This window comes from Gopherus flavomarginatus, chromosome 5 (genome assembly GCF_025201925.1).
Source record: "Gopherus flavomarginatus isolate rGopFla2 chromosome 5, rGopFla2.mat.asm, whole genome shotgun sequence".
Classification (NCBI taxonomy): domain Eukaryota; kingdom Metazoa; phylum Chordata; order Testudines; family Testudinidae; genus Gopherus; species Gopherus flavomarginatus.
In genome coordinates, this window is record NC_066621.1 from 83,742,176 (window position 1) to 83,879,850 (window position 137,675).

A 137,675-nucleotide genomic window follows, 5' to 3' on the forward strand; every position below is an offset into this window, starting at 1 on the left:
TATTCTGGAACACAGGCCCCAGCATAGTTTGGCGTAATGCTGCAACACGGGCTGAAATTCAGTTGCCATAAGGTGCTGTTGCCTGCCCTTCCACCAAAAAGCCCAAAGCAGGTGAGGTGAACTGAATCCAATCCATACATTTTAGAAGAGTGTTTCTGACAGCATCCTGCTGTAGTGGGGTTAATGCAGGGAGTGGGGCAAAGAGCTAGAGTGGGGTTGGGGAGGGTGGGGGCAAGCAAATATGGCCAGCATCTGCCCCCCTGCTTTAATCAGACGTGACAGAGGAGATCAACTTCATTAGCGATGTAAGTGCATGCAATTTCTATTGACTTCAGTAGAGATGTGCCCACTTATACCAAGGCTGAATTCAGCCTTGTGTGTTTTGGTCTTCTGCTTCTGAACAAGCTGGTGCATTGCATACTGGTACTGGAGTCCCTGCCATACCATTCTGGATTACAGAAGAGGGTGACTGCAGTCTGCACTGTTTTCTGTAAACTAGAGCTGCCATTAGGCTTCTGGAAAATTGCCAGAGCATCCTTAGGCTAGTACTTTTTCTTATTTCCAAGGAACCGACTAAGGCAATTCTGGTCTGCACATTTGATAAAAATAAACCGTTGTGCCCCACACCTGCTCAAGCCCTCCCATCAAGGAAGCATTAATGCAATAATTTACAACAGCAGACTAGCCAGATATGGGCTAAACATCACTGACTGTTTACTTGGGTTTTGTAGCATCCCATGTTCATGGAGATTTTAAAGCTCCTTGGGACAGCTTCTCATACGTTTGTGGTATCCAGCACTTGGTTAATAGTAAATAAATAACAATAATCATTCTTTCAAAATCCTCATCCTTTGAGCCTTATCCCAACACGGATCTGTGCTCTGACACCTGCAAACTTTCAGCAATTCCTCCCCCTACCCCCACTTTGGGATGTTAGGAGAGGTGCCCTTTGCCCTATGATTCAGAGTTTGTTCCACCCTCAATCTCTGTCTGTCTATCTCACTCCACTGTTGAAAGAGCTCTCAAACTTTTAAAAAATATTTCTTATTTTTTCTATGATGACCTCTTCTGCCCTCAGACGTATTACTGGTCCCCATACCCGCAATCCCTTTTCCTCCTTTGTGTGTAGAATCACCTCTTGCTCGCGTACATATCCGTTTGGTTTTATCCATTTGAAATGTTAAAAAAGGGTTTTATATTTTACAAAAATTGTTTTGGTTAGATTTTAATTATGTCACATTGTCTCCTGATCTTGTTTGTGGAGGTGGGGGAAGGGGAGGAAGGGTCTGTCCATCTGAGTTATCATATGGGACCCATCACTGTGCTGTTGGAATGGTTAGAAATGACATGTAGATACCATGGTAATGGACGGCTTTCTAATCTCTCCAGTCTGGGCATTGCCTATCACTATGGTTTCTGAGCAGCTAGGCAGGTGGGTTAAGTAGAATGATGATGTTAATGGGTAGTGTGCCTCACTGAGAATCCAGGAAGGGACTTGTTGGCTATGATCAATCTCTTACTTCACTAGGGGTGCTCATTGCTCTGTCTTGCCCGTAGCACACTCCCATTGATGTTTCAGTTTTAAATTCACAGTGAGATTTCATTTAATTGGTTTTGGCCCAATTCAGGCTTTTCACTCTTGCCTTAAGTCTGACTGCTCCCACTAAGACAGACGCCAGGACTTCCAACCCCAGATGGAAATAAACAATGTCATTATACATCTTTGCACAGCCATCTCTACTCCTGTACAGCCAACATCTAGCTGCCTCATAATGTCATTTCCCTTTTCAGTGTAGGTGGAGTGGCTGAATTCAGCAGTATTACAGTCAAAGACCCAGTCTCACTACCTAGGAAAAAAAAGGAGCTCTCACCACCTGAAGGAAGCAGTGCAGCCTGCAGCAAAATCCTAAACTGGAGTAGTTGGCTTGGGTCATGCTTGGGAGAGGAGAGCAGCAGCACATGATGATCAGATGGATGTAGAAGCTGCCCCCAGCCATTAAAAAGGCAACAATGACTAAGACCTGTTTGGCTTTTAACACTGCTGGAGGGGAAAGAGAGAGGCTGGAAAGACCAATACGTGGGATAGAAAGACAGGAAGTGAGGGTGAATGGAGTTGGGGGAGACGGAAGGGAGAGTGCCCAATAGGAGTGGTTGCCTGAGCCTTAGTGGGTGGGGGTTGATGAGATGATACAATTTTGCAGAAGTGACCCAGTATCTGGTGCAGCCCTCCCCCGTTAGTAAACATAGACAGCTGTTCCAGCCATCCTCACTCTGCGTGTGGCTCTCTCCACAGTTGGCTACATGGTCAACATTGTGGCCTAGCCTCATTTGGAAGCCCTTCACTCAGCTCTGAAAAATGGCAGCATTGCCAGCCGTGCAGGATCCATGCATCAAATACAGGATGCTTTGGCATTTGCAGTAGTTCAGATGTGCTGAGAGTGGTTGTTACAGTAAGAAATTGAGAAAATCCTTCTTTCACCATCAGTCCCCTCCTACTAGTTAGCCAGGAATATGAGCAAAGAATGAAACCAAATGAAAATGTACAAAAGAGACAGGGAGGCAGTATCTGGAAAAATGAAAGCACATTATACATTTCAGTTTAAAAAACATATCCCTGAACTCCCCTTTCAGGGCTAGTCCCTCTAGGCCGGGGTAAATCACAATGAGCAGGAAGTGGTTTGTGTGGGAAAGGCTTGCATGGTTGCTGCCTGTGCTAGATTTATTCTGTGCAGAAAGCTTCAGTCCTCAGGGTCCTTAATAATCTGGCACAGCAGCACAAAGGTCACTTAGGCCTTGGCTACACTTGCAGGTGTGCAGGGCTGGGATTTACAGCTGTCTTCGTACAGCTGTGTAGGAAAAGCACTGCAGTGTGGCCACACTGACAGCTACCAGCGCTGCAGTGTGGCCACATTTGCAGCATTTGCAGTGCTGTTGGGAGTGGTGCATTATGGGCAGCTATCCCACAGAGCACCTCGTCCCATTTTGGCGCCGTGGGTTGTGGGAAGGGGGCGGAGGGTGCAGGTCATTCTGCTTCCTGCCCCAACACCCCGTGATGCATCGCTTCACATCCTAGTAATCCCTGTTTTTCTATCCATGTTTGGCACCATCTTGACTCTCTCAACGGTTTCTGTGCAGCGCGATTTCTGTGGGAAATGGAGCCCAAATTGCTGAGGAGTATGCTGATGAATTTCGTCAGCACATCACATTTGGCAGTTGAGCTATTCCTTATGATCCAAAGTGGTGAGGAGTCTGACAATGATAGCGAGACTCCTGCCGCTTACGACACGGAATTGCTGCTGGCATTCACGGAAATGCTCAGCACCGTGGAACGCCGCTTTTGGACTTGGGATACAAGCACTGAGTGGTGGGATCACATCATAATGGAAGTCTGGGATGATGCGCAGTGGCTGCAGAACTTTCGGATGAGAAAAGCCACTTTCATGGGACTGTGTGCTGAGCTCACCCCCACCCTGCGGTGCAAGGACACGAGATTGAGAGCTGCCGTGCCGGTGGAGAAGCGGGTGGCTATTGCAATCTGGAAGCTGGCAACTCCAGACAGCTACCGATCGGTCGGGAACCAGTTTGGAGTAGGAAAGTCGACCATTGGGATCGTTTTGATGCAAGTTTGCAGGGCCATTAATCGCATCCTGCTAAGAAGAATCATGACTCTGGGGAGCGTGCAGGATCTTGTGGATGGCTTTGCACAAATGGGTTTCCCTAACTGTGGAGGGGCGATAGATGGGATGCATATTCCTATTCTGGCACCACCCCGCCTAGCATCCGAGTATGTTAATTGGAAGGGGTATTTCTCTATGGTTCTCCAGGCGCTTGTGGATCACCGTGGGCGCTTCATTGACATTAAAGCAGGCTGGCCTGGAAGGGTGCATGATGCACGCATCTTTCGGAACAGTGGCCTGTTCAGAAAGCTGCAGGCTGGGACTTTTTTCCCGGACCGGAAGATCGCAGTAGGGGACATTGAAATGCCCATTGTGATCCTTAGAGACCCCGCTTACCCGTTAATGCCTTGGCTCATGAAACCATATACAGGGAAGCTTGACAGGAGCAAGGACTGGTTCAACTACAGGCTGAGCCAGTGCCGAATGACTGTGGAGTGTGCTTTTGGCCGTTTAAAAGGGCGCTGGAGATCTCTGTATGGGAAGCTAGACTTGGGGGAAAGCAGCATCCCTGTGATTATATCCTGGTGCTGTACCCTCCATAATATTTGTGAAGGGAAGGGTGAAACATTCAGTCAGGCATGGACCTCTGAGGTTCAACACCTGGAGGCTGAATTTGCATAGCCAGAGAGCAGGGCTACTAGAGAGGCCCAACACAGGACTTCAAGGGTTAGGGATGCCTTGAGGGAGGAATTTGAGGCTGGAAACCAACAGTAATGTTTGGTGCCTTGCATGGGAATGAAGTGCAGTGGTTACAATGTTAGTAGGAATCTGTTTTTCCTAAGCTGATTTGCAGTGCCTGTTTCTTTCCTGGGCTAAGGTATCTTTTTACTTTCTGCAATAATAAAGACTGTTTTCAAAGCCAAGAATTCATTTATTGAAAAGAAAATAACTTTATTGACAGACACACAACATTTTGGGAACCTAAAAGGGCATGGGGGGTGCGGTGGGGAACTGTACAGTCACAGGTTTGAATATGTCATGTCTGGAGTGCTGTGCAATGCCTGCTGCACTTCAAGATTAATATGCTGCATGGTGATGGGGGTTGAGTGCAGAGGGTAAGGGTCGTAGTTCTCAGGGCTGGTTGGTGAACGTACAGGTGTTGGAGGCAGCTGGTGATGGTGGTAAGAACCTGGATGCTGGGGAACGGGGTTTTGAGCTGACATTGGGGCACAAGTGAAAGAGCTTTGGCACAGGGGAGGGGGGGTGTGGCATGGTAGTGCTCTGCCTGAATGTCTACGAGCACCTGGATAGAGTCCGCCTGGCACGCCAGGATGCTTATCAGCTGCATTGTGCTTTTCTTCCTGGCCGCTGCGTTTCTCTGGTGGATCCTGCTTTCCTTTTCCCTCCAGTCCTGCAGTTTTTGATTATCTCTGGCAGAGTGATCCATAACTGCTTGCAGCAGGTCGTCTTTGCTTTCTTGCGGCTTCTTCCGGAGGTTTTGGCGTCTTTCAGCTGTTGATAATATGGGCATCCAAGAAGTCAAGGTTGCTTGTAGAAAGGCAAAAAAGGCAACAGTTAACAGAGGCAGCATTGTTTATATCTCAGACAGTTATTCCCACACAGTGAAGGAGTTTACTGTCTTCACAATAGCATGATTTTCCCATGCCAAAGAGAGTGCACATAACCCACAGGAGCCTTGAAATGGTGAGTAAGGGGGACTGATTGATTGCTTCTGGGCTGTATGGGGGTTTCTGTGCGTTGGGGAAAGCAAACAGCTGCAGGGGGCATCTGCACTGAACAGTCTCCCATCATTTCAACAGGAGTTGATGCTGCAAGATACCTCGCTGCTGTGGGTCACCTGGGAAGGGGGAATGATTGCTTCTGGGCTGTACTGGGGTTTCTGTGCATTGGGGAAAGCAAACAGCTGCAGGGGGCACCTACACTGAACAGTCTCCCATCATTTTCCACAGGAGTTGATCCTGCAAGATATCTCGCTGCTGCGGGTCACCTGGGAAGAGCAGAAGGGTCTTCTACAGCAATGTGGATTCTGCCCTGGCCCCTATGCAGCTTTCCTGTGTGCAGGAAAGGTCCCCCCACCCCTCGCGGCACAGTGGCGTGGACGCGTTAGCCTGACTGGGACAAGGACCAGAGTGGCTCTCCCAATAAACTTGTGCAAGTGCATTGCCCACGCTCTGGCTGAAACTTTTGAAGAGATTACCGACGCCGATTACCGCGATGTGATAGACCACATCAATGGGCTATTCCACATCTAGGCACGCATGCATGCAGTTCTAACCCTCCCTCCTCTCCCGAAACATTTCCATCCTGAAAATACAACTCGCTTACCAGGAACCCGCTCCTCTGCTTGTCCTTCACCAAGTACTGGCTGCTGCGACTGGCTACCTTCATCCTGGCTTGAGAAGAGCTCCTAGCTGCATGCTTCCTGGGACTCCGGGGTGTCTCCCCCCACCCCAGTACCCTCACTCTCGGTTTCCTCCCCCCCCTCCACCTCCCCCCCTCTCTCTCCTTCCTCCCCCCCCGAAGTGTCCATCGTGGTCGTCGGATTGGCAGTGGGGTCACCTCCAAGTATCGTGTCCAGCTCCTTGTAAAAATGGCAGGTCGTGGGAGCAGCACCGGAGCGGCGGTTTCCCTCGTGGGCTTTGCAATAGGCACTCCACAGCTCCTTCACTTTAACCCTGCACTGCAGCGCGTCCTGGTCATGGCCCCTTTCCATCATATCCCTTGATATCTGCCCATAGATATCGTAATTCCTATGGCTGGAGCGCAGCTGGGACTGCACAGCTTCCTCCCCCAAAACATTGATGAGGTCCAGCAACTCGCCATTGCTCCAAGCTGGGGCTCGTTTGGCGTGTGGAGGCATGGTCACCTGGAAAGATTCACTGATTGCACTCCACACCTGGCTGAGCAAACAGGAAGGGGATTTTTAAAATTCCCGGGGCATTTAAAGGGTGGGTCACCTGAGGCCAGGGCAGTAGAGTTCGAACTGATGAGGAGAGTGGCTGAACAGGCATTCTGGGATACTTCCGAATACCTCTGGAGGGCAATAACAGCGCTTTTGGTGGCCACGCTGGCAGAGCAGCACTGCATCACCAGCACTGCAGTCGTTATTCCCCAGGCAGAGGTAGAGTACAGCTAGCGCTGTATCCAGGGAGATACAGCGCTGGATGTGCCTTGCAAGTGCGGATGGTGTGTTAGTTGCAGCGCGGTAAAGCCACCACCAGCACTGCAACTCTCCAGTGTAGCCAAGCCCTTAGAGCTAAGGAATCCCTCAACATTCAAAGTAGATCTTGGTATTTGTCACTTGTGGGGTTTGGCTCTTTGCACTATAAATTGAAGTACTTGAGGAGACTTGGTGGAAGCTTCTAAAGAAGCTAGAAATGAAAACAAACTACTTAGAGCTTCTACACTAGTCAGTTCAGTTCCCTTGGTTTCTTGCTCCCTATGTCAGTGGCAGATGAGGAAATGATTGCAGGATGCAAGTGCTGCTGAAGAAATGAATCCCCTTCCTAAGAGAATGTAGCTTTCCTGGCTCCAGGTTTTGCACTCCAAGTGAAGGGAAAGACGCCCAAGGGGAAGAGAGGAAATGGGATTTTGAATTGTTGCAGTTTGAAGATAGGAAATTCCTTTCATACCATCTCTGGTGGCACATGAATAGGCTTGCAGCTGCACTGGAAGCACAAAATGCAGGTGAAACTTATAATAGGATTAATGTCTCCCATTTCTGGGGTTTTCCACTTTTCTCAGTTCTGTATATGGCACAAGCATGGCTGTTGTGATCTGAGTATTATGTGGTAATGCTGTTTCTTCACAGTCCATGTGACTTTTTTGGAGTGGGACATAATTATTGATATTATTGTAGTACCCCAGACATGGACCAGGACTCCCTTGTGCTAGGTGCTGTATACATACAGAACAAAGACAATCCCTGCCCTAATGGGTTTACCATCTAAGTTTAAGACAAGAGACTAACAGATGGATACTGAAAGACAGATGGGTATGTACAAGGAAATAATAAGACAATATTGATCAGCATGATAGGCTGTGGTCTCAGCACACCACTGTCAAGTTTTTTGTAGGTATCATTCTATCTTTTTCTTCTTGCACATGATGCCTGGTGAGGTGCACCAGCTTAGTGTGTGTAATCAGATATGCACTACTCTCCAATGTGTATTACAGACTGTTTCTTACTTACAGCTAAAGGAGTTACTCCTTTTGCTCTAGTGAGAGGGGCTTGAGCTTTTAATACTGAAGATCACCCAACCAGAGTCCCAGAAACCATATTAATGATCGTGGCCATATGTATAATACTGGTACCTTGTGGAAAATAAATAACAATGTGATGGAACACAACACTGAGCCAGAATGTTATCATAGTGCATTGCAATGTTATCACCTGATTACACAACTCAGTTACATCTTACACCTGCATGCCACAGGCCTGTGACCTCATGTCAAAGATGTCATTCCGTTGCAATGTCATCAACCCCTGATGTAACATGATGTCATCGTGTCAGGTCATGATCCTCTCCTAATGATGTGACTTAACTTGATAGTGTACCACAGAACTTGGAAATGATTTTGGACGTGTAGCTGTGGGGTCCCCTGTGGAACTGGAGCTATGCCGGCAGTCTTAAACAGCCTGAAGTAGGTGGCACCAATAGAGTCTTCCTAACCCTGGCCCTGGACAACACCAGCCACACCATCCTCTCCACAGCTAGGACCAGAAGTGCCCCCCGAAGCCCACTACCCTCACCAGCCATGCCCACAATCGATCCCCCACCAGCCATATCCCCAACCCCCACCAGCCATGCCTTCGATCCCCACCACCACCCATGCCCCGATCCCTCTCACCAGCAAGGCTCTCAATCCCACCTAACCAGTTGTGCCCCTGATCCCTGCCTCCACCACCAACCATGACCTTGATCCCCACCCCCATCACCAGCCACGTACCCATCCCTGCTGCCACCACCAGCCGCCATTCCTAGGGTTGTAGAGTTGCTAACTTTCTATTGGCACAAATTGGAATACCCTAGCCCCAACCCCTGCCCTGCTCCTTCCCTGAGGCACCTCCTCCCACTCACTACATTCCCCCTCCCTCAGTGGCTCATTCTTCCCCACCCTCAATCACTTTCACTGGGCTGGGGCAGAGGGTTGGGGTGTGGGAGTGGGTGAGGGCTCTAAATGGGGGTGTGGGCTTTGGAGTGGGGCCAGAAATGAGAGGTTCAGGGTGCAGGATGGGGCTCTGGGCTGGGACAAGGATTTGGAATGTGAAAGGGGGTGAGGCCTCTGGCTGGGGGTGCAGCCTCTGGGGTGGGGCTGGGGATGAGGGGCTTGGAGTGCAGGAGGGGGCTCCAGGCAGAGGAGTGGGGCTGAGGGATTTGGAGTCACCACCCCCACAGGTCCTATTTGATGGTTCCCGGCCAATGGGAGTATAGTGCTGGTGCTGGGGGGTGGGGCAGCACATGGAGCCCAGTGGCTGGACCTGCTGGCCACTTCTGGGGCGCAGCATGATGCTCCAGGATAGGTAGGGACTAGCCTGTTTTAGCCTCGCAGCTAGGGTGACCAGATCACCACACTAAAATATTGGGACACAGTGAGGTGCCATCAGCCCTGCCTACAGTCCACCCCTACTCCTCCCATGCTCCGCCTCCACTCTGCCCCAGGTCTTGACCCTTCCCTGCTCAGTGCCCCTCCCCACCGCGCCCGTCCTCATCCCCTGACCTGTCACTGGCTTGTTGTGTCCCTCTTCAATCCCCAACCCACCGCTCACCTCCCCGCCTCTTTACCCCCCCGCCACTCACCCCTACAGTGCTGACTTCCCCTTTGCCAGATGGATGCTCGCCCGCCCCCTGCCTCTTCCCACCCCTGCACTGCCCTCACCCTGCCCCCATTCCACCCTCTTCCCCCAAGTCCCCACCCCTGCTCTGCCTGTCTCCATCTCCTCCCCTGAGTGCACCACAGCTCCGCTTCCTCCTGGAAAGTGCTAAGTGCCACCAAACAGCTGTTAGCAGGCAGGAAGTGCTGGGGGGGGAGAGGAACAGGGACACAGTGCACTGGGGGCAGAGGGGGAGAAGGAGGCAAGGAGGGGCTGCAATTTTTCCCTGTGGGTGCTCCCGCTCACCTTGTTACCTTAATAGCGGGACAAATAGTGTCCCAATCGTACATTGATCGGGATGCAGGACAAAGGGTTAAATATCGGGACAGTCCCAATTTTACCGGGACATCTGGTCACCATATCTGCAGCAACGCCGACTGGGCCATTAAAAGTCTGATCGGCAGTGCTAACTGGAGCTGCCAGGGACCCTTACATCCAGCTGAAAGTGGACACCTGGTCATCCTGTCGAGTTGCCAGTTTGGTTGGATGTATTCCTGGAGATTTAATCACATGAATAATCTTTAATTAAAGATTAATCTTTAATTCCTGCAGACTCCAGGCCAGATCTGGAGGGTTGGCGACTCCCTAGCCCCCGACCTCTGCTGGCGCCATCCCTGTCCCCCAGCTCTTGCTCCATACAGAATTGCTGCCAGACAGCGTCACCCCGCGATGTCCAACCCAACCGCAGCCGGTTTGCCGTATGTCGGGGCCGCCCCCCGCTCCTGGAGTAGGCACGGGCAGCCGCAGAGCCACGTGCTTCTCCTCCACGGGCCAGCGAGCTACTTTTACTGCGCATGCGCGCCGACCCGCCGCAGCTCGCAGACGCTGGGTCTCTGTGCTAGGAGCTGTCATGCGCGTCGAACCTTCCCTCCCGCGCATGCGCGCTGAGCCCTGGCCCGGCGGCGGGGTGGGTGGCTCTGCGCCGGCTACTGCCCCGGACCGGCTCAGCGCCCCTCGCCCCCCGGCTGCTGGACGGGGCCGCTCGGTCTGACATGAGGCCGTGAGCCTGCACCGCTGCCGGCTGAGGTGAGGCCGGGGAGCCGGGGCGCGCTGGGGGCGGGTGGGGCTGCGGAGGGCGCTGGGACTTGCGGCCTGGCAGCCGCAGGGGGGCTGTGCCGGTGCCGCCGTTAGGGACAAGGGGTTACGGGCGGGGGGCTGCTCAGGGAGGCAGCCAGCTCCGGCCGGGCGGGGGGGGCCGTGTCACAGGGAGCGGGTGGGTGGGTGGGTGACGGATTTGTCTAGCCGCCTTGCAGGCATCCTGCGGGCGCTGCAGTGGGCAGGTGGGGGGACACGCTCGGGGAGCACGTCGCCAGCACCAGGCGTTCAGCCCCTTGCTCCCTCTCAACATTTCTGTGTCTGGGAGTGTCGGACTGCGCCTGACAGAATACGGGAGAAACTGACTGGGAATCAGGTCAGGGGAGGATTCACTGTTCAGGTGCTGTGTTCCTCCGAAAACTTGCACTGAAGTAGGGCAGTTGTCTAGCCATAGAATCATGGAATATTAGGGTTGGAAGAGACCATCTAGTTCAACCCTCTATATATTTCCTACTATTTAAATTTTTTTTCTTATTACATGTGGGTGGGCTATAAACCACATTTATTTTACCCTTTGTTAATACTATGGGTTGAAACTGATTTTAAATCTTGTGTTCTGAGATGCAGGTGAAATCAATGAGGGGGCAGGACCTATCACTCACTCACTTTCAGTTCTCCTGTTAGTGTCTCTCAGTACTGCTGAAGCTTCATTCCACTCCCACAACTGTTCTTATATGGATGCATCTCTGTATGGGGTCTTGAGGTACCAAGTGCTTTTGTGGAGAAGTTTTGTTTTAACAAAGGCTTTCTGGGCTAACCAGGCTAGTGCTAGGCCTGTTCTTTGACAACTTGAGTGATAAGGGTTCTAATATAATTTTATAGAATTGTAATCTGAGAATTCTCCACACATTCATTCCCACACTCCACTCAAGGTTCATAGTTTTTAGGAACATGGGAGGGAGATACGATGCTGAATCAGACCAGAGGTCTGTCTAAAGTAGTATCCATCTAGTAGTGACAAGTACCACTTGCTTCAGAGGAAGATGGAAGCAACCCTGTAATCTCTAGGAAGTCTAGAGTGAGTGAAATTCAATTAAAGGGTCTGTTCATAGATGGTTATGGGATAGCCTGTCGATCAGGGAAGCTTCTTCCTAATCATTAATATTTTATCCTTGATGCCCTGAAGCAGAAAGGCTAATATTCCCTCTTCATTTTTTCAGGGGTTTTTAATGTAACTGTGTTAATTCTTATACATGTCTACTTCCTTTTTGAAGTCTCTTAAGGACTTTGCCTTTATCTGGTGGCTGTGCATTCTAGAGACTAATTATGCAGTATATAAAAATGATTAAATAGTTCCTTGTCTGAAACTGACATTGAGGGGAAAAAAAAGTCTTTCTCAGTGACTCAAGAGCCTGTCACAAATGTATAATGTCTGTGATAAATCAGATGATTTCAGCGATGTCTGGGGGGAGTGAGGGAATAATTTGACTAAAAGGTAGAAGTAGCATAGAAGATCTTGGGCAATAATACTGACAGTAATACTGTGAAATTCCTGTTCTTTTTCCTGGCTACACTATGACTTCAGTCTTTTATCTGCTGAATGTTCAATAGTAGGCTGGCAAAACTATTTAACTGAAATCAGAATGTGAACCTAGTTTGACTTGAAGCATTAAAAGTTGAGAACTTCTTAAGTGGTGTCTAAAACATCTTGCTGTGCCGCATAAGTGCTATCAATTCAAGTTGCAAACAACCTCTGTCCCAACATTCTCTGGTAAAAACTATTGTTTTTGAAATACTCTTCAATTTCTTCATGTTTGGTGGTGGTGGTTTCTTGTATAATTTCTGTCTGGCTAACATTTTCCCATTAAATTTCTCTTTTAGTTCTCAAAAACTGCCCTCTACACTTTCCCACAAAAGGAAGAATATATGGTTATATCAGCCATGCTCTAAAGCAGTGGTTCTCAAACTAGGGTGCTTGTTCAGGGAAAGCCCCTGGCGGGCCTGGCCGGTTTGTTTACCTGCCGCATCTGCAGGTTCGGCCAATCGTGGCTCCCACTGGCTGCGTTTCACCGCTCCAGACCAATGGGGGCTGCAGGAAGTGGTGCGGGCCGAGGGACATGCTGGCCTCCCTTCCTGCAGCCCCCATTGGCCTGGAGTGGTGAACTGCGGCCAGTGGGAGCCACAACTGGCCGAACCTGTGGATGGGGCAGGTAAACAAGCCAGCTGGCCCACCGGAGGCTTTTCCTAAACAAGCATCGGCCCTAGTTTGAGAATCACTGCTGTAGAGGAGCAAAGCACTGATAACATGTTGCAAAAATTTGATGCTGAACAGTTTACAAGTTGGAGCCATGATCAGTTTCCTTAATGTGATAAGTTTTGAGTTCTAACTATGTTGGATCTCAAAAACCAAAACACTCTATATATGTAACAGACAGTTTGGTTATTATGTCTCTCTCTTGAGTTGCTGTTCCTTCACCCTTAAGTTTACAAGTTGGTTTTGTTTAGTAACCACAATTTTGAAAGCACAAAAATTAACCTACATGATCAGTCCTGGAAAATGTTATCAATCCCCAGCTACAGTTAATTTTTTTATATTATGCTTTTCATCTTGAGTATTTCATCAGAGTATTTCACAAGGATATACACATGGCACTACTGAAGTGCCTCTTCAGTGGTGAGAGAGAACCAGCTGATGCTGCACTTGAATGAAAGAGCACATTTGCCAAGGACACCAGGGCAATCACCTGCTCTTACAAAAAGTACATTAGTATCTTTCTAGTCCACACAGGATGGACAGGTGGTGTTTATGCAGGGTTACTGTATACTTTTTTTACAACCCGTGCTAGATTAGTGACTGCATCTTGACTGCGAGTCCTGTATGATACCCAGCTTTGGGCAAGTAAGAGTATCAGTGACACATACCCATTAATCTGAGTTGAATGAGATTGAGTTTGGCATTGGAGATTCCCCTGCTGCCGTAGTTTATATACTTAATGTACATTTAACTGCTTTTTCCCAGTCCTTGAGCACACAATACTAGGAAACATACATTGGGAACATTCTCTGGGAGACTGACTGGGTGGGACCTATATAATGACTTTTCCTATATGTCTGACTTTTTTTTTTTTTTTTTTTTTTTTTTTTTTTTTTTTTCAAATCTCTGACCCATTTGTTATTCTGACATTGTGGCTGTTAACAGTTTGGCTGAAATATTTTATAAGGATGTTGGTCCCAGCAAGTAACTGTTTTTGTGTTGGTGCTTCCAAGTGTCATTCCTGATACAGGGGGCAGCCAGCACCTAACATTCCAATGGAAGATCTGAATATCTGACGAATGTCAGTGCAGTCCTCTGAGGCAAAGGAGCCTTCCCAAAAGGGAGTTGAATATATTTCTGTTCTGCCATTCCTGTTCTTTGTGATACCTGTGTCTCTCTATCACATTTAAAATTGTCCCTATTCTTACCTTGTGCATTTGTCTCCCCATCCTCTAGACACATGAGGAAGAAGTGGCTAGTTCCATTATGTGTGCGTCAGCCAAATATAACACCCGGGGTCCAGCCCTCATCCCAAGAATGAAGACCAAGCACCGCATCTACTACATCACACTCTTTTCCATTGTCCTGCTTGGCCTTATTGCCACGGGTATGTTCCAGTTCTGGCCACATTCCATCGAGTCATCCAGTGATTGGACAGTGGAAAAGCGCAGTGTCCATGATGTACTTGTAGTCAAGCTTCCTCCTGACAGCCCCATCCCAGAACGGGGAGATCTCAGCTGTAGGATGCACACCTGCTTTGATGTCTATCGCTGTGGCTTCAACCCCAAAAACAAGATCAAGGTCTATATCTATTCACTGAAGAAATATGTGGATGAGTATGGGATGCTGGTTAGCAACACTATCTCTCGGGAGTACAACGAGCTGCTGACTGCTATCTCTGACAGTGACTTCTACACAGATGATGTCAACCGGGCCTGCCTCTTTGTGCCATCCATAGATGTGCTGAACCAGAACACGCTCCGCATCAAGGAAACTGCTCAAGCCTTGGCACAGTTATCCAGGTACCTACAGAAACCTTCCTTTGTGAATCATAAAGTTAGAGCTGGAAAGGATAAGGTTAGTGATGGGAAAAGTTCTACAGTGAGCCCTGGTCAGAGCTGAGATCAGAATTTGGGAGAGTCTGGCATCCATGTCTCAGGGAACAGCTCTCAAACTGGCTTTAATTATTTCTTCTCTTTAGGTGGGATCGAGGCACAAACCACCTGCTGTTCAACATGCTGCCTGGGGGGCCACCTGACTACAACACAGCACTGGATGTTCCCAGAGATAGGTAGGCATTATGCAGTTTCTTTGAGTGCATTGGAGAGCAGTGTGTAGGATAAAATGTCTTTAAAGAGGAAGCGGGGCTCAGGACTCTTGGTAGTCCCAATACAAATCCAAAACAGTTCCTGACTCTTACATAGGTGGAGTATGTCTTACCCTGTTTTGATAGGAGATGGACTGTCTAGCTTCTTTAAGTTGAGAGGACAACTGTTTGCTCATGGCATTCTACAATGTAGCTCATCCTTAAATTCACAGGGTGTGTGGCCCATGGTAATATTGCAGCTGTCAATGCTCCATCTTGATCCTAGCTGCTAGACTCCTCTGATCAAGGTGAAGCATTCGATGCTTAAACCTGTAGCCTCCACAGGGTACATTTTAGTGAAGATGAAGACTGACAGACTGTGTTCCATTTAAATCAAATTAGAAGCCATTCTTGGGCTTCCCTCTCTAGCTACCTCTGCTGGGCAAAGTTTGGCTGCTCCTGCTTTGTATTCAAAAGAAACAATATTGCTATTCTAGCTGACTCAACATTGAATGTGATGATTTTGACACCAGAGCTTGATTTTTTGGTGTGTGTGATTTCAGGAATTGCACTGATCCAGTAATTTATCGCTGACTATAACGCTGTTGGTTTTCGCTATCCTTCTCTGGCTTGTGCATTTTGAAAATTCCTGCCAGAAAATTACTAGTTTTGAACCCTTATCTTAATTGTTAGTTGTAGGGTAGGTTTCTCTATAGGCATTCTGGGAAGGTGAAAAGAGGGAATTAAGGTACGAAGAATATAGCTATAATAAAGAACAGACCCTTTAGATGGAAAGATGGGAAAGGGAAGAAATTTCCAACTATATTAAGCATAAAAAAGTAAATAATTTTACTTCACTGACCCACATGCAGTAGGCCTTACAAAACGAATATAGCTATTAGAGAACAAGATGGACCTCTTCTGCCACATGATCAGCAAAATGTGATTGCAGGATCTTTACTACCAATGATAGCATATGAGGGAGAATGTGGCTGGATTTTTAGATCTTGGTTTGTTTGCAACATAGGCAACAGATTGTGTTTTTTATTTCAAAACAGATTTTTTTTAGCTGTGTTCATTATACTTTTTGGAGTTACGTTTCTGACTGCAACTACAGTTTAATGTCAGTAAAGGTAAAAAACAAAACACATTAGGTGCTTTTGACACAAATTTGGCCTGAAGAGGGCAGTCAAGCAATTCTTTTACCATTAAAACCTGTTAAACATGTAACTTCTCTCACACTTGTGTTCTCTTAAGTTCTGTCATTTTGAGAGGTTTTCATTTCATTTGCATTCTGTTTAATAGAATGCTCTGTTTTGGTACATAATATATAATAGTAACTGTACCTATGAAAGGAATAGATCTGTTGAATTAATGCAATAGGTTTACTATGTGCTTCACAACTTTGTTTTATTAACCTCTTTTGTATCAAGTATCCATTTAAAATTGGCCTTGTGTGTCTTGGACTTCATACACAACAAATATATTATTTCAGTAGTTGTTTGTTTTAAGCATATGGCATGCTACTGGGAGAAGTCAGGTAGTTCTGAATCCTCTGAGGTCTATTAGTTACAGGGGGAACAGGGTCAGACGAGTGAAAGAAACTGCTTTGTTGCAACAGAAAGTTATGAAGTCCTATGTAACAAAACATGACTCCATTTTGGTAAAACTTGCCATCAGTGACACATTTGTTTGTAGTCAGAATATCTTCAGAGAGCCTGAGTGGTAGGGGTTATTACATGAAGCTTTCACTTTTGAAGACCTCAGTTCAAATCTACCAAGACTAGCTGTACAGAATTGAAGGTCAAGAATGAAGTGCATTAGTAGTCTCTGTAAGGCTATAGCACTAGACTTCCTAGGAGTGCAGCAGGTCAATATTAAAGTATACATTGGTGCTGTCTGGGAAGCTTGCACAAAGAGTCTACTTTATTTCTTTAGCATGTACCAAATCTGATATATGGCCCAAAAACAGCACATTGTAAGGTTCATGAAATATGACAAATATGTTGTGTTGATTCAGTGCTGAACGTTAATCTGCATAAAATAAGACCTTATGTGCAGAGGAGAGTAGTGATGTCTTTTATGGTATTCCTTTAACTGGAAAACTTTTAGCTAGGTTACCTCACTAGTTCGTTTTTTGTTTGTTTTGTTAGCGCTTTAAAACCAATATCAGGATTTCCAGAAGGCAGCTTGAAAGCTTTTGGTTTCATGACCTTGAAGATGGAAACACGGGTTGTCAGTACTAAGTAGTATGTTTAATTGGTGCAGAAACTGCTTTGCTGACAGTATTGTAGAATACGTAGCCGCCTAGCCTTAATGCTTGGAAAACAGACTCTCTAAAAATTTTCTATCAGGTAATATAGTGGTTGCTATCAGAGAGATGAAGAAAGATTTCCATTAGCTGGTAGACAAGGCAATGCAGAACTTTTTCTTGGGGTAAACCTAAACCTAGTCTATAGAAGGAAACCCTACCTAACAAGTCCCCAGGCAGCCTGCCTCCTTACTATTGGTTCTTGAATTAACTATTGAGTTGGGCACTGATTAGGGATGTAAAAGCTTAACCAATTAACTGATAAGCATCAATCTTACCAGTTTTGCTTAACAATTAAACTCCACTGCTGGCTAGAGCCCAGGACTCCACTGCTGCTCTGGGGCCTGGCAGTCGGGAGGGATGGGGGGCTGCATAAAACGTGGATGTGCAACAGCACCCCTTCACTCTTAGTAACCAGCACCCCTGGTTAAACGTTTAACTGATAAATTTTTAATTGGTTACATGGTTCCTTTTTTTAACCGCTATTTACATCCCAGCACTGAGGTTTAGGAGGGTGGGTTTACAGGACGGGAGAGAAAACTAGTGATGCTCCAGAGTAAATATTGGACATGAACAAGAAAACTTACAGCAAAGGGGAACGCAGACAATCTTTTGTACTTTCTGACTGGGAAGAGGTTAGGGTGGGGTGGAAGGGAGGAGAAAGGAACTGAGAACATGTTCACTCATCTTTAGTTCAATGCTATTTAAAGACTGCTTGTCTTCAGTACTAAAGGCTAATACCTTGATTCTCTTACTGCACTGTATGATGAAACTCTGAGTGGAGTTATTTAACTGGTATTGGTTCCTGTGGGTTTATTTTGGTAAAAATCTGTGTGATGCACACCTGCTTTCTCAAGGCTGTCATGTTATGCGGCAGATCCAATTAAAACAATCTGGTTGCAGTTTTCTCACGAAGGGATAAAAATAACCTGGGTGTAAAAGCACGAGAGGAGTAAGACGTGAGCCAAATCCAAATTTTCATTCCTTGCCTTGCAATTGAATTAATGCGAATGAGACAAGGAACATGAAATGTGAAGGGTGGGAAATAGTCACAGCAACATTTGACACAGTCACTGAAGGTAGGGCATTGCAATCCAAAATAATCACTCTGGCTTAGCACTTTTTAAATTTTTCATCCTGTTCTCAAGTAACCTCTTTCTCTGTAATGTGTAATTAGCTAGTGTTGATATGTTTGGGTTTGATCACCTATACAGAACTGCAAGTTCAAAATATCTTGTGTTTCTGTAGCACCTTAGCACAAACTAAAAATATTTTGCTTGCATCATCACTGCAGTGCAGCCATATCTGGAGTAAAGGGTGGTAGCTTTTTAACAGCACAGAACAACTCCACGCTACTGTTTAGGACAGGCAGTGAAGCATCCTGTAGAAACTTCAAGGTTATTAAAGTAGTTATTTATTGGAATCTGACTGGGACACCTTACTCTGATGAAAAATAATTTAGAGTCTATGAGAGTAATCTGCAAGCTTAGTTTTAATCAAATGTGAAAGACAGCATCTTCAAACATCATGCTAAGGAATTGGTACGGTGCTAATTCCAAGCAAGAGAGTCACCTAATGAATCATCAGTATTGCTTCCTGTCACACCCTGGCATTTTCTGGATGTCTCCCATTCAAGTACTGACAAGACATATCCCTGCTTAGCTAGTGAACTCTGGCAATATGGCTACTATCCATAATCATCTTAATCATTACAGACAACGAGTGCTGCTCCTCGGGATTCTTTCGGTACTGCCCAGTACAATGGTATGTCATGTTCTGCTCCTTTTCACCAGAAATTGGGTGGAACTGGCATTGGAAAAATATATTTTTCTACAGTGTAAATTACTTTATATGGTAATTTGAGCAGACTCAGTATCTTTAGGACAATTTAAAGTATAGCGTTCTGTAGTGAATGACTGGGTGTAATGAACTGTTCAGGAAGGCTGAGTGAAAGAAGCTGAATCCGGGATTTCCTAAATTAGGGCAATGCATTCATTGTGCCACCTGGCCATTGAGGGTGAAGTGAGGACTGAAAGGTGGTCTCTCCCTGCTAGCATGTTTCAAAGAAGCGCAGTCAGGAATAGCAAGTGTGTAATACACTAGAGTTCAAATTTCTGCTGGCAATATGGAAGATTCATTATTTTCTCTCCATCATGTTCTTTTCCAGTCCTTAGAGCTCTTCATTTCTGTCCGGCAAAAGGTTGCCCTACACAGGGAAAGCCATAGATGGACTATCTGCACGACAGTCAAGGCATTCCCATTGGGAGGGTACATTGTATCTTCGTATAGGTAGAGCCCTACATAGATGCAATGGAGTCGCATCATAGGTGCATTTAACTTATGCAATTTTAACTATACGAGCTCGGCAAAACAAAACAAACGAGAAAAATAACAATTTAAATACTGTGCCTGTAGTGCGGGTGATTCCGCCTACCATTCCACTCAATAAACATTTGACTATACGCGATTTTCACCTTACGCACTGACTTCACAACCTAACCCCCGCGTAAGATGCAACTCCCCTGTACAAAATTTGTATCTGTATGTGATCCGCAGATATCTGCTGATTTGCAGGGCTCTAGATGTAAAATTTGGATCTGCATCCATCTGCAAACGTGGTCTGTGGATATCCATGACTATAAAGTGGATATCTGCAGATTTGCAAGGCTCTACATATAGGGAGGTTTTCTAACCTATTCTTAAAAATCTTCAGTGATGGGGATTCTGCAAACACTTATCAGGAATGATTTAGGCACACTTGGTCCTCTCTCGGCACAGGGGGCTGGACTGGATGACCTCTTGAGGTCCTGTCCAGCCGTACATTTTCATTATTCTATGATAACCACCTTTTATTACTCTTCTGTTTCTCAATAGACAGTACTACAAGCTTCATCTGCTCTGAGGTTTATTTCAGAGCATATGGTTTATCTTTTGTCAGTGTGTTTGCCATTTATAGCATTTTCCTTAATGTAAAATCTAAGTAAACTGACTATTTTATGTGGTATATTCTGAAATATAATAGTTAACAATTTTATAGTTCCTTCAATTCTGAAAAATCTTTGCGTTTTAAGAAATACAAAAAATCACTGCACCTATAACTGAAATGCAGCTTGCCTCTAACAGTTCAGAGCAACATTAGACGCGAAGTAGGGCAGGAACTGAAGAATTTGGTGTTGAGCTAGACCGATAGAATGAATTTAGGATGTAATTACTCAAACTGAAATTTAGCTATGACAACAGGATCATTAGTGACTACAAGTGATCAGGACCATCTCATCCAAAATATACCACCTCTACCATCACTATGCTCCAAAAACCAGTGGAGACACTGGCTCAGTAAAGATTCAAAGAGTTCCACCGCTTGAATTATCAAAGCTATTCTGAGGCACCCAGAGCAGGCTGGTCCTTTGGGGGAGTTTGATACCTTAGTTCTGAGCCAGTATAACTGCATGTTAAAGAAATATTCACAGTTCCCTTTTGTACTGCAGCTGGGGTAAGTTAAAATAAAGATAAAACTTCATGGGAAAGCCACTGATAAAAGTACTACAGACACTGACACCTCAAAGCAGAAAAGCCAGCTGATATGCTAGGAATGATGACAAAGTATCATGACCCGGAATTTAAACATAATATCCTACATGCTTCATTCACAATCTTTTCATTTCCTTACGCTTTCAGAGCCCTGTTGGCTGGAGGAGGCTTCTCCACGTGGACCTATCGGCAAGGCTACGATGTCAGTATTCCTGTTTACAGCCCTTTGTCTGCAGAGGTGGAGCTGCCAGAGCGGGGACCAGGGTAAGCTGATCTTGGTGAATTGGACTGGTTGCATTCACTAACTTGTTAAATCTGTGGTGTTAGCATCTAGATATAACTTCAGACTTGCTTACGGCACTGGGCAGGTTTGTAAGAAATGGTGATAGTGGAAGTGTTATAGGTTTGTGTGTATAAATCCATGGTATGCCCACATCTTGAATACTGCCTGCAGGTGTGGTCGCCCTGTCTCAAAGATATATTGTAGTTGGAAAAGGTTCAGAAAAGGGCAACAAAAATGATTAGGGGTATGGAATGGCTTCCGTATGAGAGATGAATAAGACTGGCACTTTTCATCTTGGAAAACAGACGACAGAGAGGGATATGATAGAGGTCTATAAAATCATGACTGGTATGGAGAAAGTAAATAAGGAAGTTTTATTTACTACTCATAACACAAAACTAGGGGTCAACAAATGAAATTAATAGGCAATAGGTTTAAAAAAACAAAAGGAAGTATTTTTCACACAATGCACAGTCAACCTGTGGAACTCTTTGCCAGAGGATGTTGTGGAGGCCAAGACTATAACAGGGTTAAAAAAAATAACAAGATAAATTCATGGATGATAGGTCTATCAATGGCTATTAGCCAGCATGGGCGGGGATGGTGTCCCTAGCCTCTGTTTGCCAGAAGCTGGGAATGAGCAACAGGAAATGGATCACTCGATGACTACCTGTTCTGTTCATTCCCTCTGGGGCACCTGGCATTGGCCACTCTTGGAAAACAGAATACTGGGCTAGATGGACCTTTGGTCTGACCCAGTATGGCTGTTCTTATGTGTTGGGGAATGGTGGGGGAAGATTGCTGTTAGAATATAGTCATGTTCCCTAACTGGTAGCTGGCTGAGACCTATGTAGATGATACATGGAATGAAGCATAGTGCTTATGGCTGGCCCCACTCCAGAGATTGCAGTGGTGATCATCTTCAAATAGGCATGTTTCTAGTGGAGTTGTGCTGGGATTCAAAACATATAATGGTTGTTGATAAAATTTTCAGGCGACATGAAGACTGGAGAAATGATAAATATTAAGGGTGGGACAGTTATTCAGAGAAATATGGGTTGCCTGGTAAGCTGGGCCCATTAAAAAAAAGTGTTTTCGTACAGCCAAATGCAAGGTTATACATCTAGGAACAAAGAATGTATGCCATACATACGTAATGGGGGATTTTATCTCGGGAAAGCAGTGGCTCTGAACAGGATTTAGTGGACAAACAATTCAACATAAGCTCCCATTGCAATGCTGTGGCGAAAAAGGAAGGGAAATACGGTCTTGGGTGTGTGTAAGGGGAATAATGAGTAGGAATAGGGAGGGATTTTACCTCTCTATATGGCATTGTTCAGACTTATATTTGGAATACTGTGTCCATTTCTGGTGGCCCACATTTTAAAAAGATGTTGAAAACTGGGTGAGGGTGCATAAAAGACACAAATAATTAGAAGGCTAGAAAAAATGGCTTATTTAAAGAGCTCAATCTGTTTAGTAGATCAGCAAGATAGTTGATTAATATTTGGGTACTTTCATGAGGAGAAAATACTGGATACTGATGGGCTCCTTATCTAGTGGAGAAAGGCATAACAAGAACCAATGGTTGGAAGTTAAAGCCAGACAGTTTAAAATTATAAATAAAACACACACGTTTAAGTGAGGGTATTAACTTGTTGGAACAAACAATAAAGGAAAGCGATGGATTCTTCATCTCTTGATGTCTCCAAATTAAGACTGGTTGCCTTTTTGGAAGATATATTTTAGTCAAATACAAATTGGGCTCATTACAGGAGTAACTGGATGAAATCCTCTGGCCTGTAATATACAGAAGGTCCGAGTAGATGATTTAACTGTCCTTTTTGGCCTAAAATCTATTAATCTATGATTATTTTTTTTAAATATTGTGTTCATAATACCTTTTTACCTGAGCAGCCGAGAGCACTTGACAATGAGACCTTCCTTGCCTGTCACTATTCCTATTTAACAGATCAGTAAACTGAGCCACTAAGCTTAAGTGACTTTTTCACATGTCACAGCAAAACAGATACGGAGCCATGAATATGACCCAGAAACTGTCAGTCCTTTGTGTGATGATCACTTCCTGTCAAATGTTGTCCTTCACATATGAAATATCTGCTACATAGTGCAATGCTAACAATGATGCATTTTTAACTTGTGTACCCTGGGTACTTGAGGCAGCACCCAAGTGGTTAAAGGGATGCTGCTAACTTCAGATCAGAAGTTTACCTTACATGTCAATAATCTCTTCTGCTGACGATGTCAGTGTTTTTGCTATTGTCTTTTGAGGGCTGTAAACCTGAATTATTTTGAATTTCAGGTCACCTGAAACTCTAAGGTAAACAAATGATTGCAGGACAACCTGGAGCGGTAATCATGTACATGGTTTTTCTCATTGCTTCAAATATTCGTGTGTGTGAACAATACAGTGACACTTAAGTGAATCCCATTTGGCATTTGATAAATTGTTACCTTAAGCACAGAGGGAGAGAACATCATCTTCATATGTAGGAAACAAAATTCATCCGGTAGACCTCAGCATCTATGGTTTCTCTTTAGTACAGACATCTTCATAGTTCATGTCCACATGATCAGCCAGGTGGTACGGCTGGTTGCAGTACATGAGAGAACAGATGAGTATCTGGGAGCAAGTGCAAGTGCATCAGTCGCTGATTTAGTGAATATTTTGCAACCACCATGTATCATTGCACACTGATTATTGGCAGAGTTGGTGGGCTACCGCTTGGGTAGAGTGCCATCTGGTGGCCAATCATTGATGTAATTTTAAAAACAATTGGTCACCATGAATTTTATTTTTCTTTTGTGGTAGGAGTGGGGAAAAAATGGCAAAAGAAGGCTGGTCAGAATTTGATCATAGGTCAGTAGATACAATTATATACCATTATTCTAAACTGTCAGGCTTCGTATACATTAAGATTTTACATCCATTTATAGCAAGACTTGGATCATAGGGTTTTGCTGTCATGGGATGTTGACAATATTATGCCAGAATTTTGGTCTTAAATGATTCAAGCATAAAAATGAACAACCTTGTGCAACTTCTGGCTGGCCATTGCAATTATTAGCACTTACCAACAGCTGTGCTGGTTTGTAAGGTAAATTTTATTTTTGTTTCCTTTAGAGAGCTGGATTTAGAGTTTGTGATTTAGTTTCTTTATAGTTTAGTTGCCTAAAGCAGAATTATAAATTCAGTGATGCCAGGAGTAAATATTCCAGCAAGCCTCTGCAAGTTACAAAAATAGCATTACAAATAAAAAAAGTCCATATAACTCAACTGTCTAATTGGAGTAGCCAAAACTGCTGGTGTGGAGATGGTAAGGAGGGTGGGTAGGGCAGAGTTCATCTTTATAATGTGTGTGCTTCAGAGCCTTATATTAAAAAAAAAAAAAAAAAAAAAAAAAAAAAAAAAAAAAAAAAAGCCAGCCATCAAGTGGAGGGAAATTGGAATCTTAAATAGAGGCCTCATATTTCCTGAGTGCTCTTGGCAGCATGGGGCGGGGGGAGGCACATACTGTGTATTTCCTTGCATCACACATAGTAGAGTAGTCTGTGTTAGCTGATCTTTAAATGAAGGATCAGAATAAATTTTAGTACTGTTTTCGGTGCAGTGTGCTGTACTCCAGCATGAATGAGCTGCACAGCTTAAAGACATGAATAGCTAACTTGAGACTATATACCTGCATTTTTGACTTGAGCTGTTAAAATACATTTTTGAATATGTTCATATTAAAATAACTTATCTTGCATGTTAGCAATTTACATTATAAATATAAATTTGTTAGTCTCAGCAGAGGTCAATGGCTGAATGGGGCAATGATGCTAAACTCAGACCTCTGTCCTATAAATGGTTCTTCCAGGATAACACAAAGGCACAAGGCTGAGTCAGTGAGGCGAACTTATCTAACTACTGCCCTTACTGTATCTATTCTGTGGATCTACATAGGGTGCCAGGGCTGTCAGCACCTTTTACCCATATAAAATTAACTGAAATGTCTACAAGCAGAAGAACGTAGTATCAGTCATCCAATGTGTTCTAGATGCTTTACAATAAAACACTAACATCACGTAAAATATAACCAAGTGAACGCATGCTGTAATAGTCTTGCATCAGAGGCTCTCTCAGCATGTTGCAGATTTATTTTTGTTTCAGTTTAGGTAACATGAAGAGTTGCCCATCCCAAGGTTTTGGGCACCCTTTTCAAGACTTAAAATTTACAATAATCTGTATGTCACTTTGAGGAGCTTATCTCTACTTCTTGTTGTCCATACAATAATAATTAGATCTGGCCAAATCTTAATTATGCTATATCAGTTAGTTAATAACTCCTTCCAACTCTCATCCTGTTCTGTCTCCAAATGTTGGAGGAAAAAAAGGTGAGTTTTGAGGTGTGTCCAGCAGGTAAGTAAATCTGGACTCCGCTGGGCCAAGACAGAAAGAAATGAATTCCAGAATCTTTAGAGAGCAAACTCCTGGAAATGTCAGGTCACTTTGGTTCCACTTTTCAGTCCTCGTAGGTACTTCATCCTGTCATCCCAAATGGCTCTTCATCCGGAATACCGTTCTGACTTGGAGGCTCTTCAGGTTGAGAACAGAGAGTCTGTGCTGATCCTGGACAAATGCACAAATCTGTCAGAGGGAGTTCCTTCTGTTCGTAAACGTTGCCACAAGAACCAGGTCTTTGAGTACCCTCAGGTGCTTCAGGTAAGGCTGCTAAACCTGCATAGCCCCACAGACCCAATGATGCTTAGCTTAGCAAAGAGTTTTTGTTTAGTTTAGATAGCACGCTTCCTTAATTTTAAGTTAAATTGCTGGAAGAATTTGAAAATGAAAAGTCTATTACATTAAACAGAGTGTTGTATCCTAAAAGTAAATTATATTCTAATTTACGGTTATCCTCATTGGACTCGAAGGACCAAAAGTGTGTTATGAACTTGAAGGGATATACAGGGATTAAAAGGGTGTGCAGTTTAGTATTTGAAAAACAATTCCGCACAGTGCCCTATGTACCCATGACAAACTGAGATAGAAGATTTAACAGCATGCAGCTATGGAAACCTCTAGGTGAAATGTGTTTGATGGCCTTGGCCCAACTTCTAGAGGGCTTTTGATGTGTCAATGAAGATAAAACCAGATAAGCTTTCTCAGACTCCTGTGTCTTCTGGCAAGCCTCCAGTACAGAGTAGAAGTACTTTAACGTATAGCTGGCTTCACCACACTATACTTTTGACCAGTTGGGGAATATTCCTCTGCACTCCATCTCTGGCCACCAGCATGTAATCCATCATTGAACTTCAACAAGTTATGATAAATTTGTTTTTCTGCAGTGCATGTTGTTTTTCATCCAGTTCTGTTACATTTTGTAGGAAAGATGTTTAAAATTCTAAGTGGAAGAGGGTGAGAGGAAGGGAGGGGATGTTCTGAGTTGTAAACCTTCATCCAGAAAAATAATGATTTCTCTTTACTTTGCTTCTTTAATGAAGACTGTATCATTCAAGGATAGCAGGAGAGGGGATAGATATATATAACTTTTAACTCGAAAGCTGGCACATGCAGAGCTTGTGAAAATACTTTCCCTTGCAGAGCCCTGCATCTCCCTTTGGAATGTCTGGCTGATAACAGCAATGATACAAGGAGATATATTTATAGTAACTTTTGTCTAGACAGGAAAAATGGTTATCTGGGCAGATGAGCATGTGTGTCCACATCTGGGGCTCTTTTCTTATTCCCCCAGACCTACCCAGAGTCTTCCACCTGCTGCCCTGTGATCTATCGAGTAGGTGTTTGAAATGCGTTTTGTTCCTTTTTCCTCCATCCTCCCCAAAGCAGTCTGAGATTTGATCCCAGCACATCCTTTCCTGCACTCTCTTTACTGCTGCTTTTATTAAACAGAGTCCTGGACTGCTCTGTTGCTAATGCATCCTGTTTTGCAGTCTTCTCTTGGCTGAGCTTTTAGAACTGCTCATCAGTGTTCTGATATGAATGTAGGTGTCACAGCTTTGTTGGGAAGCAAATGAGGGGACAGCCAAGACTTTTAATTCCTAGTTCTCATATTTAACTGTCCCCTTCAGAAAGCAAACTGGATGCTCTGAATAGATAGTCTCATATGAATATTGTACCATCGTACAATGCACTGGTGACACCTCATCTGGAATACTGTGTGCATTTCTGGTCACCCATGTTCAAGAAGGATGACTTCAAACTGGAACAGGTGCAGAGAAGGGCTACTGGGATCACAGAGGAATGGAGAACCTACCTTACAAGAGGAGTCTTAAGGAGCTTGGTTCATTCAGCCTAACAAAATGGAGGCCAAAGGGAGATCTTATTGTACTCTATAAATACAAGAGTGGGATAAACACCAGAGAGGGAGAGGAGTTACTGAAGTTAAGGGTCAATGTTGGTTGCCAGCTTATATCCATTTGTTCTTGTGTCAACAAGTTCAGTCTCGAAATTAGACAAAGGTTTCTAACCATCAGAAGAGTGAAGTTCTGGACCAGCCTTCCAAGGCGAGTTGTGGGAGCAGAAAACAACTTGCTTCAAGACTGCGCTTGATAAACTTATGGTGGGGATAGTATGATGAAGTTGCCTACAGTGGCTCATGGCCCATCTACGACAACTGTTAGCAAATACTCCAATGGGAGAGATTTGACACTAGATGGAAAAAGCTCTGAATTAATACAGAGAATTCTTTCCTGTGTGTCTGGTGGGTGGGTATTGCCTGCATGCTTATGGTCTAACTGATTGGCATATTTGGTGTTGGAAAAGAATTTTCCCCTAGGTCAGATTGACAGAGACCCTGGAGGAACCGCTGCCCATGACAGCTGGGCTGCTGCGGGACGGTCCCCTGCTGCTGGCGGTGGCTGAGCTGCTGCGGTGCCCCAATGTCATGGAGGTCTCTGAAAGTCATGGATTCTGTAATTTCTGCAACCTCCGTGACATAATCATAGCCTTAATCATGATCATAGTCAGCCATTAAGATGTTAGATTTGTAAAGGGTTTGTCATTCTTTTGTCTTTCCCAAGGGATTAAACTTCTGACATGGGATCACTAAAACACAGGATGGAAAAGCCCTGTTAGTTCATCCTGTCCTCATTTTTTGCTTTACACCCAGTGGCCAGTGCAGAATAAAGTTGCACATTATTTTGGGTCTGATGATAACTCAGAACATGATGATGGCAGAGAGCAAACTTGAGTGATGTTTTCCTTGAACGTCTGTGTTCGGAGGGGAATTAATATATAAATTATAGGGATGTAATGTTTGTTCCTTTTTTCATCTTTGTTTGTGGTTGCTATTCACTGACAGGAAGCCACATTCTGCATCGTTCTGCGTGGTGCTCGCCTGGGACAAGCTGTGCTAAGTGATGTACTTCAGGCTGGCTGTGTCCCTATTGTTATTGCTGACTCCTATGTTTTGCCTTTTTCTGAAGTTCTGGACTGGAAGAGGTTCGTACTTACTGGTTTTCACTCTCCAAACCTGTGTAAGTTATGCATGCCACTTAAAACCTCACAACCTAGAAGTGAAGAAACAGAATATGCAGGGGGCTGCATTGAGAATGCTGACAACAGGGCAGTTGAAGTCCACACTATGGATGCATCCAAGCATAGGAAGTAATGGAGCAGGAAAATGAGAGGGGACAAAGGAGGGCAGTGAGCAGCACATACTGTCCAATTCTTGGTGTTGGATTTCCTGTCTCTTGCAGCTCAGGATATTCATCTATAGAACAAAAATTATTGGCCTTTTCACACTTGTATTTGCACTCAAGCTGTTAAATTTACTTCTAGCAGTTTATACCTCCCAAACCCTTGTGAAGGAAAGAAGTATCCCCATTATATAGGTGTGAGTGACTGAGTCATGGCAGAGATTTTGTATGCACGCACTTAACACTCTTTTTCCCTAAATGATTTATTCAGAATTACACCAAGTCACTGACTGAACTGGAATTAGAACACAGGAATTCTTGGCTCCCAGTCCATACTTAATTCATTAGACCACACTTCTCTAGGTAGCCACTTGCAGCTGCTTTTCTGCAAATGCACCCCACAGAGTTTTTGGGCATTTCCCTTAGGTTGAGCAGCTGGGGTCATGAAGAAATTCCCCAATGGTCTAGTATTGAATAATTAATTGCATTACAGAGGCTTATGCCTTCCTCTGAAACCTCTAGAGTGTAGCACGTTATGATACCAGTTTAGATGGACTATTGGTATGTTCTCATGTGGCATTTTTATACTTTTTTTGCCTCACTGTTTTGCATTTAGAGCCTCTGTTGTGATACCTGAAGAAAAGATGCCTGAAATGTACAGCATTCTGCAAAGCATTCCTCAGCGGCAGATTGAGGAGATGCAGAGACAGGTAAAGGAGCCTGAATATAGTGTTAAAGTCTATACATGAGTTCATGTGTACCCACTGTCTGTGTATGTGTGTGAAGTGTGGTTGGGAGTAGAAGCATTCTGCATTTTCTCATTTTATTAAAAGTTCAGTTCATTCAGCTCGCTGATATTTTGCACTAAAAATATAATAACTGACATTTATATAATGCTCAGAATACTTAAATACTGAATATGCAAAGATAATTATTTCTGGCATAACTAAAATCTGCTGAAGAGCAGCTGTTTAACAGTACTACAGTGTAGTTTAGGTCAGGAATTTAAGAACACTGCATATGATTGCAATTGTAGAAGAACGCTTGAGTACGCAGAGTTCAGTTATCCACACTGGAATTTCTCTGGCATGTTATGTTAACATCCATGCTCTTGTGAAAGATGTTATGGGATCTTCAGTGCCCACAATGGTCAGGGTCTCTCGAGCATGGACTGCGTAAATACTGTGAAAAGTAAAACTGAGGTCCAGACCACCTGTTCATTAAAGATCCCATGGTACTTTCCACAAGAGCAGGGGTGCTTACCCCACTGCTGGCCAAATTCCACTGTAAGTAATTTCATTTTACTCTCTTCTCCCTGTTTTCTCAACGCACAATGATGATCAAATTCCTGCAGAGTTCAGTTTTATTTCCCAGCTCTTGCAAGTTAAGACAAATTTCTGATAAAACCACAGTGCAAATTTGTAGCTTCTTGCTCAGCCATAGCTAAATTCCTTGAAGTGAGAGATTAATGAATTCTGCTGACCCTATGTATGTCCAGATCTATAAATATACTTTGAAATCTTTGGCTGAAAGGTGGTAGTTAAATACAAAATGCTTTATGTACGTTAATTACACAAACGCATCCCTGTAAGATAGATGTTATACCTGTTTTACAAGGGGAAAACAGTCATAGAGAGGTTGTGACTTATATACGGTCATGGAATGAGTTGAGTGGAGCCAGGAATATAATCGAGGAGTATTGACTCAGTTCCCAGTTCGGTCCGATAGATGATACTGCCTGTTTGCTACAGATTGTTAGTGTCCATAATACCAGATACTTGCTCTGACCTGAGTGTTCTCATGCAGATGTGTGTGTCAGTGGCTCAGCTGAGCAGATCAGTACAATTATTGGCTGTAGGCAGATTGTGGTAAAGTGGCTGAGCATCTTGGAGGCATAGGGAAAAAAGGATATTTGTGTTTCACAGATACTGTTATTTAAGGTATTTCTGTCACTCTTATCACTGAGTGCCTCACAGTTACTGATGTAGTCTTACACCACCACTGTGGATAGACAAGTACTGTTATCCCTCTTTTACAGATGGAGAACTAAGGGACTTGTTTAAAGTCATATATGATTTCTGTGGCAGAGAAGGAATTAAACACAGGCCTCTGGAGTCCCAAGTTATAACCTTAGCCATGAGGCCATCCTTCCTCCCTGATGATACTTGTAAATATCAAGGAGAGGGAGAAAAGGTTTAAGTGGTCCAAGAGGTATAAGTAGGAGTACGGAGATGAAATTCAGAAATAGGAAATTTAAGATAAATATCAGAAAATATTACAAATCTAACCATAAAGAATATGTGGAATAGTCTTTCCAAGTAATAAGTCTCATTGTTCAACTCACTCGTAATTACACAGTGCTGGAAGCTATACTATATGTAGGGCCTTACTAAATTCACGGCCATGAAAAATGTGTCATGGACCATGAAATAAGCCCTGCCCCGTGAAATCTAGCTATTGGAGGGGAGAGGGAGAGAGAGGGGCAGGGCTAGGGCACTCGAGCTGGGGGGCCCCTACTGTTCCCCAGGCTCCAGCTGCTAGTCCCCGGGGTGGGGAGGCACAGGACTTCCTCTTCCTCTACACAATTGCTCTCAGGGGGAGATGAGACCCATCTCCTGGTACCTCCGTATGCTGCAGGAAGCTCTACAGCTTAGCACACAGAAGTGAGGGTGACAATCCTGTGACCCCCTCTACAACAGCTTTGTGACACCCCCCCAACCCTCTTTTGGGTCAGGACACCTGCGATTACAACACTGAAATTTCAGATATGAACATCTGAAAATGTGAAATTGACTCATTTTCAAATCCTATAGCCATGAAATTGACCAGAATGGACGTGAATTTGATAGGGCCCTAACTATATGGATCCATTCTGCTTGTGCTGGTGCAAAGAATAGACTAGATAATTTAATCTTCCATTTCCTTCATGTCTAATTTCTATAACTAGTTTAACTTTCCTTGTATGCGGAACAGAAGCCTTTGCAAGTATCACTGCAGCCAGCAGAGGTTTCCATTCCCTTTATTCACCCCACTCCAATTAACTACTATGGCTGTATTATCTTTAGGTCAACTGCCAGAGATGTGCGCACATTCACAACTCTAATAGGTGCTAAAAACAGCACCTATTAGAGTTGCGAATATATACACATGCCCCTATATATGTATGAAGTCTTTGCCAGGTGCTTTGAATTAATATATTTTTAAAAAACCTCCTAAGAACAGTGTGTGTCAAACTGGGGCCGCCACTTGTGTAGGGAAAGGAGAAAATTGGAGATAGCATACAAGTTCTGGGTACTAAAATGCATAAGGGTTGTGGTAAATATGCAGTATTTTACATTGGCAGCTCAGACATTCTAAGGCAGTTTCTCAAACTGGGGTCGCTGCTTGTGTAGGGAAAACCCTGGCAGGCCGGGCTGGTTTGTTTACCTGCCGTGTCCGCAGGTCCAGCCAATCACGGCTCCCTTTAGCTGCAGCTTGCTGCTCCGGGCCAATGGGAGCTGCTGGAAGCGGCACGGGGCAAGGGACTTACTGGACGCCGCTTCCAGCAGTTCCCATTGGCCCGGAGCAATTTTCTCCTTCCTTACCCAGTCAAGTCAGTGTTTGGTTGAAGAGGATCAGTGGTGTTTGATGTGGAGTTTTCTGGCATATAAATGGTCTGCACTAGGCATTGTTGTAAATTCCAGAGTATCACTGACTATTTTAGAGCTTCTCTTATTCCTCATTCACACCAAATTACTCATACACTTGGATTCTTTTTCACATGTGATGAATATTCTTGTGCATATTAGCTGGTGAAAATTCTGGAATAAAACTGCAGCAAGGTCTGTCAACAGGCTCTCTGCCCACCTTCCTCTTGTCTTCTGAGGCTGGCTCTGTCTGCTCCAGGCAGAGGAAACATGCACAGATTATCCATTCATTTAACACTTTATCAGCCTTATTTATTGCTGGTTTCCCAGTGCTAAGCATCTGTGAAGTCCTCTCTGTGATACCTGGTCTTGTGATATTTCCAAGACAGATATTCAGAAAATAATATCTAACATCTGATATGACACTGAATAGCAAAATAAAGGATTGATTCACAAAGTAAATCATCACATGTCTCACAGCTGTCTGCATTCTGCTGTTCTCTCAGTTTCACAATGGGGCAATATATTTAGTTGGCCCTTGACATAGAGGTTAAAAATATACTTACCTTCTTCTGATGGGAATTATTCTGGAAAAAAAAATCCTGGAACTTCTTGTCTAGTTGGAAGGTGGTCCTGCGACATCCAAGTGTCAACACCTTCAAACTCTCATCTTCTACTCTTTCCTGTTTGACTCCTTAAATTATATTTAGCACTTGTATGGCACTGTGCATGCATTAATTAACAAATGAAGATTAATCACAATTCAAGACTTCAGGGGCTGGTGAGGGAAAGGAGAGTTTGACTGTGATTGAGTCTTTGAGGTGTCAGGTGCTAAGAGATTCAAAGGCACAGTCAACTTGTGGGTAACATCTCAGCCCTGCTGCTTTAGTAGTAGTGTAGCAGAGTGGACCCCTGCTCCTGCCCTGAAGGGGTTAAAAACAGCCCTGGGAACAGGCTGTGGCTGGAGAAAGCAGCCTTTAGGCTGGGGCAAGAAGCCAGGACTGATTGGAGAAAGCAGGCTCAGCTCTGGCCATGCTCCAATCAGGCCCAGCTAGCCCCTATAAGAGGCTGTGAGCCAGAAGCCAAGACAATCTCTCCCTCTAGCTATAAGGGAGATGAGCTTGGCTGCAGGGAGCTGGACATAAGGTACCTGAGTGAAGCAGGGCTGGGGAAAGGCAGAGGAGCTCGGGAGCTCTACCCTTGAAAGCCCCAGACTACAGCCTAGCATTGGGCTAATAGGTACTGGGGGTTGCAGAAGGCAGCCCAGGGGTAGGCCAAGGCAGCAGGTCCAAACCCTCCTTGCCAGTGATGAGTAGGCTGATATTGCAGTCTGCCCCAGGGTGTGGGGCTAGACAAAGATTGGCAGTAGCCATATACTGAGGCAAGATGGGGATAGAGGGTGGGGGTTCCCCAGGGAGGGGAGACCCTGAGAGAAAGGGGTTACTGCCAGGGGGCAGCACCCCGTGTAAAAGGGAACCGGGTCCAGGGAGGAGCACGAGGGCCAGAGCACAGGTGGATCACCAGCCTGCAGAGGGCACTCCAGAGCTGAATCGAGCTAATTCCCAGAAGACACCAGCAGGAGTCGCCGCGGGGGTGAGTCGGCCCGTCTACAAGCACCTTGCCTGATCTGGACCATGACTAATAAGTATTTGTAGATGCCCCTCCGTAGATAAATTGAGGAGCTTGTTTATCCTTTTTCCAGCTGTGAATTACACCTCTTTCTCCATTGCTTTCCACTGTGATGTGTGGCAGTGTTTGCTAGTGTCTATCTGCTAAGCTGCTGTCTCTTATATAATGGTTACAGAATGCTTTTCTAATCTGTACTCTGCTTGTTCGGAGGCATTATTTCCCTACATTCTGTCTTTGCACTGTTTCAGAGGATTATTTGTCATTGTTTTAGGTAAGTTACTTTGCTCAACAGTATTTAGCAATGTATGCCCTGTTTTCTTCTCCTACTATTCATTGCTTCACTTCTGAATAGGGTGACCAGATGTCTTGATTTTCTACGGACAGTCCCAAATGTTGAGTCTCTTATATAAGCTCCTATTACCCCCCACCCCTGTCCCGACTTCTCACATTTGCTGTCTGGTCACCCTACTTCTGAAGAATAACCGCACTTTCTTCACTATCTTGTGATGCTCGTCTCTGTGAGGATGTGGCTCTGACTTGAAAGAGACTGACTGTAGCTAGCCTTAAGTCCAATTCTGCCTCTTACACCTTCAAGCACTTTGACTGTGTTTAAACTGAGGCACAAAGAATGGAGCTTGTCCAGTAGTAAAATGAGTATAACAATGTGTTGAGGCTTATTAATGCTTATAAAGTAGTTTGAAATCATTGGATTAAAGTTGCTATGGAAATGATTGAATATTGTGCTCTTGAATCTACATATTTTCATACCAGCAGATAAGAGCTAGAGTTCTTTTTAACGTCTTTCCTCCACCCACAACTTTCATAAAATTCCACATGAGGAGGTGATATCATGTGATAAAATGAATTTATCATTCACCTTTGAATGGCTCCTCTGCTCTGTCCACTAATCTATTTCCTCCATAGCTAATTTTAACATTTCAAATAGGTTAATTGTTTTAAAGTGAAGGCAATCCCACAAAATGTCCTCCTTCACCCCTTGTGTTGACTTAAAAAAAAAATTATACCTACCTCAGGCTCAGAATGAGCAAAACACAATTCTGACAGTAATGTCATATTTTTATGTACACACACACGTCTACTAGCTTCCCAATGCATTCCCACCACATTTGCTTCTAGGCTTGGAAGGGCCTGAGATATTGGACCTTAGAAGTGTGCTGTAAAGATGCGGGACTCACCTGGTGGCGCCTCCTGCTGGTTGTCTCAGGGAATTAGCTCACCAGCCCTCTGGAGTGCCCTCTGTTGGCCGGTGATCCGCTACCACTGCTGGCTCCCGTGTCCCTTCCAGGACCCCAGTGCCCCGCTAACTGGGTGCTGACCCGTGGCAATACCCCCACAGTTCTGGGTCTCCTGCTCCCTGGGGAACCCCCCCCATCTCCACTTTGCATCAGTCTTGGCCCTGCCCAGTCTCCATCTAGCCCCTGTTCACTAGGGCAGACTGCAGTATAAGCCACTCATCATAGGCAAAGAGGTTTGGACCTGCTGCCTCTAGCTACCCGTGGGCTGCTCCTGCAACCCAGTACCTAATAGGCCTTACCAGGCCTGCAGCCTGGGGCTTTCCTTGCTGGAGCTCCCCAGCTTCCTTGGCCTTCTCCCCGGCCCTGCACCACTCCAGATACCTGGTTAACCTTCCTGCAGCCAGGCCCTTCCCTTTCTGAATGCAGAGAGAGACTGTTGAGCTCCTGGCTCCCAGCCTCTTATATAGGGCCAGTTGAGGCCTGATTGGTACGTGGCCCAGCTGCGACTGCTTCCCCAGTCAGCCTAGTAGCTGCTTTCCCTGCCACAGCCCTCTCCCAGGGCTGTTTTAAGCCCTTCAGGGCAGAAGTGGGATAGGCACATCACTATATGTTCCATTTTGTGGTTTTTTTCAACAAAAGTTTTTGGATGTTTTAATGGTATTCCTGAGCTCTGTACTGTTGGTAACTTAGGTGCCAGACATTACAGGTAGAGAAATACAAAGAAAACAACTTCATAAAACATTTAGAAACTAACATATTTCTAAAATATTCCTGTGAAATATCTGGCTCATAGAGAATAGTGTTCTCTCTGGGGAGTGACCTGAATAACACACATTGGCTTATTTTTATAAATAATACAGCTATCATGATCTCATGCTGATAAAAACCACACCATCATGTAAAACATACACTATTAGATGCACGCACACATGATGAAGGAGCCACCCCAGTTGTGCTAAATTCTAAACTATCTGTATGTACTGTGCCAGTATAAAGCAGTTGCTCCTCAAATGCAGAAATCTTTGCCCTTAATGGGAAAACATTAGAACTGAGTCGTAGTATTTAAAATTTTATTTGCCTGTCTTCTCCATTTGTTAGCAGCTCTCTGTACAGCATCTTTCTGTGATTAACTCAGTGGAGTTCATATATCAAGATTACATTTTTTTCATCAATTTGATATAGATTAAGAATCTCTTTGACAATAAGACTGTTGAAGGAAGTTGTTTGTTTGAGTTTAATTTTTCAAATTTTCTTGCTCAAATTACTTTGCCAAGCATCTGATGGGAAATCAAGAAAGCCATTAAATGGAAATGTCTTAAATTTACAGCACACAAGAGCTTGTAAATAAACTCTTTTTTAGGTTTGGGCTGGGAGAAAATAGTTTGGTCGCTATGAGGATTAAATCATTGCTATCAAGAGGAGGATAACATATGGACACATTTGCCCTTGTATTGTTTTTCCAGGGCTGACGTGACTTGGCTTTTGTGATTTCAATACAACTTCATTTTGCATAGCTGCTTTACCAGGACAGTATATGGTATAAATCAGGGAAAAGAGGCAGCAGTATTTAGTGGTTTGAGCAGGACTAAAAATCAGGAAACCTGAGTTATATTCAGTCTCCCTGCATTGCCACTGATTTGCTATGAAACCGTGCTTTGCAAGCCTTTGCTTTTTTTGTTCTGGCCAGCAAAATGTTTTGCCATCAGAGCCCCCAGCCCACCCAAACTCTGCATCCTGTTCCCCTCCCCAAAATTGAAACTTCATGTTCACACCCCACTCTGCATTGTTGTGAAAACATTTACAGCCATATAACTAATGGTGAGTTGGAGCCTGTTTGCACCAGTTCGCGGGAACCGGTTGTTAAATTTAGAAACCAGTTTAGAACCCGTTGTTCTGCTCGGGCTTCTAAATTTAACAAGTGATAAGTTGAAGTGACCCAGGATCATAGCTGAGGGGGAGCAGCTGCTCCCCCTGAGCACATTATCCAAAAGTGGTGCCTTAGGCGCCAAGCCCACGGGTGCTCTAGCTCCCTGTCTTGCCCCCCGGCCCCAGCTCATCTCTGCTCCACCTCCCTGGGCCTGAGCACGAAGACACCACTTGCTTCTCAGCCCTCCCAGGCTTACTGCGCAAACAGCTGATTCGCGGGAAGCAGGGGGACTGCGAGCTCGGCCTGACCCGGTTCTCCAGGCGCTGCGCAGCGGTGGCGTGGCTTGGCTCCAGCCAAGCGGTGCTGCTATAGCACCGCCAACCACCTCCAGGCAGTGCGGTAAGGGGGCAGGGAGTGTGTGTGTGGGGGGTGAGGGTTGCATAGAAGGCAGGGGAGTTCGGGGGGATTGGGTGTTGGATAGAGATTGCGGCAGTCAGAGGGCAGGGAACAGGGGGGTTGAATGGGAGAAGGATCCCGGGGGAGCAGTCAGGAAGGAAGGGGGGTTGGATGGGGTGGTGGGAGGCAGTCAGGGGCAGGAGTTCCAGGGGCGGTCAGGGGACAGGGAGAAGGGGTGGTTGGATGGGGCAGGGGCCTCGGGGGAAGGGGGCATTAAGGAATGCGGGGGGTTGAATGGGGCAGGAGTCCTGGGGGGCATGGGCAGGCCACGACCCCCTTGTGGGGTGAGGAGGGAACCGGTTGTTAAGATTTTGGCAGCTCGTCACTGCATATAACTGATGGGTAAGCTCAGAAAACAGGAACTCTCCCCTCTGTTCAGGCAGTGTGTGTGTGTGTGTGTGTGTGTGTGTGTGTGTGTGTGTGTGTGTGTGTGTGTAAGTAATACTGTGTCCCTGAACAGAGGGGAGCATCCCTGTTTTCTAAGCTTAGCTTTCTTATTTTTAAAGAAATCAGTACAGTAGGACACTTTTATCTAAGCCTCCATTATCCAGCTCTCCATATTTACTGAATCACCAGCTGCCTGGGATTGAGAGTGGCTGGGGCTCGGGCTGGGGCTGTCAGTGGTCCCACTGTCAGTCCAAGCCTCAGCCGTGGCTGGAGCTCTTGCTGTCAGTCTGAGCCAGGGCGGCTAGGCCTGCTAGCCTAAGCTTGACATCCCATTCTCTGATTTTTCCAGTTTTTTGGTCACCTGATCTGACCCCAGTCCCAATTAGAGTGGAACACCGATTATCCAATCTAACAGACTGACCACCTAAAAAAGCCACCAGTCTGCTGAGCTGGTGAGATTGAGACAAAGTGGGTGTGAAACACATGCACTTCTGGGACTGTCTTCATGTCTGTTGTTCTGTGTTGTTATCATCCTGCTATCTGTGAAGCTTCCTAGTGAGCATCGTCCTTGAGCCATCCTTCCCTCACCTGGAGATCTATATGGAGACTGTAACATTGGTGGTAATGCCTACAGACAGTTGCTGAACTGTACTGTGGACAGCATCCATTGTTCTACTTTCACTTCCCCTGCGCCACAGGTCAACGATAATATTGTGGCAGAATATTGAGAAAGAAAAGGAGAGAAGGACAAGGAGTGGATGTGGTAGGAGTATGGCAGAGAGGAGGAGTGGAGGGTGAGAGACGAAGGTGGGGGAGAAAGATTGAAGTGGGGGGATGGAGAGGAGCAAAGTGAAGAAAAAGGAAAGGAAAACACAACACCTCCATGGCTACTGCTAAAACTATCCCTTATGAAACGTCCTCCCCCAGGGCAAATCTGTTTTTCACTTCGTAATTTGTAAGGTAAACAGACTTCCAGAGTGTTTCTGATTTTTGGTCTGCATATTCGTTTAGCAGAGTATTGTATGTCTTGAAAATTTATGTTCAACTGATATCATAAATCCCAACATGTTGCCAATTCAGCAAACACAGATAAATTCATTACTATCTAGGACTGGAATTTCATAGAATCATAGACTATTAGGGTTGGAAGGGACCTCAGGAGGTCATCTAGTCCAACCCCCTGCTCCAAGCAGGACCAATCCCCAGATTTTTACCCCAGTTCCCTTAATGGCCCCCTCAGGGATTGAACTCACAACCCTGGGTTTAGTAGGCCAATGCTCAAACCCCTGAGCTATCCCTCCCCCCATAAGGATTAAGGATAACCTTCAAGGTAGGGGAGAGGGGAGTGCTGGAGAGGTGGGGACGTTTGGTTCCCTCCCTGCTTTGTTTTTTTACATTAAAAATTAAGGCATTGTCTGCTCTAATGATGATGATCTTGTGATGACAAGAGTGAAGAAGCTAAAAGCTGATGCAACTGAGGAAAGGGATTTTTTTTAAGTCACACTTTTTAAATGTGTTTTAACTCTTAAATTCAGTGACTAATGAGCACACTAGAAAGAGAATGTCTTTGTTAAAGGTAGAACACCCTTACCCCTTCAGCTAATATAGGAACACATGCTACACCCCATTCAAAACTCTGTAAGAGATCCACTTGGAGAGCTAAAGAAGACCAGACTTGAGAATTGTGTTTTTGCCCTGAGGCAAAAACAGTCAAAAAAACTCAATCATAACCCCACAACTTTTCAGGCCTTCTTTATGCCCCTTTTTTTTTTTAAACAAAGACACAAGTCCAATTTTTAAAAGACATTGCAAGTCATTTTAGAGTGAGTTTTCAGTGTTGGATTAGGAGGTGAGATTCCCAGAACAAATAATGTCTGAGCAATACCACTGTAGTTTTTCTAGCTCATATTCCCCATGCCTCAAGCTCTCCAGGTCACATGGAACTGAAGACACTAACGTATGCATAAATCAGTGACTTATTTTAGTGTCATGTTAAAACATGAGTGGCTAGTGTCTCTGACCCCTTCCCCCTCCTATTTAATGAGCTTCTTTGACTCTTCTCTTTAAAGAGGACTTTGTGGAGTAATTTCAGCTCTTATCAGTTTGCTGACAGCTATATGAGCCTTTCTTCTGGCTCCAGGCAGTGAGTGCAGGCGTGTGAAACTTCTCATTTTTGCACTGAAATGGTCCTGGGCAAAGTTTAACCAAATTGATTGTATGGATTTTTTTGCAGGGTGAGGCACATATAGGAAGTAGGATTGTTAGCTGTACTTGGTTGATACTGAGAAAAGTATCTATTTCCAGCCAAACTTAATTTCAATATTTGGACACTCATAGAGGGAGGAATGAGGAAGAGTGAGCTTCCATAGGGCTGTTCTTTTTATCTTGTCATTTGAAAAGTAGTTCCAGGATATACTGGCTCTGCCATTCGTAGAGAGCAGCAGGGCAGCTCTTAAGGGTGATTGGTTTGGTCTTAGAAGCTTTTTTAAAAAAAAATTGATTTCCAGCTGTATATCTTGCCTTGATGGAGAGCAACTTTTGTCTCGGGGCTCTTTAGAATCATCGTTATTGAATATAAAAACTTTCATTCATCTGACATTTGTAGAATTTTAGGGAGTGTGATTAGAGAGGCTAACCCTGTTTTAATCCTCCCAGAGTGCTTCCATGGAACCCTGGGTCCTCCATAAATGTCAGGCATGGACAGTTTGCCATCTTATCAGATGCACTGGAGTTAGCTCCAGCCCCCCTCTCCCTCTTGGGAAAGGTCTGTTGCAGCAGACAGCAAGGGAAAGGAAAAACGATTACCTGGCTTACTGCCAGGAGCACTAGGGGAGTTGCAGAATCCTTGACATTCACTGATCAGAATTTTTTTGAGTCACTTGAAAAGAGCACCCTTAACCTAGATTCTTCCCATTCCAGCCCCCATCTTTGCTTTCCAGAAAGGAGCAAATTGTCTGCATATTACCTCTGGCGCACAACGATCTCTATGCTATGGGAAAGTTGAGAAGTCCCTGAGAGCAGTAAGCACACCATTCAATGATTTTATGGATCAGAGCTATGTGTTATTAGAATTGGAGCCAGGCAAATTTTTTTTGATGAATAGGTTTAGTTGAAAAAGGCAATTTTGGTCAACTCGGAACTATTTGTGAACTTGACATGAATTAAATAAATAGTGTGGGCCAAACATGTTTTTGCGTGCAGGGGAGGAGGTAGATTCATAAAGAGAGTGTGGTGCCATCTTATAACTCCTAGTTCAGTGGTCAGGGCACTCATCTAGGATGTGAAAGACCAAGATTCAGCTCTCCTCTCTGCTTCATGTTAAGACGGGATTTCAATTTGGGTTTCCCACCTGCCAGAAGACTGCCCTAACCACTGGGCTATGGGGTACTCTAGGCCAGCTCTCAATCTCAGTCTCTCCTCTTGAAGGTGTTCCACTTTGTATGAAGTACTTGAATCATCGCTAGGTGGGACTAAAGATTATAAGAACTGTTTTGCAAATCTGGTCCTTTAAATATGCCTGGAAACAAAATGTTTCTGGTAGAACAGAATGTTTTGTGAATAAAAAAACAGTTGTTTGCCCAGCTCTAATTAGAATATGTATTTTCGGCCTCTAAATGACAGGGTTAGACATGAGCTTTCAGAGAGTAATTATGCTAAGTTAAGTCAACCGTTCCACTTGAAACTAGTGAAATGCTGCTGTGAATTTGGATATCTTACTGTCAAACCTTGGAAGGTTGCTGTATGCCAATTCCTAGTTAAGGGATATACAACAGTTAAATGCAGATTATCCAAACCTGAAAGCTCAGGATTTCTTCTGAGACTATTTTGCACTGTTTGACTGAAACAGCTAGTTGCAAACTAACAGTATTTGTGATCACCTGGTCCTGGTGCTCAGCCCAGTTTCCACTCTGCTTCCCCATTTCTGTTGTTTGGCCTGTACCACAGTTCTCTTGCCCAAATCCACAGCCTGCCTTCTAATTGAGACCATTGTAAAATTAGTGTTTACCTATACAATAAAAATGTTGCATTTTTATAGCACTTTCTATTCAAGGATTGTAAAGGCAGTTAATTAAATCATTCAGAGCTGCTATGAGGTAGATATGATACCCATTTATATAACGTAAAAATGTGTAAGGCACACACAAATAATTTACTTACAGAAGGTCAGACTGGTAGTCTAATAGAACCTGGGAGTCCTGATTCTGAGGTTTCTGCTTTAACTACTACATCTTGTTTCCTTATACAATAAGAATGTTTGGTTTTAAATCACAAAGTTTTTAGGTGCCCTGTAGTGGCACTTGATCTGCTGCTGGATAGTTTTCATATGTTTGTTACCTTGTTGACTTGTTGGGTAGCAGTTGTGCAAATCAGCCTTTTGGATACATTTTCTTGAATGCCACATGGCTCTTTCAGGGATAGAATAGCCAGCAGTTGAGCAGCTACCACAACATAAATCACAGAGCAAGTGGAAATAGTACAGCTGTTGTGAACTAACTCCTAGTGTTGACACAACTCTTTGGAACCTGTTCCATCTCCTGCCTGATGTAACTGGAAGAGTTCATGTGCCCCCCCCCTCCCCCAGCTGTCAGTCAGTGCTAGGAATGCTAGAGGGGGAGGGATAGCTCAGTGGTTTGAGCATTGACCTGCTAAACCCAGGGTTCTGAGTTCAATCCTTGAGGGGGCCATTTAGGGAACTGGGGTAAAAATCTGTCTGGGGATTGGTCCTGTTTTGAGGAGGGGGTTGGACTAGATGACCTTCTGAGGTCCCTTCCAACCCTAATCTTCTGTGATTGTGGTGCCCTTAGATTCTGAAACAGCCATGAAGTTCTTTCTCTTGTTCTACCTTTTTAGCTGCTAATTTTGAACATCCTTCAGACATGGGAACAGAACTTGGATGTGTTATTAAAAATGTTTTATTTAAGTCACACTTTCATTTCTAGAGATGTTCAGAAATAGTAGTTAACAGAAGAGCTACATGTTCCATTGAACTAATAATGGGATAAGAGACCTTGCTTTTAGAATGGAGTTTTGAATATGGTCCAGCCTGAAAGAAATGCTTTCAGTAACTACCTAACAGCTGTTTTGTGGGCTAGATAAAATTAATTTTATCTCCAGCTACTTTCTTGCTGGACAAGTTTGTATATCACATGGCACCATCACATTTGGCAGTAATTGACCCCTTGGTTCTCAGCCTCAGTAGAGAGGCAAAAGACTGATTGGGCCATGGAGGATGAAGTACTTTTGCACCCTGAGAGATGGTTTCATTTTCTTAAGGTATGGGGGAAGCTGGGTAAAGAATTTCAGACTTCAAGGCTGTCTGTCACTTCAGTGACTTTCACCAACACAGATGTCACTAAAAATGTATGTTGTAGGCAGAGTTGGTAGCAATACCAATGGCTGTTTAATGCCTTCCAGTGTGTGTTTATATATATATATATATATATATATATATATATATATATATATATATATATATAAAAATCCATATTTCACAGTTGTTAGAAAAGAATAAGCAAACGGGAATAAACATGCCTTGTGGAATATGGCTTGTGCTCCAAAATAGTGTGCTGGTTTTTGCAAGTTAGAACATTGCAGTAACTTGACACAATTTTTTTTCATTATTACAAAATGCTGGTCTTTCATATGTGTGATTGGCACTGGGCTTGTTTTGTGTTTAACCTCTTCAATCAACGGAATTGAAACTTCCATTCTCTCGGCATTAGTATGGCAGTCATGGGAAATCTCAAACAAGATGGATCTTATTGCTGCAGTTGACACAAGTTGTGCTTTTATTTATTTATTTTTGATGTTGGATACTGATTAAAAGTTTCCAAGCATCTTTTAGCCATATTATAAAGCTAGCCAGCAGAGAACTGGGCAGCTGCTGACCAGGGGAGATGCTAGCGGACACTAGACAAGATCACAGTGGGAAGCGTCGGTGTGTGTAACTCAGAAAGCTGGGAAAGGTGTAAACAGATCCCCAATTTAGCTGCAGAGTGGGCTCTGCAAACACTGTTTTATTGGCCAGTGGCTCCTGCTTTACTAACCTCTAACCTTTATAATACTCAAAGGTGCTGCCCACCCGCCGGCCTTGCCTTTGAACCACTTTTGGCTTCTGCCACCTCAAAGGCTTGCAGTCAGATTCCTGTGTTTTACTTGGGACCTTACCTCTCAGCTGGATGCCTGCAACAGAGAAAACTGATCTACCCTTATAACATAGACATATTTGAAGGCGATACCCCTGAGACTTGAAACCTATTGCTTTGTGTTTCAGGAGCTGTCCATCACTTTTCAAGAAATGTGGCTGAACCTCCCCTTCCCTTTCACTGGGTAGTCATATAACATTTGAATGTTCCTGCAATTGTATACACATGACTGATGTTTGTTCTTCTCTTGGCTGTTCTGGCCTTTGTAACAGTTGTAGCAGAAATCTAGATTGTCATAATTTTGGTTTGTGTGATTAATGGAGAGGGAGTGTTCAAAGCAGAAACTAATCTTATGTAGTTCTAGTCAAAATGAGTCTGTTTAAAATGGCATAGTATAGGTTTATATCTATTCTTTCTGAATGATTGCCTATTCAACTAAAAGGATCAGTCAACATTGCAAACTCCATCTGCAATCTAAAAAATCAAGCTGGGTTCCCCTCTGCCTCTTACACCTTCACCAATGCATCTGACAAATATGATTATCCATAAGGCAGAATAGAGTCCAGCTTGCTGTCCTGTAGTTGCATTGACGCTCTGGTGTCTACAAAAGTAAACACTTGTTTGATGTAAATTAGGAATATGTAAGGTGAAAACTCAACAGGAATTTTCACCAGTTTGTTTCTGCGTACATACTCTTCAGAGTATAAGTGCACATTAACCATTTTTTCCCTTTACAGCATTTAGTTTTGTTCTGTTCTTCTTCCCAGGGGGCCCTCCTGCATGTTTTGTCCCCCATTCCCCTCAGCCAGAAGGCTCTATGTTTTTGGGTCTTTACTGGCTCTGTGACTGGAACACATTTATGCTGCTGATCTGGGACGGAGACGCTAAGTTTGTGTCAGTCAGCCTTACCAACAGTCACAGATTTAGGAGCAGAAAGGAGAGTTGGGTTTCAACATGCTATTCCATGCATTACTCACAGCAGAATGTTTGTAATGGGGGAGTCACAGTAGATCCAACTTGTGCAGGATTCCCCCCACACTCCGTTTTTCTCTTCTGTCCTGCGTGCCCCCATTCCCAAGACTAGTCTGAGATCCCCAGGATGGGAGACACTGCCTTAAATCCTAGTATGTTGGCAGTATATTAGTGGTCAAGATACTCTTGGATTTAAAGGCCAAAAAAATGCAGCTGTTTCGTGGGCCAACATGGAAACCCTTCTTCCTGTCAAATAGTAGTTTTGTGTGTAGTGTAGTTACAGCTGGATTTTGAGTAAAGTGATGCTATTGTGAACTAGCAAAAGTGAGATGAAAACTTAAGAACAAAACAAATGTGATACAGGAAAGACTTGGTAAAGCTAATCTTTACCAGAGACCTGCTTGCAGTAGTGCATCATTTTGGTATCTGAGTGTCAAATGCCTGCATTGCGGTAATTATACCTTGTGAACTACCACAGCCAAAATGTGAGACAAGGACCCAAGAAAAATCATAGTGCAAGAAGCTTAAAGTGAAGGGAATTAATATCTTGCTAGCACTAACATTTCCCTTTAACCTCAGCTCCAGGAGTCAGCATTTGTGATGTTAGGAGTTTACAGCAATAAAACTGAGAACTCCTAGAAGTCTACTCCCAGGTGACTAGTATCTGGAGGGTCAGACTAGCATTTTGAACCTTGACCTCTCCATCTCTGAGCATTGACAAAGTTGTAAAGATTTAGTTTCCTCTCTTCATTCTGTTCCTAAAGAGGCCAAATATACTTGTTTAATCCATGATTAAAATCACTGCAGTATAAAATGAAAGCAGATATTGGATTAGATTATTAAATACATTGAGATAATTTTATCAGGTCAAACTCAAATGAAACTGTGCCTAATATTAGCACCAACCCTCCCTCCCCCCCGTACTGATTCATCTTATAAAAATATCTGGGTTAGAATGTCCTTGGTCCTCACCTAAATCTGCTCAATGCTTGTGACGTTTCTTAGCCAGTATTTCAGATGGACTTAGGTTGTGGGGGGTGACAAGAAGGGCCATGGATTATTTTACATCTGCTTTTACCCTGTGACATACATTGTTATAACCAGCATTTCTGATGCCTAAGGCAAGAAACCAAACAAGTACATTTGTGACTAATGAAGGACAGTTGAGAAGTAGGACAGTATTGATGTATATTTGTGTCTTGTTCAGCCTATACAAGCTGCTTGAAATAAAGGATTTTTACCTCCTTAGGCCTCTCATGTGGTTAGGTAAAGTTAAATAAATGCAATCTATTTGTGGCTTCTTGAGGTCCTCGGACTTATGCAATTCAGCACAATTGGGAAATGGGAGGAGAAGTAGATGAGTGAATAGAAATAATGTTAAAATATGTTTAATAAAATGCAATAGTTACCTAGTACATTTTCTCACATTTATGTGATATTTCTACAAGTCACTCTTCTCCTCCGTTCACTCTTCACTGGTTTATCAAAAACCCAAAATAGCTTAAGTTATAGTTTGGTCTTTATTTTGGGTGATGTGGCAACAAATGATTTTTTAATTTTTTTTTTTTTAAATCAAAGTACGACTCCCCCTTTTTAAACACTCACTCACTTTAGAAATCTTGTCTCTACAGTACCTGTATAATAGCCTTGAGAAATAGATCCCTCTTGGAAACTAGCCGCACTGCAACCTGCTTTACTCAACTTTGAAAGACACTTCTTCGTATTTTATAGAAGATTAACTTAAATATTTTAAAAGATTTTTTGGTCAGGAATTACAGCATCAGTTTATTAATACTCCATTGATTTAATAGGTTTAATAGTAACACTCCTATGCATGGGCAGAGGCTTTAACTTTTTGCTTTCAGCCCAAATTTTCAAAAGTAACTTAATTTTGGGTGCCTCAGTTTTTGGGTAACCAAACTAAGGCACCTGAAAGGGGCCTGATTTTCAGGCAGTGTTGAGCTACCTGCTAAGTCAGCCAAAACTGGCTAATCACTTTTGAACATTTAGCCTACATTCTTTTCTTTTTCATAGAAATTCTATTTCTCCCATTGAGAAAATCAATGGGATGTAAATTCCTAAGTGTCTAAGGGTATGTCTACACTATGAAATTAGGTCGAATTTATAGAAGTCAATTTTTTAGAAATCGATTTTATACAGTTGATGGTGTGTCCCCCCACTTAAGACTATTAACTCGGCTGAGTGCGTCCACAGTACCGAGGCTAGCGTCGACTTCTGGAGCATTGCACTGTGGGTAGCTATCCCATACTTCCCGCAGTCTCCGCCGCCCCTTGGAATTCTGGGTTGAGCTCCCAATGCCTGATGGGGCAAAAACATTGTCGCTGGTGGTTCTGGGTAAATGTCGTCAGCCCCCCCCGTTCTCCTCCCGCCCGGTGAAAGCAACGGCAGTAAATTGTTTCTCGCCTTTTTTCCTGGGTTACCCATGCAGACAACATACCATGGCAAGCCTGGAGCCCGCTCAGCTCACCGTCACCGTATGTCTCCTGAGTGCTTCCAGACTTGGTACTGCATTGCTACACAGCAGCAGCTCCTTGCCTTTTGGCAGCAGATGGTGCATTACGACTGATAGCTGCCGTCGTCGTCCTCTGGGTGCTCTTTTCACTGACCTCGGTGAGGTCAGCTGGGGCGCGCCTGGACATAAATGAGAGACAGTGATGGCTAGCAGTCGTACTGCACCGTCTCCTGGTGAGCAGCCAGGAGATGACGATGGCTAGTAATCGTACTCCACCGTCTGCTGCCAGCCTAAGATGTATACGAGAGATGGAGTGGATCAAAATGATAAAGAGACCAGATTTGTTTTGTGTTCTTTTGCTCCCCCCTCCCTCCCTCTGTGAATAGTGTGAGGAGGGATAGCTCAGTGGTTTGAGCATTGGCCTGCTAAACCCAGGGTAGTGAGTTCAATCCTTGAGGGGGCCATTCCATGTGACAACCCTGTAAGCCAACCCTGTAAGCCATGTCGTCAGTCACCCCTCCCTCCATTAGAGCAACGGCAGACAATTGTTTCGCCCCTTTTTTCAGTGCAGACCCCATAGCACAGCAAGCCTGGAGCCCGCTCAGATCGCCGTCGCAATTATGAGCACTGTAAACACCACGCACATTATCCTGCAGTATATGCAGAACCAGAACCTGCAAAAGCAAAACCAGGCAAGGAGGTGATGGCAGCGCGGTGACGATAGTGATGAGGAAATGGACACAGGCGTCTCTCAAAGTACAGACCCTGTCAATGTGGACATCATGGTGTTAATGGGGCAGGTTCATGCCATGGAACGCCGATTCTGGGCCCTGGAAACAAGCACAGAGTGGTGGGACCGCATAGTGTTGCATGTCTGGGACAATTCCCAGTGGCTGCAAAACTTTTGCACTTTCATGGAACTTTGTGGCTTGCTTTCTTCTGCCCTGAAGCACAAGAATACCAAGATGAGAGCAGCCCTCACAGTTCACAAGTGAGTGGCGATAGCCCTGTGGAAGCTTGCAACACCAGACAGCTACTGGTCAGTCAGGCATCAATTTGGAGTGGGCAAATCTACTGTGGGGGCTGCTGTGATCCAAGTAGCCAACGCAATCACTGAGCTGCTACTATCAAGGGTAGCGACTCTGGGAAATGTGCAGGTCATAGTGAATGGCTTTGTTGCAATGGGATTTCCTAATTGTGGTGGGCCGATAGACAGAACCCATATCCCTATCTTGGCACCAGAGCACCAAGCCAGCGAGTACATAAACCGAAAGGGGTACTTTTCAATGCTGCTGCAAGCCCTTTTGGATCACAATGGATGTTTCACTGACATCGACATGGGATGTCTGGGAAAGGTTCATGACACTCTCATCTTCAGGAACTCTGGTCTGTTTGAACATCTGCAGGAAGGAACTTACTTCCAGACCAGAAAATTACCATTGGGGATGTTATCCTGGGGACCCAGCCTACCCCTTAATGCCATGGCTCATGAAGTTGTACGCAGGCAGCCTGGACAGTAGTCAGGAACGGTTCAAGTATAGGCTGAGCAAGTACAGAATGGTGGTAGAATGTGCATTTGGACATTTAAAAGCGCGCTGGCGCACATTACTGACTTGGATAGACCTCAGCGAAACCTATATTTCCATTGTTGTTATCGCTTGCTGTGTGCTCCACAGTATCTGAGAGTAAGGAGGAGACGTTTATGGCAGGGTGGGAGGTTGAGGCAAATCACCTAGCCACTGATAACCGCCCTGGTGTCTGGCTGCGTGTAAGCAGAGTACAGGAGGGCACGGTGCGCATCAGAGAAGCTTTGAAAACCAGTTTAATGCCTGGCCAGGCTACGGTGTGAAAGTTCTGTTTGTTTCTCCTTGATGAACCCCTCTACCCCCCCTTGGTTCACTCTACTTCCCTGTAAGCTAACCACTCTCCCTTCCCCCCTTCAATCACCACTTGCAGAGGCAATAAAGTCATTGTTGCTTCACATTCATGCATTCTTTATTAATTCATCACACAAATAGGGGGATGACTGCCAAGGTATCCCAGGAGGGGTGGGGGGGGAGGGAAGCACCAGGTGGGCTGGGGAAGGAGGGAGGGACAAGGTCACACTGCACTTTAAAACTTATTGAATGCTAGCTTTCTGTTGCTTGGGCAGTCCTCGGGTGGAGTGGTTGGGTGCCTGGAGGCCCCCCTACCGCGTTCTTGGGCGTCTGGGTGAGGAGGCTATGGAACTTGGGGAGAAGGGCAGTTGGTTACCCAGGGGGTGTAGCTGCAGTCTGTGCTCAAACTGCCTTTCCTGAACTTCAGCCATATGCCAGAACATATTAGTTTGTTCCTCCAGTAGCCTCAGCCTTGCCTCTTGCCTTCTGTCACGAAGCTGATGCCACCTATCATCTTCAGCCTGCCACCTGTCTTTGTGTTCATATTGTGCTTTCCTGGATTCTGACATTGTCTGCCTCCACGCATTCAGCTTGGCTCTTTCAGTGTGGGAGGACTGCGTGAGTTCAGAGAACATTTCATTGCGAGTTAATTTTTTTCGCCTTCTAATCTTCCCAGGGGCTAGCAAAGGAGAAAATAGTGTGAGTGTTGAAACATTTGCAGCTGGTGGAGGGGGAAAAAAAGGGAGAGTGGTAGTTAAAAAGACACATTTTAGAGAACAATGGGTAGACTCTTTCACGGTAAACCTTGCTGTTAACATTACATAGCACATGTGCTTTCGGTATAAGGTTGCATTTTGCCTCTTATTGAGGGTATGCCAGTTTGGTGTGAGAGATCTTTCACACAGGGCAGGGCAACAGAATTTGGCTTGCAGGCAACCAGGGTAAGATACAATCTTTTGGCTTCTTTAACCTTCATAGCATGTGGGAATGGTTTCAAACAGCAGCGCCCCTATTTCCTGTACCAAGGAGCCATTGGGTTGGCCATTTAAAATGTGCTGGCCATTTAAAAAGAGGAGGGGCTGCAGTTTTCAGGTTAATGTGCAGCACAAACCCACTTAACCCCCCTCCCCCAATTCACTGGGGTGATCGCATCACCCCTTCCCCCACCGTGTGGCTAACAGTGGGGAACATTTCTGTTCAGCCACAGGCAAACAGCCCAGCAGGAACAGGCACCTCTAAATGTCCCCTTAAGAAATTCACCCTATTTCAACCATGTGTCCAGGAATGCTGATATTCTCCTGAAGATAACACAGAGAGATAAAGAACGGATGCTGTTTGAATGCCAGCAAACACTGGGACCATACACTGCCATGCTTTGTTATGCAATGATTCCAGACAGTGTTCTACTGGCCTGGTGTGGTAAAGTGTCCTACCATGGAGGGTGGAATAAGGCTGCCCGCCCCAGAAGCCTTTTGCAAAGGCTTTGGAAGTACATCCAGGAGAGCTTTATGGAGATATCCCTGGAGGATTTCTGCTTCAGCCCTAGACACGTAAACAGACTTTTCCAGTAGATGTACTGGCCGCGAATGCCAGGGCAAATTTTTAAACATGCTTGCTTTTAAACCATGTATAATATTTACAAAGGTACACTCACCAGAGGTCCCTTCTCCCCCTGGCGGGTCTGGGAGGAAGCTTTGGGTGGGTTTGGGGGGTCCTGACTTCAGGTCCAGAGTGAGAAACAGTTCCTGGCTGTTGGGGAAACCGGTTTCTCTGCTTCCTTGCTGTGGGTTATTTTCAGTCTCTTCATCATCATCTTCCTTGTCCCCAAAACCCGATTCCGTGTTGCATGTTACTCCATTGACAAAGTCAAAGCACAGGGGTGGAGTAGTGGTGGTTGCACCCACTAGCATGGCATGCAGCTCTTCATAGAAGTGGCATGTCTGGGGCTCTAACCTGGAGCTGCCGTTTGCCTCTCTGGTTTTTTGGTAGGCTTGCCTCAGCTCCTTCAGTTTCATCTGGCACTGCTGTGGTACCTGTTAAGCCTTTGTCCTTCATGCCCTTTGAGATTTTTTCAAATGTTTGGGCATTTCGTCTTTTGGAACAGAGTTTTGATAGCATGGATTCGTCTCCCCGTATAGCAATCAGATCCTGTACCTTCCGTTTGTTTCATGGTGGGACTCTTTTTTGATTCTGGGACTCCATCATGATCACCTCTGCTGATGAGATCTGCGCTCACCTGCAGATCGCCATGCTGGCCAAACAGGAAATGAGATTCAAAAGTTTGCGGGCCTTTTCCTGTCTACCTGGCCAGTGCATCTGAATTGAGAGCCCTGTCCAGAGCAGTCACAATGGAGCACTCTGGGATAGCTCCCGGAGGCCAATAGTGTCGAATTGCAACACACTACCCTAAATTCGACCCGACAAGGTCAATTTCAGTGCTAATCCCCTCATTGGGGGAGGAATACTGAAACTGATATTAACAGCCCTCTAAGTCGAAAATAACGGCTTCGTTGTGTGGATGGGTGCAGGGTTAAATCAGTCTAATGCTGCTAAATTCAACCTAAACTCGTAGTGTAGACCAGGGCTCAGTCATTTCTGAAAATAGGATGTAGGCTCCTAAGGCACTTAAGCACTCTTGAAAATTTTGCCCTAGATCTTTATCTCCTGCTGTAAACTACACATTGCTGCATAACCCAAAATTGTGCAATCGTCAGTAAATGTCTCTCAAGTCCTGCCTAGCAGAGGAAGCAAAAAATGATGCGGATTGTAACGGAAGAATTTGGAGGTTTCTTTCCCATGGAGCTGAATACAGAGAGACTGATTCAGAGTAAGGAATTCATCAGCACAACAAGCTAGTCGTAGACAGAGGGACATCCAATATGGGGGATTGAGAAATGGCAGCTTAAACATTTGAGTGTGGGAATGTTCTGTTAGACCATGGGTCCCATATGTGGGTCCATATGGTATTGTTGGAGGCAGCTTGGAATAAGAGAGAGCATCACATGCTAGGATATGTAGTCCCTGAGGTCTCTACTTCTTTACTGAAGAAGTATGACTTCAGTTAGTTCTACTTTATGTAAATTTTGAGCCTGAAGGCCTCTCCAGGCAAGCTTCCAAATTAACCTTCAGCTGAGCGAAATTTTGCATGTTATTTTGTGCCAGTCTGAAAAAGTCTGTCTGCTCATGATACTATAAGAACAAAACAGCAGCCAAACCGGGTCAGACCAAAGGTCATTTAGACCAGTATCCTGTCTTTCGTCAATGGCCAATGCCAGGTGCTTCAGAGGGAATGAGCAGAACAGGTAATCATCAAATGATCCATCCCCTGTCGCCCATTCCCAGCTTCTGGCAAACAAGCTAGGAACACTGTCCCTGCCCATTCTAGCTAATAGCCACTGATGGACCTATCCTCTATGAACCTATCTAGTTCATTTTTGAACACTGTTATGTTCTTGGCCTTCACAACATCCTCTGACTAGGAGTTCCACAGGTTTACTGTGTGTTTTGTGAAAAAATATTTAGCAAAGGACCAGAGAGTTGCAGTTATCAATTACTGCAGTAATACTGGTTAGCTAAATTGTAGGTTTAGAAGTTTTGACATTTTACAAATAACAGAGGGAAAAAGTTTTGTCCTTTTCATAGCAGTGTTTTTCAATCTTTTTAATGCCAGGTACCGGTTTGTTGCCTTCCTAAACTGTGTCAGGGAGACCTCAGGGACTGGCGCTGGTCCACAGATCGGTCATTGAGAAACCCTGTTCTATAGGACCATCCATCCAAGGATTTCAAAGCGCTTTACAAACAACTAAGCCTCACAATAGTTCTATGAGGTGGGGATTGCACATGTTACACAGATTGGAAAACAGAAGCACAGAGATTAAGTGAATTGTATAAGGTTAAACAGTGAATAAATGGCAGAACCAGGAATAAAAGTGAAGATGCCTGGCTCCCAATGTAGCCTCTAGGTTACATGCCTTCCTTTTACCAGAGCTTCCCTTGCCTACCTGGTCAGAGAGTAAAAAGTTTATTTGAAAAAACACTGTGGGATGGAAGTGGGTATCTGAACCTACACCATATAAAAGGAAAGCAGTTAAAGTAGAGTAATCTCAGCCAGTGTGAAAATGGTAACACTTCAAGGCCTCATAAACCTTTTCAAGTGTGGCACTTTGGGAGCACTTGACTCCTGCAGTGGAATAAAATCTTACAGTGGCATGGCGCCTGACCTAGAGGTTGGGAGAAGTGGTGCTTTATGGGCAGTTAACTTTTATTGCTTTCTTTCAAATCTCTTTTCTGGTGACTTTCCCCATTCTCACCAAACTGGATGGGTAACTGATAGAAACCCAGAAGCTTCCTTTCAAGGAGCTTAGTTCTCTTTGCTAATGTACACACCTCCTTGAGTTGTACCCTACAGTGCTCCTTTCCTCATGCCCATTGTTTTTCTTTTATCAATGTAAGCAAAAGGTTTATGTTGGTCTGTCTTGTACTCTGTTGGAGCACCATTAGTGGCATTAATACTAGGTTTTGTAAACATATGAATGGACTGTGTAACCTGATGCTATGCTGGCTTGTAAAGAGATGCTGGGCCCCCAAGTGTGTTTATTTCTAAGAAAAATAACACCTTGCTTAAATAAATGTTACTATCCGTGAGTGGGCAACCTTGTTGCAGGCTGCTGTGTCTTCTTTCCTGTGAAATTAGCTGTAAATGCTTCTGTCCCATGCTCCTCATCTGTTAAAATGATGTGTGTATTGGTACCTGGAACACCTTAGTGTCTCTGCAGCCCACTTGACCAGAGTTGTAAGGCTGCAGCCAAGTAGAAGGAAATCATGGGTTTGGATGCTTTGTGTCATTTTGCTAAAGGGATTCTGAGAATAAGTATTTATGAGCAGTACATTGGAGCAGTGCCTTTCTTCTTTGCTTTGTAACTATTTTTTCTATCTTGAATTTGCTAGGGGCTTGATTTATTCTCTGTCTTACAAATATTGCTACAGCTACTAGATATACTACAAAAACTGTTTTCTCAACCCCCTCCTTCCTCCTCTTCCCCCTTCCCCCCCAGTTGTGTACAAATGGAATTGTTTTGATGTTGGATCCTTTTCATAAAGAGATCACTTCAGTCTTTTTTTTTTAATATATATATATTTTAAGCAACTTTAGATGGAAAATGCTGGAATTGACAGCTTAGCAGAATGTCAACAATGGTGGTGAAAACTTTCTCCATGCTGACAAGAGGGAACAACTTTTGGCTTGCAAAGATCATCACTTGTGGGGAGGGGAGAGAGAAGAGAGTTCGATCTCCATAGTTTGTTCAGTCTTTGGTTACTTTCCTTAGACTACATACAAGGGTGACAAATGGTACTAGCTGCAGTGGTGTGTTTGTAAAATGGACTGTAGCTATTGGACTGAAACCATTTCATTTCATATAGGTTACTGAACAGCCATTTAGTGGTAGCAGCTTACCTGGCAACCTAAAGGCTCTCTAGGTCATTCTCCATTCTTTGGGCCATCCAGTCTCTTAAAACTGAATGTTCTGTTGATTGGTGGAGCAAGACTCTCTGGCAGAGGTTCTCTTGTTTTTTCACACTGGATCTACCCAGGATCTCATACCCATTTAGCAATGTGGGAAAGTCTCAGGGTGGTTGCAACTCCTGATGACTTGTTCATGAGCCCCTGCAGGTCCCAGCCCCCTAGATTGAGAATGCCTGGTACTTTTAACAGTGGTTTTAAATGTATATTTGAGCCTAATTTATGTAGTTAAAGTTGGTGATTTTCTAGGCACCAGCATTTAGGTCGGAAAGAGACTTGCACAGGGTTAAATTGAGAACACTTTAGAGAATCCTTGAGGTGCTCCTGCTTTCATCCATATATGAATAAGTTCCCTTTCATAGCTTCATTTAGTGGTATCATGGCACATTTTGAAGATTGTGGGTATCTGGGCTTGGAAATAACCACTGTTACTATGGTTTGTGCTGCTGTTCTACAAGATGTCTGTGTCCTCTTGGTTTTGAACTGTATCCCTGCTAATATTTGGGCATAGTTCTTTTATTAATTTATAAAGTGTCCATTTCCACCAAATCTATAAAATAACATAGATTAATACTTGGAATGGCAAAAAACTTGAAAAATCTCTTCAAAACATGGAAGAAATGCAGCTCTGCACAGTCACCTTGTGAAAATAATCTTTGGAGGATGCAATAGCAGTGACCTGGGCTTGATGACCCAGGAGGTCCTTTCCAGTTTGTGTCCTGTGTACTTTTACTCTGGAAGTCAGGTAGTAAGGCCAGTATCATAGCAGCTAGTATGAATTTAGGATGCAAGAAGGATACAGCTTATTTGTGTGGGAAATGGAACTTCCTTGAGGGCCAGACCAAGACTGTGGAATAAACTCCCAAGGAGCTAAGGACCATCACAAACCTTAGCACCATCCACTACAAATGCAAGGCACATTTCTTTGAGCTGCCCTCAAAATAAATACAGAGCAGCATATATACTAAAAAAAACAAAAACAAAACACAAACAAACAAACAAAAGACTGTACACTCTACCAAAACAAGATAGCCCACTCTACTTGCTTCTCCTCTGGGGGAGATGATGAGTGAACAAATGTCACGTGACAGATGTGTAGTCTCAATGCTTAATGCACTACTGGAAGGCACTGAGCTACTATAGCACTAAGCATGGTACAAGAGCCTATCTAGAATATAATAGGGCTTGTCCTTGGGAGCTTTCCAGCAGATCTTATCCATCGTGTGTGATCAACCTTATCTGTGACACAGGAGAACTTCTCACAGTAAGGAATTCTCAAGGGCTTTCTGAGTGAAGCCAGATACCCAGATTCAGCAGAAAGTCTATATGCTGAAGCAAGTCCACTGACCAACTCTCTGCAAATGCCTTGTGAAAGGAAGCAAGAACATTTAGTCACAGCCATGGCAGAAAACATCAGTTGATGGCATAAAATATTTGTTGAACTCTGAATGAAGTTTCTGTTAGTTGTCCTCTAGCCTCCTTCCTTCATACACCGGTACCTCAATATAACACAACCCGATATAACACAAATTCAGATATAACGCGGTAAAGCAGTGCTCCGGGAGTGCGGGATAGGCACTCTGGTGGATCAAAGCAAGTTCAGTATAATGTGGTTTCATCTATAATGCAGTAAGATTTTTTTGGCTCCCGAGGACAGCGTTCTATTGAGGTAGAGATGTACTTCAATAATAGATGACTTGTAAAGACAAAGAAAAGATAAAGCTCATGTACGAGAGAGTTTGTGATTTGCCCCACGACACAGAGGGTGTCGGTGTCAAAGCCAGGAGTAGAACTCAAGTTTTCTTTATTCCCTGGACTATGCTAGTAGACTATGATGTGTACCTTTGACTCCCCACCCAATGCCTACTATGTCTTTGTTACCTTCTGATAAAAGCTGTTCAATCACATACACTGTAAATTAGAAAATTAAAATTATTTTGGATGAAACAGGGAAACACAATGTATTTCCCTAGTAGAATAACTTTCCAATAATGCTTAGTAACTTACCATGTTGGGCAACCTAGAATAGCTAGCCATGTTAATCACTTCTGTTTTATAAAAGCAAACAAGATAGGAAGGAAGCAATGAGCCCTCAAAACATCTATCTGGAGACTTGCAATCCCTTTCGAAGGTTTTGGGTTTTGCCTTAAAGAAACTCCGTTCTGAAAAATTACCACCAAATGTTGAAACAGTTTCTAGCTCTTCACTCAAAATTAATTATTACATAAATATTAGTTTGTAAAAAATAAATTCCCTTCACCCCCTTCTCCTGTCCTTTTCCTGGTGTGAAAATATAATTCTACCGGACACTGTAAACATTCTTGCAGCAAAAAGAAGTGGGTTCAGATTAATTTCTGCTGCAGTCAACAGGAGGTAGAGAGTGTCTGAATAGGTTCTGCATATAACCATTTGTCAGGAGGAGTTGGTTATCAGGGTGGTGAAGAATCACCAGTCTAGCATGGCCAGTAAAAATTTACCAGATTAGGAGAAATGGAGTGCAGCACTTACTAGCATGAAGTACCATGCTGGGTTCTGCAGTAAGTTGTATGTAACTATTGCTGCTACTGTACCTAGTAGGCTATGTAAAAAAATTTTCTCTAGCAATTAATTTCTCTCTAACAAATGATAGTTCTCTAAAACTAATTATCAATTAATAAGTTAATGTGCAGATGTAATGTAAAATCTGTGTTCTATCTAGAGCCCCATGAGGATACAAAATTTGTATTTGCATCTGATCCGCAAAAATGGTCTGTGGATGCGGATATAAAGTGGATATCCGCAGATTTGTGGAGCTCCAGTTAGATCTACTTGTGGTCTTTACAGATTTTGGAAGAGAAGGGCTATTAAATGGACTGCCCTGGTCAAATTTTATCCTTTCTCTGTCTTTGATTTTCTTTAGGATCTTGTGTAAGACACTTGTAACTTACTCCCTCTATGGGTATGTCTACACTGCAATTAAAAACCTGTGGCTGGCTATGCCAGCTGGCTCGAACACATGGGGATCAGGCTAAGGGGCTGTTTAACTATGGTGTAGGTGTTGGGGTTCAGGCTGCATCATGAGCTCTGGGACCCTCCCATCTTGCAGATTCCTAGAGCCCAGTTTCCAGCCTGAGCCCGAATGTCTACACTGCAGTTAAACGACCTGTTAGCCCAAACCCATGAGCCTGAGTCAGCTGGCCTGTGCCAGCCGTGGTTTTTAATTGTAGTATAGACATACCCTTGGCATCTGATTCTTCACTTTTTGTCCTGGTTTCTGGGGACACTAGGAGGATTTAATTTTTGTAAAGTATTTTACAGTTCTAAATATTTATTTTTATAATATTGGTAAATTACCTTTATATATTTCTTCTGCACTTCCAGTTGGGTATAGTGTTCATTTTTGGCCTAAAGTTGTGAGTAATTCCTGTTTGGTTCCAGAGAGAGAATGTATTTCTGTAGTGAGCAAAGTGATTCAGTTTATATATGGTTTGTAAAGCACCTTGGGTTCCCTCTGGGTGAAAGGCCCTGTACAAATGTAACTTAATCGTTGGATAAACTCATCTGCCTCCTGGAATATCTTTTAATTATTCTTAGGTGTCGAGGCCTGTGATTATTGTTCTTTCCCCATAGTAGGATCAAAAGTATTCTAGGTGACGCTACCTATTGTCTTTCTCTATGATCGCTCTTCCTAATGAGCTAAGGGTTTGTTGCTTTTTGTACCATTTGAGTGGCTTTTCCCTTCCAAAATATAAAACCAAAACACTATGAAGAACCTGACTTAACAACTGCCTCCAGAGTGAGTGAAGAGGGTGAGGACTTGCAACAGACTCATTTTCTTCTCAGTTGTATTACTAGTATTCAAAACATAGGGTGGTGCCATTGCTCTGAAACATAATTGAGTCTGCTTGTTAACTTGCATCCTCAACACTTTTAGAGGTAAAATTTTGGATTTATTGCACTTGTATATGGTGTGAAGAATCCCAAAGAGCTTTACAAATTGTACCTACAGGAATCACTTTGCGCTTTAGTGAAGAGCAGCCACCTGTAGGATGGAATGCAGCAGCTGTTTGGCATTGCACAACTACACAAAACAGTTTAATTTTCTTATCCAAAAGCCTGTTCTGCCAAGACAATGGGATTCCCCAAAAAAAACTTTGAGGAAGATTTGATACTTTGCTAGCATATCACTAGAGCTGGCCTTTTTGCATTGTTTGAAAAGTCTGCTTGGCATAGTTAAATAGCACTTGGCCAGAGATATATATTATCCTTTCTGTTTGTCTTCTGGCTCAGCAAGCTTCATATGCTGCCAGTGCATCTGGAAATGTCTTTCCTATCACTTGCTCTCCCACCTAGACGCACGTGCACACTCCTGCAGGATAATGCTAACTTGGGGAGATCCTAAAAAGAAGTGCCTTCTGGACATTTCAAGGTGCTGGAAATTCCTGCAGAAACAACTGAGCTCAGGAAATTCACTTTTATTAGGATAAGGCACTTGAGCTATGATCACTGGCAAAGCATGTTTCCTTTTGAGTTGAGTTGGATGTGGTTCTTTAGTATCGTTTGATTCCAGGCTTTTAAAAAGTAAGTGTGTGTCTCTACTACAGAATTGTATGAGGTCAGCATATTGATTACCAAATCCTGTTTTTCCTCCAGCACCAACTGTTTGTCTTGAGTAGAAACTGAATCTGGATTGAAACTTTTGATATAGAGTCTCAGTCTAGAATTGATTCGTCTGTGAAATTCTGTATACTTATCTGTTTGAATATCACATTTATTTTTTTTAAAAAGTGCCTCAGTTTAGACCAAAGGCATGCAAATTTTACACCACCTGTGGCTGTATTGAAAACTTGCCAGAATCAAGGACTACAACTAATTTGCAAATGTGCATTTTATATAAATAAAATGCTAATATTTGCTTGCATTTCTATATCTAGAGCCCTACCAATTTCACGGTCCGTTCTGGTCAATTTCATGGTCACAGGATTTAAAAATTTTTAAATTTTAATGATTTTAGCTATTTAAATCTGAAATTTCACGGTGGTGTAATTGAGGGGGTTCTGACACAAAAAGGAGTTGTGGGGAGGGGTCACAAGGTTATTGGGGGAGGGAGGGTTGCAGTACTCCTACTCTTATATCTGCGCTGCTGCAGGTGGCGGCAGTGGTGCCTTCAGAACAGGGTAGCTGGAGAGCGGCAGCTGCCTCTCTCCGGCTGCCCAGCTCTGAAGGCACCAGCACAGAAGTAAGGATGGCCTGGTATGGCAATAACGCAATCCCCCTAAAATAACCTTGTGACCCCCCCCTGCAACTCCCTTTTGGGCCAGGACCCACCAGTTTGAGAAACTCTGCTCTCCCCCATGAAATCAGTATAGTATAATGTAAAAGCACACAAAAGACCAGATTTCATGGAAAGTGACGCGTTTTTCACGGCTACGAATTTGGTAGGGTCCTATCTTTACTCTTCATAGAAGAATAGAAATTGCTTGTTTGGTAGAGTTTACCAGTAGCAAAAACCTGCAGCAGATCAGCTTTTCCGGATGCTGCAATTACAAGGCAGCTGTATTTTAGGCTCCACTGCTTCAGTTGGCTATTGGGGTGTACTTTGGGTTCCCCCAAATTACACAAAACAAATATAACAGTAAATTATTCTCTGCAGTTGTTAAATCACTTTTGACATTTTGAGGGGGAAAACTGATAAAAATATGAAAAACTGGCTCCTTCATATATTTGCATGGAGTTTTATTCCACTAGCCTACTCACAAATGCATTGAAATGCTTTCCTCTGCATGTTCTCCTTGCTTGCTTGCTTTATTTATTTATTGTTCTTCAACTTCAGTTCATTTTTTTTCGCGATAACTTTTTCAATTTGAGGTCTCCAGCCTCTGTGGAAACATCCCTCATTCCAGTGAATTTGCCTCCTGATTTAATTTCCAGCTGATTTCTCAGTAGCATTTAGCAGATTACATATGACAAAGGAAAACTGATTATTAGGCATCAGGAGTGTGGAGTTATCAGGATCTGAAAGTGCATTTCATCCTTTCCTTGCAGGCAAGGTGGTTCTGGGAAGCGTATTTTCGGTCGATGAAAGCTATTGCTCTGGCCACCCTTCAGATTATCAATGACAGGATCTACCCATATGCTGCCATGTCTTACGAAGAATGGAATGATCCCCCAGCTGTTGTAAGTAGATTGTACTTCTGTGGCTTAGTCATAAAATAAGATTTTTTTTCTTTCAGGTTTTTGCTGAGGTATGTTTTATGCATCTTTGGTAACATTACTATTTAAAAGTTTGTTGTATTTGTAAGTTGCACAAAATGTTTTTGTGATGATCAGGGGTGTGCGAGTGTGTGTGTGTGTGTATATATATATATAATTTGAGTGTTTTTGTTACATTTTGTGTGAATTTGATACCTTTGCAAGTGAATAACTGAAGTGATAAGGCTGGCAAAAGTCACATGGTATAAATAGATTCTGTGTGAGCTTCTGTCAGAGCTATGTGAGGAATACCTCTTCTACCTCCAGTTTTCTTCTCCTCGCTGTTATCTTCTCCATGCAGCCCTGTGAATCTACACCCCTGGTATTCTAGTCCTAGAATTCACTTGTTCAGAAACTGATAATCATCCTGAGTGATCTACTTTTGGGACAGACTCATTTCAATGACCCATTAGCATTGCTGAGGGGGAGGCGAGCATGGCACTGACAGATGTCTAGTGTGAAGGTTGAGGTATGAAAGAGGGAAGCAGTTACTCAAGAATGAGGAGATCAGAACACCTTAGTAGACTATTTAGACCAGGGGTCGGCAGCCTTTCACAAGTGGTGTGCCAAGTCTTCATTTATTCACTCTCATTTTAAGGTTTCGCGTGCCCTTAAGACATTTTAACGTTTTTAGAAGGTCTCTTTCTATAAGTCTATAATATAGATCTAAACTATTCTTGTATGTAAAGTAAATAAGGTCTTTAAAATGTTTGAGAAGCTTCATTTAAAATTAAATTAAAATGCAAATCGCCCCGGACCAGTGGCCAGGACCTGGGCAGCGTGAGTGCCACTGAAAATCAGCTCGTGTGCCGCTTTTGGCACCCGTGCCATAGGTTGCCTACCCCTGATTTAGACTGTGCCTTCATAGAGCAAGAATGCCCTGACACCTAGCCTGAGTTCCATGGTAAAATAAAAATAGGGATTTGGAAACACGCAACATTAAAAGACACCTCTCAGGCTGCTTCTTCCCTGCTTTCCATCTAGTAGGATACCCATTGACTTCAATGACAGTTCCTTCTGCTGTGGGGAACAAATAAGCCCCTGTTTTTTTGTTTATAACTTTATTTACAGGAAACTGTATTTCTTGGGATCCTGTGAGATGAAAGATCCTAAAGCACTTTGCAAGAGATTGGTCACTAAACAAACACAGCACTCCCTAGAGTGTAACACCTGAAACTGGTCAGCAGTACACAATAGCGTAATACAGGTAGTAAAGAGGAATATTCTATCCATTTGAAATTGCAGAGAAAACTTAAGGAGGCTCTAGTAATTAGCCAAACTGGAATTTGTCCAGCCAAATGCCATACTGAGACTCTTCCATGCCCACACATGGTCAGTTCCTTGGATTTATATTTCAGCTGAAAAAGTCTCAATACATGCATGAATATTTTTCTTGCTTGAGTATGGACAAAAAGTCATAAAAATGTCCTTTATGAGCTGTGTAAGCTCTGTGTCAGCCAGCTATGCAGAGAACTTTTGTGACCCTCTCTCACCGGATCAGTAAAAGAAAATACAGTTGAGATCAGGAATTGTTCTTTGTATTAAATTGCTCCTGAATGGACCCATGCAGTTCTGTGACATTAATGACCATGGATTTTGATAAGTATTTGTCACTCCAGTATGAGTGCATATAAAAGTATAATTGATTCAATCACTTCTTATTTAACTGGCTAAAGTCTGTAGCCTGTATATTTTGACCTTTGTGCTAATAGTGGAAGCAAATAACTGGAGCTTTCAGGAGCTATGATTTATCCATTGTAAAAAAATTTTGCTTGGAGATATTTTTATCTCTTGGAGGTGAGCTTATTATCATTGCAGCCTTCTAGGCAACCTCCTCTGCAGGATCCAGCTAATTTATAATTTCAGACACTTTGTGGGGTGGGTGCTTATATAGTATCTGCCAGTCAACTTAATAAATCATTAAGTTATTTTTTAAATAATTGCACTGTCCAGCTGTCAGAATTCCACAGATGGTATGTGCTTATCAAAAGGAATAATGTCCCACTTGAACCATAAGCATGTTTCTTATCTTGGTTTGTGCCTGGATAACATGCATTTATAATGACCCTGTTAATTTCTGATTAGTCCTGGTGGGAAATTATGATTCTGAAGATACATTTATGCATGTAGAGATTTGACACAGTGTCTTTTAGGAGAGTGAAAGGTACCATCAGATCCAGATGTGAAAATAGAGTGAGTAATTAAAAGTTAGTTTGAGAATCCTACCAGTTTACAAATGATAGCCGTATTCTGGGCTAAATAAATTTCAAGGCTGAGACATGTACAGCAAATAAATTCTGAAACTTAGGACATCAGAGTTCTTGTAGTCTAGGATATATTTATTAGTCAGTTAACAAGGAGCACTCTCAAGTCACTATAGCATTAGTAGTGAAATATAACTCAGCTGGGCTTCTGTAAATCCCTCTTCTGTTATTGACTTTGCCCTCAGAATTTGCAATTCACATTCCCACAACAGATATGGCTGACTCATCATCTGAGTCCTTCTCCTTCCTCTCTTTGTCACCCTTCCTAAGGCTACGTTTTATATTGAATGCAGGTCCATCTACACTATGGTTCCATTGTGCAGTGTAGACTAGACACTAGAGTGACAGATTTGTGGAGGGGGTCAGAATATGGGGCAGCTATGTGTGCGGTGGGCAAAATCAGTGAGAGGTTCAGAGAGTGCAGTAGCTTTTTGGTACTAAGGGATTTACAGCAGCTCATCAAAGATTTATATGGTCACTATATGGTTATTAATCTAACATTTATTATGCAGATCCCAGTGCACTGGCTAATAATGGCCCTGAGTGAATCAGGGAACACATATTTGCTTACAGGTAGTTATGCAGGAAAGACCTGCTTTTATTGGAGCAAGTGATATGAGTTTGGACAGTTGGAAAAGGGAAACCTTCCTTACTACACCTCTATCCTGATATAACGCTGTCCTCGGGAGCCAAAAAATCTTACTGTGTTATAGGTGAAACCACGTTATATCAAACTTGCTTTGATCCACCGGAGTGCGCAGCTCCCCCCTCCTTCCCCCGAGCACTGCTTTACCACGTTATATCCGAATTCATGTTATATCGGGTCTCATTATATCGGGGTGGAGGTGTACTTAATGTAACAGAATAAAGAGTCTACTGTGCCTGTAAAGTTCATCACACAAAGGAGGAACTAGTGAGAATTCTTATCTGTTCTTCTAGCAGTCCTACTTCATTTGTGTAGTGTTTTTATCTGTAGACACATTAAATATGATTCATGCCCCACATAGTAACCTGACTCTTAGAGTCACTGCAAACATCAGAAATAAGTCTTCAGTAACGTGCCTTACCATGTTGCAAATTATGTCACTGGACAAATACTGTCCAGTTCAGAGAGAGAAAATAGAGTAAGTGATTTTTTTCCAGTTTAACAGTCCACGTAACGTATTCAATTCCTGTAACTCCCCCGCATGTAAAATTATTCTCTGTGACTTCATGAGGTTACCTTGATTTGAGTCACCTTTTCATTTCAGTCCTTTGTTTTCCAAGATTTGATCTAAGGTTGTAGGACTTAAACATTAATTTGAATTAGTTCTGAATTAATATTTTTTTTAAAAATGGGATGATAACCTGTAAAAGTGCTACACACAGGAGTTTGCCAGGGATCTGAATGTTTTCTTAGACAGGTTTCTAACAACCTCATCTCTGAAGAGGAATCTGCTGCTTTCATAATGCTATGTCCACTTAATTGGCAACAACATGTTGGGGCTGTTGCAAAATGCAGACTAATTTTCTAAGCTTTTTCATTTTAGGGGGAGGGATAGCTCAGTGATTTGAGCATTGGCCTGCTAAACCCAGGGTTGTGAGTTCAAGCCTTGAGGGGACCGCTTAGGGATCTGGGGCAAAAATCAGTACTTGGTCCTGCTAGTGAAGGCAGGGGGCTGGACTCGATGACCTTTTGGGGTTCCCTCCAGTTCTGCGAGATGGGTATATCTCCATATTTTTATATATTTTTTTTATAAGGTTTACCTTGACCACACCATCACCTTGAACTATGGGGCTAGGGACATATTTTCAATCTTGGAAATATTCAGATGGTTACATACTCCTTTGAACAGAATTTCAATGATTTTGGTATTTGAGGTGTTGGCTATTGTCTTTGATGATGAGGATGGAAATGGTGTTTATACACTAAAGTTCATAGTGAGGAGGTTCACAGCTAGGTCTGTGTGTAGCTCACCTTTATTTCTATTTCCTTCATTGAACCCCTCCCATGCTGAGTGTTGCTGCCACAATTCTTGTGCAACAGCAGCACTTGAGTGTTCTTTGAGCATAAGGAAATGTAAGTTACGTGAGACATGAATGCATATGTAATGCAATGCAACACATGTTGAGTGTGTGTTATACATTAAGGAAGTGATTAAAGCAATTTCACCTATTCAAATTGGTTGGCTGACTGAAAGTTTTTAGCCCTTTTTAAAAATAAAAATAAAATAAAAATAAAATAAAATAAAATAAAAATAAAGGTTTCCACGTGAAGTGGAGCAACATCCTTCCATGGGGGCTGAGGGAGAAGGGAAAAATAGTAACAAATATCAAAACATTTGTTTTGTTTTATATATTATGATACAATAGTGTGTGTGTGTGTGTGTGTGTGTGTGTGTCTGTATATACACACATACACACACCCCTAGATGCTTCCTTCTTTTATTAAATTCATATAGTGCTTGTGAAAGGTGCTAAATTGACAGCTCTGGAACCATCCAGCCCTTGGCACCTTTGCTAAGAATATGCAAATGTGCCAGTTATTGCCATTTGTTTACTGATGCAGCCGTTATTCATTATAAACTGAACTGAGATTACTGACTTCACATAAATCACTAACCATCTATCAGGTGGTAGTCATGATTTTTGGTCTCTTCCAAACTGGATTAGAACAAATAACCTTGAGTTGAAAGACAACTATCAGTCTCCCTCAATTAGATGCTTTCTAATTATCTAATACAGTAATAAATGTCATTGCAACTCTAGATTTTGGAGACTATTTAAAATCTCTCTCTCTCTCCCTGTGTCCCTGTACCTTCCCAACATATGCAGATGATTGAGAATGACAATAATGTTGTTATTTCCCAGTTTTTCTTTCGCTGGCGTTAGTGGAATTCTTTTCGGCCTGCTTATATCACAGACCTAAAAAAGGTTTGGCCCCATTGTTGTGTCTGCCTTAGAGTTTTCAACTTGAATGTTATAAACTGTAGTTTAATAGTTTCTCATTTAATAATTGTTGAGAGAATTGCTATGTGCCAAGAAATAAATGCACTTCTCTAGCAGACCTCCATTCTCCTGTTGAGTGACTGCCAGACAATTTTTTCTATAAGGCAGAAAAGAGGATCTCCACCCTATTTAAACTAAAGTAATAGATTAATTTAATGCAAAAAATGACTTTTTCTCTGAGTAACAGTAGCATAATTGCTATTCACTTAGCAAAACCTAAGTCAGATGTTCATTTAGAGAATGGATTGTGTGTTTTAGCCAACTGGCAACTAATTGAGCCTTTTAAAACACTTAAAACAATTTCTGAGATGTTTGGCTGGCATTTTACATCTCACTGTTCCTGTGAATAATCTAGATCCTCAGGGTTGCCAATCAAAAACATCACTCATCTAAATTTAAACAAGAAGTGTTAAACAGATGATTCCATTGTATTGTATTTTCTGCTTGTGCCCCAATAACACTCTTCACCTTCAAAACATTAAACAAACATTTATCTGTGTATAAGATGAAGTCTTCCAGCAGTCATATTGGCTGACACATGGTATAACTCACTCAAGTTTTCTTTGCCACATTTTTCTGAAATTGTTAGATTTCTTAATATTCAATCTACTTCCAGGCACCTTAAATTTTACTTGAGAGATTCATTGAATCAGTTGGATGGGATTTTGTCTTATTTGCCATGTTGGATTTCTTGCCATGTCTCGATAGAAGGTGTAGTTACTAATACACTTCTGCAGAGTTTGTTTTATGATAAGTCATGTGTACCAAATATGTGATTATTCAGACTTAAAAATGTATTTTCTTGCTGAAACAAAATTTGACAGTCAATTTCTCCTTGCTTTACCTGCCAAGAGTAGAGTTCAGGATTCTCTGCTTATATGGTAAAAGATGACATAATACTTATCTAATGCAGTGTGGCTGGTACCTAATGTAGAGAAAGTTTAACTTCATCTGCTTGTGATATCCTCTGTGGCATGAGGAACAAACTCCTGGACTTGGTTCTTGGCATGCAATGGAGGTTCAGATGTTTCACTTTAATGTCAGTTGTAATTTTAAGTCCACATGCAATCTGTCTGTGACTAATACTGTTAGGTTTTTTAGAGAGCTTTTTGCTTCGTCTTTAATCTGGGAGAGACTGAAGAGAGTAGTACATACACAAATGTATATGTAGAGGTTGTGTTTCTTATTCTCATGGCAGTTGTTTCACGTAGGCTGGCCTGAAGAAACTGTAGGATTTTTGCCTGCCATCTTATTCTGAAATGACTTTATTGTCTGCCTCTTTCCCTATAATAACCCTTCTTATTTCATGAGCTGGTCTCTTGCTTGCCTTGTGGCCTGGAAAGTAGGAGGCTTGGTCTTCATTAATGGCTCAATGAAAATGTATAGTAGTAGAATTTAGTCAGCTTCCTTTTATCCCAAGCTTCACCTTCATAATGCACTCAACCTTTTCTGTCCCTAGGGGTCGGGCCTTGCAGCCCTACAATTAATTTCAAGTTTTGTTTTCCCAATTTAGAGTATGTTGCACTGTCTGCGTTGTCAGAGGACTGCACTGTAGAGTTTTATTTTCAAGAAAACATTAATCCCATTCCTGGACCCCCATTTAGCGGTGTTCAGATGCTCCGGTGATGAGCACCAATAGAACATGAATACCTTGATAGATGGAGAGATCCTAAAGATCCCAGTCATGATGACATTTGTAAATATGCACTGTGTTCTAAACAGCACTCACCATCTCCCTTCCTCAAATCCACTCCATTGGCACATTATTAATGGAAAGAAGGAAAAAACTTAAAACTGAAATGAATACTTCACAGAATGCAGAGAGAGGAGGTGAGTGAGATAACATCTTTTATTGGATCAGCTTCTGTTGGTGAGAGAGACAAGCTTTCAAGCGACACAGACCTGAAGAAGCACTCTGAGTAGCTTGAAAGCTTGTTTCTTTCACCAACAGAAGTTGGTCCAATAACAGATGATATCACAGAATGTAATCAGACTATAGAATTCACAGTTGTAGGAGGCCAGAGAGGATAAAGTAGATTTAGCTAGACTTTAAAAAGATACTGCATAATTTTGTATTTGTAGTTATGAGCTAAAAATCCTGTTTTTGAATCCACAATATAATCACTTTGATTGACTCTGGAGAAGTGGAGAGGGTTAACTGCTTTGGTTTTGCCCTTTGACCACTTGAGGATGGGAAGCATGATGAAATACTTTCTCAAAGGATTCAGAGGAAACACATAATGCATAATTGGAACAAAATAGAATAAATCAAGGCTTTTTTGGTCTGCTAATTCATAATTGAAACCACATTGAGGTTAAGATTGATATTTAAAACAATCCAGCCAAAAAACCCCTCCATGCAGAGGTAGCGGATAAGTACATCTCTGCTTTGCTGGGTACATGGAAGAACTGTTTATTTACTGTACCATTCAGCGCCTCATACTCCTCAGTCCTTGCCTCTTGGCTTTTTAATGACAGTGGGTTGTCCTTGTTCAAATTTAATATGGTTTTACTAAAAAATGTGGTTAACAACAAGTATTAAGTCTGATGGTTGTTGAAAATAAAATATATAGGGAGGAAAAAGCCACCGTTCTTGTTCATGAGAGGAAGGGAATCTTTGTGCTATATTGTTGCCAGTTTTTCCTACTAAATGGTACCTTGGAATTGTTAACCCTTCTGCTAGGATATGGGCCTTCTTCCACACAGCCTCAAGTTTCTAGAGCCCACTCCCTGGCCCTGTCTGTCATGCCTCCACCTTCTCTCTCTTCAAGTCTTTCCTTAATATTCACCTCCTTCCCATTGTCCCTTTACCACCTGACAAAGTAATGTTACTCAACAAACATAAACAATTTTTTTTCAAAAAAACCACCATGGAACTCATAAAATGTGTGTTTAGCTTTACTGCTTGCTTATTGCCTTTAATTTCTCCTTCCTTTGTTTATACTTCGATTGTAAGCTTTTTGGGGTAGAGGCATTGTATTAGCTGTGTGTAGCATGTTATTGGTGCTATACAGATGTTATAATGTTTACAGTAATTAGACAGTTATAGAATAATTGGGGTTGGATGTGATTTCTCAGATGTCTAATATCCCACTCCTGGATCCTAGCAAGATTGATTTTGTTATACCTAACACACCTTTGCTCCCTCGCACATGAAAGATTGGTATCAAGTGCAGTCTTAGATCTCTCTAGTGGCGGGGTTTCCCTTGTTCCATTGCCCCCATTGCTTTGACTGCTCTTAAAATAAAATCATGTTGCATTCAATGAGGAAGGAGCAGAATAATATTCTGGTGTGTTCCTGTAACAAGGGGAGGATGCCTTACTAGCAAATAGAAACTTTTTTTTTCTGCTTGTAGCAATCAAGAATCCCTTGAATCCCTTATCACAGACCCATCCTTTAAAGAATTCTCACACCTCACCAACTTCAGGTCAATCTCCCCAGCCGTCTCTCACATTGTGGGTTCCAGTCCTTGGGCCTTCCATGTTGTCTGTGGAGAGGCTTGCCAAACAACTGAGACAGACGGACAGAGTGAAGTGAGATTGCTGTTAGGAAGCTGCCATTTGCAACCTGATACTGCTTGCCCATAACAGTGATTCACAATAAACAAACTGTCAATCTTGGGTTAATTACCATGGCTCCTGTAATGAATATTAGCATGGGAGGGATGAAGGGGGAAAGGATTGCCGTACCCATAGCTCAGTGTCAACACGTTGTCATGGAAAGTGATAAATGATCCCTCCACCACTACCTCTTGCTCTTCTTTCTGACAGTGAAAGTTCAGATGGGTACCCGTCATGAGGGTTGTTAATGATGGAACGAAAACAAATGTTCCCTCACCATGTTGACTTCTCCAGCTGCCAGTGGTTGGGAGTAGTCATCTTGATGCCATGATGCCATTACAGAGATTTAATTAGGTTTCTGTTGAGTTAATTGCCTGCATTGTTCGCCTTTCCCCAGCAGAAGTCTGGAAGACTCAAGTAAATTATGGAGGTTTGAATTTGCCCAATTTCCTGCAGAAAGTGGGGTCAAGAGGTCTCAGACTGTAGACACACACTTCAGGCAGGCAGCAGGGGGTTGGCTTTTAATGGCACTTCAGAGATGCCTAAATGCCCTTTTGAAATGTTTCTCTCAAACAAGGGACTTTGGTTTTCTTTCCCCATTAGGTTCTAAGGAGCAGAGTACGAGCTTTTCCTTTACTGGGACACCACTTACCAGGGGCATAAGATGAAATAAACGTATTTCTTCTGAGAGGTTACCTTTCTTTCCCTAAGAAGATCTTGTAGTAAGAGTTTTGTACTTTGGACAGAGAGTAGGATCAGTTGGAGTTGACGTCATGTTTAAAACCCTTGATTGTTGCTTATGTTAATGCTCTTCTGGCAGGGGTTGTCTTTATATAATATGTGAAATAGCTAGGAAAGTTTTGGATTTTTTTTTAAGTAGTATCAGAAAATGATGATGATTGGAGTAATCCTTGCAAATTATATTATTTACTATTTCTATTACCATAGTGCCTAAGAGCCTGAAGTCAAGGACCAGGGCCTCATTGTGCTGGGTGCTAACACATTCTATTAAGATATACTGCAACCAGAAAGGAACTTGTACAATAGAGGAAACTTCATATGGGAGCTCTCAATTTGGATGGTGGGGGTCATCATTAAATAATAAAAAGGACATTGTCTATAAGATAACTTCACGACTTATTTCTTCTTGCTGGGCAGAAATGTAGGATTTTCATGACACTGTATTGAATATGCAGCAACACCCCTGCTGCAAGTATTAATACAGTCCTTGTCAAGGATGCACAAAAAAGAGTCTCGCCATTAAAAGGATCATTTGGAGGAGGTGGAAAATGGGGAAAACGTGATATTCAGGATCTTTGAGAGAAAAAAATGCAGTTTTTGTTGTTGCTTATTAAAGGTCTAATGAGGCAGACTGTGCTCTATTCAAGTTTAGATTGTGATTCACCCTAGACATCCATGGGACTGCTCCATAATCAAAGAGTTCTACCCCTGCTCTTCAGGTCCCAATAAATATTAAAGAAAATAAGCCTAAAAACTGGCATTTCAGGAAATGCGAGCATCTGAAATCTGAGCGCTGTTCCTGCACATGTCAACTGCTAGTGTCAGACCAGTAGATATGCAGACCATTTTAGTAGTGTAAGTTGCATCAGATAAAGGTGGATAAGGCAGCCGCCTTTGAAGTGTGAGGAAAAAGAATCCACAGACTCTTTAAGGAAATGGTGAGGTTCCATACCTCCTCCCAGCAAATATGAGCTGATAACTTTGGGCATGTAAAGTTTATTTTCCTCCCAATACTAGCAGAATTATAGTACAGTAACTCCTCACTTAAAGTCGTCCTGGTTAATGTTGTTTCGTTGCTGATCAATTAGGGAACATGCTCGTTTAAAGTTGTGCAATGCTCCTTTCTAATGTCGTCTGGCAGCAGCCTGCTTTGTCCACTGCTTGCAGGAAAAGTGGCCTGTTGTGGCTAGCTGGTGGGGGCTTGGAACCAGGGTGGATCAGCAGCCCCCCATCAGCTCCTCACTCCCCTAAGTTCCCTGGGCATCAGCCACCCAGCAGGCTAGCAATTGCCTAGTAGTTCATCTGTCCTGCCCCCCCACTGCCATGTGCTGCTCTTGCACTCTGCCTTGGAGCTGCTACCAGGAGCCTCCTGCTTGGTGTGCGGGAGGGGGGCTAATGTCAGGGTGTCCCCCTTCCTCCCTGCTCCTGCACCCCACTTACCCTATCTCCATGATGGGGGGAATGACAGGACAGGGCTCAGGATGGAGGGAGCTTCCTGGGAGCAGTTGCTGTCTCAATTTGATGATCTGCTTAACAAGGCAGTTGACTTAGAGTGGGCTCAGCATACTTAAAGGGTCAGTGCGCATCTGTCTCACACACAGGGGGTGTGTCTGTCTCTGTCTGCCATGCTGTCACCCTTCCCTCCATTTGTGCTGCCTTGTAGAGTGTGAGGCTACATTAACAACAATGGGTTAACCTTCAAAGGCTCAGCCAAAAGCTAGTTCATCATTTAGCAGTAAGGCATTCCCTGGGAAATATCCCACCCTCTTTCACCCTCTGACTCCACCACCTCAATATAGTATATAATATAGTCTCTTGTCTGGTGAAAAACATTTCCCTGGAACCTAACCCCCCTATTTACATTAATTCTTATGGGGAATTGGATTTGCTTAACATTGTTTCATTTAGTCGCATTTTTCAGAACATAACTACAACGTTAAGTGAGGAGTTACTGTATGTATTTAACGGGTTTCTTACAGTGTTACAGGAAAGTGCTGGCAGTTATTGGCCAGTGTTTCTAGACTATTAGAAGTGTCCCTAGTTCTTTGTTGGCTGAGATTCAAAGGCTTCCCTGCAAAACTGTGTCAGCTTCTCCTTTCTCAACTCCCAAACCCTTTCTTCCCCCACCTCCAAATGAGTCTTGTTTTCTCCTCTCCTTCTCTGTCCTAGCCTGGATGTCAGCATCTGAATAGCAAGCTGGAATGAAAAAGTTGAGTCAAAATGCCTTTAATTTCATTCCCATCTAATGGTTCCTTTGCAGTTGCTTTCCCCCATATCTTCGGCTCCAAATGAAGTTGGCACACTCAGTGAGAACAGAGTTGTCTGTCTTGTCTCTTGCCAACTGAGCTGGCTTCCTTATGCTGGCAGTACATTGAAATAAGAGCTTTAAAGTCTTAAAAGGGACCCCCCCTAGTTAAAATTCAGATGGAGTAAATAACTCTCTGAAATCGATCTTTGCGTCTCTTATAGGGTTTTCTATTTAACGGTGTAATAAATTTTCTTTCACACAGAATAAACCTAGTCTTGTTGAAGTTAATATTTTATCCCTCTTTATTACAATGTCAGCATTTGTCTTTTTTATTAGTGTGCCCATTTTGTGTCAAGATTATGCATTTGCTGTTTTTTATTCTATTTCCACTCTGAAATGGTGACTCAGAGCTGGCTCTCTGCTTGTTGGCCAACGACTGACTATAAAAAGCAAAATACTTTCAAGCAGAGAGTAGCAAATGAGAATCATGCCATGCTAGCTGGGTTTAAAATGTCTCCTAGTTCCCTTTGCTCGCAAGTCTTTCCATCCCTTCTACTCCACTTTTTCTGAAGCCCGTCACTACGTACAAAGTCACTGTCAGGCAATGATAGACATTGACATTAGGAAATGGGGTTGGCATGAAGGTTGTATGAAACTGTGAATTATGAAAAAGAAAATGGACTTTTTGAAAGGCTACTTTTCCCAAGAGTTAGGATGTTGACCAAAGAGAGCTATCTTAACTAAATTCCAGCTCTGGTACTTACATTCTGACTGCCTACGTTCCCCTTTTATAGATTTAATTGACCATGATCTGATCCAACATCCTGTTTGCTTTTTACAGAAATGGAGCAGTGTGAGCAACCCACTCTTCCTTCCATTAATCCCACCACAGTCTCAAGGCTTCACTGCTATAGTCCTGACGTATGACAGGGTGGAAAGCCTCTTCCGAGTCATCACTGAGGTGTCCAAGGTGCCCAGTCTATCCAAGCTGTTAGTCGTCTGGAACAATCAGAATAAGAATCCACCAGAAGGTAAGGTATGCATGTTGGAAGGAGGTGGTACGTGTTACAGTAGTGGCAGAACACCTACTGTACATCTAGTACAATGCAACCTCTCTTTTTATGTACTTTTAAACATAAAAGTATTTTGTAATACGTTTCAAATAAAAAAATCTGGTACGTTTTCATGACACATTTTGTAAAGTTGCAAAATACAAAAGGCCAAATTATGCTTTTAAAAGGATCTGTGCTGATGCCTTTGCCAGCTGCTGATTCAACAGCAAGCCATGCAAATTTCTCAATGGAGGATTTTTTCCAAAAAAACCCCAAAACATAAAACATTGAACAAACATCATTAACATTTGCTTGGGGGGAGGAGGGGCTTAATTTGTCTACACTCATTTGATTTTTCTCTACAGACACTATTAATCACAGTGTACACTTGTTCCACTAAACTGTTTGTTCTCTGTAAACACAGAACAAATTTGGCTTGATGCAAGAATACAGTGTGGACATTTTGTGATTATAAAATAAATGAACATTTTGATTGATGAAATAAAAGCTTGAGACATTCTGTGTGTCCAGAAAGAAGTTTCTGGGATATCAGGTTATCATGTAAAAACTCTGACTGTCCTGATAAAAGTAAGATAAATAGTCTCTTTTTATTTAAATATTTATATTTAAAACACAGATGATTTTATTTATATCAGTGATGACAGACCCATGGAATTTGAGGACTTTTGAACCTCGCAGTCTTATTTTGAGTTCATGAGTTTATAAAATTATTTGATGCTCATGAAGCTTTATTCATGTCATTTAAATCCATATTATTTTCAAGGCAGCTTTGGTTTCAAAAACATACCAAAGAAAAGTGTTTGCTCTATATTGGAGGTAAAGAGCCACCTGCTCTAAAAATCAGAACACGACATGTAGGTGCCCTATATACAGTGTCTATTTAGAATTTTTCTCTTCCCCCTCTTTCTTTATCTTGCAAGCTCGCTATATTTTTCACTCTACTTGTTTTCTGTTCTCTTTCCCCATTCAATTACACCTCTCCCTCGATATAACGCGACCTGATATAACACAAATTCGGATATAACGCGGTAAAGCAGTGCTCCGGAGGAGCGGAGCTGCGCACTCTGGTGGTTCAAAGCAAGTTCAATATAACGCAGTTTCACCTATAACACGGTAAGATTTTTTGGCTCCCGAGGATAGCGTTACATCGAGGTAGAGGTGTATTTCCTCTGATCTCTCCTTTCCTTTTTTCAGTCTTTCCTAACCTGAATGTGAACTCTGTGATGTTAGCATGCAAATTAAACTTTCCAACCCACAATGTCTGAGTGACCTTTAATTTAAGAAAAATAAGCTTACCTCTCCTTAGCGTCCTCCCTAAAATATGAAGGAGATGCTCTTTGGGCAAGAGTGCTTCTTCTAACTAGAATAACTGTTCTAAAATATTAAAATCTATGGCTGTAGAACCCTGTGAATTATTAATCTCTTTTCTGTCCCCAGTAGCCAATAAAGTGAATCTTTGAGATAACTCCTTGTGTTTGTAATACTCCTATATAAGAATGTACTGACAACCTGAGAGTTAAACTGGTCATTTATGTATGTTAGGTACAATGTTAAACTGGATTCCTGATCACTTGCACTCATTTAAGATTCCATGGCACTTTTGCAGGAGTCAGGCTATTAACCCCATTGTCCTGGTCCATTTCCAGTTTTGGTGCATTGTATTCTGCCTCTTTATATTCTTGTTCTAGTTTAAATTGGACACAGTATTCATTTCTTGTCTCAAACGGTTGTTTAGAACTGCTGTGTAAAACTCACTAATGCAGTTGCCCATCACTGACAAATAAATGATTACCAACCACAATTAGATGTAAGAATCACTTTGAGATTAAAAATGTTGCATCTAAATGGAAGGTGGTGTTTTTGTCTGCTCTGAAGTTTTTTTTTAAAACAAATTCATAACGTAATTGAGCTATTACTCCAGTAGAGTGAACACTGCATACAGCGTGAATATGACAAAAAATATTGATTTCTGCCCCAAATGGGTTGTTTCCATATATTCTTTCCTGTAAGGAAGGTAAGGGAGAATTGAAACAAACTACTGATTTGAAAAATCTCATATTGATAATCATTTTTAATAATCTTAGTGGTGTAAATTCTTTTTATAGGCACATTAATTTTCTGTCTTCCTTATGTTTGCTCAGATACTATTAAATCATAAATCATTATCTCCAAAAAGAATGCATTTGCCTGTGAACCTAATGATCAGAAGTCCCATTTGAGAGCTTTGGTTATTGGACTGTTATGTTCAAACTGGTCTTGCATGGTAGTAAATATGTGTTTTAATAAATTATATTTCCTCATGTGACTCTTCTCTCCTTCCCCTTCCCCCCCCGGTCTATTTATTTTTAACACTTTGATAACCCATGTAATCTCCTGGACTGCAGCTGAGAAGAGGGCAGTTTGAGTAAGTTAATTTAATTTGTTTTAATACAGATCCATGCAGTGCGTTCCACCTGGCTCTTCAGTGGGATAGCAGGCCTTGGCTGCACTTAGTCATTCTTTCAGTTTCTCTATTAGCGATTCTAATCCTTGGACTTCAAAGCTTCTGCCATTTATAGCCTATTAAATCCAGGAAGTTTCTGATGGATTAGGGCAAGGAATGAGTTTGAAGTTTGTAATGTGTACCACTGTCACTGATAAGGTCTAGTTTATTACCCTACGTTAGTATCAGCACTTTTATGGCTATTCTTTTTTAATTGGTTATTGTAAAGCTGGGACAGTTAACGTTCTAGTGCATCAAATGCAGGATTTCCTGATTATTGCCGTATGGGGGACACATTTCTGGGTCTGCTGTGCAAAGGCAAATCAGGACTTCTGCTGTCAGAGCCAGTGGGTTTTTCAATATGCATAAATGGTGGCTGGGATGAAGACGTCAAAGTAATTTTCCCTTGTGATGACTTGCAATAAATTCAGATTTGAACCTAGCTCTCCAGAGGCAAAGCTAGTGTGGTGCTATACAAGCATGTCACTTAAGTGTTCTTTACTTTCCCATGCCTGCTCCAGAGTAATTTTGTAAATTAAAACTATACCAAATGCTTTTCCTGCTTAAAATTATCACTCACTTTTGAGACTGGGTTGTATAATCAAGGGTTTTATCTTTGCACAGAACATCATATAACTAAACAGTCAAAAAGAAGTAAAATGAACTCTCTCTTCTCTATCTAGGAAAGAAAAGGGTCAAATTAAATGCAAATTTTAAAATCCCTGTAGATGCTGTTAATAGGTAAAATGTGACTTTATAGAAGCTAAACCAGAGTTCTCTAGGCTTATGAACAATACAGAATAAAAATACATTTTCAAAATTGAAGATACCATAATGTTCACTAAAAACTCCCCATCTTCAAAAGACTAGAATGCTCCCCAGTCAGGCCCCAAATTATTGATAGCCTAAGTAGAAAGATAAACTTTGCAGTGGATCCTAAAAGTGAACAACTACAGACTCTCTCAGGGTTGAAAGTGAATTCCAGTCATAGGGCCTCTACCAAGAATGTTCTGCTTTTTGGCCCCTGATATAAGAATTTGAAGCTGATCTTAATTGCTGTCATATGATACAGGGACAGATGGCATCTCAGATATTTGGGACCCAAGCTCTTTGATTGGTTTAGTTAGAATGATATAGTGAAACTGCAACTGATGCTTCTGAGGAACTGTCCCAGACTGAGATGTCACTAGAAGAGATTTTGGAACTAACTGATAAATTAAACAGTAATAAGTCTCCAAGACCAGATCACATTCACCCAAGAGTTCTGAAGGAACTCAGACTTGAAATTGCAGCACTAACAAGTAAGGTATGTAGACTATCATTCAAATTAGCATCTCTGCCAGATGACTGGAGGATAGCTAATGTGACACCAATTTTTAAAACAGGCTCCTGAGGCAATCCTGAGAATTACAGGCTGGTAAACCTAATCTGAGTACTGTACCAGGCAAATTGTTTGAAACTATAGTGAAGAACAGAATTATTAGACACATACATGAACACAGTTTGTTTGGGAAAAGTAAACACGACTTTTGTAAAGGAAATTTATGTCTCACCAATCTATTAGAATTCTTTTGAGGGGGTCAACAGATATGTGGACAATGGTGGTCCAGTGTATATTGTGTGTATGGACTTTCAGAAGGCCTTTGACAAGGTCCCTCACCAAACAAAGGCTCTTAAGCAAAGTAGGCAGTCATGGGGTAAGAGGGAAGGTCCTCTCCTGGTTAAAGTACAGGAAACAAAGACTAGGAATATCAGTTTTCAGAATGGAGAGAGGTGAGTAGTGGTGTCCCTCAAAGATCTTTACTTGGACAAGTGCTGTTCAACATATTCATAAATGATCTGAAAAAAGGAGTAAACAGTGACATGGCAGAATTTGCAGATGATACAAAATTACTCAAGATACTTAAGTGCAAAGCAGACTGAAGAGTTGCAAAGGGATCTCACAAAACTGAGTTACTGGGGATCAAATGGCAGATGAAATTCAGTGTTGATAAATGCAAAGTAATGCACATTGAAAAACACAATCCCAATTATACGTACAAAGTGAGGGAGTCTGAATTAGCTGTTACCACTCAAGAAAGAGATCTTGGAGTCATTGTGGATAGTTCTGTGAAAACATCTGCTCAATGTGCAGAAGCAGTCAAAAAAGCTAACGATGTTAGGAACCATTAGGGAAGGGATAGATAATAAGACAGAAAATATCATAGTGTCACTAGATAAATACATGCTATGCCTGACTCTTGAATACTGGATGCAGTTCTGGTCACACCATCTCAAAGATGTATTAGAATGGAAAAAGGTACAGAGAAGAGCAACAGAAATGAATAAAGATATATAACATAAGAATGGCCATACTGGGTCAGACCAAAGATCCATTTAACCTAGTATCCTGTCTTCTGATAGTGGCCAGTGCCAGATGCCCCAGAGGGAATGCACAGAACAAATAATCAAGTGATTCATTCCCTGTTGCCCATTCCCAGCTTCTGGCAAACAGAGGCTAGGAACACCATCCCTGCCCATCCTGGCTAATAGCCATTAATGGACCTATCCTCCATGAACTTATCTAGTTCGTTTTTGAACTGTTATAGTCATGGCCTTTACAACATCCTGTGGCAAGGAGTTCCACAGGTTGATTGCATTGTATGAAAAAATACTTCCTTGTTTTGTTTTAACTTGCTGCCTATTACTTTCATTTGGTGACCCCTAGTTTGTGTTATGAGAAGGAGTAAATAACACTTCCTTATTCACTTTGTCCACACCAGTCATAATTTTATAGACCTCTATCATATCCCCCTGCACCTTAGTCGTCTCTTTTCCAAGCTGAGAAGTCCCAGTCTTATTAATCTCTCCTCATATGGAAGCCTTTCCATACCCCTAATCATTTTTGTTGCCCTTTTCTGAACCTTTTCCAATTCCAATATATCGTTTTTGAGATGGGGCGACCAGAACTCCACACAGTATTCAAGATGTGGGTGTACCATGGATTTATATAGAGGCAGTATGATATTTTCTGTCTTTATCATCTATCGCTTTCTTAACGATTCCCAGCTTTTTTGACTACTGCTGCACATTGAATGGATGTTTTCAGAGAACTATCCACAATCATTCCAAGATCTTTCTTGAATGGTAACAGCTAATTTAGACCCCATCATTTTATATCTGTAGTTGGGATTATGTTTTCCAATGTGCATTACTTTGCATTTATCAACATTGAATTTCATCTGCTGTTTTGTTGCCCAGTCACCCGGTTTTGAGAGATCCTTTTGTAACTCTTCGTAGTCTACTTTGCACTTAAGCATCTTGAGTAGTTTTGAATCATCTGCAAATTTTGCTACCTCACTGTTTTTTACCCCTTTTTCCAGATCACTTATGAATATGTTAAATAGGACTGGTCCCAGAACAGACCCCGAGGGGACACCACTGATTACCTCTCTCCGTTCTGAAAACTGACCATTTATTGCTACCCTCTGTTTCCTATCTTTTAACCAGTTACCAGTTCACAAGAGGACCTTCCCTCTTATCCCATGACAGTTTACTTTGCTTAAGAGCCTTTGAGAGACCATGTCAAAAGCTTTCTGAAAATTTAAATGCACTATATCCACTGGACTACCCTTGTCCACATGCTTGTTGACCGCCTCAAAGAATTCTACTAGATTTGGTGAGGCGTGATTTCCTGTTACAAAAACTATGTTGACTCTTCCCCAACAAATTATGTTCATCTATGTGCTTGACAATTTTGTTCTTTGCTATAGTTTCAACCAGTTTGCCCGGTACTGAAGTCAGGCTTACCAGCCTGTTATTGCCAGGATCACCTATGGAACCCCTTTTAAAAATTGGTGTCATATTAGCTATCCTCCAGTCATACAGAAGCTGATTTAAATGATAGGTTACAAATTACAGTTAGCAGTTCTGCAATTTCACATTTGAGTTCCTTCAGAACTCTTGAGTGAACACCATCTGGTCCTGGTGACTTATTACTGTTTAATTTATCAGTTAGTTCCAAAATCTCCTCTACTGACAGCTCAGTCTGGGACAGTTCCTCAAGTTTGTCACCTAAAAAGAATGGCTTAGGTTTGGGAATTTCCCTCAGCTGTGAAGACTGATGCAAAGAATTCATTTAGTTTCTCTGCAATGGCCTCATCGTCCTTGAATGCTTGTTTAGCATCTCAATCATCCAGTGGCCCCACTGGTTATTTAGTAGGCTTCCTGCTTCTGATGTACTTGCATTTTTTTATTATTATTGTTACAATTTTTTTTTGCTAATACTTTTTGCGTTTTTGGCTAGCTGTTCTTCCAATTCTTTTTTGGCCTTCCTAATTATGTTTTTACACTTCATTTGCCAGAGTTTATGCTCCTTTCTATTTTCCTCATTAGGATTTAACTTCCTAGTTAAAGGATGCCGTTTTGTCTCTCACTGCTTCTCTTACTTCGTTGGTTAGCCATGGCAGCACTTTTCTGGTTCTCTTACTATGTTTTTTAATTTGGGGCATACATTTAAGTTGAGCCTCTATTATGGTGTCTTTAAGAAGTTTCCATGCAGCTTTCAGGGATTTCACTTTTGTTACTGTACCTTTTAATTTCTGTTTAACTAACTTCCTCATTTTTGTGTATTCCCCCTTTGTATTTCCCCATGTTAGAACAGCTTCTATATGAGGAGAGATTAAAAACTCTGGGACTTTTCAGCATGGAAAAGAGATGACTAAGGGAGGGTATTATAGTGGTCTTTAAAATCATGAATGGTGTGGAAAAAGCGAATAAAGAAGTGTTTACTATTTCACATAACACACCAACCAGGTGTGGCTACCCAATGAAATTAATAGTCAGGAGGTTTAAAGCAAGCAAAAGGAAGTAGTTCTTCACACAATGCATAGTCAACCTATGGAACTCATTGCCAGGGGATGCTGTGAAGTCCTAAGTATAACTTGGCTCCAAATATAATTAGATAAGTGCATAGAGGATAAGTCCATCAATGGCTATTAGCAAAATTGGTCAGGGATGCAACCCCATGCTCTGGGTGTCCATAGACTCTGATTGCCAGAAGCTGGGAGAGAAGAAAAGGGGATGTTAATTCCTTCTGAAGCACCCGGCACTGGCTACTGTCAGAAGACAGGGTTCTTGGCCAGATAGACCATCGGTATGACCCAGTATGGCTGTTCTTCTTTTATGTTCTCACCTGCTTCTGCCCAAGACTCACCAGAGTCAGGAAGGCTGCAAGGAGCTCTGGGATGGACAGGGAACTTGCATCAATTTTGAATGTTTTTTTTAAATAAATTTGTGCTCCTTACTTTTTAACACATGCAATTATGGAGGCCAATTTTCGAGGCTAAAGAAAATCAGTGTCCTATTTTTTGATGGTTTCTATAACTGTGCAAGAAGCTGAAAATAGGCCATGGGATTAATCCAGTTCATTCAGAATAGGAAATGAGGCTTGATTGTTTGATAATTGATTAATTGGATGCCAAATTTTGCAATTGGTCAGTCAGTTGAAAACGTAAAATGGATTATATGTAACCAAATACATCATTTAAATAATACATGCTAGTGATGTCTATCCACATAAATTTTTCCCTCTTTCTGTGAAGTGATCACCTACTGTCTACTCAGTATTGTTGCATGACTAAGCATACCTTAGTAACTGCCATATAAATCATCTGTGATTTCTGTAAGGAAGTTGTAGCTACCCTCAGACTCATTCCAATGAAATAGGAAAAACTGGATGTAGCACTTGAAAATGTTGAGATAGATGATTTCTAGTCTGAATATCATAGGTGCTGGAACTAGAGGTGCTGGGAATGCTGCTGCACCCTCTTGGTTGAAGTGGTTTTCATTATGTACAGGGTTTACAGTTTGATTCAATGGCTCTCAGTATCCCCATTATAAAAATTGTTCCAGCACCCCTGTGAATACTGGAAAGATGGCATGTCTTCCTTAAAATAAGAAATTAAAAATATGTAAACAACTCTTAAATTATAATGTACAAAAAGAGCATACTGCTTTAATTATAGTACTTTGCATACTTTATGTTTATTTAGCATTTTTCATCTGAGCATCTCAAAACACTTGGCAAAACACATCCTGTGAGCTATATTCCCATTTTACCATTTTAGATAGTGAGGTAAGAGAGAGGTTAAGTGTGGTGTGCAAGGTCATACAGTGAATCATTCTTCTTCCGCCTATTACTAACATGATGAAAACCATGCCAGTGAATCAGAGCGAGGGATAGGAACCAGGAGCCCTTACTTCTAGATAGATCCATATTCTACCTGTAATAGAACATCTCCCTTCTGGCATTTTTTGTTTGGAATAATAATAATTATTAATAGGGCTGTCGATTCATCACAGTTAACTCAACACGATTAACTCAAATTAATCATGGTTAATTGCAGTTTTAATCACACTGGTAAACAATAGAATACCAATTGAAATTTATTAAATATTTTTGGATGTTTTTCTACATTTTCAAATATACTGATTTCAGTTACAACACAGAATACAAAGTGTACACTACTCACTTTATATTATTTATGATTACAAATATTTGCACTGTAAAAATTATAAATAGTATTTTTTACTTCACCTCATACAAGTACTGTGGTGCAATCTCTTTATCCTGAAAATGCAACTTACAAGTGTAGGGTTTTTTGTTACATAACTGCACTAAAAAATAAAACAATGTAAAACTTTAGAGGCTACAAGTCCACTCAGTCCTACTTCTTGTTCGCTAACAAGTTTGTTTACATTTACGGGAGATAATGCTGCCCACTTATTTATAATGTCACCAGAAAGCAAGAACAGGCGTTCACATGGGAGTTTTGTAGCCAGCATTGCAAGGTATTTACGCGCCAGATACACTAAACATTCGTATGCCCCTTCATGCTTCAGCCACCATTCCAGAGGACATTCTTCCATGCTGGTGATGCTCGATTTAAAAAAAAAAAAGTTAATTAAATTTGTGACAGAACTCCTTGGAGGAGAATTGTAGGTCTCCGATTCTGTTTTAGCTTCATTTTGCCATATATTTCATGTTATAGCAGTCTCAGATGATGATTCAGCACATTGTTCATTTTAAGAACACTTTAGCTGCAGATTTGACAAAAATGTAAAGAAGGTACCAATGTGAGATTTCCAAAGATAGCTACAGTACTTGATCCAAGGTTTAAGAACCTGAAGCGCCTTGGAAAGCATGCTTTCAGAAGTCTTAAAAGAGCAACACTCCGATGCAGAAACTACAAAACCCGAGCCACCAAAAAAGAAAATCAACCTTCTGCTGGTGGCATCTGACTCAGATTATGAAAATGAACATGCGTCAGTCCTCACTGCTTTAGATTGTTGTCGAGCAGAACCCGTCATCAGCATGGACGTATGTCCTTTGGAATCGTAGATGAAGCATGAAGGGACATATGAATCTTTAGCATACATGGCATGTAAATATCTTGCGACGTCGGCTGCAACATTTCCATGCGAACGCCTGTTCTCACTTTCAGGTGACATTGTGAACAAGAAGGCGACAGCATTATCTCCTGCAAATGTGAAAGAAACTTGTTTGTCTGAACAAGAAATGGGATTGAGTAGACTTATAGGCCCTAAAGTTTTGCATTGTTCTACTTTTGAATGCAGTTACTACAGTACTTGTATTAGGTCAATTGAAAAATACTATTTTGTGTTTTTACAGTGAAAATATTTTTTACTGAAGTGAGCACTGTACACTTTGTATTCTGTGTTGTAATTAAAATCAATATATTTGAAAATGTAGAAAACATCAAAAATATTTAAATGGTATTCTGTTATTGTTTAACAGTACAATTAATCATGATTATTTTTTTAATCGCTTGAGAGCCCTATTGATCAATGCTTTCCCCCCTAACTTTTTATTATTAATTTGGATTTTAAGATCTGCAATCTTCCATCTTGAGCTGTGATCTTATTAGATTCTGTAAAGTAAGCTTAGCTTGGACTCTTCCAGTACTTGAATGGAAGACGCGCACTCTTCCCCCCGTCCCCACAAACCAAGGTGCTTACAAGTAGTGGCAATGATGATTCAGTCATTGCTAAGTCTATACCCCACTGTTGTGTTAGATGATATGCTTTTTGGTGACACAGAAAAACAAGATCCCAGTTCCTTGTCCTGGAACCCATGTCATGAGCAATGTTCTAGGAATAGAATTCAATTGCAGCTGCAGAAGAATGCACTAACAGCAAAAAAAATCTTTTGAAGACCTCATGAAATTTTAGTGGCATTTCTATTTAATTTCTTGGTAAAAGTGGTGGATTTTTGTTTTGAAACAAAATTGAGAAGAAATCCCCTGGCTGATAACCATTTAAAAACCTATCTAATTTTGAACGTAACCCCTTTTCAGTGCCCCTTTAAACACATCTCTCTGATCCTAGTCTTACAGTCTTGACCGCATGGGATCTGAACCGTATGTAAATGGGTTGTCAGCCCAGCTGTAGTGCCAGCAGACAAACGTGACTGTACGTGTACAGTATTAATAAAAAATGATTTAAAGCTTTGAAATATTATAGGAGAAAGTGATGTTTTTCACTCGCTCTGCATTTACTAAAATAAATATTGTGGTCTAAGTGTCTGCTGCTGGAATATTTGTGTAGGCAGAAATGTTTTTTTTTAAAATTCTCTCCATCCTATCAAATACTTTCCTCCTCCCTTTTTGCTCTCATTTAAGTCTAAATTACTGTTTTTGAAGTTTAAGAAAATACATACAGCATGTGATGGAAGTTTCCAACAAGTTTTCATCATGTTAGTTTTAGGCAGAAGAGGAACCTCTCCCCTCAAGCATCCCCCATGTTTGTTCCCAAGCCTATGACTTTGGAGGGTGTTTACTTTGGATGGTCTTCGCTATGGCTATTACTTTGTGCTGCAGTTTCATTTATTCATGGTATTACATAGTGCCATCAACCCAAAATGCTGCTCTACACTATATTTTTTAATTGTGCTGAGATTGGCTTATTTAGACATTAGTGTCACCTCCACTATTGTTTATTTGCTGGATACCTTGGACCAAAAGGGTGGATGGGGTAGATAGGACAAAGTTAATACTTTACCCTTCTGTAGTGTTGTCTTTTAGTTTTTACACAACATATGTAATATGAAGGAACCACACAGGGAGATACAAATAACCACGTTTCCTAAGTGTGTGGAATGTTCAAGGCCTAGTTACAAATACGCGCTGCTGCTCTAGCAAGGTTCTGGTGGCCTCCGAAACATAGAAGACAGTCAGGAACCTTTAGTGGGCTCACAAACTATTTAAATCGGTATTACCCCATTCATATACACAAGTGTGCTTCTTCTAAAAGATCTCAAAGTGTCTTACAAACATTAAACCTTACACCACCTTTGTGAGGTAGATGCATATGATTATAGATAAAAGGAAACAGAGGTGTAAGTGACTTACACATTATAGAATAAATCGGTAGCAGAGCTGAGAATAGAACGTTATAGTCCTAGCTCCTGATAAATGGTTCTAACTATTAAAGCTTGCTATCTTCTGATGTTAGGATGACTAGTAAAATGAAAAATGTATTGGAGTTTTTATTGAATGTTACTAGGGAAAATAAATGTTCTCAGTGCTGAATCAGACATTGAATTTCAATAACTTTTTCCTTATAAAAGAACCTGAGATTAGCAATGGGTGAATGAAGGGAGTTCTCTTGCACTGTGTTTTAAGTCATGGTGATAATAGTTAGGATCAGAGACCCAGTGCTCTGCTCAAATCAGTTGGATCATCTACTAGCATGGAAAGCAAGGTACACAAGAGGTGTTTTAAAACATCTATCTTCCTTACTAACCTAAATATAGAAAGTAATCAATACAACTTTATTCCATATTTGCTTAGACACAACTTTGCTCTAACCTGTGCAGAAATCTGTTGCTCTGAGAATTTGTATTAAAATACTAATAATTGCCATGAAAAAATATTAGACTTCTATTCATTAAGTAATAGCAACTCTGTTTCTGTTTTTACAAATGGAAAGTGAAATCTAGAATTTGCTTGCTGCCAGGGCTTTGACTGGACTCTAACTATGACAAAGGATTTCCTAAAACTGTTTCTGGTTAGAACAATGCAGCTTTCACATGTTTAACAGCTGATGACCTGAATGGCTGAGAGCCAGTAGCTTTTGTTTAGCACTGTAGTATGTAGTGCTGGATGAGTGTGAACACACAGTTTGATTGCTATTCAGGGATATAAAAAATTCATATAGATGAATTCTTCACCTACTCTCAGAGCCCCATAGATGCTTTCATTTCCCCCATATTACTTTGTCCTCCCTAGCTTTGAGACCCCAAGTCACTTGCTGCCTCCTTTCCGCTGATAACTGGTTGTGACTTATTTTGGAGCCTGCAGATTGAACTGTGGTGCTGACAAACTGAGTGTTGCAAGTCATTCGAGCACCCACTAGTGTTAATTTCACTGCCTCCCAATACAAGGAGGGAGAGAGACTGGAATCAGATGTAAACCATGTGTGTGGCAAAGGCAGAGCATAGGTCCCACAAAACCACCCAGATGAAAATTTTCTCAAGTGTTTGTGTATGTTTTTTTTTTTATTTTTTGCAGTCTCTCAAGAACCGCCTCAGGGTAGGAATCTGAAATAAGCATATTTCCAGTAAATATCATGCTATTGCTTCTCCTTTCGTTTGGCCACTCACACATGCCAACCCCTCCTTCCAAAATATCTTTCCAAGAAAAACCTGCTCCTGAAGATTCTTCAGTGTGGTTTGGAAAGGGAGTTTTGTTTTCCCAGTAAAGTAGTCTTGTGTTTGGATGCCAGTGCTTATGAACTGTGCAAAGCTCTGGGAGTTTTTTGAGTATTGTATCAGCCATAAAGTTTGAGAGCCCTAGCTGACAGTGAGAACATTCACATTCACCCACAGCAGCAAGCTCCACTTGTGAGAGTGTTGGAATGAAGTGCATATGTGTTCCCCTGTGGTACTAATAGTATTACAGTCTCTTTCCTCTTTAATTAGGTTCTGAACTCATTTTAGTGTTAATGGACTGACAGTGGGAAAAGGGTGAATATCTGTTTAATTGCAAGTCGTAAAAAGAAGCAGAGCTGGAACTCAACTCTGGGCGCTGATTCTGGACTTCGATAGAGTTGGGAATGTGTGCATTTATAATTTGAACATCCCTTCCCACTGCATTCATTGTCATTGCTGACGGCATCCAGTATTGATTTGAAGACTTCAAAAGGTGGAGAATCCACCATTTGTCTTGGTAGTTTGTTCCAGTGGTTAATAACCCTCACTGTTAGAAATAAAGTACTTTTTTTTTTATTTGTCTGGCATCAGTTTCCAGAAATTGGTTCTTTTTATGTATTTTTCGTTAGGTGAAGAGCTCTTTAGTGCCCAGTCTTTTCTGCCCACGAAGGGACCTGTACAGTGTAATCAAGTCATCTCTCTTTTTGATAAACTAAACACATTGCGTTCTTTAAGTATGCCACTGTTAAGGCACTTTCTCCAGCCTTCTAATCACTTTTGTGGCTGTTTTCTACAGCTGCTTCAGTTTTTCCACAGCCTTTTAAAAATGTGAACGCTGGAACTTCCAGTGTCGGAAGGCTGGAAATTGAAGCTGGATAAATTCAGGTGGGAAGTGTGGCATCAATTTTTAACACTGAGAGTAATTAACCATTGAAACAATTTACCAAAGGTTGTAGTGGATTCTCCATCACTGACAACTTTGAAATCAAGGTTGGATTTTTTTTTCCCTAAAAGCTCTGCTCTAGGAATTATTTTGGAGACGTTCTGTGGCCTGTGCCATACAGGAGGTCAGACTATATGATCACACTGATCCCTTCTGTCCTTGGAATCTATGAATGCCCTATACAGAGGTGAAGTCACCTCCCTGCTTTTACTCACTACTCTACTCTTTAGATATCCAAATATGTTTTTTTTTCTTTTTGCCACTGCATTACACTGGGAGTTGCTTGTTGACTGTGGGCCCTAAATCCTTTTCCGAGTCACTGCTTTTCCCAGAGTCCCCTGTTATGTAGCTGTGGACTACATTCCTTGCTCTTGGATGTATAACTTTGTATTTCGCTCTATTAAAACACATTATTTTGAATAGGCCTATCTTACCAAGAAACGTATGTCACTCTGTATGGCTGCCCTGTCCTCTTCATTATTTACTGTTCTGCCAATTTTTGTGCCATTTGCCGATTTTATCAGCAGCGATTTTATATTTGCTTCAAGGTCACTGAAAATGTTGAATAACATCAAGACTACTACCAGTCCCTGCAGTACCCTGTTAGATGCATCCACATTCAATTACGATTCCCCACGGACCTTATGAGGTCTGTCAGTTAGCCAGTTCTTAATCCATTTAACATGTGCCTCCTTACTTTTAATGCTCTTGTATCTTGTTACTTCCTTGCCTACTCCACTCCACCATTAATACCAATCTTCAATGTCCAATTGTCTGTTATCCTACAAATATCTGTATCATCGTCTATGCTTTCTCCTATGCATGAAGTCACTACCCTCTTCTCATTCCAATTGTCCTAAAAAAACCCCTGTAACTACAAGGGAACAGCCAACCAGTGTTGGCTGGGTTGTGGAGTAGGCAACGTTAGCTATATATTTATTTTATTTTAAAAAGCTTTTAGATAATTTGATACTGTTATGAACCATCAATTGTACAATAGCGACCATTGTTAACCTTTTGCATTAGAGAGATTGTTTTTAAACATTCAAATTTAGAAAATGAAGAGTTGATGCTTAATATTGAAATCTTAGCTCTATTACTTTGTGATTGTTACAGTATTTTTAATTACTCAAGCTGTCTCTGATAGACTAGAATACAATGTTTTGCAACAATAAATGCATATGTAGTATGTTGTAATATATTTTAACGGCAAATAAGTGTTAATACAGTTGTTTCAATAACCAAATTTAAGTACAGGAACCCAATCTGTAATATTCTCATGGCAAAGTTGACATGCTCCATTTGCACATGTATACTTTATTACGAGTTAAACTGTTGTGTATAATTTGTCATAGTTAGTGGAATAGAGTGCCTTACTTTTCACCTCACTTTCAGTGGTGGAAATCTCAAAATTTATTTGTAGAATTCTTTTTTTAGCTTGGTTTAATCCTGATACCTTAGATTTTTCAGAAGAACCTCTCCCCCCAAAATTAATTTTCTCGTCTGTGATCATTCAGTCTGTAACCATTAATGGCAATGAGCTTTTTAGTTATCTCTGTTTTTCTCTGATGCATTTAGTATTTAGCTCTGTTTGGAGCTGTAAAGAGTAAACTCCCCTTCCAATTCTTTATGACCTGAACAGATTTTGAACAGGTGATTACTTTCTGTCTCCCTCAATTCTCCCTACAGTTTCAATTGGATAAAATATTCTTATTTGCTTCCTGTCTTAAACTGTCACATAGTATTGCTATGTCCTGTTAAACAGTTCCCACATACCATGCTAGTGGTGGCCACATTTCAGTGACACCTGTGTATATATGTTTGTAAAGATCTTAATTGCACTGTAGAAATATAACAAACCGGTTGCTATTTTTGCCTAGTTGAAAATAAGATACAGTAACTCCTCGCTTAACGTTGTAGTTTTGTTCCTGAAAAATGTGACTTTAAGTGAAACAATGTTAAGTGAATCCAATTTCCCCATAAAAATTAGTGTAAATGGGGGCATTAGGTTCCAGGGAAATTTTTTTCAACACACACAGACACACACACACACAGAGTATAAGTTTTAAACAAACAATTTAATACTGTATACAGCAGTGATGATTGTGAAGCTTGGTTGAGGTGGTGAAGTCAGAGAGTGGGATATTTCCCAGGAAATGCCTTTCTGCTAAATGATGAACTAGCTTTTGGCTGAGCCTTCAAGGGTTAACCCATGGTTGTTAATGTAGCCTCACACTCTACAAGGCAGCACAAATGGAGGGAGGGGAGACAGCATGGCAGACAGAGACACACACCGTGTGTGTGAGAGAGAGATGCGCATTGCCTGTTTAAGTATGCTGACCCCACTCTTAGTAAACTGCCTTGTTAAGTAGGTCGTCAAGTTGAGACAGCATCTGCTCCCAGGAAGCTCCCTCCATCCTGAGCCCTGTCCTGTTATTCCCCCCACCATGGAGATGGGGTAAATTGGGTGCAGGAGCAGGGGGTAAGGGGGACACCCTGATATTAGTCTCCCTCCCTCCCTCCCCCCACACACAGAGCAAGCAGGAGGCTTCCGGGAGCAGCTCCAAAGCAGAGATCAGGAGCAGCACATGGCAGTGCGGGGAGGGACAGCTGAACTGCTAGGCAATTGATAGCCTGCTGAGCAGCTGCTGCAGAGAACTTTGTGGAGCGGGGAGCTGATGGGTGGGGCTGCCGGTCCACCCTGGTTCCAAGCCTCCACCAGCTTGCTCCAACAGGCTGCTCTTTCTGCAAGCAATGGACAAAGCAGGCAGCTGCCAAACGACAAGGGAGCATTGCACAACTTTTAACGAGCATGCTCCCTTATTGATCAGCAACAAAACATTAACCAGGATGGCTTCAAGTGAGGAGTTACTGTATAAATCAAACACCCACAACCTTTTGTGAGGGGTTAGAATACTGAGGGAAAAATCAAGGGGATGATGGGATGCAGTCTTAATAAGAATCCAAATCTAATGGTGACTTCCTCTTTTAATGTTTCTCCTCAGACTCTCTATGGCCAAAGATTCGGGTTCCACTGAAGGTTGTGAAGACCACAGAAAACAAGCTTAGTAACCGCTTCTTCCCCTATGATGAGATTGAAACGGAGGCAGTCTTGGCCATTGATGATGATATCATCATGTTGACCTCTGATGAACTGCAGTTTGGTTATGAGGTAAGAGGATGAGTTTTTTCTTCATTGTGTTACGCTATTTGCCTAGCACTGTGTGTATATATAAGTATTGCATAGGGAAGAGGGCCAGATGATCAGCTGGTATAAGTCGTCATAGCTCCATTGACTTCAGCATATCAGTGCCAATTTACACTAACTGAGGATCTTGCCTAAAAAAGATTGAGGGCTCGTGACTTTTTAAAAAGCCCTTTAGCTATGGGAAAATTCTTAGCCAACAGTAAATACCTTGTAAAAGGCCTGTCAGTCCATGAGTCTCCAGAAAATTCTGTATACTTTAGACAAAAGAAATCTCTGCTAAGTGGGAATGGAGTCTATGGCTCTTCAATTTCAGTAACTTCTATTGGCATGACAAGTCACAGAGGTTTTGCCAAAGTTAATACCTCAGGACTGTTTCTATGGGAGAGCTTCACAGTAAATAATGTTCACGTGTCCATTCTGTATTATTGCTCATCTTGGATTGGTGGGTCCAGCTGTGACAATTTGTTCCTTAACCAATAGAAATAAATATTATTGCATTGCTCTAGAATATTTTTAGCAGCTAAGCACCTTCAAATAAATGAACGATTCTCAGTAAGCATAACACCTGAGCTATTCTAACGAGTAGGAATCAAATGTGACTGAAAGTTTTCTGCTTACTGGGCTCTTAGATCAGTAGCCAGCGGTTGCTCCACTGGATACTACCTTATCTACACCTCCTTTCTGTATGAAGTAGTGGACAAGCAAGGTCCAGAGGTTAAGTATTAAGAATAGGAAAGGCCTCCTGAGGGGAAAGTGCTTTAGCACGAGGTGTGGCACAACAAAAAGGGAGATTGATATGAGCTGTCAAATGGTAGATGCACAAGATACATGATGGAGGCACTGAGAATGCAGTGGCTTGCTGTTACAGTGATGGTATCAACAAATAGAAAAATAGTCCAAATCAATTAGCCATGGCATTAAAAGGAAGGTGAAATTTTTAAATCTGTACCTGACTCATCTGTCAAAATGACCACACTTTTAAGGAGAAGTAGTCATTTCACTTGCTTCTGAAATTTAGGTTTTAAAGGAAGGTGGGTTTTTGTTGTTTGTTTGTTTGTTTGTTTGTTTTAAATGTATGTATGTGTGTATGTATTATTTACACTTTGCTGGAGAATGGGGAGTCCAGACAAAATTACACTGGGCTTAATGCGTGAGAGCTAGACCGTGACATGGATGAGTTAATTTCATTGCCCAGAGTGAAATAACAAAATCAAACAGTATAAAATACTGGAAAGCAAAATAAATCTTGCAATCTGTTCGCTGTTACTAATCTAACCTGCTACCATAGGGTTTTGTCAAGATGTATAACTTCAGTATCCCTGTAATGTGAATCTTCCCTAAGTGAGAGAAACTTTTAGCCATTACTAGTTTTTGGATTCAAAAAGTTATTTGTAGAAACTTAGATACGTTGACTTAAACAATAACAATTTTTTTTTTTAAAGTAGTGGAGACAGAGTGCCGTATATCTTTACAGGGAAATATGTCCCTTGAGAGTGTAACAGTTACACATAAGTATGTGAGACATGAAAGGAGAACTAAAAGAAGAGTATTGTGGGAAGGGTTCTTCATGGCCATGTTGGTCTTTTCTGTACTACGTTTTCCCCTTGATGTTCCCTCCCTTGCTAATGACAGTTCATCTTCGTCATAGGGAAGTCTACTGCCCTGAGCATTTTAAACACTGTGCTGCATAGAACCGTTCTGAAAAGGGTTAGATGTCAAAGTGGTGATATCATTGGCAGCCATCAGAGCCCTGTCTATATTAGTGCTTCTACTCTTGCTACCAGCTGTGGGGCTGAACTGGTGATAGTAATGGTGGAAAGTTTTAGAGGAGAAAAATGTCATGTTAACAGAGCTTCTGACTGGTGTGCAGTGTAAACACTGCCTCCGTTAACAGTTTAATTCTCATGTCACCATAAGTCTGGCTCATACTGAAACAAAAATAAATTCAAGAAAATCTAAAAAGTTTCCTAAGTAGTTCCAAAATGAACCTTCGCTACTGGTGTTGCAAAGCTCTGAGGGCTTCTGTTTAAAGACTCTAGCTGAAGGTCACTACCGCAGGTCATCTTAAGTTATATTTCAGCAAGAAATCATGAGAATCAAAAATTAGGGGAGTGCATATCCACAGAAGTCATACTTTACACTTATATAACACAGCACTTCACAGGTGTTAAGTCTCTTATGCCCTCGTGTTAGGAGATTATTATCCTCATGGGGAAAATTGTGGAAAAAAGTAATGTAAGTGACTTCCTTAAGTTTACAGTTACTAAGTATCAGGAATTTAAATCAGGTGCTCATGACTCCCCCATCAGCTCTAACCATTAGACCATGTTATCCAGGCCAGGGCTTGTCTGCATGGAGACTTAGTGAATGGCAAGCCAGCTGTGTAACTGTATAGCACACAAGGCTGTTGTGTGCTGAGTTGCCACATTTGAAACAGCAGTATGGCAAAGCATATTAGGAAACTTCTAGCACACAGTAGGTGACTTAGTGTTCGGCAGGCTAGTGTACTGTAGATTTACACCCTGGCTTGCTGCACAGTAATTCTGCATGTAGAGAAACCCGTATTTGTCTGCTGTGGGCCAGATGATTGGATTGCAGGACTGCCTGAGTATCAGCTTGCATGGGTGTATTTAGCTGTGTGGATACAGCATTACTTTGTCTAGGAGACATATTTTGCAGTCCCCCAGTTCAACTGTAAAACCATTCTAGTTTAATACACTGCCCTGTAGATAGAATAGTAAAATACTTTATCAAACAGTAACTGAAGCAAACCCAAGGCTAGTTTGAATCAATATATTTTTAGATTACTAGTTTTTTTTGGTTTTTTTGTTTTTTAAATACTGAATCATACAGAAGTATGGCAACTTATTTTACTATTACAATTTTCCCTCTTAAGGCCATGGGTAATACAGTTCCTGCTCTCCAGCCCAGAAATCAGGGACTGCAGATTGATCTTCTCTGGCCCTGAGTGTCTTTGACTTGTTTGACAGGCCTGAACTGGCTACCAGATGTTTAAATTGTCCTCAGCCTGTGATAATTTATTTATCTGTTTATGTATTTTACCAGGAAAGTATCTCTTGAGTTCTTGACTCATTTGCAGGGGAATCCAGAGGGAATAGTAGCAGCATATAATGTTACAAGAAAGTTTTCTTTTAAAAGTATGTCTGCTTCTGCTTCAGGCACAAGAAGCATTTGGAAACATGACATTTAGTTACTTTCTTCGCTTCTCCCCTCATCCTTGAGACTCTGTTTTTAAACAAGTGGAAAACCCCCTCTGTCACACAGACTTATGTGGATGTATAGAGTAGGATCTTTTAAAAGAAAAAAAACCTCAAAACAAAACCCCCACAACTTTGATCTCCTTACAATTTCAACCATAAAAAATTATAGTAACACTCAGTGTCAGACATTTTTTACTTGTTAAAAGTGAACTTTTACAGTTCAGTGATTTATTTCATAATGTAAAAACTATAGGAGCAAGCTGCTCCTGTCTGCTGCTGTTATAAGGAGGTGTAGGAATACCTAAAATATTGTAAATTGAAATAGGATCTCTGTAGAAATGTGTGTGACAAAATTTCACCAAAGTAGAGGCACTGACAAATTAAAGTGCTAAACAGAACGAGACAACTTTTCTAAACATTCATTAGCCTCTGCTATTTTCATTTCAAGGCAGATTATTAAAAAAAAAAGTCAAGAAACTAAATATATTCAGATTATCAACATTTAAAAAAAAATTTGAGGGAAATCCATTGGTTTTTACTTTTGAGCAGGGGATATGGAGCCTGCTCTTTAGGATACAATTGGGTTGTTGTGTGGCCTCAAGGCAAATTGCTTCACCTTTTTGTGCCTCAGTTTGTCCATCTGTAAAAAAATGGATAATAGTTTCCAAACATGGATTTTGGGAGGACTTATTAATTAATATATAGCACTTTACAACTTCAAAGTACTGTATAACCACTGAATACTAAAATAAGAAAAAAAATAACATAAAATGGAATTACTTTATTTCCTCCAAGCTATTTTTACTCTGAAGTTTTTCAGATTTCATTTTCTCTGTATGCACCTCGAAAAAAGAGTTGGCCACAGTTGGTTGGAATTGTAAACATATTGCCTGCTTCTGTTAGATAGTCTTCTTGCCTTGCCCCAAGGTTCACTTGGAAAGTTTCAATTTTTCTGCCATACTTCAAAAGTAAAAATCATGGCCTGATCATTGATGAATTTATTTATACCCATTACATCTATATTAATCAAAAAGTGATCTTAATTAAAGTTGTGGATAGCCCCATTAGAAGGGTGGTTCTTAGTACAATCTTGCTCCCCTTCAAAGCAGGAATCATGTAACCATTTGCTTTCTAAAAGAGATCTGTATGTTATGTTAGTTTGGAACCTACATGCCACCTCGTGGGACTTCTCTAAACTAACTCTGCTGCATCCATACCATTCACAAAGATTTTGTTGCAATTAAATTTTTTTTGAAAATTGGAATCATGGAAAGCATCCATTGTCTTTGTCTGGGATTCTTATTTATGTTGTTTAACAGCAACGCTAGCGAGAAAAGCCTGCCCGTGGTGTGAGAGCAAGAAAGATACAGAGCCCTGATTTATTGCATTGTCCTTAATCCACATAGGATAGCAACAGCATTTCACTTTTATACGACTGCACTTTATCTTGCCTTCTTCTGGAACTACTTTATTCTTTCTGCTATTGGTTCTAAAATAGATCAGAAAACTCTTAATTTGGTGCATCCATTGCTGGTATCTTTCTTACAATAGCAGCTTTCATCCATTGTGCCCTGCAAGAAGAAATCACTCAAGTCACCTCTGGAATGGACTGTGGCAGCTGTTTTCTTACTGCCCACAACACTACACAATAGTTTGGGCCAAGAAGTAAAGCATGCTGTATCTAAGTGAAACTACAGAGGGCACTTTAGCTAGACTTAACATAAGCACTCATTTTAGAATTAGGCTTGGACACTTGGATTTATATCCTGTTCTTGCGTAAAACATCCTAAGATCTTTAATAAGCCCAGATTGCCAGAACTTCTTTTTGAAATCTCATCTGCAAACTATCCTGATGCCAAAGAAAGATAGGAAGAATAGTAAGAGGCCAATATGGCTCCATCGGGGCTTTTTATTCACCTGAAAATCAAACAGGACTCCTACAAAAAATGGAAACATGGACAGATTGCTAAGGAGGAGTACAAAAGAATAGCACAAGCATCTAGGGGACAAAATCAGAAAGACTAAAGCACAATATGAGTTACAACTAGCAAGGGACATAAAAGGCAATAAGAAGAGGTTTTGTAAATTCATTAGGAGCAAGAGAAAGATGAAGGATAGTACAAGTCTTCTACTTTGAAGGGAAGAAGGGCTAATAGTGCATAATGTCAAGAAAGCTGAGGTGTTTAATGCCTCCTTTGCTTCAGTCATCCCTAAAAAGGTTAACGGTGACCAGAGACTTAACACAGTTAATATTAACAAGGGGGAAGAAACAGATTAAAGGCTATTTAGATAAGTTAATGTATTTGAGTCACCCGGGCCTGATGAAGTTCATCCTACGGTACTTAAGGAACTAGCTGAAGCAATCTCTGAACTATTAGCAATGATCTTTGAGAACTCAGGTCCCAGAAGATTGAAGAAGGGCAGATTTGGTAGCTGTCTTCAAAAAGGGGGAACCAAGAGGACACAGGGAATTATAGACCAGTCAGACAAACTTCAATACGTGGGAAAAATACTGGAGCAAATTATTAAACAATCAGTTTGTAAGCACCTAAAGAATAATAGAGTATAAGGAATAGCCAACATGAATTTGTCAAGAACAAATCATGCCACACCTCCTCCTCTGACAAGGTTACTGACCTAATGCAGAGGGGGAAACTGTAGATGTGATGCATCTTGATTTTGTAAGGCTTTTAATACAGTCCTACCTAACATTCTCATAAGCAAACCATGGAAATGTAGTCTAGATTAATTTATTAGGGTGGGAGCACAATTGGATGAAGAACCATACTCAGAGTAGTTGTTAATGGTTTGAAGTCAAACTGGGGGATGTATCTATTGTGTCCCATTGGGGTCAGTCCTGGGTCCAGTGCTATTCACTGTTCTCATTAATGACTTGGATAAAGGAATAGAGAGTATTCTTAGAACATTTGTGGATGACAGCAATCTGGGAATAGTTGCAGACACTTTGGAGAACAGGAGTTGAATTCCAAAATGACCTTGACAAACGGGAGACTCGGTAAAGACAAGTGAAAAGTACCCGTGCTTAGGAGGAAGAAAAATCAAATGCATAACTGCAAAATGGGAAATAACTGGTAGGCAGTATTACTGCTGAAAAGGAGCTGAGGGTAACAGTGGATCACGAATATGAGTCAACAATGTGACACAGTTGCAAAAAAAGCTAATATTCTAGGGTATTTTAAAAGGAATTTCATATGTAAGATGTGGGATATAATTGCCCCACTCTACTCAGCACTGGCAAGGCCTCAGCTGGTATGCTTTGTCCAGTTCCAGATGCCACTTTTAAGGAAAAAGTAGACAAATTGGAGTGAGTCCAGAGGAGAGCAACAAAAACAATAAAAAGGTTTGGAAAACTTGACCAATGAGGAATGGTTAAAAAAAAATCTGGGCATGTTTAGTCTTGAGAAAAGGAGACTGAGCGGGGACCCAATAACATTTCAAATATGTTAAGGGCTGTTATGAAGAGGGCAGTGATCAGTTGTTCTTGTCCACCGATGGTAGGACAAAAAGTAAGTAGTTTAATCTGCAGCAAGGAAGATTTAGGTTTACTAGGAAAATCTTTCTAATTATAAGGATAGTTAAGTAGTGTACTAGCCTTCCAAAGAAGGTTGTAGAATCCTCTCATTGAAGGTTTTTAAGAACAGGATGAGTAAATTCCTGTCAGGAATGGTCTAGACCAGCGGTTCTCAAACTTCATTGTGCCACAACCTCCTTTTGACAACCAAAAAAAAAAATACTACATGATCCCAGGAGGGGGACCGAAGCCTAAACCCACCCGAGCCCTGCCACACCGGGCCAGGCTGGGGGGACAAAGCCAGAGCCCCATTGCCCCATGCTCAGGGGACGAAGCTGAAGCCCAAGGGCTACAGCTCCAGGTGATGGGACTCAGGCTTGGCTTCGGCCCCGGGTCCCAGCAAGTCTAGTGCCAGCCCTGGTGACCCTATTAAAATGGGGTTGCAACCCAATTTGGGGTCCCGACCCACAGTTTGAAAACCTTTGGTCTAAGTGTACTTGGTCCTACTGTAGCTCAGTGGGCTGGATGATCTCTCAAGGACCCCTCCAACCCTATATTTCTATGATTTTATGAAAGATGGCATGTCTAAAAGCATTCATACTCTGTCATGCTGAAACATTGGAACAGTGCTGACTAGTGAGATGAGTTCTCCCTACTGAATTGTCAACACTTAAGGATTTCTTCAATATCTCCAATCCAAGCCTGACCTTCCTTATCTTTAGAGAAATGTCAAGATCACAAGCCGAAGTGTCAAGGATTCCTAGCAGATTGATACATGGCAGCTAACTCTCAGATCAAAGAAGGATGGTAATACAAAATTAATACTAAGTATAAGGTTAAGTATAAGCTGTTGTGAAGTCTCCCATAGAAACAGAAGCTGGATGTATTAACTTGGCTGTAGAACTACTTGAATTGATTTGGGCTATGAATTGAAGGCAGCTATCTGGAGTCCTTCCAAGGACAGCCATCGAATGAACTACTGATGAACATTAGGAAAAAAACATTTCCATTGAGTTCACTAGCAGTAGATTTAAAAGCAATCTTTGTTTAAAACAACTGGGTTATATATTTTAGCTGCTGCAAGCTGTCAGTTTCCAGAGGCCAGAAGGCTAGTGGTGTGTCCTGCATTGGTGCTTTTAGGAGACTGTAAGCCACAATCCATAAAAACCTAGTTTTTACTTTGTCAAGTGGGACTTTAGCAAATCTTCCTCTGAAGGAGCAGCAAAGCTAAAAGGAATATGAAGCAGCCTTTCCTTTGCTACAAGGGCACTGCAGTCCCTTGGAAAGCAGTAGTTGAGTTTAATCCTTCCTTCAGCTGCCTTCAATATGCATGTCATTCTTTGTACAGGAGTTCTTAGCTCTGTGTGTGTTACAAATCTGCTGTGTTCTCTCAGATCCTTTGCTGAGCCTCAATAGCTTAGACTGTGGTGCAGTTCAACAGTTGGGGAACTGGTATTTTAATAGTAGGGTTTTTTAAATTTAAATTGTAATAATTAAAAATGTAAGTCCTAGGAAAGGTGCGATATGACTCTGTAGAGAAGGTGTGAGCTATATGCTTGTTCTGCTGTGTGTTAATATTTTGAAGCTATGTTATAAAGAAGCAGTGCAATGTAATTTAAGCCTTTGTTGGGTTCTTTGACAGTCACATAGTTCCTTATCAGCTGATGACACCCAGTTATGACAAAAACTTGAGTGCCTCTTCTCTCTTGAGAGCTATAAAGCTCCCAAAGCCATTTTTTTGCCTGCAGTAGCCTTCTAATAGAGAGATCTCTTACATAATTACTTAAATACTACTGAGATCATGCCCTGTAATTACTAGGAAAGTTGGTCTTATGGTTAAGGTACTGGTCAGAGTCAGAAGATCTGATTTTCGTTCCTGGTTTTTGTGTGATTTTTGGCAAGTTTTCTTATCTGTAAAAGAGGGATAATAATCTTCCTCCTAAGGGGAATTCCAAAACTATAATCATTGACATTTGTAAAATGTGTGGAGATCTTTGAGTAGAAAGGGATATAGAAATGTAAAATAGTAGTAATGTACCTACAGTAGAAGCCTATAAGAGACCGATCAAGAACTAGGACTGGCTGTTTTATCTTACGTACATTTCCCAAATACTTTAGTAGAGTTTTTACAGTCCAAGTCATGTAGTTAAAAGGCACTGACATGTACGAGGTGCCCTGACTAAGGGAATTGCAGATAAATTGCACAATGTGGCTTTCAATGAAATAGAACTCTTGATAACCCTTTTGCTGTGAATCCAGCTTTATGGGTGAATGAAAATGGAATGCATATGGAATGAAGATGAAACAGTTAAAGGGAATTCCTTGTTGACATGTAGTAAGCGTGAAACCTGGACACAAATGGTTTAGTTTGCATATGCAACCCACCAATCTGAATCAGAAGCATTTGTGGCCCTACACTATATTTTAAGATTTAATAGTTAGGCACCATGTCCAAGTGGGTCTGGCACTCACTGGGATAAAAAATTGCAGTAAGGTTAAAATTAGTAGCACAAAATAAATGTTACCTTTGTTACTGGCAAATACAAAATCCCATAAATTTTGCTAGTATTTGCTCCTAGTAAATAATTTGAACACTGTATCCGTTTTCCCCTCCTGGGAAATTGTCCGTTGTTTAATGTGGCCAGCATCATGTAGAACGGGGGCTGCATTAATGATGCCCTGTCCCTGTTCTTGCCCACTTGTGTTTGATCCTGTAGTCAGCTGCAGAGTAATGTATGAAGTGACAAGGATGGTATCTTGATTATATCCAGCTGCCTGGAACAAGTCAAGGGCAAAGATGCCTGTCATGTAGCAATAGCTTCACCAAAGCACCCATTAAAAAATATAAAGAAATATAACATGTAGCTTTTGAACATGTCCATGTTAAAGGAAAGGGGTGTATTAGACCCAAAGTCACTCCTGAAAGCAGATTAGGTTGTAGCCATAACCACCATGTGTGAAGTTTCATTTTAACCATGCTTGGCTCTTAAACAATGTTTACTCTTTTTTTGCGCAGAACAGCTGTATTCCCTTTAACAGGAAAGTTGGTGCTGTTTTTCTGTCTTCTTGCATTAATTAGAGAGCCACGTCCACACTTGGAAATGTCGGGTTCTTTTAAAACAAACTCAAAATAAAACAGTTCCTTACATGTATTTCCTTCCCAGACATTCATTATTTCAGAATTCCTTGTTTCTCAATAGAAGCTTCTTCCAGCACTGTGAATTTTAATGTCACAAATGCTCACATTAGAGTCATAGAATGAACTGAGTAGCAGCAGTTTGAAAGATGAAGCTGTTAGGATCATTTAAGGAAGCACATGGGAGCTTGGAAGAAATGGGAGGAAATGAAGGGGCAGAAATAGGTTGAGTCAGGGGAAGCTTCCTAATGGAGAAATTTGTTAGTTTGTGTTATAATTTTCTAAGGGAAATGATAGAAGCCTCTTGGGCCATTTAAAACTAAACCAGAGAAAGCAGTAGAAAATAAAGAACAATCCTTCAATGGCCCGAGAGAAAGAACCCCAATAGATTGGAATGCAATAGGTTTTCCCCATTCCTAGCTTCTGAATTTAACACCTAACTCAGAGAATTTTCAGTGATGGGAATGTGTGTAAAAAATGTAAGTTAAATAGCTGCACTCTTGTACAGAGCTATAAAAACCCGTCAAAAGATTTTTGTTTACTAAGCAAGACGAACTGTACAAAGCGTGGGGACTGAACAGCCATTACACAACACATGTCCATAAATGTACAATGCATTCTTCCAAGATCTAAATGCTAGGCTGCCTCACTTGCTTGAATATTTTTCCCTATGGGAGTTGGTGGAGTGGTCTAGGGAACACCTAGAATTGTAACTTCTCTAAGTAACTTCCCTGAATCATCTCAAGTGAGTTAGCTCACTGTTTGTGCCACTGCTGGCTTTAACACCTCTGTTACTCTCTGCAGGTTTGGCGGGAGTTTCCCGATAGGCTGGTTGGGTATCCAGGTCGCCTGCATCTGTGGGACCATGAGATGAACAAATGGAAGTATGAATCAGAGTGGACCAATGAAGTCTCCATGGTGCTTACTGGAGCAGCTTTTTATCACAAGGTAGTACTGATTTCCAAGAAAATTAGGAAGCTTGTGGACTATGCAGTGTCCTATAAGTTTTAGCGTGCTGCCTTTTTGGTCATTTACTATAGATGGGATTGCAAAACTTTTAAAAGAAGTATAATATTGATGGCACAGGAAGGTACTGTGTGAATGGTGTGGGTGTGGGTGGGGGGGTTAAATAGGAAAAAAAGAAAAATCAATGTATTTTTTATATTTTGATAGCACCCACATTGAGCTAGGTACTGTACAAATATAGAGGAAGATGTGCTCCCTGCCCTGAAGAGCTTGCAATTTCATATACAACTTTTGGGAAACTCCTGACTTATACATGAACTTTCAAATGTCTTTCTCAACCCCCAACCCACCCTTGCAATCGTACCCTAATTATGGCAATGCAATTGTGTTTGTAAATAAAGGACCATATTTTCAAAGAGATGCTCCTCTTCTTGGCCATCTAAATAAAGTGGCCAGATTTTCAGAAGGGCTCAGCAGCTTCCACTCAGAATAAACTGGGCCTATTTGAAAATTGGGCTCCAATGTTTGCCCCCTTTTCCTCTTTGTTGTCTTTTGTCAGTGATGTCATCTATACACCTTTTTGTAGAGGCACAAAATATTACCTGATGCATTCTTAGAAAATGAGAAGGTGCAGGCACCCTAAGAGTGAGCAAGGTACATGGAGGTGCAGAAGAGACTTCAACAATCACCATATTAAATATTTAAAAGGATGATGTGTGTTTTTTGTCCACATCTGTAGCTCTGTTGTTTGGGGTTCATTTTGTGAGACTAGGGTTACAGTTTCTAGAGCAATCCAGAAGCCTGTTGCAGACCTTCTGAAAACTGTATTCTCCTGCTCTGGCTACAGAAACAACTATTCTGTCTAGAACTATTTTGGTGAACTTATAGAATAACACAATTAAATAGTAAACGTTTGTGGGATGTGTTGTTGCACAGTGAATATAGGATTGCAATTAAAGTTTTAAAAGAAGAAAAGCAAATGCAGAAATATTTCCTTTTTCTACACATGGTGTGGTAAACAAAGCATAGTTGTTAGGCACACAAAGGTGGCTCTCTATTTGTGCATAGCAGGCTAAAGCTGTAACTGGCTAAAAGGAAGCAGCAACTCTTCCACTTTTAAATGTCACAAATGCAGCTCCAACAACTGGACTGTGAGGAGCAGAATTTGCTCACATTCCATTCCTTAGTTGTCTACTGTTCCCAATAACTGGAATATTTTGCAGGCAGGCAGTCACTGTAATTGTATTTAAAGTTGCATTCTCCTTTCTTCCCGCTCTCTCACCTTTCTATCCTGCAGTATTTTAACTACCTTTACACCTACAAAATGCCTGGAGACATCAAGAACTGGGTGGACGCCCACATGAATTGTGAAGATATCGCCATGAATTTTCTAGTGGCAAATGTTACTGGCAAAGCGGTTATTAAGGTCTGATTTTCAGCAACTTTTATCTGATGTATCTCTCTAATGCAAAAATGTCACAGATTAATATGTGAGTTTAGTTTAGTGGGTTTTGAATATCCTCCTTTATCTGCTTTCTTCCTCTCATGTACCTCTGAAATGGTTCTGTTTCCCTTCCACAGTAGGAATAGCCCAGTTCATTGAGACTAGCATGCCAACTGGGAACACAGGATTGACTATTGATCATTGTGGCTACCTACACAGAGTGGATAGGTTAAATTATAAAAAAATATTTTTTGAGACTGCCAGGGGGAAAAAATCCTGGCCCTGTGTATCGTGACTGGCAACAGCTGATTTATAGGAATGTTAATTGCAAGAATGTTAATTGCAAGATCAGTTTTAAATGAACTTTTTATCCCTGAATTAATTTCCTGACATATTTCGACATGTTTTCAGGTCTGGACATTCACTCTGTACATTCATTTCAAAGTGTGTCAAGTTGGAATGAGATTTAGAGGCTGCCAGGCATTACTTCAATTAGCAAGGTCCGCTTTCCCGCCTGTCTATCATCATTTACCGGGACTGGTGGCTGTGTTTCCTAGAAAAGTCTTTAGAAGATAAAGTATGTGGTTTTTTTCTGAAAAAGTTTGTGAGCTGCACAAGGGCACTGTAGAGTAATTTGGCACCTCAGTGCAATTGGGAGAGTCTTGCAGAGTTTGCCAGTCAGCTATTAACTCAAGTGAGCAAAAGAGCGTCTGTTGGATTAAGGTTACGGTGAAGTATGGGAAGCTATATTTCATCACTGTTATGGCTGCAAGAACAAATGGTGTTTATACAGGGACCTTGGCAGTGAGAAAACAGTCATTAAACAGGAATTAAGGAGCTTGTCATCGCCACTTCTTTTTAGTTACAGAAGGCAAAACCCCTCCAAACCATTTTTATTGGGCTCCTGTGAATTTTGCAGTTAGCCGGGCCAGATGGAGCTGAATGGGGGAATGGCATGGGCTTTTTTTTTGGTTTTCCAGAGTGCTCGACTTACACTGCAGGCATGTTCAGAGGCATTGCTATTAATTCCCTTGGTTGGAAAGTATATCCCTTCTGTCGATGACGTCTGTCGTACCTTTGTGCAGGTGACCCCACGAAAGAAGTTTAAATGTCCAGAGTGCACAGCCATAGATGGATTGTCGCTGGACCAGACACACATGGTGGAAAGGTGAGTGGGCCTCCTTTCATTGCTGAGGGTGCCTCACTGTGATTCCCAGGGCCAGTTTCTGGGTCTCTCTGAAATTAGGACTAAAAGTGCACACTGTTGATATTCCTGAACTCTGAAATTGCTGTCTAAATCTGGTCATTCCTACAATGGGTAATAGGGCACACTGCACAGGGTCTGTAGTGATAAGTAATCTGCTTAAAGGAAGAGCTTTGAAAGGGCACCCAGTTCAACAGCTTGGTTATAAAACACACAGATTGTATGAAATTTAGGTTGCCAACAATATTTTTTATACAAATTTTTCATTTTATAATGGAAATTTAAATGTAATGAGCATTCAGATATTTTTAAAAACACAGGAAGTTGATAAACTGTCAGAGAGCAATTGGCTAACAAGGATAAAAATGACTGCTGTAATAACTGGTGTTTATATAATCTCTTTTCTCCAAAGATCCCAAAGCCCACTTCTCTTGCTGAAGTGCAGTCACCTGTGTGATTGAACATGGCAGCTATTTAACACTGGTTGCAACATTATATGACAGGGAGAATTATTTTTAAAAGGTGATATGTATTTGGAGAGGCAGTTTTGTAAAGGGTTTAGAGGAAAATATTAGGAATCAGAAGACATCTGAGTTCTGTTCTGCACTCTGCAGTTGACTAGTTTTGTAACTTTGGGAGAGACACTAAAGCTCTCTGTGCGTCAGCTTCTCAACAGGGAAAATATTTACTTACCTTTTGTAAAGTGCTTTGAGATGCTTGTATATAACGGGCTATCTGAGAATAAAATATTATGTCTTAGTTATTTGTTTGGAATTTAGCCAGAATCCCAGAACTGACACACTTACATACCGCGAGCATGTCCACATGAGCTCTTTAGTCTGTTGTGTCTCCTCCGCAGGCCTCATGGCTATAGTCTTCTGAGTGGTTAGTATATATGATCCATCCTTTCTTCCTTCCTTCCAAGATCAGTTATACTGCTGCATATTTTATGTTCAGACTACTTTTTATCAGTCATTCTCACTTTGTCAAGTGCATGGAATAACGCATTTGGTCACAAACACATCTGGAGAAAAATAATCTGAAAGGCATGCATGCCTCCCCTTCATGGGAGGAAGAAACAATGGAACCAATAATGCCCTGGAATATCTACAGTAGTGATGATAGTAAACAACAAATTAGACATGTTTGTGGCTGATAGGGGAGTAAAATAGGCCAATGCAAGTCTTAGCTGCAGGGGCATCAAGTCATGAAACAGGAAGGAAATTGTCTAGCTGTAGATATTTTGAATGCACTTATCACCATAACAAATACAGACCCTTTCCACATTGCTCTGATGAGACTGCACCTGGAACACTGTTCATTTGTGTGCTCTTCATTACTAGAAAGATATTGACATATTGAAGTGAGTTCAGTGAATAGCTGCAAAAGTGGTTGGAAGGCTGGAAGGCTTGATTTATGAAACGAGATTAAAAGAGCTAAGTATATACAACTTTGCTAAATGATGACTAACTAGAGATATAACAGTCTTCAGGTACTGAAGAGTGTAAATACCCCAAGGACAGAGATGAGTTATTCACAGTGCTACAGGAATATAATACTCTAGGAGGGATTAAATTAAGAAAAGGAAAAAGTCAGATGAAAATCAGGAAGTACTTCCTAACACTGAGATCTGTTATTGTATAGAATAATTTCTCAAGGAAGGAGTATGGAAGCCTTGTGAAATTTAAATGTAAACTGGATGAAGCACTAGAAAATATACGGTAGGGAACAATCCTGTATTGGCTGAGGAATGGACTACATGGATTTAGTAGTTCTTTTCTATTATCATTGTTGTTTGTATTGCAGTAATACCTAGGAGTTTGTTATGGGCCAGGACCCTATTAAAATTTAGGAAGGAAAAATCATATGCACCGTTGCAAAATAAGGAATAACTGGGTAGGCAGTACTAGTGCAGAAAAGGATCTAGGGGTTATGTTGGCTCATATTCAGTTTGTGATCCACTAATGTGATGCAGTTGCGAAAAAGGCAAACACCATTCTGGGTTGTATTAATAGGACTGTAATATGTAAGATGTGGTAGATAATTATCCCGTTCTACTTGGTACTGGTGAGGCCTCAGCTGGGTACTGTGTCCAGTTTGGGGCATCACACATTAAGAAAGATGTGAACAAATTGGGGAGAGTCCAGAGGAGAGCAACACAAATGAGGAAAAGTTAAAAAAAACTGGACATGTTTAGTCTTGAGAAAAGAACACTGAGAGGGAACCTGGTAAGTTTTCAAATGTATTAAGGGCTGTTATAAAGAGGACAGTGATCAGTTGTTCTCTGTATCCACCGTATGTATGACAGCAGATAACTAACTGGCTTAATCTGCAGCAAGGAAGATTTAGGTTGGATATTAGGAAAAACATTGTGACTATAAAAATAGGTAAGAACTGGACTACGCTTCCAAGTGAGGTTGTGGAATCCCCATCATTGGAGGTTTTTAAGAGCAGATTGGACAGACATCTGTTAGGGATGATGTAGGGATACTTGGTCCTACCTCAGCTCAAGTGGCTGGATTAGATGTCCTCTCAGGTCTCTTCCAGTCTTGTATATCTGTGGTTCTGTACTAGTCCCTTTAAAACACACAGAGCAAAAACGCAGTGTCTATCCCAAAGGACATTATAATTTTATCAAAAGGATATGTTATCTATCATGTAACAATATTAGTGTCCCAAAAGTAAAATGTTACTGACAGTTTAATGAGTATACTCTCACACTGTGTTCTTCCCCACATTTAAGTTTCCAGCAGAGGAGATAACTAAGCTGGAGAAAGTGTCAGAAAGTAATAGCAAATCAAACTTGTTTATAAAACTACTTGATTATCCAGCTAGAGGAATTTAGAAAGAAATGTAGCAACTTCATTGTAGTTGTTCTTCAAGGTGATACACAACTGGGATATAGTCATACTTGATTTTTATATTTTGAAGATTGCCCTTACTATTTAGGTTGACCTGGCTTCAGCAAAATAAACCATTACTTGTTGTAAGAGTGTGAGCTGACATACCAACCAACTGCCAGGGTCCATGTAGTCCCATGTTACTACTGTCTGTTTGAAATTAGTGGGCGCTAGCTGAAAAACTTGCAGGTTTTTTTTTTGTTTTTTATGGAATCCCATAAGCTGCCCATTTGTTTTAATGGGATAATAAACCACAGGATTCTCAGTGCAAGTTCCCATTAACTTAGCAATGGATAGAACTCTGATTTGGTTTCAGGGCTTAGCATCCATACCTATAATTCATGCAGACACTAGTCAGATATGTCAACTGCCTTCTGTTATGTTAGGAGAGACTCTAAATGAGAGAGGTGCCCTTGACAACAAGAAACTTTGAAGAACAGTTCTTATAGTTAACTACGTAATGTTCAGTGCCCAGAATGATGCCCTTGGGTATATGACAGTGTTCCATAATAGGTCCATTTGCATACCAGACTATTGATTCCCTGGAATGAAGAAGTTGTGACACACGTTGGTCTTGGTATATGAGTTAGTGCCAGGCCCAAATGACCGGGGATCAATCTATCGTTGTGAAATGGATGGTGTACAAGGCTAGTAATGGAAGTACAGAGTTTTTGCTTTGGGGTTTCTTTTTCAAAACCAGCGTAGTGACCCACAGATACCAGATGCTGGCTGTTTAGTGACACGTGAAAAGAATTGGTGCTCTTCATCCTATTCCTTGAGGACAGATGATCTCCCAGCAAAACCATCTGTGAGTGGGCCCATTGTTGGCAGTCTCAGCAGGGAGAAAAGAGTGACTAGATGATGAAAACTGAACTCTTTTCTTGTCTCAGAGGTTATGCTAAAATTAGGTGTGGTTACAGGGGAGAGAATTGATTCATGGGCTTGACTGTCCAGAAGTCTGATCCAATTGCTAAAAAGCCAACTGAGATCTTGTTTTTCAATTCACACTAACTTAATTTCATGTTGAGCACAATTCTGTGTTGTAGGCAAAGTAAGAAAAAGATGAAATAATTCTTGGAAGCAAAGATGCATGTGTTAATTTAAATGTGCAGAGCTATGAAAGCAGCCAGCCAAAACACCTGCCCCTCTGTATGAGGTGACCTACTTTGTTTTCTTGGCTTCAGAATCAAAAATGTCTAATGCTTTAGGTGTTCGTGTTGTTTTGTGTTGTCCAGAATTGGTAGATCCTGTAGAATGCAAGCTGGGCCTGTTAAGCTCCATGCAGGAGATGAAAGCTCCCCTCCTGGGGAGGCACTTTTCCCCATAGACACATTGTGTGACTTGTGTCTGATACATTTTTGGTTTAAAAAAAAAAAATAAAAATGCTGTTCTTCAGCCTTGTTCTGATGTTTGCTGAGAAGTGACTTTTGTGAGTGAAGGTGAAGGTTCATAAAGGATTTTAATTTGGATTTTTCCTTTTATAATTTCTTTTAAAAGTGAAGCAGCTTTTATGATGGTTACATGTGATATATTGGCATTGAATAGTCTATCCCCAGAATAAGTACAGCGTGAGCCACAGCAATATAAGATTTCCCTACACTGTTTTCTGTCATTCTGCCTAATCTTTGACCTCAATGGATGACCTCTGGAGAGAAGAGGATCCATTCAGTTTTGTTTTTTGCCATTGGGCTGCCATTTAGTGCCAGTTGTGACGGTGGCTTTTATGATGTGGACACCTGAGACAACTAACTGACTCCACACAGGCCACCAAACAGTTGCTATGTTACAATGACTTTCAGTCATTATCAGTTGCCTATTTGTTTTAGTGGGATAATAAACCACAGAATGTATCTGTTGACTTATCTGTTGAATCAGTAACCTAGAAGTGAAAGGCTCTGTATTCCATAAGCCATTGAGGGACAGCAGTTGTACAAACTTCTCACACATAGTTCTTCTAGTCCATCTAGCTCCTGGAACTCTGTGCTAGTCCCTCTGCAAGACTTCACCACACAACTTGGGTTATGTACCCCAACCAAGATTTTCAAAAGTAACTAGTGATTCTGGGTGCCTCAGTTTTTGAGAGGATTTTCGGCACTTTCTGAAAATCAGGGCCCTTGATGGTGGCTCAGTGGACATCCAAGAATTGAGGCACTAAACATCACTTTGCAAATCTTGACCCTGTATCCTAATCTGCTGCACTCCGTGTTGTTCTAGTCCTACTCCTCTAGTCCCCAAGTTCCTCTCTCTGCCAGTGCACCCTAACTAGGTCCTAGAACAGCCCTGACTAGTCCACATTTTGGATAGCTGGTTCTATCTCTGTCCCTCGGTCCTGACCTACAGTTCCCTTACTATTCCAAGCCTGGGCCTTTTCTGAGCAGAGAATATTTGAGCCAATTTATCAGGTGTTCTGTGATGCACACTGTTGCTCCCATCTTACCTTCCAGACTCCTTCTCATTTGTTTCCTACTGTAAGGATTTGAACACCTTTGGCGGGGAATGAGGGCGATGGCAGAGTATGAATCGTCTGCATTGCTTAGCTTCGAACCCTTTCCACATTTTTAAACCAGTACAAGAGTGACTATTACAGGTTGAAAACGACTGTGCAGAAATGTAGCACTTCCAAAAACTCTGACTGTTTTCATTTGTTTACTCTTATTGTAGTTAAATAGGGAGCTAGAGGATGGCTTAAAAGATGAGGAATTAACTTTTGAAATCCAGTCTGGAGAGTTTTTCGGGTGGCGCTAAAGCAGTCCCCATTGCAAAACTGTCACACTTAGTTGGTGTGATTGGCCAATTCTGCTCAGGAAAGCTAGCCTGGAGACTGAATGACCCCCTCACCCTTAGAAGGGTTTGAAAGTGAGCATGGGGGTGGAGAGCGGGAGAGACTTGCCCTGAGATTGTTTGCACCACATCACTGTTGGAGCACAGTCTTAGCTTGTTTCTCTAGCCAAAATACTTGCTGCTTTTTTGTCTTGTTCTTTTAATCTGTGACCAGCAAAAGAAGCAGTGACTCCTTATTTTATGGATGGCTGTCCATTGCTTGAGCATCTTGGAGGCTTACTTGCTGTGACTTGCAGAATCAGAAGCTTTTTAAAACTATTGTGTTAAACACAGACCTAAAATTAGCTAAGCACTGTCTGAGATAAGATTAGCTAGATTTTCCTTACTCTGCCTCCCCCACTCCCAGCCTTGCAATGAAAAGATTAAAGGGGGAATGTAAGGTTAAAAATCATGCACTTAAAAAAAAAAAAAACAACAAACAACCCTCCCTGTTACTCTGCTACTGACACCTGAGGTTATTACAAGTGAAAGAATGATCAGAAATCTAATTAATTTTTCACTAATTTTGATGCTTTATTGTTCAATTTTGCTTCATATGGACAGATAAACTAGTCAGTTTCACTTTGTAGTTTTTTTATTCTGCTTCACTTTTAGGATCTCAAGCACTGCTCACTTTATAGGGGAATGTTTGTTTATTTAGTAAAGAAAATTCATTTCTGATGGAGTCTAAAAAACAGAAAAAACATTTCCATAGGTCTTCAGTTTCATAAATGCATAGTTTTTGCAAAACCTTCATTATGAGTTAAATTTGACCCACCAGTGGCACTTTGAGATGTGTTGGCAGCTAATCTGTTCTGCTTTACAGCATGTGTTGCTTTAAGAATGACTGGAATTCTAGGGGGAGGGAGAAGGGAAGCTTTGACCTCCATGTGCACATGTGTTGCTGGCAGCATCCCCTTGCTCTTCACTGTGATTAAATGGATAAATCAAAGAGCACTAGCCCTCTTCCAAACCCTCTGTTTAGTGAGGCTCCTTCTCCTATTTCCTAGTAGCCAGTGTGGATGAAATGTTTCCAAGAACATGAGGTAAGGTTATCGAGTTCTTTCTGGGGTGGGAGTTAGTAGCTGGCATGATCACTTAGTTACATTGCTGTCTTTTTCATACAGGTCTGAATGCATCAATAAGTTTGCCTCTGTCTTTGGGACCATGCCCCTGAAAGTGGTGGAGCATCGTGCTGATCCTGTCCTGTACAAAGATGACTTCCCTGAGAAACTGAAGAGCTTCCCCAACATTGGCAGTTTGTAAAAGGCAGCTCGGAGGCAAACTTGAGTATAAAAACCAATGAGAGAAAAAAGATGACCAGTGCCAAGATGAGCCTTAGGCCTTGAAGGAAAATGCCATTGTGTGGGTTATAACTGAGGGGAAGAGGATAAATGCCAGGTTCTGATATATTAATCCGTCCTTCACAATACACAGAACAGTAATGCAGAGCGCTGCACCTATTTCTATATTACACACACATACAGGACAGGATCTATGCTTGGGTCTACTGAAAATGCCAAACACTTTTTTCCAGTGGAGGCTGCTTATGCAGAAGAATAAAGCAGAATCTTGCTGTGTTAAGGGGTGCCTTGCATGACTTCCCCATTCTGTTAAATACATTCTTTTGGTTTGATGCAACTACCAGTATAAATGCCAACTGCCTTCAATACTGGCTACAACATGTATCCAGCCTGTTTTTCCCCTTATGAGGCTGGCATGCCTACCTCCATTGAGGTTAGTTGTTGGCTTTAAGTAATTGAGCAACAAAGATCCCTGGCCTGTCTCTTTTGCTTAGCAAGATAAATGTTTTTTTTTTTAAATAAAAATAAAAATCCAATCTTTTGTTGTAGGGTTTAGGGGGCTAAACATTTTTGCATTAAATGAAAAATATTTCAATGGGAATTGTTGCTGATCACAGCCAAGGGGATGGTCTCCTTAATTTAAAGACTTAGATATCCCTACAATCACTACACCTCTCATATGTATGTATAAATCTCAGGTTTTTTGCTATACTTATAGAAGAGAAGTCCATTCAATATAAAAGACATTTTATGGAGAGGAAAATGTATCTTCTGGCCTTACTATGTTTTGCTGTCCCCAAAGCTCTTCCTTATCAAGATGGAACAGTTGTTTGTTCATATAGCATATCCACGTACAGGGGTAACCGCTAAAATGGATTTTGTATATGTGAACCCTCTTCAGAAAACAATGTGCTGTAGGATAGATTGTCATACACCTCAATGTGCAGGAATTCCACTTTACAGCTGGTGTGTGTATGTGCAGTATATTAACACATACACCTCTACGCTGATAAACACGACCCGCTATAACATGAATTTGGATATAACGCAGGGGGCGGGGCTGCGCAGTCCAGCAGATCAAAGCAAGTTCGATATAATGCGGTTTCACCTATAAGGCGGTAAGATTTTTTGGCTCCCGAGGACAGCGTTATATCAGGGTAGAGGTGTACTTAGCAAACAAACCCATACAAGCTGCCCTCATTTGAAGAATTGCCGAAGGTTAGCCAGTGATTAACCTGTAGAACCCACTGCCACAGGATCTTACTTGAACACATGGCTTAGTATAATTTTTAAAAAGTTAGACATTTGTTATGGAGGGGCAAGGTGTTTCTCCATGGTTTAAGCTGATCTGAATATTAACTGTCTACGCTAGAGACAATAAAATTTTCAAAGATGATCAGTCCTCATGCTCCAGCATATAAACTGTTCCCAAGCTGGAACCAGAGGGGAAGTCTCCTCTTTGCCCAAGTGGTATAGTGTCCATCTATTTGGTGCATTATGAGCAGTTTGCACTTTCCTCACTAGCATCCAATACTGCAACTGTTGGAGGCATCATGTTTGATGGACCATCTCTCTGTTACAGTATGACCATTCTTATAGTTCTGCCAAACCCCAAACAGCAGGGCAAGTGTTAGCACTCTTAGTTCATCCTCCCACCTCGAGAGTGACAGGCAGCAATGGCAAAAATCAAATGGAAGTCAAGCAAGAAACAGGAAACATCTGCTCTCTGTTTGTGTCATCCCAGTAAAACTTTCCTCATTGCCCAACACAGTGGACATGTTGGGAAGAAGAAGCCTGTTAGAACAGTAGCTGTGAGGGAATACTTAGAACTCTCAAGGGAGGTGTCTGTAAACTAAATTGTCTCATTCTTGGGAATGTTTAACTACCAATATATTCTAAGACTTGTTTCTAGGATCTTGCATCTTTGCTACATTCTAACTGTGCTGTGGAGGATGGTAGTAGGCAATGGCAGGAATAGCTGTCCCGATGTTGGTACCACTGGGTGAGGAACACTGTTTCTCTGCTGCTGAGCAGTTCTTCCCTGCAGCCTCCACACATACACTTACTTCCTGAGTCTGTTAGTTTGTCTGAATTATGTCCTTGTGCTTGAGAATCACAGACTGCAGCTCACTTTCCATAAAGCAGCTTGTTTTTAAAAGGGAAATTATGACAGCAGAATATGTGACTGAACTGACCCCAGAGGTGGAGCTAACCTCAGGATGGCAGAGGTTTGGGAGTGTTCCAGAGAGAGAACTTCTCCCATGCACACAGTCTTGAAACTGCTGCAACCTGGTAGTTCCTCCTGAAGTTGATAGGCAAAGGTTACATGTAGCTTTTGCACAAACACTTATAGCACAAGGCAGATTTCAGACTAGGGGGAATATGATGGCCTAGAAATAGAAGTGGTGGGTGGCAGCCTGACAAAGAAGAGCTCTGTGTAGCTCAAAAGCTTGTCTCTCTCTCTCTCACCAACAGAAGTTGGTCCAATAAAAGATTTTACCTCACCCAGCTTGTCTCTCTGAAACCCACCTAAAGTGATCTCTAGGTTTGACACACTAAGTGATTGACAGCCCCTCATGTCCACGATCATGTGGGCTTGAGCAAGTGTCTCTTCCTTGATAAGCCCAAGAGCCGTTATGTCAATTAACCCATCATATTTTGTCCTGCATCATTTCACAGATGTGTTTTATATTCCAAACTCTATTTAATGATAGTATGTCTCCGTTCTGTGGTATGGAAAGTGACCTGAATATAAAGTTGGGCAGCTGTCAAGTCTATAGGGCCACTTCCCCAACTCCTTTATAATTTTTGTGGTGTTTCTGAAAACGATTCAAAACTGTAAAATAGCAAAGTGTGTGTGTGAGAGAGAATTGAGATGATTCTATTGTCCATCATTAAATTAAGAGAATTGTTAACTGTTCAGCTTGTATGTTTTATTAAAAAAAAAAAGTTCAATATGGATATTAAAAAAAGATTAGCTCAAAAGTATTGATTGTATTGCTTGACTTCAGAAGAGGTGATTGTGTACAATTCCCTAAGGAATTGTGGAAATATTCTGAAAGGAAAACTGCAGGGATTGGTTTTCTGCTAAATAAATCTGTATTAAAACATGAATATCCACAACACACACTAGAAATAATCATCACTCTTTTAACATCTTCACAGCTGTTAATGGTGCTGGTATCTTTCAGTGGGAGCTTTTACTCTGGACAAACTTTTCCCATATACCCCTCCAGAGAGGGTAGATTTTTCTTGTTTCCAGTACCATTGAGAGTTGGGGGAGGGGGTTGTGTTTTTTTTTTGGGGGAGGGGGACTTCCCTTTTACTCAATGGTTTAATTGTAATGCTGTAGATGTGTCAGAATCCTTCCCACTTTACTAGGAGTGGTCACTCTTCGCACCATTAAGGGTTATGTGCTCAGGAGAGAATTTGGGAGACCTCTGAAATGAATAAAAGAAGGGGACTTTCTTACAAATAAGGAGGCTGCAAGCATGAAGGGCCTGGATCTTGGGAGAAGGGCAGGTGGCTAAGCTATCTTGACAGTGACATTCTTTGCAATGGCAGCTTCTTATTTCCTCTCTGTTCAGAGGCCCTGCAATGTGTTTATTAAAATACATAGCATGCTGCAAAATTATCGAAATGATGGTGGGACACCTTGTTATTTGTACAGGAGGACAAAGAGAGATGGTTACTCAGCCAATTGTGAAAGTCTCAGGGGTAAATTTTTAGCCTCACTGAGCATGTAAACGATTTGTCAGCTTAGTCTGTTGCCCACCTCAGAGCTCTGCTGTCTGATTACAAGACATACCGATTGAGTCCCCAGTGTTCTGAACTGCTGCTTTCCTGCTATCTCCAGTTCTTACACTGAGCCCCGTGTTGCATCTTCACTAATGTTGCTTGAATTTGCTTTACTGCAGCAACTATCTTTCTAACTGCGTTTAATATTAAGCTCAATAGTCAGCTCTTTGAACCCTGGCTGCCTAAATTAGGCTCCTAAATCCATAGGAAAATAAAAGTGACTTTATTTTCAAAGGTTCTCAGGACCTGCGACTCCCATTGCTTTCAGTACATGGGTGAGTGCTGAGCACTTTGGAAAAGCAGGCCACTTGTATTAAGGTACCTAAGTATGGATTTAGGAGGCTACTTTTAGGCATTTGGGTTTGAAAATATTGACCTGTGCTTTATGATGATAGATTATTCTATTAAATGAGGTCACTCTGTGGATGCGTATGTAGATGCACTATGGAAGCAGAGTCTGTTACGCTGTAATAGCCATCTATAAGAATGCTGTTTGCTCAGAAGAATCCCAAAGTGGTTTATCGATAACGCACAGAAAATCTACTCATCCACCAATGAAATATAGCCTTGTCTGCAGTGAAGAATCACTGCTGTTGTAACAGCAAAACTACAAGAAGTGAAAATTGGCAGGCTGATTCAGGGAGGCAGATTGTAATGGTCTGAACTGGAATTGAGGCAGGACAAATGTAAGTATTCCAGTTTTCTTGGAATTAGTTTTAAAGGCTCACGTATTTTCAATTTACCAGAACAGCTGCAGGGTTTTGGTTTTTTTTTCCAAACCAAACAGTAGCTTCCACTTTCTACAGGACGGATGTTTAATTTTCCTGCTGTCATGTAGACTCTCCCTTGCAGTAAAAGCAGGAGTGGGAGGGAGAAAGAAAGACAAAACTGCACTGTCTAGTGCCTACAGCAGATGCTATGTGAGGCACAGACTGGGAAAAGCTACGTTGGCTCCACTGTCTTACTTACTGAGGAGCTGAGAATAGCAGAGCAAAGACCATCCAGAAGTTCAAACCGTCCTGACAGATGATGGGAGTCCAAGAAAGTTGTTGGTTTTTTGCCACAACAAAAAACCTTCCCCCAAGCCTAGCAATAACTGCATTTCTCTGATGGAAGCTGCACGGTCTTGAACTGGACAGCTGCAGCTCCCTTCATATGAGCATTTAAGCCACTAAAAAAATCCAGCTTCCAGAACCCAATTTGCAAACATATGTGAGTATGGAGGAGGAGGATCTTCATGCTGCATTCCACCTCCCCTCTCCTCCCTTCATTGTAATCTGTCTCAGAGCAAGGTTAGCTAGGACAGTATAGATTTACATTTGATACTGGTGGGGCTTTTAGCCTCACATCACACTTGTGTGTGTCTGTGTCTGTCCAAGTGCCTCACAAGCAATAAAGTGAAGATGCTTCAGGTATTCAGAGCATTCCCACTCCCTTCTCTGTGAGTTGCTCACTTAACCCCCTCCAGGAGGTCAGTCAGTATTTATTGTTCCTGTTGTTACAGTTGACGAAACTGAGGCTCAGAGAAGCTGAGTTACCCAATGTCTCACAGAGTCTTCATAGGCAAAGCTGGGAATAGAACCTAGGCATCTGATTCCTTTCTTAGCAATATGACAATCTTTTGTCTTGAGTTCCATTTTCCTGGAGCACTGGAAAGTCCCAGGACTGTGTCTTTATCAGTGTGAACATAACTGGGCTTGCCCTGGTTTAAAACCCTTTAGAATCTTTCCCAGTGTGCTCAATGTAATTGTAGTTTGAGGTAAACTGCTGTTAAGCAGTCTTGCGTCTGCTGATCTTCAGCATTCCAGTGTCTGCCAGGCTGTCGTAGCTGCTTCCATGGCAAGTTATGTTTTTCATTAAGGGGTGACAGCAACAATTGAGGCAATTAGCTGAAATGGTGTGATGGTGGTGGCCAGGGCATTACCCACCTGAGGAAACACAGCACAGCCCTGATGGGTATTCCCAGCAGAAATTCTGGGAATGCTGCAAGGCTGCGTGCTTGATGTCTTCATTTTCTGGAGATGGTTGCAGCAATTCTCCAAATGTTCTTGACTTTATACCTGAATGCTTTGATTGTCTGTTTACTTGGGGAAAAGGGGAATGCTTTAACTCCTTCCTTTCCAGACGGGAGTGACAGCTCTTCAATCCATTTGATCCTACTTTGGGAGATGGCGACAATGTGGGATTACTACTCTTCTATAGTAACTGCGCAAGGCCATGTGCTTTCCCTGCCACCTGGTTGTTTTGGGATTGGTTTTGGGTTTTTTTTTGTTTTACGTTAGTTGACAGTAAACACTGGGACGGCAATGCTTCAGGTATTCAGACCATTCCCAGGCCCCTCTCTCAGAGTTGCTTATTGCGTGTTTGCAGCCATGTAAAACTTAAAATCTGCTTTGGTTGTGCTGCTGAAAGTTTTTCTGCATGGGCAGCAGTGGGGATTAAAGTTCTTTTGTCCACACAACAGGCACCAGGGATGCAGGCTTCCTTTTTCACTATCCCCTAGTGCTGCAAGGAAACTCAGTCCCTGTGACCCATTCACTTAGCCTCTTTGCTGAGACAGGTGATACAAACAGTTGTTAGGTGGGGGGGAGGGTTTGAGGCCATTTGTCCATAAAGAGCTGGTCATTTCACATATCACAATGAACAGCCATAGGATGGTAATTTTCAGGCATCATCCGTTGCTGTGTGATACAAGGCATAAAGATGAAAGGCTTCATACATCATCTCTAGTCTTCTGAGCCACATAGTTCCCCATTCATTCTCTCTTTCTCTCACATGTGCCTATGTACATATATGAAATGATAACCTGGCACGCATGGCTCTGAAATGAGTTCAGTCATAAAGGAATGAATCAGAGCTTGTATGGAGCCTGCCACTTATGGGCAGGTATTCTGTTATGAACTGGTACAGAAGGACCAGTAATGCTGTTTCTTGAATTGGAATCTTCTAATCCACTTCGTCATTTGCTGGGTTGGTGCATTAGTTGGAAGATAGAGCAGTGATGCACGTCCTGCCCAGTCCTTTTGCACCTCTTCTTCTCTGGGCTAATATAGTACAGCTTTTGTATGGACAAAGGTCGGTTCAAGTCCCAAATGTAGGTTTGGTTTAAAAACAAGCTTTTCCAAAGCCAAACGTAGCTGGAAATGTTTCCATAGTGCTGTTTGTATAACTACAGAAACAGTTTAATTTGAAGGAATCATTTTCTCCTGCATGTTTGTGGCATCCAAAGTGGTGCACCATTCTGCTAAAGTATGCCTAGAACTGTACACAAGTGTGAACTTGACTACGTTTTTAATTGCACTAGGGAAGTGTAGTGCAAAAAGTAAGCAAAATTGTCAATCTTTAGAATTCTTCCTGTTTTTAATTATTTAACACTTGTAAATAAATATTCCTTCTTTTAAAGACAGAAAACTTAGATTTGAACCTTACAGCATCTCTTTAATTTTTGTATGTTTGGTTTCTTTGTCATTTTTGTTGCGTTTTATTTTTCAGTGAAGAATGACTGAAATCAGGAAGGCGGATTTTGGTAAGCTCAGAGAGCTGATAGGCAAAGTCCCATGGGAATTAAGACTGAGGGGAAAAACAACTGAGGAAAGTTGGCAGTTTTTCAAAGGGACGCTATTAAGGGCCCAAAAGCAAGTTATTCCGATGGTTAGGAAAGATAGAAGATGTGGCAAAAGACCACCTTGGCTTACCCTTGAGATCTTGCGTGACCTACAAAATAAAAAGGCGTCATATAAAAAATGGAAACTAGGTCAGATCACGAAGGATGAATATAGGCAAATAACACAGGAATGCAGAGGCAAGATTAGAAAAGCAAAGGCACAAAATGAACTCAAACTAGCTATGGGAATAAAGGGAAACAAGAAGACTTTTTATCAATACATTAGAAGCAAGAGGAAGACTAAGGACAGGGTAGGCCCACTGCTCAATGAGGAGGGGGTAACAGTAACGGAAGACTTGGAAATGGCAGAGATGCTTAATGACTTCTTTGTGTCGGTCTTCACTGAGAAGTCTGAAGGAATGTCTAGTATAGTGAATGCTTATGGGAAGAGGGTAGGTTTAGAAGAGAAAATAAGAAAAGAGCAAGTAAAAAATCACTTAGAAAAGTTAGATGCCTGCAAGTCACCAGGGCCTGATGAAATGCATCCTAGAATACTCAAGGAGTTAATAGAAGAGGTATCTGAGCCTCTAGCTATTATCTTTGGGAAATCATGGGAGACGGGGGAGATTCCAGAAGACTGGAAGGGGGCAAATATAGTGCCCATCTATAAAAAGGGAAATAAAAACAACCCAGGAAACTACAGACCAGTTAGTTTAACTTCTGTGCCAGGGAAGATAATGGAGCAGGTAATCAAAGAAATCATCTGCAAACACTTGGAAGGTGGTAAGGTGATAGGGAATAGCCAGCATGGATTTGTAAAGAACAAATCATGTCAAACTAATCTGATAGCGTTCTTTGATAGGATAACGAGCCTTGTGGATAAGGGAGAAGCGGTGGATGTGATATACCTAGACTTTAGTAAGGCATTTGATACGGTCTCGCATGATATTCTTATAGATAAACTAGGAAAGTACAATTTAGATGGGGCTACTATAAGGTGGGTGCATAACTGGCTAGATAACCGTACTCAGAGAGTAGTTGTTAATGGCTCCCAATCCTGCTGGAAAGGTATAACAAGTGGGGTTCCGCAGGGGTCTGTTTTGGGACCGGTTCTGTTCAATATCTTCATCAACGATTTAGATGTTGGCATAGAAAGTACGCTTATTAAGTTTGCGGATGATACCAAACTGGGAGGGATTGCAACTGCTTTGGAGGACAGGGTCAAAATTCAAAATGAGCTGGACAAGTTGGAGAAATGGTCTGAGGTAAACAGGATGAAGTTCAATAAAGATAAATGCAAAGTGCTCCACTTAGGAAGGAACAATCAGTTTCACACATACAGAATAGGAAGAGACTGTCTAGGAAGGAGTATGGCAGAAAGTGATCTAGGGGTCATAGTGGACCACAAGCTTAATATGAGTCAACAGTGTGATACTGTTGCAAAAAAAGCAAACATGATTCTGGGATGCATTAACAGGTTTGTTGTAAACAAGACACGAGAAGTCATTCTTCCGCTTTACTCTGCGCTGGTCAGGCCTCAGCTGGAGTATTGTGTCCAGTTCTGGGCACCGCATTTCAAGAAAGATGTGGAGAAATTGGAGAGGGTCCAGAGAAGAGCAACAAGAATGATTAAAGGTCTTGAGAACATGACCTATGAAGGAAGGCTGAAGGAATTGGGTTTGTTTAGTTTGGAAAAGAGAAGACTGAGAGGGGACATGATAGCAGTTTTCAGGTATCTAAAAGGGTGTCATCAGGAGGAGGGAGAAAACTTGTTCATCTTAGCCTCCAATGATAGAACAAGAAGCAATGGGCTTAAACTGCAGCAAGGGAGATTTAGGTTGGACATTAGGAAAAAGTTCCTAACTGTCAGAGTAGTTAAACACTGGAATAGACTGCCTAGGGAAGTTGTGGAATCTCCATCTCTGGAGATATTTAAGAGTAGGTTAGATAAATGTCTATCAGGGATGGTCTAGACAGTGTTTGGTCCTGCCATGAGGGCAGGGGACTGGACTCGATGACCTCTTGAGGTCCCTTCCAGTCCTAGAGTCTATGAGTCTATGACGCTTTTGAGAGTGTAAATTTGCAAATTTGTAAATTTGCAAACTTCTATTGTTGTTGACTGTAATGTATCCAGAGGTGTGCCTAGACAAGAACCCTGCCCCAAAAAGTACAATCAGAAACCCAGTCCTGAAATCATATCATTGCTGGGGGGAGATTCGAGCTTCCACTGAACCCCTTGAAGTCAACGGGCCTCCAGCATGATTGCCAGGGTCCACCAAGAAGATCTGATGGCAGGATCAGAACCTGAAACTTGGATGAGATACAAATGAGGGAGAGAACAAACAGGAGGATGGAGAAGGGAACGCCAGGCTACCATAAACACTTCAGATGGTGACTGAAGACTAATGTTGGTGAGCAAGAATATTTTTTGACGTAATAACTAGTTCAGTTCTTGTTGGAGTTTTGACTGAAGTGATGCTTCATGAGGGATTGGACGGAGGAGCAAATTGGAATTTTCTGTTGGCTCTAATGAGGGCACAAGAAGCTTGGGGTATAAGCACCTTCATGAGAAGCGATGGGTTCCAGGAGCATGCAGCTGGGTGGTAAAAATCTGCTTCCTGCCACACCCCCTTTTGCACTTTATTTTTGTTGGGGTTCAGACCCTCGGTCATGGGCTTCAGTGTGACCAATAAAATGTCAAAGTATGGAACCAGGGTGCAGGTGCCCCTTGTGACCCATGCATGATGGACACACGCACAACTGTCATCACTTAGCATCTCACTCCTACCTGCTCATGTGGTGCACACCTGTGGCCACTTGGCAATGAACCTGAGCCGCTCAGATCAAAGGCCCCTTTGTTCCCTCCTGTGTGTGTTTATTTTTGACCCACTTTTCATATAGCTGTGAGCTGTTTTACTCATGAATATACTTATATTTCACACCTGGTTTACTCTACTTCCTAGGTCATTTTTTAAACTATTGAGAGTTGTTTTGTGACTGTATATTACTGGAATTTTGGGCCAGATCCTCAGTGTATCTCCCTTGAAGTCAGTGCTGATTCACACCCACTGAGGACCTGGCCCTATCATTTTACCCTTGCTGAGTGTATCCAGACCACTTTCTACAGGGTAGAAAAAAAGATCTAAATGTAAAAGGATTGAAAAGAAGTCCAGGAAGAAAGCAGCAAAAGGAATAAACTACTCGGTGCAAGCGTCTGTCTTTGTCTCGTCATTGTTACAAACAGTCTGAACATTTATGCAGTTAAGACGGGGAAGTGGAAGATCTTTTACAAGTAATAAACTCATATTTGTCTCAGATTAAATGCAACACCTTAACACATGGGCGCCATATGGCCATAAACAGATGCAGCTTTCATGTATTTTGTCTTTTCTCCAAGGGGGAGGTTGTGATTGGTCCATATTATTAAAGATTAGTCGCCTGCTTTTAAAAAAGAAAGAGGAAAAGAACCCAAAGCTGTTTAGACTAGTAAAGTTTATAGAAGAAATAGCTTTTCCTTTGGCTGTCTAGTACACTAACACACAGAGCGAGGTCACACTTGCCAAAAGACAAGGGGTGTTCTTCTTCGAGTGCTTGCTCATATCCATTCCAAGTAGGTGCGCGCGCGCTGCGTGCACGTTCGTTGGAAGATTTTCTACCGTAGCAACACCCGGTGGGTCGGCTGGGCGCCCCCTGGCGTGGTGCCGCTATGGCACTGAATATATACCCCTGCCGACCCGTCCGCTCATCAGTTCCTTCTTACCGCCCGTGTCGGTCGTTGGAACAGTGGAGCGCAGCTAAGCTGACCTCCACTTCCCTAGCTATTCACTCGTTCTAGTACTATTGTGTATATAGTTTTATAGTTTATAGTTGTAGTTAACACTTTTAATAACCTTTGTAAACCTAGTTAGTGTATATAGTTCAGAGGGTTGGGGATTAGCCCCTTCCCCTCTCCCGGTGCCCAGGCCCATGCCTGGTTCACCAGGCTTCAAACCGTGCTCGGCCTGCCAGCGGCCGATGCCAACGGGAGACCCCCACGACTCCTGCCTAAAGTGCCTGGGGGAATCCCATCTGACAGATAAGTGCCGGATTTGCAAGTCTTTCAAGCCGCAGACAAAAAAGGAGCGGGACTTTCATCTAAAGCAGCTTCTAATGGAAGCGGCCCTCACTCCTCCGTCTTCGGCACCGAGCGCCGCACAGTTCGCGTCAGGGAGAAGTGCCTCATCAGCACCAGAGAGTGCCGGCACTGCCAAGATGCCCTGGCACCAGCCTTCATCGGCCCAGAAACCAGCCCAGCACCGCTCCCTCTCCCCACGTGCCAAAAAGGCCAAAGCTCCTGTGGCTCCGATATCTACACCGCAGTCTGAGCAGCAGCCGAAACCGAGTCACCCGGCACCAACAACTGCCACGGCACCGGCAATCTCAGCACCGTTGATTCCAGCCAGGTGAGAGCCGTCGAGTCCGGTGCATGACAGCTCCCCGGCACATGCCGAGGTCAAGCTTATTGTTCCCACCACGCCAGAGACCTTTTCGACGGCGAGGGAACTCATTGCTCTAACGGAGCCCACCCTGCCCCAACCCCTGGCACCGCCGGTGCGGGTTATTGTGTCAGCAGGGAAGCCTGCCTTAGTCAGGCCATCTTCCATCGACACCGCAGGCAGGCACCACTTGAGATTGAGGTCTCGCCAGCGCTCCCGATCTCACCACCGGTCCCGATCTCGACGCCACTCGCAGTCCCGGTACCGATCTCCTTCTCGGCACTGGTCGTACTCGCGGTACCTTTCCAGATCCCACTCTCCGGACCGATACTCCAGACAGTGGTCCAGCTCCCGGCACCGTTCGCGCCGCAGCCACTCCCACCATAGAGCTTCACGATCCCGGCCGACCTCCCGGCACCGCGCTGGTCACAGGTCCTGGTCAACCTCTTTGCACTGGTATGACTCCCGGTACCGCTCTCCTGTGAGGCATGGCGTTCGATACTCTACGCACAGGGCTCCTCCTCACGTGCACTCTGCTCTGCCATGGCCATCACGGCACCTATCTGAGTCTTCGCATGCTGATAGCGTCGTATATGGAGATTCAGAAACGCAGAGCCGTGTCCTCCAGGAGCCTCAGGGCACGGAACAAGCACCTCAGTGGTCCTTCTGGACACCTTGGGCATATCACCAGGCCCAAGGCGAACCCACGGTTCCATCTCGTTCCGCCCCGTCGGAACATCGAGCACCAGAGGCCACTGTTAGCCACCCTCCTCCAGCGAGTACGGACGACTCGGCTCTTGCGCCGGATCCTCAGGTGTTCCTGAACCCTAATGCTCCTCCAGAAGAGGAGTCACTCAACGAGCCAACCGTGCCGGGTCTGTCGTCCTCCTCTTTGCCAGACGAGGCAGTAGCCGGTACTTCTACATCGGGCCCGCCCCGATCGACCTCCGAGCCCACCAGGACCTTCTCCGGCAAGTCGCCTTAAACATCAACCTTCAGGTGGAGGAGGTCCCGGAGGTGGAAGACCCGGTTTTAGACATACTATTGGCGGATGCCCCAACTCGGGTGGCTCTGCCATTCATCCGTTCCATCCAGGCCAAAGCAGACACCATTTGGCAATCCCCGGCGTCTATCCCTCCCACGGCCAGAGGCATGGAAAGGAAATATATGGTACCCTCTAAAGGGTATGAATACTTATATACCCATCCTCCTCCATGCTCTCTGGTCGTTCAATCTGTGAACGAGAGAGAGCACCGTGGCCAGCAAGCCCCTGCCCCAAAGTCACGGGAGGCTAGAAGGATGGATCTACTGGGGCGAAAAGTTTACTCTGCTGGAGGCCTCCAACTATGGGTGGCTAACCAACAGGCTTTGCTCAGCAGGTATAATTATAATACCTGGCAATCGGTGGGTAAGTTCGCTGAACTGGTCCCACAGGACTCCCGCGCGGAATTCCAAGCCCTTCTGGAGGAAGGGAAGAAAGTATCATAGACTTCTCTGCAGGCCTCGACGCTGCTGATTCGGCGGCCAGAACTGTGGCCTCGGGGATTACAATGCAGAGAATATCCTGATTGCAGGTATCAGGCCTACCTCCTGAACTGCAACACACTATTCAGGACCTCCCTTTTGATGGACAGAGCCTTTTCTCTGAGAAAACAGACCCTAGACTCCAGAGTCTCAAAGACAATCTTGTCATCATGCGTTCCCTCGGGATGCATACTCTGCAAACCCAACGGAGGTCCTTCTGCTCCCAGCCTCAACGCCCTTACCCCCCGCCCAGACCACGACAAGACTTTAACAGGAGGCGTGGTCGTGGGAACCGCAGACAGCAGTCGGTTCCCAAAGGGACCAGAATAACGGTCCCACCAAACCATCAGAGGGACCAAAACCGAACTTTTGAAGGTGCACCCGAGAGCAGAGCACCAGTCCTTTCCCCAGGATCCTCTTCAGTTTTCCAGCCACCTTTCCTCCTTCCTCTTTGCGTGGGCCCAACCTCAGACCGTTGGGTCCTATGCACAGTGGAATTTGGATACCACCTCCAATTTATTTCGCTCCCTCCTTTCCACCCTCCCTCCCTGTCCCTCTTCAGGGACCCCTCCCATGAGCAATTCCTCTGGCAAGAGGTTCGTACGCTCCTCTCCATCGGAGCTATAGAGGAGGTACCGGAGGAGTTCAGGGGCAAGGGGTTTTACTCCCGATATTTCCTAATCCCCAAGGCGAAAGGGGGTCTCTGACCCATCCTGGACCTATGCGGTCTCAATGTCTTTCTGAAGAGGTTGAAGTTCCGCATGGTGTCCCTGGGGACCATCATCCCATGCTTGGATCCCGGAGACTGGTACACTGCTCTCGACATGAAGGATGCATACTTTCACATCACCATTTACCCTCCGCGCGGATGGTACCTACGGTTTATGGTGCGCAACCAACATTTTCAATTTGCCGTCCTCCCTTTTGGTCTCTCTACCGCCCCGCGCGTCTTTACAAAGCGCATGGCTGTAGTGGCTGCCTTCCTCCGCCTTACATGTTTTTCCTTACCTAGACGACTGGCTTATTCGCGGGACCTCCGAGGTTCAAGTCACCAGGCATGTTGCTATCGTCACGGACCTATTCCAGCGGTTGGGCCTGATGATCAATCTAGAGAAGTTAGTACCGTTATATAAGGCGCTGGTGAGACACCATCTGGAATATTGTGTGCAGTTCTGGTGTCCCATGTTCAAGAAGGATGAATTCAAACTGGAACAGGTCCAGAGACGGGCTACTAGGATGATCCGAGGAATGGAAAACCTGCCTTATGAAAGGAGACTCAAAGAGCTTGGCTTGTTTAGCCTGGCCAAAAGAAGGCTGAGGAGGGATATGCTCGCTCTATATAAATATATCAAGGGGGTTAACGTTAGGGAGGGAGAGGAATTATTTAAGTTTAGTACTAATGTAGGCACGAGGACGAATGGGTATAAACTGGATATTAGGAAGTTTAGACTTGAAATTAGACGAAGGTGTCATAAACAGATAGCTAAGGGTTAATGTCTCTTTCACCTGAAGCACCTGACCAGAGGACCAATCAGGAAACCGGATTTTTTCAACTTTGGGTGGAGGGAATTGAGTGTCTGTGTCTTTGTTTTCTGGCTGCCTGCTTTCTCTGAGCTTTGGAGAAGTAGTTCTACTTTCTAGTCTTCTGTTTCTAAGTGTAAGGACAAAGAGATCAGATAGTAAGTTCTATGGTTTCTTTTCTTTGGTATTTGCATGAATATAAGTGCTGGAGTGCTTTGATTTGTATTCTTTTGAAATTAGGCTGTTTATTCAATATTCTTTTAAGCAATTGACCCTGTGTTGTATCATCTAATACAGAGAGAACATTTGTACTTATTTTTCTTTCTTTTTATATAAAGCTTTCTTTTAAGACCTGTTGGAGTTTTTCTTTACTTCAGGGAAATTGAGTCTGTACTCACCAGGGAATTGGTGGGAGGAAGGAATCGGGGAGATCTGTGTGTTGAATTGCTAGCCTGATGTTGCATTCCCTCTGGGGGAATAGGAAAGTACTTTTTGTTTCCAGGATTGGGAACAGAGAGGGAGATTCACTCTGTTTGGATTCACAGAGCTGGTGTCTGTGTATCTCTCCAGGAGCACCTGGAGGGGGGAAGGGAAAAAGGATTATTTCCCTTTGTTGTGAGACTCAAGGGATTTGGGTCTTGGGGTCCCCAGGGAAGGTTTTTCAGAGGGACCAGAGTGCCCCAAAACACTCTAATTTTTTGGGTGGTGGCAGCAGGTACCAGGTCCAAGCTGGTAACTAAGCTTGGAGGTTTTCATGCTAACCCCCATATTTTGGACGCTAAGGTCCAAATCTGGGACTAAGGTTATTACAGAAGGTTTCTAACCATTAGGGGAGTGAAGTTCTGGAACAGCCTTCCGAGGGAAGTAGTGGGGGCAAAAGACTTATCTGGCTTTAAGACTAAGCTTGATAAGTATATGGAGGGGATGTTATGATAGGATAGTTTAATTTGGGCAATTGATCTTGGATTATCACCAGATAAGTCTGCTCAATGGTCTGCGGGGAGATGTTGGATGGGATGGGAACTGAGTTACTGCAGAGAATTCCTTCTTGGGTGCTGGCTGGTAAGTCTTGCCCACATGCTCAGGGTTTAGCTGATCGCCATATTTGGGGTCGGGAAGGAATTTTCCTCCAGGGCGGATTGGCAGGGGCCCTGGGGGGTTTTCGCCTTCCCCTGCAGCGTGGGGCATGGGTCGCTTGCTGGTGGATTCTGTGCAGCTTGAGGTCTTCAAACCAATTTTGAGGATTTCAATAACTCAGTCCTGGGTTAGGGGTTGTCATAAAAGTGGATGGGTAGGGTTCTGTGGCCTGCCTTGTGCAGGAGGTCAGACTAGATGATCATATTGGTCCCTTCTGACCTATGAGTCTATGAGAAGTCTACTCTAGTGCCCACTCAAAGAATAGAATTCATCGGGGCCATTCTAGACTCCACACGCGCAACAGCCTGCCTTCCACTACCCCGGTTTCGGGCACTAGTTTCGGTCATAGAAAGCCTCCAAACTTTTCCGACAACCTCGGCCTGCACCTGCCTCAGCCTTCTCAGTCACATGGCTGCGTGCACTTTTGTAACCAAGCACACCAAACTACGCTTGCGTCCCCTTCAAACCTGGCTTGCCTCAGTTTACCGCCCAGGCAGGGACACTATAGACGTGATCGTCACAGTTCCTCAGAGCGTCTTAGGCTCCCTCAACTGGTGGCTAACCCTTCGCTGGTGTGTGCAGGGATGCCGTTCCAACTGAGACAGCCCTCAGTGTCCCTAACAATGGACGCGTCTTCTCTCGGCTGGGGGGCACACCTAGGCCATCATCGCACGCAAGGCCTCTGGTCATCTCAAAAACTAGCTTTGCACATAAACGTCCGTGAGCTGAGAGAAGTTCACCTCGCATGCCAGACGTTCCAACATCATCTGCAAGGACGTTGTGTACTAGTACTCATGGACAACACAACAGCAATGCACTACATAAACAAACAGGGAGGGACTCGATCCTCCCCACTTTCTCAGGAGGCGATCCAACTGTGGGAATTTTGTATAGCCCACTCTATAGACCTTGTAGCGTCCTTCCTCCCAGGGGTCCGGAACACTCTGGCAGACCATCTCAGCAGATCCTTTCTCTCCCACGAGTTGTCACTCCTCCCGGACATTATACATTCCATCTTCCAGAAGTGGGGCTTTCCCCACATAGACCTATTCGCTTCCCGCAACAACAGGAAGTGTCAGAGGTTTTGCTCCTTCTAGGGCCTTGCCCCAGGCTCAATATTGGACGCCTTCCTAATCTCTTGGGCGAACCATCTGCTTTACGCCTTTCCACCTTTTCCGATGGTGCACAGGGTTCTCGTAAAGCTTCGCAGGGACAGTGCTCGACTGATCCTGATCGCCCCTGCGTGGCCCCGACAATACTGGTACACCATGTTGCTGGACCACTCGATAGCCAACCCAATCCCCCTACCCCTTCATCAGGATCTGATAACAAAGGACCACGGCAGGCTTCTCCACCCAGATCTGCAATCCCTCCATCTAACAGCGTGGCTCCTGCATGTTTAACCCAATCGGAGTTACAATGCTCTGTTCCGGTGCAAGAGATACTCCTGGGTAGCAGGAAACCTTCTACGCGGTCTACTTACTTAGCCAAGTGGAAACAGTTTTCCTGCTGGTTTCACTCGCAGAATGTTGCCCCTGCAGAGGTCCCTATCCCTACCATTTTGGACTACCTCTGGTATCTAAAGCAACAAGGCCTCGCTATCTCATCTCTGCGAGTGCACTTGGCGGCTATTTCTGCTTTCCACCCCAGAGAGGGTACTTACTCTGTCTTCTCCCACCCTATGGTCTCGAGGTTCCTCAAAGGCCTGGAGCGTCTATACCCCTTAGTACGACGCCCCGCTCCTTCCTGGGACCTCAATTTAATTCTGACAAGACTTACGCTCCCCCCGTTCGAGCCATTGGCAACCTGTTCACTCCTATATTTATCATGGAAAACAGCCTTCCTTGTAGCCATTACATCGGCTAGGAGAGTCTCTGAGCTTCAGGCTCTGATGGTGGACCCGCCATACACAGTGTTCCACAAGGACAAGATGCAGCTATGCCCACATCCGGCGTTCCTCCCCAAAGTAGTCTCGACTTTTCATCTCCACCAGGACATATTCCTACCGGTCTTCTTTCCCAAACCTCATACATCTCGTAGGGAGCAGAAGTTACATTCGCTCGACGTCCGTAGGGTGCTCGCCTTCTATATTGACCGTACGAGACCCTTCCGCAAAAAGCCCCAACTCTTTGTTGCAGTGGCGGACAGGATGAAAGGTCAGCCCGTCTCCGCTCAGAGGATTTCGTCCTGGGTAACTGCGTGCATTCGCACTTGCTACGAGTTAGCTCATACCTCTCCGGGTCATATTACCGCACATTCCACCAGGGCCCAGGCCTCGTCAACCGCCTTCTTAGCTCGAGTACCTATTCAGGAGATATGTCGAGCAGCTACGTGGTCTTCAGTACACACCTTCACTTCCCATTATGCCCTGGTGCAGCAGCCCAGAGACGATGCAGTCTTCGGCTTAGCAGTTTTGCATTCTGCAGTTTCTCACTCCGACCCCACTGCCTAGGTAAGTCTTGGGATTCACCTACTTGGAATGGATATGAGCAAGCACTCGAAGAAGAAAAGACAGTTACTCACCTTTGTAACTGTTCTTCGAGATGTGTCGCTCATATCCATTCCAAAACCCGCCCTCCTTCCCCACTGTCGGAGTAGCCGGCAAGAAGGAACTGAGGAGCGGACAGGTCGGCAGGGGTATATATTCAGTGCCATAGCGGCACCACGCCAGGGGGCGCCCAGCCGACCCACCGGGTGTTGCTAGGGTAGAAAATCTTCCGACGAACGTGCACGCGGCACGCGCACACCTACTTGGAATGGATATGAGCAACACATCTCGAAGAACAACAGTTACAAAGGTGAGTAAATGTCTTTTACCCCTGGTGTCCTGGCCAAATTCCCATGCGGGAAATTACATTCTGTCTCCCTAAATTCCTCTTGGAGTTTCAGTTGGAAACTAACCTCTGCCACAAAGGATGGTTGTTGGGAGATGCTGTGGTCTAATTCCGCCTCCACCACAGGTGCTGAGCAGAGCACCTACCATCTCAGTATCTTAATTTCCCCAGCTGTAAAACAATACTTCCTAGTTCTTATGGCTGGGATGCAGTTGTCTGTCTGTACAGTGCTCTGAATAGGAGAAAGCTCAGGCTAAATATCGCTACATGTAAGCTCCATTACTGTAGGTGTGTTTAATTTAAAAAATGGTATCATTAGCCTTATTCATATGGCTCAGCAAAGGGCCCAGCCTTCCATGTCAACCTTCAAACAAAAAGCAAATGTTCATGCTGGTTGTATAGACCCTTGAAAACAGGAAATACTGAACCTGGGTTTAAGCTGCCAACAAACAAGGCTTTGCCAGCATGTGGAGACTCTGACAACTAGTGCTTGAGGGCCGGAGGAATTTTTTCTCCAAGTGATCCAATCCATGGCACGGAATAGACAAGGGGTACACAGAATCTTATTGTTAGTTACACAGTGCCTTGTGAGAGGGAAAACAGTTACGCTATGTCTGAGCTAATGTGACACTTGGCAGCTCCCTGAAGGCAAAACAAGAGACACCTGTGCGGGCACAATGCAGTGTACAGCTTAGCCGCAGCACAGCAGTTTGAGTGCGTCTCAGCTTTGCATGGGCTCAAAGGGCAAAGTTCAGATCCTGATCCAAGCGTTCTCAGAGTTTGGAGCTAGTCGGGAATGCACAGGTTTGGGCTAATCCCTGTTACTGGCTGCTGGTGGCAAACCTGATGAGTCTGCAAGATTAGTCTGTACATTCTCAGAGGAAAAAAATGGCCACAGCTGGAGGTGATTCCCCAAAGGGAAGCAACAGAAGATTTCCCCACCGAGCACTAATTTCCTTCACTCTGAGCAAAAACCGTGGAGAAAGTGCGAAAAAGCAGAGCAAAGGGACCAACAGGAGATAAAACCTGCTCCATGGCCTCTAGTCTCGGCCTAGTCCTGCCCTTGAGAAGCTGCAAACTGGGAATCCACTCAAGCTGGTGTAGGAAGAGCTAATGCTGATTGAAGGGAATTGCTAAGGGGAGACTGCATCTTGTCTGATCACCATCAAGCCCATTTTTGAAACTTGGCAGTAGCTGAGAGTGCAGAGGATCCTGCATGGTAAGGCCCAGCAGGCGCCCACTGGACTCTTAGCCACATGTGATTATGGGGAAAGGGGATGTGGCAGGTGAGTTTTGAATACCTGACACATGAGACGAAGTGGCCCCCTTGGAGGCTAATTCCGAATACACTCATGTTTCCCCTTTGTCCCTCAGAAACCCAGAGTCACTGTATCTGAGCTATTATAACTAATGGCCTATTGAAATGCAGTGTGGTCTACTGGTTAGTATAGGACTGAGGAGTTTTATTCTTGGGTTTTATTCCCACTTCTGCTGCTGACTTGTGGGACCTTGGACAAATCACTTCGCTATTCCATGCCTCTGTTTCCCTATCTGTGAAATGGGGTGTATTATCAGCCGGGTTCATTCATTACTATTTGAGAAGTATTCCGAGACTGTAAGGTGAAAGAGTTGGAGAAGTGCCAGGTATTATTTATAGCTTTAGAGGGTTTGATCTCTCCCAGCAGAAATAGTTCCTGATACTATCTCATGGGAATAATACCATCCACTTACCTCTGCTCATGCTCTCCAGTTCATCTACTAGCAGCCACTTTAAAGTGCACTCTTTGTAGGTGCGAAAAGCACTCACTAGCTTTAAGTTTGCCTGTGGGGTATTGCCACGGCTGGGTTTTGGCTGTTAACAATCTCTTTGTATGGGGGTAGAGGCAGCAGTCCTGTGAGCTGCCACCTGTTGTTAATCTAGCCCCGGCTAATCCATTCTGCACTGTGTCAGCAGTTCAAAAGGGCACTGTTAGTATTTTTTGCCAACTTCAATTAATGTGAGATTTCGGAGGCCCCCTCTGATCACATTTCATCTGTCATGAGTCAGGAACAAAATAGACAGATTCCAGTTGGGAGGAGAGAAGAGAAGGAGTTTATTGCAAACAAAAACAACAACAACAACAACAGTTGGGCCTCCTCAGACAGCGCTGCGAGTAATTCAGTTCATTTTGACTCCTTTTAAAAAAGAATTGGCACCTAGAAATGCCAATCCCTCCCACCTCACCAAAAAAAAAAAAAAAAAGTTCTAAGTGCAATAACTTACTCCCAAAACAATTCAAAAAGAACCAAGATGCAAAGCGGTTTGTTCTTTTTTTAATATTACACTGTAATGAACTTGTAATACATGTCTGTATAGGCAGTAAAATTGCATGGCACAAACCTCACATTGCAATATGTTTTCATGATTTTTTTACTCATTTTTTTTCCTGAACTTTTTTTTTAATTTTATTTTTTTAATATATTCTACCCCAGGCTGTTAAGCTAAAGAAAAAAGTTGCGTTTATACAAGGTTACAATATTTTACAGCAAGGCCAATAATATTGATTGAGGTTTGTTTTCTTTCTTTCTCCTTCTCTCTCATTCTCTCTTTCAAACACTGCACACCTAAACTGATATATTATCATACACTGAAAACTGTCCTTCAAAATCAGTAGTATAGAAGTCCTAGCTCTATCTATATATCTAGCTATGTGGGATTGGGTGGGTAATCATGTTACCAGCAGAGTTACTAGGTACACGGTCAGGCTTTCACCGCCCTGCAGTACCATCAGCAGAGGTGAGACTGGCCGAATGAGTTTCAAGCTGATTCTGCCCCAGTTCCCATTTGGGTTCAATCTGTTTGCTTTTCGCTGTGTCAGTCAGAACAGCAAAATAAACACAGTCCTGCATGGCTATTTGATTATTTTTGCAGCCCTTTCCAGGAAACTACCTTTTCGCCTTTGTTTGTTTTTAGAGTGTTTTACAACATACTGCGAGGTCTGGGTGTACGCTGTCAAAAAGGAACACATGGGGAAAAAACCCACCCCATAGAAACACACATGCTCTGCCCTGTATATACACATCTGTACAGTACACACTATCCAGATACATACTGATCACATACAGACACTGTGGTATGTACACTTAACACACATTGCATATACATACATACAGGGCACTCATGCTTTACATACTATACATATAAGTCTGCATACAATGCACATCCCTCCCACACATGCCTTTGAACATATGGACATGTTTACACATGGATACACACAGACACACTTTTCTCTTGTGTTTTATTATCTAGTCATGACCGGCCGGGACCCCCTCAATACTAATGCCTGAGAGATGAAGCTCTGAATTCATAGCACGTTTTAAAGGAACCCACACAAGCACAGCAGCTGGCTTAAGGGCCTGTGAGGAGCTTGGCCAAGAGGAGTTTTGGAACCTGCTGTGTGCAGGTAAGCAAGTCCTCTTGCCTCAACACTCACCTACGCACACAGCCCAGTGATTTCTTAAGATGCTTGTTCTGCAGCAGCAGCATGGCATTTCATACCCTTTCAGAGACCTGCAAATTCCATGTGCCAAAGCTGGAGCAAATGCATCTCCATTCCCTCTAGAGTGGGATTACGGTAAAGCATTGTGGTTCTTGAAGTGTGGTCTGTGGCTCAGGGGGAGCTCTCCCTGGTGATTAGCAGAGGACAGCAATGTGCAAGCCAAGGGGATTGGGGACAAAAGGTAATGAGTAAAGGTTTGCAAGTTGTTACAAAAGCGATTCTACTCCCAATAAAGCTGTGCTGCCAGGCACCTGGATAGCGATCTACACTCTGCTGCTTGTAAAACCAGCTCCGAAAACCATGCTGCTGTTGCTATCAATTTTGCCCATTCCTATTTCCAAACCCCAATGTCTGCCCCCTCTTGTGTTTCCAATGGTGGTTGTGCAAGGTGGCAGCTGCTTTCGTCCCTCTTGGTGGCATAGCCATATGGCCACACTCGCTGCTGTTCAGGGGAAAGTTTTGTAAATCAACTGCCTCTAGATACTAGCAGAGGGCACAGGAGACCGCAAAACCCCATTGCGGGCATTGGTCCCAGGCCCCAAGAGAGCGAGTCGTCTTCTGCTCATTAGACACAGCTGTTGAGCTGTTTTGAAAATTCCCTCAGCAGGTATTATTATTATTGTTAGTTCTCGTACTGTAGCACCTAGCCATTTCGGTCATGGAGCAGGCTCTGGTATACGAGGAGCTGTGCAAACACAGATCAAAAAAGCCAGTTCCTGCCCCAAAGAGCTCACTTGTGGGCTGGTGCCCTGTGTCTTGTGAAATATGGCTGGTTTGTTTTCCTTTCTAAAGGCATAGCCAGAGCAAATTCATCACAATGGCAAATTATAGAGCGGAGCAAAGCCCTAGCTAAAGGACGTATTGACAGGGTCATAAAGAGAATAAACATGAATCTAAAAGTGCCATCCCAGCACCTCAATATAGAGGAGGCGTGAAAGACTCAGCAGTGCCATTGTGATAATTAGGAAAGCAGAGCAATCTGCAGCTGGGCTAAAGGAAGTGCTAGATTTTAAAATATTTCTTTTCTAGTTAATTTAACAGTTGGGTAAACACAAATTCTTAAAAAAACTAAAAAAAATTGCTTCAGAGTAGCTCATAGAAGCTTCCTTGCCTAGCTGTGATTTCTGATGCTTTCGAATGTCGCCACTGATTATTTCAGCCTTACTTTGGGTATCAACATTGGGGCCCTGTGCAGAAGTGAAAATCAGATGGAAGCTCCCGTTGAGCGTGAGCGAGAGCATCTGAAACAGTGGCAGGTATTGCTTAGCTAACACTTCATTTGGAATGCCAGATCCCACCGTCACTGTGTTGAGCTAGCCAAGGTTGCAGAGCTGGGCACTATTGGTTGTTTTCAAAATAAATGTAATGACGCTAAAGAATAAGGATTTTAAGATAAGTGAAATTTGGGGCTGAACTACCCTGCTAATGTCATGTCTTGGCTATAGAGTGGTGAGTGCTCAGTACCCTGCTGGATTGGGCCCAGTCCTATCCTGTGCTCCTCTATAACTGTGGAGATAACATCCCCTAACAGCTCCTGCCACACCCCCGGCAATATTTGTTTCTCACTAAAAATGTAGCAAAGAGCAGCTCTCCTCGTGTGTAGTGCACAGGCGCTGCCTCCAGCTGAGGCTGTTTGTAGTTCCCCTGTGAGAGGAGGCTTGTGCCTGATGTGTAAGTGAAGGAGCATGTTTTACTGCTGAAGGCTGTGGAGTGCAACAATCCTCGGCTAAGGCAGAGACTTTCTGGGAACTGTCTCTACGTAGCCCAGGGCCACCTCGTTTTCAGTGACAGATGTAAGTCCATTTCGGTGGTGGGGATGAGGGAAAAGGCAAATGTTGGGCTAATGGGGGAGGAGTACTGTACTGAGTTCCCTTCACCCCCAATCCCTCCCCCCACACCACACACACAAACATCAAATTCCAGCTCAAATTTACAGGATAGGTTTGTCGTCCCCCCCAAAATCTAGCATCTCTTTAGCAAACTGTGTGAGATCATGGCGTGTAGGAGAACACTGCTTCCTTTCCAAGGCCGAGCCTCTGCAGAGTCCCAGCTGGTATGGGGAGGATAGTGTAGGCAACTGTCCCTCCAACAGCTGCTTAGTTCAGGCCGCCTGGATTTAGAAAGCATAGTGGTGACATTAAGTAGCTGGGAGCCAGAGTGAACCATGGAGTCTGTCTTTGTCCAACAGACTCAGTAAGGGATCCTCTTTATGGTCATCCCACCTGGATCCTGTCTCTTTTCTTCTCTACAGGGCAGACGCTGGCAGAAGTACTTTTCAACTGACAAAGGGCTGTTCAGTTTTGCTGAGGCGGTTTGGAGTGGGCGCTAGATCTGCCTCAGCATCACACTGGGGGCTTGGCAGTTAGATTTCTGCTTAAATAACATTTTAAAAGATTTTTTGTAAAATCAAGTAGCAATGGGCTGAGGAAGTGAAAACAACAATCAAGGCAAGCTGGCTCTTTTCTCCTGCAGCTTTGGACAGCCAAACCCAGGAGCTTTGCACTAGGGCAGGGTGAGGGTGAAAATGACCAGATCAGAAATGTTGTTGATGCAGAATGAAGGGCGAAAACTAAATGAGCTTCAACAGTGGGGAAAAGACAGTTTGGGCCTCAGTCCTTCAACTGGAGCCTGGGGTTCTGCACAAGCCTCTGAGGCCACCTACTTGGATTCTATTCCATGCTCTGGAGCTTAGAGGTTAAAAAATCCTTCAGTTTTTATTAGGGAAAGGAGCTTTTACTAACTCTGGGCAGGTGGGGGTTGCATTGTTTTTTTGTGGAAGAGGGGCTTAAAATGTGAGTGGTTTTTTTTTTTAACTTTGACAGTGTCTCTCTAAAACATACACGAAACTGGAGAAACTTTCAAGGGCCTAAGTTCCCCCCCGTGACTCTGGCCGATGTGGCAGGTAGCCTTGTTGCAGCAAATTAAAAACCCACGCAGGGAACATATGCCTAATCCAGCGGTTCTCAGACTGTGGGGTGAGACCCCAAAGTGGGTCATGACCCTGTTTTAATGGGGTCACCAGGGCTGCATTAGACATGCTAGGGCCCAGGTTCTGAAGCTGAAGCCCGAGCACCACTGCCCAGGGCTGGGGCTGAAGCCAAACCCTGAGCCCCAACACTTGGGACCAAAGTCCAAGCCCTACTGCTTCAGCCCTGGGCAGCGGGGCAAAGGTTACAGTGCCCTACCCCAACCCAGAGCTGAAGCCCTTAGGCTTTGCCCCATCCCCCGGGGCAGGCAGGCTCTGGCTTCAGTCCCTTCTCCTGGGGTTGTGTAGTAATTTTTGTTGTTTGAAGCAGGTTGCAATGAAATTTGAGAACTGCTGGCTGATCATTAAGTTAATCTTCTACCCTGAGGCACAGCTCCTGCTCATCCTTGGCTGAC

General features: G+C 42.7%; 1 protein-coding gene across 2 annotated transcripts; it reads left to right on the forward strand.

Annotated features, from left to right (window-relative positions):
• The first annotated feature begins 10,404 nt into the window (after positions 1–10,404).
• Positions 10,405–114,847, forward strand: EXT2 (exostosin glycosyltransferase 2). Of its 2 annotated transcripts, none has more exons than XM_050955339.1 (14): positions 10,405–10,539; positions 14,039–14,604; positions 14,784–14,873; positions 20,878–20,994; positions 25,544–25,739; positions 28,339–28,478; positions 29,292–29,385; positions 60,910–61,041; positions 73,760–73,949; positions 91,133–91,299; positions 102,029–102,172; positions 103,488–103,616; positions 104,046–104,211; positions 104,720–104,804. In XM_050955339.1, the coding sequence occupies exons 2-13, from the start codon at positions 14,069–14,071 to the stop codon at positions 104,208–104,210; spliced, it is 2,100 nt and encodes a 699-aa protein (XP_050811296.1). In that variant the 5' UTR covers positions 10,405–10,539; positions 14,039–14,068; the 3' UTR covers position 104,211; positions 104,720–104,804. The 2 variants fall into 2 exon arrangements, with proteins under 2 accessions (XP_050811296.1, XP_050811295.1); XM_050955338.1 differs by lacking the exon at positions 104,046–104,211 and adding an exon at positions 111,686–114,847 and having other exon boundaries at positions 10,406–10,539; positions 104,720–104,802.
• The last annotated feature ends 22,828 nt before the right edge of the window (positions 114,848–137,675 follow it).

What these genes read in the sequence shown, in the direction of transcription:
- EXT2 (XM_050955338.1), top strand. Translation starts at nt 14,069, where the DNA reads ATGTGTGCGTCAGCCAAATATAACACCCGGGGTCCAGCCCTCATCCCA. An exon ending in AGTACCCTCAGGTGCTTCAG is followed by an intron (nt 25,740 to 28,338) that starts GTAAGGCTGCTA and finishes ATTCACTGACAG; the next exon opens with GAAGCCACATTCTGCATCGT. An exon ending in CTGGCAAAGCGGTTATTAAG is followed by an intron (nt 103,617 to 104,719) that starts GTCTGATTTTCA and finishes ACCTTTGTGCAG; the next exon opens with GTGACCCCACGAAAGAAGTT.